This window comes from Nesoenas mayeri (assembly GCF_963082525.1).
Source record: "Nesoenas mayeri genome assembly, chromosome: 1".
Taxonomy (NCBI): Eukaryota; Metazoa; Chordata; class Aves; order Columbiformes; family Columbidae; genus Nesoenas; species Nesoenas mayeri.
In genome coordinates this window covers 86,877,187-87,012,430 of record NC_137541.1, presented here as the reverse complement: position 1 = coordinate 87,012,430, position 135,244 = coordinate 86,877,187, and the positions used below count along the sequence as shown (strand labels likewise).

General features: G+C 49.5%; 10 protein-coding genes across 13 annotated transcripts; 9 read left to right on the top strand and 1 right to left on the bottom strand.

Moving 5' to 3' along the window:
- Positions 1 to 8,606: 8,606 nt before the first annotated feature.
- On the top strand, positions 8,607 to 13,942 carry LAG3 (lymphocyte activating 3; the record flags this gene model as incomplete). Its single annotated transcript, XM_080345309.1, has 8 exons — positions 8,607 to 8,661; positions 8,837 to 9,008; positions 9,170 to 9,396; positions 9,646 to 9,903; positions 10,084 to 10,377; positions 10,711 to 11,001; positions 11,272 to 11,387; positions 13,835 to 13,942. The coding sequence occupies 8 exons, from the start codon at positions 8,607 to 8,609 to the stop codon at positions 13,940 to 13,942; spliced, it is 1,521 nt and encodes a 506-aa protein (XP_080201435.1).
- Positions 13,943 to 23,449: 9,507 nt separating this feature from the next.
- Positions 23,450 to 36,689, top strand: CD4 (CD4 molecule). The gene is made up of 10 exons (XM_080355344.1): positions 23,450 to 23,695; positions 30,315 to 30,454; positions 32,543 to 32,698; positions 32,784 to 32,927; positions 33,140 to 33,415; positions 33,838 to 34,200; positions 34,313 to 34,555; positions 34,646 to 34,764; positions 34,993 to 35,060; positions 36,350 to 36,689. Exons 2-10 carry the CDS (start codon positions 30,394 to 30,396, stop codon positions 36,363 to 36,365), a joined length of 1,446 nt encoding a protein of 481 aa, XP_080211470.1. The 5' UTR covers positions 23,450 to 23,695; positions 30,315 to 30,393; the 3' UTR covers positions 36,366 to 36,689.
- Positions 36,690 to 47,952: 11,263 nt separating this feature from the next.
- On the top strand, positions 47,953 to 51,201 carry GPR162 (G protein-coupled receptor 162; the record flags this gene model as incomplete). The annotated part of the gene is made up of 4 exons (XM_080357721.1): positions 47,953 to 48,792; positions 49,617 to 49,806; positions 50,364 to 50,515; positions 50,674 to 51,201. 4 exons carry the CDS (start codon positions 47,953 to 47,955, stop codon positions 51,199 to 51,201), a joined length of 1,710 nt encoding a protein of 569 aa, XP_080213847.1.
- A 2,001-nt stretch (positions 51,202 to 53,202) lies between these two features.
- Positions 53,203 to 63,720, top strand: P3H3 (prolyl 3-hydroxylase 3; the record flags this gene model as incomplete). Its single annotated transcript, XM_080363433.1, has 15 exons — positions 53,203 to 53,625; positions 53,902 to 54,054; positions 54,767 to 54,956; positions 55,084 to 55,215; positions 56,116 to 56,249; positions 56,538 to 56,627; positions 56,943 to 56,995; positions 57,208 to 57,266; positions 58,440 to 58,564; positions 58,686 to 58,781; positions 59,760 to 59,910; positions 60,081 to 60,198; positions 62,598 to 62,673; positions 63,071 to 63,211; positions 63,508 to 63,720. 15 exons carry the CDS (start codon positions 53,203 to 53,205, stop codon positions 63,718 to 63,720), a joined length of 2,154 nt encoding a protein of 717 aa, XP_080219559.1.
- Positions 63,721 to 71,520: 7,800 nt separating this feature from the next.
- Positions 71,521 to 76,472, top strand: GNB3 (G protein subunit beta 3; the record flags this gene model as incomplete). Its single annotated transcript, XM_080363420.1, has 9 exons — positions 71,521 to 71,577; positions 72,141 to 72,179; positions 72,351 to 72,457; positions 72,569 to 72,632; positions 72,744 to 72,906; positions 72,993 to 73,059; positions 73,974 to 74,175; positions 75,338 to 75,554; positions 76,366 to 76,472. 9 exons carry the CDS (start codon positions 71,521 to 71,523, stop codon positions 76,470 to 76,472), a joined length of 1,023 nt encoding a protein of 340 aa, XP_080219546.1.
- Positions 76,473 to 78,239: 1,767 nt separating this feature from the next.
- On the bottom strand, positions 78,240 to 80,541 carry CDCA3 (cell division cycle associated 3; the record flags this gene model as incomplete). 2 transcript variants are annotated; one of them, XM_080345107.1, is made up of 5 exons in its annotated part: positions 80,343 to 80,541; positions 80,137 to 80,266; positions 79,810 to 80,046; positions 78,742 to 78,863; positions 78,240 to 78,380 (listed from the first exon to the last, which is right to left on the bottom strand). In XM_080345107.1, the coding sequence occupies exons 1-5, from the start codon at positions 80,535 to 80,537 to the stop codon at positions 78,240 to 78,242; spliced, it is 825 nt and encodes a 274-aa protein (XP_080201233.1). In that variant the 5' UTR covers positions 80,538 to 80,541. The 2 variants fall into 2 exon arrangements, with proteins under 2 accessions (XP_080201233.1, XP_080201234.1); XM_080345108.1 differs by lacking the exon at positions 79,810 to 80,046.
- A 391-nt stretch (positions 80,542 to 80,932) lies between these two features.
- On the top strand, positions 80,933 to 95,503 carry USP5 (ubiquitin specific peptidase 5; the record flags this gene model as incomplete). 3 transcript variants are annotated; one of them, XM_080348673.1, is made up of 20 exons in its annotated part: positions 80,933 to 81,040; positions 82,495 to 82,620; positions 82,924 to 82,990; positions 85,877 to 86,010; positions 86,314 to 86,459; positions 86,771 to 86,955; positions 87,550 to 87,644; positions 88,154 to 88,347; positions 88,510 to 88,581; positions 89,887 to 89,968; positions 90,181 to 90,306; positions 90,742 to 90,895; positions 91,281 to 91,455; positions 92,795 to 92,883; positions 93,092 to 93,214; positions 93,823 to 93,966; positions 94,124 to 94,269; positions 94,351 to 94,504; positions 95,146 to 95,230; positions 95,400 to 95,503. In XM_080348673.1, 20 exons carry the CDS (start codon positions 80,933 to 80,935, stop codon positions 95,491 to 95,493), a joined length of 2,499 nt encoding a protein of 832 aa, XP_080204799.1. In that variant the 3' UTR covers positions 95,494 to 95,503. The 3 variants fall into 3 exon arrangements, with proteins under 3 accessions (XP_080204799.1, XP_080204800.1, XP_080204798.1); XM_080348674.1 differs by having other exon boundaries at positions 93,092 to 93,283; positions 94,351 to 94,485; XM_080348672.1 differs by having other exon boundaries at positions 93,092 to 93,283.
- A 756-nt stretch (positions 95,504 to 96,259) lies between these two features.
- TPI1 (triosephosphate isomerase 1) lies at positions 96,260 to 99,120 on the top strand. The gene is made up of 7 exons (XM_080353556.1): positions 96,260 to 96,436; positions 97,245 to 97,368; positions 97,449 to 97,533; positions 97,664 to 97,796; positions 98,038 to 98,123; positions 98,278 to 98,365; positions 98,618 to 99,120. The coding sequence occupies exons 1-7, from the start codon at positions 96,325 to 96,327 to the stop codon at positions 98,734 to 98,736; spliced, it is 747 nt and encodes a 248-aa protein (XP_080209682.1). The 5' UTR covers positions 96,260 to 96,324; the 3' UTR covers positions 98,737 to 99,120.
- A 4,128-nt stretch (positions 99,121 to 103,248) lies between these two features.
- On the top strand, positions 103,249 to 109,932 carry LRRC23 (leucine rich repeat containing 23; the record flags this gene model as incomplete). The annotated part of the gene is made up of 7 exons (XM_080348638.1): positions 103,249 to 103,335; positions 103,441 to 103,559; positions 104,436 to 104,689; positions 104,786 to 104,916; positions 107,784 to 107,920; positions 108,512 to 108,734; positions 109,864 to 109,932. 7 exons carry the CDS (start codon positions 103,249 to 103,251, stop codon positions 109,930 to 109,932), a joined length of 1,020 nt encoding a protein of 339 aa, XP_080204764.1.
- Positions 109,933 to 113,308: 3,376 nt separating this feature from the next.
- Positions 113,309 to 119,521, top strand: ENO2 (enolase 2; the record flags this gene model as incomplete). The annotated part of the gene is made up of 11 exons (XM_080348511.1): positions 113,309 to 113,393; positions 114,328 to 114,423; positions 114,703 to 114,761; positions 115,737 to 115,806; positions 115,978 to 116,111; positions 116,737 to 116,959; positions 117,418 to 117,615; positions 117,743 to 117,944; positions 118,141 to 118,249; positions 118,387 to 118,445; positions 119,452 to 119,521. The coding sequence occupies 11 exons, from the start codon at positions 113,309 to 113,311 to the stop codon at positions 119,519 to 119,521; spliced, it is 1,305 nt and encodes a 434-aa protein (XP_080204637.1).
- Between the last annotated feature and the right edge of the window lie 15,723 nt (positions 119,522 to 135,244).

Below are 135,244 nucleotides of genomic sequence, written 5' to 3'. Positions count from 1 at the left end.
TGAATCATGGACACATTCCAGTAACTTGTGCTGTAAACAGAGGTAACACAATCTGTTCACTCCTTGAGATCCCATTTTATACAGCATGATATCATGTATCTCCCTCCCTGGAGTCTTTTCTTTCCAGAATATTGTATTCTGTTCTGGAAGAGTGATCCACACGCTCTGTTCCTCAACCTTATGTTTTACTTTTAAGTGTGATTTTACCAGGGGTCTTAGGAGGCAGTTGTTTCCCATCAACCTCACCAAATATGAAGTGTGCACCATGCCAGGAGAGACAGTCACACCTGCAGAGCTGTGAAGCCCTCCTGACCACATTTGGCAGCATAAGACAGCCATGGACATCAGAAGGCAGTTGGATGTTGAACAAATCACGTGGCAGTGTAGCACTGGAAGCTCACAGAGCCTGAATTTCTAGGACACTTTCATCTCATCAGCAAAGAGTCTGAAGCATTTACACAGGACACAAAAGCATTAGCTGCTTTATCTTCTGCTCTCATGCGTGCTGTACAGCTACAGAGGCTCCTTTGGTTTTTTGTGGCTTTCTGATAAAAAACCTGACAGAGAGGCCTGTTGTAGTAGAGAGAATGCTGCTCAGCATGGCTTGTTCACCTCCTGGAGAGTGGGGCCTAACATCTGCAAACTGGAATGTCTTAGAACCAGGAAAAATTATAAATGGCACCAAACAAAATAAAATGAGCTTAAACTCATGTTTTCCCCACATGGCCTTAACTGTACCCCAGTGACTGACTCCTGACAGAACTTTCTAATATTTAGTTTGTTGGAAACCCAGATCTCTCCCAGCCCTCATCATGACACGGGAGGTGCCACCTTTTCTTGGGAATTGTAAAGCCCCTTTACACAGAAGTATAGTTCCATCTCTTTGGTCCCATCCTCCTTTGAGAGTAAAGAAGGGTCAGTCCTTACACCAAAAAAGCCTGTTGTATGTACCACAGTGGTAGCCAGTCACCTTCCAGTGTGGTGAGAATGGGGGTACCTCCAGAGCCAGCAGGGTGTCTCTGCAGCGCTGAAGGCTAGCTGAATGCTCAGCTTCATTAGCAAGAACATAGCGAGCAGTGATTAAAGGAGGGTAGATTCAGGCTAGACACAAGGAAGAAACTTTTTACAAGAAGGGTGGTGAAACACTGGCACAAGTTGCCCAGAGAGGTCGTAAATGCCCCATCCCTGGAGACATTCCATGCCAGGCTGAACGGGGCTCTGAGCAACCTGATCTAGTTGAAGGTGTCCCTGCTCATGGCAGGGAGGTTGGACTAGATGAGCATTGAAGGTTCCTTCCAACCCAAACTATTCTATGATTCTACAATTCATGGCACATCTGCAACACTGTGGGACATTGTCACACTGGAGCATGTGTCGCGGTTTAGACAGACAAACGACATAGACCAAGTTCTTCCAGGATGAAAGTAGTAGATGCCATTTATTTCCACAAGTGCACTTTTATACAGTTTTACCAATTCATGTGTCTCTTCACTATTGGTTACAAGTTACAGCAGTAACATCTCATTGGTTATTTTTGCTATCATCAATGTTACTCTCCTACTCCCTTCTCTCTCACGGGTACATCCTTAACATCTCCGGATACTGCTTTACTCCCATCTTTCTCACGGGTAGGCCTTAATATCTTCAAGGCTAATTTCTGTTGCCATGCCCTCCTTCAGGGAATCCAAGGACCCACCGTAGTCCCCCCACAAGCAAGCCCGGCAAAAGACCATAAGATGGCTGTGGGGTGGAGGACATGAAGCATGACAAGGGGCGTTTGTTCAGCCTGAAGAAGAGGAGGGAGCTAACTGCTAAGGGGGTTAGAGAGAAGATACAACCAGATCCTCTCACAGAAGCACAGAGAAAAGGCACAAGACAAGGAGCACAGGTTGCAACATATGAACTTCCTATGGGACAGAAAGAAAAGCCCCTCCTGTGAGGGTGTAGAACAGGTTTTCAGAGAGGCTGGAGCACGTCCATGATTGGAGTTGTTCAGGATTTGCCTGGGCCAGACCCAGAGAAACCCAGTCTAGTCTGAGAGTCATGCTGCTGGGAGCAGAGGGATGGAGTAAAGACACTAGAGGTCTCTTCTTACATGAATCTTCCTTTGATGCTGCCACTAACAAGGGGGTTTATTTGACTCTGTATTTTTATTTAGCGAGGCAGTAGAAGCTATATTATAAAATTATGCAGGCTGCCACCTGCCATGAGGTGCCAAATGGAGAAGAATTTGAAAGAAATGGCTTAGTTGCCACCACACTCTGAATTTCAGTCTGTCATACAATCATATTAACCCAGCATAAATGCATAGTGTTGCAGAAAAGGGCAATCCCATATTCCCTTTCATCTCTTGCTGCCTCTCTTTTGTCAACACTGATGAGCATCAGAGAATTGATCCAGCTGAAAACTAAACAATAAATAAATAAATAAATAAGTCCCTTTTGATTTCCAATTAGCCCTTTCACTTAAAAAAAATGTACCATCTCCCTCCCCTGCATTTTTTGTTTGAAGCAAAGTCATTAGGAATCACCAAATCAGACTTTATTCTCTTCAGGTGTATTCTGGAGCATTGCTGTCCCCCACCTTGCTGTGCCATCATCCACTTCATCCTTCCCATGGGTTTTATTCTTCTGTATATGATTTTTCATAGCATCACATGCTCCTTTAGTTACACTTAATTTTTTAATATCTAGGTTTCACACTAAGAAGGGAATAACATATTCTTTACTAATAAGTATTTGCCTGTAGCCTCCAGAGCTCTAGTATACCATAAACTACAGGCTCATGTTCCCCTGCCATGAAGCACAGTGAAGACACAGCTCATGGATCAGATCTACTTTTTCACAGTTCCTCAGGATATATGCAACTAAACTAAGAGACAGACCCCTCTGTGCCCTGTGCAATGATCATCCCCTAGCATCTGAAACATGTCCAAGGTGTTGCTTTTCTGTCAGCGAGACCCATGCTGGTGCCAAAAGTAAGACATCGAGAGAATTCAAGCCCTGCAAACAGAAGGCACATCCTTCTGTGGCAGTCTTTCTTTGAGGGGATACTTGCTGTATTGTCAGTGGAGTTCAACAACAGCAATGGGGACCTGAGCCTGACGTATCTGGATCAGACTGTCTCTCGTGGCACCCAGGAGAGCATCAATATTCCCCTAGATCAGCTGCTGGAAGGTCTCATACCTGCAGACACAACTCACATCTGTTCTGGAGAACCCGCAGGCCAAAACAGCTCTCAGGAAAGGCAGTCATACAGTCTCCCTGCAAAACTGGCAAGGGACCGACAAACCAAAGAAGACACACCTAAGTAGGGGCTTGTGTGTAATCCATTGGGGGAATCTGGGTGTCCTGGTTTCACTAAGTGTCCTGCATCGTCCTCACAGCCAGTCCTGACACCACTCTTGCCATCAGTCTTGGTAGTGATGGCTCTTTCAGAGATCATTTATGCCAGTGCTCACCCACTTTCTGGACTACCCCTGATGTCCAGCAGATTTCTGTCACCCGGCTCCATTCTTGGCATTGAATCTTCCAGCTCTCTGGGGCCCAGGGACCCTGCAGACAGTTGAACCCTCTCTCTCCAGCTGCCCATGGGAGAACAGATCATATCTGGAGAATCCCACTCTCAGACTATCAGCTCCTATTAATCACATCACTCCTCAGTTCCTTTCAGCCCATACCTGTGTCAAGGGAATCTTTTAGAACTGTGCTGCTGCTGCTCCAGTCCCTCAGCGACACATGGCACTTTGGGTCAGCGCCTGACTCCTTCATCTCAATGTCGGGTCACTGTGAGAACTTTCTCCTCACAGCCAGCATGCTTCTCCCACCCTTTGCATGCACTGGTCTCCTTCAGAAAACTCACTGCAGCCCTGCGATGTTTGGGAGGCTATCACATATTTTTCAATTGAATTAAAAGCATGACATGAATGCTGCCATAAGAAGTGAGTCAAAATGTAACCTGGCTTGCTGCATAGATTTTTGTAGTTGATCCACCTCACCTTCTCTGTTGCAAAACACAGAGGCTGTGGCATCAAAGGCATTGTGCATCATCAAAGACATTGTGCATCATCAAAGACGTCGCTTAACTAGATATTGGCCAAGGTACTGACATCCATCACCATCTCCACAGGTAGTTGCGGATATCCAAAGAGGATCCTTCAGCATCCCATCTTTTTCCCAGGAAGGATCTGGAGGTCTTGTGAAAGAGAACAGTTACATGCTTGTCTGCAGGTAATGCTGGACAGATACAAGATGCTAGATGACAAATATGCCCATGAATGCTGCAGATTCTCTTCAGTGATTAAATCACTGTTTGTTTGAGGGGTTTTTAGCAGAAATGCAGACCACAGCTCCAGTCAGAACCCCTAGAAGTTGTTCCTGACTTTCTAATTCAGGTTTCTCTGGGATATTCAGGTCACTTGTCTTTTAGCATTATAAAGAAAGGGGTTGCAGATTTGTCCAAAGACTCCATAAAGCTATGCCTTCCTAAAGGTGTTCCCATGGGATTCTGGGAAGCAAATCACCACTAGACTCTCCTCATTTCCACATCAGAGACCTATGGGGATTCAGGTGGTGTCCATTCAGAAATCTTTTAAAAAGGACCTTTTCAAAAGCAAAGAGCAACCAGCCACTCTTCCTCCTCCTAGCACTTCTGCAGAGGCACATTTTGTTTTCTCCCAGATCTACTGCAAGATGTGAATTCTCTCTATTCTAATTCTCTTCACCTCAGCCCTTTTTGGGATCTTTCACCTTGGATAAATGGGTCCCTCCTCAAAGACCACTCACTGATGTGTGGAGTAGCCTGGCCCTAGGAAGATAACATGCTGCTTCCAGGTGTTATGGAGGGCCAAAAATCCAGAGCAACTGCTTCCTCCCACGAGAAAGGGAGCATGTTTGGTACCCACCCTGGCCTTGAAGAAGCTGAAGAATTTAACATGGATCTCAGGGATGGTGCCTTGGTAGAAATCACAGAATCACAGAATCGACTGGGTTGGAAAAGACCTCAGAGATCATTGAGTCCAACCCTTGGTCCAACTCTAGTCTGTTTACTAGATCATGGCACTAAGTGCCATGTCCAACCTCACTTTAAAAACCTCCAGGGACGGCGAGTCCACCACCTCCCTGGGCAGGCCGTTCCAATGCCTGACCACTCTTTCTGTAAAGAATTTCTTTCTAATATCCAGCCTAAATTTCCCCTGGCAGAGTTTAAGCCCATGCCCCCTTGTCCTATTGCTGACTCTATTGCTGACTTATCATGACCCTTTGTGGGTGAAGACTGGTTTGCATTCCTCTACCTCACGGGTGCCTATTTCGATCCATTTCCACATTGTGCATCGCATGCAAAGCCTGTTAAGCCATGGGCACCAGCTCTTTCTGGTTCAGGGTTCTGCTGCTTCACCCCTCCACAGGCACCACATGTTGACTCAGGAACCACTGCTCCTGTCCTGAGCACCCAGGGGAGGGCAGCTCCATTACTTCCCCCCTGGAGCTGAGCTTAGATCTCTTTTAGCTCCCTGAGCTTCCTGGTCAGTGCCACATTTAATCCCAGTCTGACCTCTAGAAACCCCACTGCCTGTCCAAGTGCCTGTCAAGTACCAACCCGCCTGGCAGCCTTTGCTCACACTACATCCCCTGCCAGACCTTCCCTTCCGTCTCCCCAGGCGTGGCTTCTTTCTGTTTACAGTCTCTCACCACAAAGTTATTAGTTATCTCATCTCTTATTAGTAAGTAACTTCTTTTTGCTTGTCATGTTTGCTTTAGCTCTGGGCAAATGGCAATCAGGACATTTTAAATGAGGTTCTTTAGGTGAGTGCCCTATCTCAGGAACACCCAAACCAGCTGATCTCAAGTTACACAGCTGATAACCCAGTCTTCAAGTCACAGCATAATTTCTTGGGTCAGTTGGAGTTTGCAAATAAATTATAGAGTACCTCAAAAAGTCAACACAAAGCAGAAGATTAAGACTAGCTTCAGAATTAATGCTGCAAGGACCAAAACATGAAAGTGGAATCACTCAGAGAAAAACATGGTATCACAGAAATCTGGAAATGCAATGGAAAATTCCTTCAGCGAGACTAACTCGATACTGCAGAATAGTGTTTTCTATTCATATTTTTCTTGGTACGTGTAGTTTGCACCCGTAAGACATGCCAAGAGAGGCAAAAAAGCAGTGTGTTAAGGTTGTGCACAAGGTGATTGCTGCGGGTAAGTCTGGAACCTGGCTGAAGCTAGTTAATCCCTGACATGGACAAGGGAGTGTTTGGTGAGCTGGGCTTCCATACCCCATCCTTGGGCTTCTCCTGTCACATCCTGCCCCTCATTCCCCATGGCTCTGCCAGAGTCCCACACATCCCTGTCAGCCCCTCTGCCCAGACGACCCACATAGGGTGTTTTGAGAAGACGTCCCCTTGCTGATCTTGCTCCGGTCACTGTTATTTCTGCGGTGGGGTCCTGTTCTGGGAGATGACGAAAATGCCATTCAAGGGAGTCAGCATTTAAAATGAGTTGTAGGAGAAAAACGTCACAAGTGTCTTTGCTAAAGATAGCCTGGTGCTGAGTAAAACAGTGCCTCGAAAACCTTCATTTCACAACATGCTCATTCAGCATAATGGCCCCTTGGCCCCAGACACCCCCCTGTGCCAGACAACTTCTGTCACTCTCCTGGGCTCTCCATCAGTCCCCCTTGACCACTGCTCAGGAAGTGGGAGCAGGACAAGAATACGTCAGTTCTGACAAGGAAGAAGCATTACGTAGAGCATGGAGTCAGTGAAGGGTGGTTTTGGGGGCTAAATGGGAATGGTACCAGGGCACTGAGGCTAAGAATGAGGTCAAGATGGAGGTGGAGAGCAGCAAGTTCGGTGTGTCCTCTGGGCAAAGCCAGGAGAGGGGGAGCAGATGGCACCAGGCTGTGGAGCCGTGTCTTCCCACCATGGTTCCATCTCCCCTCTCTCTCTCTCTCATCTTCACCCACACACTCATACCATTATCACACTGCTGATTCAGGGGAAAGAGAGGTTGATGCTTTCTGCTGGGACTGGGCACCACAAACTGTTTTTCTTGAACAGGACAAAAAAACACTTCCCGCCAACGGTTGCAAGTTCTCCCCTATCTTCTCTCCTCTCTTCCTCTCTCATGCAATCCCATGGGCTGTGTAACTACAAGGCAGTCCTCCAGGGACATTGAGGCATGCAAGGCTGCAACAGATTCCTGTACACCTATCCCACTACTCAGGAGGCTGAAGAGCCACATATGATAAAAGAGACGAGAGCCATCACCACAACAGGGCACTGCTGAAGCGAAGTGTACCGCTTGCTCTCTTTTATCTTCCACCTTTACCACCTAACTGAGGGCAACTAGAGAGCGAGCAAGGATCCTTCCACAGCGAAGAAGCAGCCACTCTGAGTCACCTCCCTTCCCTCACCCCCAGGAAAAGCCCCAGCCCAGCCCTTGGGGGCAGCCCAGCCCTTCGGGGGACAAGCCACTGAGGGGCTCAGGTGTCTGACACCCATCATGAAGGGCTGATTAAGTCCGAAAGAGTCAGAGCCAGTGGGTTGCTGGAAAGTGTGAGCCACAACAGTGGGGGTTCTCTGAGGCAAAAAGGGCCCCAGGGTGAGGCACAGAGATGGAAATGTGTTAACCTATGCAAAGGTCAGCAGCTACATGGGAGGTAGGACAAGCCCCCTTAGTGCACGGGCTGAGGTGGGTTTCCCCAGCGCAGCTGGAGGAGGAAGGTCCCTTCCTCACACCACTTGCAGTGCCACAGCATGCAGTCCCTCTTCTCAGTGCTGCTTGCTCCTCTCTGTCTCCCCAAACCACCTCAGCTTTGTTCTAGATTGCCCCTTGGGCTCTGAATTGATAGGTTGCATGTGCCCTGGTTGGAGCTCACCATAAACCCTTTCCTGCCTGTGAACTGACCAATGAGAAAATGCCAAAAAATCAGCACATTTGAAGGATTAAAGAATAAAAGAAGAAGAAAAAAAAAAAAGAGACAAAAACACCACCACACAAAAAACCAAACCAACAACAACAACAAAAGAAAAGAACAGCAGAAAAAAGACCAACATGTTCTGAAAAGCCCTGAAACAATTAGAGAGAAGCTGTAAGAGGCGGAAAGATCAAACCAAAAAAGGTAAGAGATGAAAGAAAAACATGAAGGGCACTTGCTGGGAAGTGTCTTCTACACTTTTTCCACTGTCTATGTAGAAGCGAAACTTGTAAGAAAAACAGCAGCGACCCAAAGAATTTCCACTAAAAGATGCTTAGAGCAGTGTCTCTGGTCCCTCCCTTCTCTCTCTCACTGGCTTCAGCTCGGTCTTCACGTGCCTCAGACTTACACTGGTTTCTTGGTTGTGACGCAACTTCTTAGTGATACAAGGAAATTAGCTACCCATCTGCAATATAAGGGCATCTAGTGAAATACTTTGATCAGAGAGAGAGAGACAGCACGAGAAGCAAGCATATCCAGCTGACACCCCCCTTGGTTCATCCACTCACCCTAACATCTTCTTTGCCCATGCCTCATTTTTGCTGAGCTCTCAAAGCTTCTGACCTGATCAAGCACAGACTTGAGTGGGAAGACGAAGCCCTTCACCTCTCCTGGCTGCCACCATGAGGCCAGTATCACCGGTGCTGTTCCTCACCTTCACTCTGCTGGCTTTCAATGGTAAGAGGGGCTGAACATATCCAGGGAGGGCAGAGTAGTTTGATAAGCTGAGTCTGGGTGTTACTTGGAATGTGATAGGTCTGGAAGGGAGAATTTGTGCCCTTCTGAAGATGGCCAGATATTGCTCTCTGTTCTGTGAATCCCACCCTTTGCTCAGCTCTCCATGTTGTTACAGCTGGCCACATCCCACCAGGAGTAGCAGAGGGGGAAAGCAGGGAGCAGAAAGTATGGGCCAGAGCAGGGAGTTCAGCTGTGCTGCCTTGCCACCTGAGCCCCAGAAGGATGTCAAAGAGCTTGAAGCATCTGCCCGACATGACATCCGTGCTGTGGAAGCGGCATGGGGGAAGGTATGCCAGGGCCAAGACAGATCTGTGTCCTTGTGGGGACTGGGGAGGGTGGGAGACACTTCAAGCCACCTTTCTCCTTCCCTGCATTCCCTCCTTCCTGCCTCGCACCCTTGATCTTGCCTTTGCCTCTGGCATGAGCTGCTCGCTTGTCCCCCTCCCAGTGCCCACCAGGAGCCACACATGGTGCTGGAAGTGGAGCCCTCAGGTCTCCGGAAGACGGCACTGCACATGAGGTCCCGGGTGTCAGTCCAGGACTCTGCCGTACGCAATGGCAACTTCTCCCTGAGAATTGACCCCGTCCGGAGCGAGGATGCCGGGCTGTATGAGGCACGGGTGACATACAATACAGAGGTCCAGAGCTGCCAGGTGGAACTGGGGGTAATTACAGGTAGGTGAAGATTGAAACCCTGGATAACCTTGATTTTAGGTCCATGGAGGTTGTATGAGTGCGACGGGGTGGGGATGGCATGTTTGCCAGGACAGGTTAGAGTACAGGCAGCAACTTCCTGCTGTCTACTCTCAGCTCTGGAGAGCTGCCCAAGGGACAAAGCTAGGACAGGAAGGGCACAAAGAGATGGTTTGGTAGTCCCCCTGTGATCTTAGCTTCCTCCACCTCTCCCCTTTCTTTTTCTTGCAGTAACCCTCAGTCCACCCAGCCCTGTGATAGAAAATGAGCCGCTCTTGTTGAGCTGCAACTCTAGCCACCGGGCGAGCCTTGTGGAGACATGCTGGTTCCACAATGGATGCCTGGTCCCCACCTCCAGGACCTTCTGCTCCTTGCCTGGGGCTCTCTCCATCTTCCGGCCAGCCATGAGTGACGCAGGCCCCTGGCGCTGCCAGCTCAGATACTCCGATAACAAGATCATTTCTGCCACATATGACCTGCAAATTCTAGGTGAGCTCAGCCTCTGTGTTGATACTCCAGCAGCCCCAAGTTTCTCCCTTTAATGTGACTGATCAACCCTAGTGGCTCAAACTTCCCAGTTTCCACCTTGTCCTCACTTCCCAGGACAGTCACCTCTCTGTGGAGCTCTTTGCAGCCACCACCCCACATTGTCCTATTTCTCTGGCTCAGGTTTTGATGGCCCAACCAATCCTGTGGTCTATGCTGCAGCCGGCTCTGCAGCTGATCTACCATGCACCCTGACCTACCTTCCCAGTGCCTTTGGGATCAACATGGTGACAGCCCACTGGAGCCGCCTTACAGGAGGACACTTGCAAGACTGGGGCATCTCCCAGAATGTGAGCAGCAGAAGCTTCCCCCTTCACCTCCCTGTGGTGTGGCCAGGTGATGCAGGGCAGTACCACTGTGCTGTCTCTATTGGCAGCAAGAAAATCATCAGGGATGTGACCTTGGCAGTGATTACAGGTGAGGGGAGAGATGGGGAGGTGCATCACCTCTCTGGGGTCCCCCATCACTTGCAGATAAACCTTGCTACATGTCAGTGGTTGCTCCCACTCATAGATTCTCATCCCAGAGCGGGAAACAAGGTCTCTCTTCAGGGCCTTGCACTTCACTGGACTCTGCTGAAGTCAGGGGTTTTCCTGGCTAACTTGATTTTTCTTCTTGAGACTGAAGAAGACAAAGAAAATGAATTAGAGGAAGTAATAAAGAAGGGGTGTATTAGAAGAAGGAGGGATGGGAAAGAGATGTGGACTTGCCTATAGTCTTTCCTGAGGATATTTTTTTCCTTTGCTGCAGTCACCCCAAGCACCCAAGGACTGGTTTCTGAGGGGTCTCGCTTGCTGCTCAACTGCAGCCTCACACACCCCCAGGGACACGAACGTTTCCAGTGGAAGCACCTCAACTCAGCCCCCACTAACAGCAAGGTGGCTGTGGCCACCTCCCGTAACCTGGAGGGCCACAGGTCCCAGACGGGCCCTACCTTGGAAATACTCCAAGTGTTACAAAAGGATACAGGCACTTGGGAATGCAGCGTATATGGCCCAGAAGGCAGGCTGGGAGCAGTGCAGTATGGGCTGCAGATCACAGGTACTGTCCCCCATGTATGTGTGACTGATCCCTTCTTGCCCTGTTCAGTTTTCTGGTGCCCTTTCCTCTCTCAGCCTCATGCTGTCCTTCTCCTGTTTGACCGCTTGGGTTCCCTTCTTGTTGTCATCCTGTTTTAGCTCTCACCAGTTCCTCCTGTTGCTTCCAGTTCCATGCACCCTTTTCCAGTTTGCCTCTCTTTGTGCAGTCCCTGTCTTGCCTCCGCGCAAAATCAGCCTTCCTCTCCTTCCTAACTGTGGTTCCTCCTCACAGGTGCGCAGGTCTCCAGCCCTCCCACCATCTTCAGTGGGCAGGTTACTTTTGGGCTCACACTCACCCTCTTCCTCCTGCTTACAGTGTGTGTTCTGGCTCTGGCCATGCAAAAAAAGGTAAGTGTCCACCACTCCATTTCTATCAGTTTTCCAGTACCTTAGCCCTTATTTGACCTTCCTCTGGGTACCCTAGAGACAGCAGTGAAATATTGCAAGGGTACAGAAGCCAGAAGAAGAGTGAGGCTTGGCAGCCTGCTGTGAGTGCCATGGATGTGTGGTGAAAGCTGTACCCTGGGCATCAGCAGGTCTGGCTAATCATGGCATTCATCTGGTGCCTGTGGGCAGGACAGTCTCTTCAGAGGAGGGGTAAACCCCCCAATAGGCAATCACGGACCAGCCTTGAAAAGCTTCTTGTTTATTCTCCCAGAGATCAAGACACACTGTAACAGAGGAGGGTTAATTTTCAGGCTTTTGTAGGTGTCCTCTCATTCTTTATCTGGATGCTTTGATGCAACAGAGTCTCTTCTTCCATATAAATGGCTGCCAGTCCCCAGATACTGATCTCGATGCAGGTCTGTTGTTGCCGGCTCAGCCCTCATACCTCAGCTGTCTGCATCCAGCAACTTACTGCCCTTTGTTTGCTCAGCTTTTTCCAATATCTCACCTTCTCAAAACTCTGCCTTGCCTGTATAATCCCAAAGACCAGGCCAGGACTGATCCCTCCCCAGCATGCTACTGGAAAAAAAATGTGCAAACAAGTCACACTGTTTCTCTGCAGCTTTCATGCTGTTTCTCTGCAAATGTATTACATGACAAATTCCTCCCTCATAGACGAGGGACACCTTTCATGAGTAGCTGTGATGTAGTTGCCTTCAACTTAGCTTCTTGGAAAGGGGCCAGAGTGAAAATCCCCTTCTAGTACAGAAGGTTCCTGGGCCTCAGGGTGATTCCAGGTTGGGAGAACTTGCCCTGGTGAAAGAGCTGGATGCCTTGAGCCTGCCTTGAGCTGTAGACAAGGAATGTGAGAGCACTGATGCAAATTCTTAGCAAGTCTCAGTGGCTGGAGGCTGAAGACAGGCAGCATCCGGACAGAAGCAAAACAGGCATTTAGAAAAAAAAGAAAACCAAAAAACCACAAAAACACTGCGAGTAGTGCTAGAGATACTCATGACCAGTTCTTTGTCATCTGTCCTTAATCAGCACTGATGGTAAAGGATAATCTGAGGCAGAAATCTACAGTTTCCAGATGAGTCTCTAGACTGCGCAAGTCCTGTCCAAGATGATCAGAACCACCCTTCCTGACCTAAAACCTTGGATATATAACCCTTTACAGTGTAGCTCTAAACCCTCAGCTAGCAGTAAATAGGGTACCTGGGTGTCCAGCTCTGTTAGCTTACACAGCTCTAATCCTGCAAGGATATTTACTGCCTTAAAGCATTTGTACATGCCCTCACACCCTTGCTTTGCCAAGTAGCAAATCTCCTCTGTTGCAGCACAGGTCCAGCATCCACAGATGGTCCTCCTGCCCACCTTCCCTGGTGGGCTCAACCCTTGCGAGAGTGCAGTTAAGGTGCCTTGAGCAAAGATATAAGTGCTTCTCTTGTTCTCTCCCTCTCTCTGCTGGCATTTTCTGATATTACATTTGCTCTTTTTGCATTGGTTGAACACTGGCTGCTCACTGGTATCCCTTGATGGGCTATTGCCCACACATTAGAAATTCCTGTTCCAGTCTCCTGAGCCTATCAACGTGCTGTTGGTACTGTTGCATTTCACCTTATCATTCAGTTTAATGCTCTGTTCTCCTAAAATGTCTGGATCTCCAATGACATTTTCGTCCCCTTTCTTCCAAATGAGGCTCCTCAGCTTTATCAGCTACATAACTCTTTAGCACTTTCACACACTCTGTGCCATTAATGATTGGTCCCACAAATGATCTTTGAATACTTATGCTTATCATTTCTCTACAGCCTGGCAGAAACCTGTCAGCAAAATCCCAGTACCTTTCTTAGCTGAGGTCACACCTCCCATGCTATTCTTTTACTAATCTCATCTTTCCAGTTGTATTGATTACCCGTGTGTCACCATATACTTTACCATTATCAGTAGCCCTGAGATCTATCTCTTTTCCATTGTCTAGAAAGTCACTTGTTAAAGCAAGATCTGGAAGTGGTTCTGTCTTTAATTTGTTCTTATCACATTTTGCATGAACCTTTATGCCTTTAATCATTCACTCTGAAAAGGTGGTGTAAAATCCGCCATACCATTGAACCCGATAATGGCCTGACCGTTGCCCAGATCATTCTTTGCTCTCTCTTAAGCATGTCCTGTCTTTGTTATTCCTTATGCCCAGGACATCACAGGGAATAGTGTGGAGCCAGCCCTCCCCAGAAGAAACTATGTGTCTCAGAGAGTGGGACTGAAGTGGGACTCCCTGGCTCTGGGAGGGAATGGGAGCCTCATGATTGCAAGCAGTAGGACCATGTCTTCCATGTCTGGAAGAAGCCCAGACTTGTGCTATTCAGTATCCCTCCCATGCCTAATATTGCCCTTTTCTTCCCCTTCAGGCACAGTCTCCTGCCTTTCCAGCACTGGAAGGGATGTTTGCAGTCACTGTGCCATGGAAGAAGATGGAGGAGAAGCAGAAAGAGAACATGCAGCAAACTGAGTGCTGATGGGAGCAGGGACACGGGGCCCAGTCTGCATGGGAGGATGAAACTCTGCATGCCATGCTGCAGAGAGATGGGCACCATGCAGATCTCTCAGGAGGGTCTAGGGATGGCATGAACATATCAGGAGGACATGGAAGCTCTGTACCTGCAGAGGGGCCGGAAGCTGCATACCAGGGCAAGACAAGACTCACTGCTACAATAAGATGGCAGGCAGCACAGACGCTTTGGAGCTATTGGAAGTATTTGAGCCAGTAGCTATTGCCACACCACTTCTCTCTCCCACCCTTTGGCCCCCTTCACAGCCTGTCTCACAGCCTTTCACTGGTGGGACACATGAACATGGGAGATGGCTGGAACCCAGATCCCCTGCAGCCCCATGGTGTTTCCTCCTCTCTGCCCACTTTCTTCTCCCTCTCCCTGCACTGCCCTGCTCTTGCGCTCATTCAGTGGCAGAGGGGACCCCCCAGAGGACTGCACATGTTGCACATTTTGAGCGTTTTATTTTATTATAAATGCATTTTATAACCTAAAATAAAACTGTCTGACAAAAAAAAACACAAAAAATATCCACCACCAAAACCTGGCTCCTGTGTATGCTTGTGGAGGATCACACCTATTGACAATGTTGGCTGTAACTCTACCTTTGTCAAGCAGCTTCTAAGAACTTTGCTGTGTTCTCTTTCTCTTTCAGTTCTCTTTTACTGTAGTCGCCTGTTAATTTCTGACATTTTGGTGGTGGGGAAGGGAACATAATATGCCAGTAGAGAAGAAAGGATCACAGGTTCAGTCTCCCCTTTTTGCTGCGCTTCAGAGTCTGTTTTGTTTTGTTTTGCTTTGTTTTGTTTCCTCCTGACTGGCTTTTGCATTCATTAATTCATTTATTCCTCTAGTCCTCACATTTTCCTGATAGATTGATGTTAGGGCTCTCTGTCACTCTCCTCCAGCTAAGGATGTACTTATGTGAGTCCACAGGTCCCATGTCCCACAACCCTCAATGGATTTAGATTTAACTTTGAGAATTCTCTTCCCCACCTCTCTGAACAGCCATGGAAGATCGGGGTACCACTCTTGAACAGCCCTTGCATGCCACCCAGAAGAAAGCCTTGCTAATAAAGAGAGTCACACATGTAGCTTCTTCCATACAGGTCACTGGGCTGTGGCTGCTCAAGGAGGTGGTGGTACAAAAATGAAGCTCTCAGTGTTTAGGAAGGGAGATCATTTTCACTTGAGAGCTTCACTACCAGGCCAGCTTTTCATTATTTCAGCAGGCATGCAAAGAGGTGTTCTTGCTAGTGTGGCCCTCACCTTCCCCCCAAGAACTTCAGGCACACCAGTAATGAATGGCCTCTGGCAGACTTCAAGTAGTGGAGCAGCACCCAAGAAGTCCCAACTAATCCACTCTGGGGAGCACAGCTTGACTCTACAGCTCTTTAACTGCTCAACTAGCCATGCATTTTACCGGAAGTGATACCCTTTTATCCACCAAGTCATAGAAAAACTCAAGCAGAGGTGCAAGGTAGACTTGTGTGCTTCAGCTGTCTCATGCAGACACTGAAAGAGAAACCCTATAAGGAAGGACGGTCCAGCCTAGTACCTGACATCTTCCTCGCAACTGATGCTGCTGCATTTTTTTCAAGTTGGAATCATCTGTCTAGCTCAGTCTCTTCTCTCCGCCAGATGCTTTGGAGATAGAAAAAAGGTGAGGAAGACCCAGTGGGGTTAAGAGGCAGTCCAATATTGAGCAGGACCACATCACATTCCCTCAGTGCTTGACAGTGGTTTGCTCTCTCTTCTCATACACAATGGGGTGTTCTCTCCTCCTGTAGGTAACATTTCCAGAATTGTCTGTTACCAGCCAGGATGTTCTCATTGCTCAGATGTGTGCCCAATCTGTTTTTAAACCTCACAGTTTTCTTGTACTCTCTGACTTCCTCTGGCAATCAGTCCTCAGGTCTGCTTATTCACTGTGTGAAAATGGTTCCTTTTTGTCAGTTTTGAACTCAAAGCTTTCTGCTTTCATCATCTGCTTTCTTTTTTCCTGTCAGAAAGGCTAGAAGAAGAGGGACTCCTATCACCTCTTGGCTGGTCATTATTCCGCAGTCTTTTATCACACCTCTTTTTTCTTATTTCCCCATCCCCTCCTGACTCATTTCCCTCTAGGTACAAATCCCAGATTTTGGGGACTTTCTTTCTGACAGTTTGCTCAGGACCATCTCTATGTATAGTGAACTCTCCTTCGATCCTTCGTGCTGCAAGAGGAGGTGACAGCCTAGTGGGGGAGCAGTGCTGGCTTACAAGGAGTGAGGGTGCCTTTCTCCACATTACTTCCATCCTACCCTTCATGGCTCCCAACGTCTTGCCTGCTCTCTTGACTGTAGTTCCCCACTGAGCAACACTGAGCTTGTACCAAGCTGTCCACTTCGTGCCTGCCATGATGCCAGGGGCTCTCACTTGGCCTGGTACAGGTAGAAAGCCAAAGCCTAGAAGGATTTATGCAGTTTACATTTTCCCTGCAGCTACATGGCTTTGGGAACAGTGATGCTGAATTTCATTTCCCGATGAGCACAGCTTTCTTACGTGTCCCCAAAGTTCTTGTCATTCTCTCGTCTCCCGACAAATTTAAACAGCCTCATGTCATCTACATACTTGGCCTTCTTGCTGCTTACCTTCTTGAGCACTAGTAACCATTGTCTTAATTCAGATACTTTTGGGCCTCACTGCTGTCTCTGATGACAACTTGCAGTTTAATACTCCTCCTTCTGTCCCACCTCAGGGGTCAGTCTCAGGTGCCCAGCAGAGCTGTCCCACTCACCCCCAAGAAGGATCAATCCATTGTCCCGCTTAGCCCTGCAGCTCCAAGGAGGCAAGGAGAAGGTGCGAGCTGTTTGGAGATGCAAAACACAAGCTGAGGACTGGATTACTTACTGTGACACAGGTACTCTTGCTTCATGACTCTTGGCCAAGAACTGATGGTACCCACAGTCAGCTTGACCAGAGGTGCTCATGCAAATGTATATGGTTACACTGCAAGACCTGAGTATGCAGTGGGCACCTCCGCAATCATTGTAATATCTCTACCAGGTTCTGAAACTACTTCCTATGTAACATAGAGGACGATGTTGGCTGAGGTGCATAATCTGCATAGGTTAGGGTGACACGAACTACAAAGGTTACAAGGCCTCACACGTGGTATATAAATATGAATTCCACCTGCTCTGGGGCACTGAGAATGGTGCCTGAAGCTTCACAGAGGTTGCAATCTTGCTTTTGTAGCCAGCAGAACACTTCACACATGACGATGATGAGCATTACTGACAAAATGCAGGCATCAACAAAAATGACAAGCGTGGCCATGGAGCTGTTATGTTTGACAAACCTCAAGGAAAAATGCTCAAAAGCCAGCTGCCACCTATGCAGAAATAACTGTCTATGGCCACAGAAAGCTTTACAGCCCAAATGCTGTAGGATAAAGAATGTATCACTGGAACACTAGGAAGTAAGAAAATTTCTGAACACTGAGGGAATTGAGATGGCTCCAGGCAAATCAGTACAAGTGAAGTGAAAGGACCAAGAGTCTGTACAATAAAACAAACAAATCTGGATATCTGTCCCAGGTGGAGTCAATAAGAAGGAGGAGCAAATATAGCAAATGTTATACCAAGGAGAGAGACCTGATGTTTTGCCACAAAGATACAGCTACAGGTGCAAAAATCAGATAAATATTTCCAATGTACCAGTAGCAAAAAGCCTGAGAAAAATACAGGAAATCCAGTAGATTCCCTTTTGGCAGAGGGGAGCGGCAAAGGAAGGCAAAGAAAGTACTATGCATACAAATTCCTTTGCATCTGACTCCTCCAAAAGAATGGGAAGAGGATTTTAATCCCAAATTAATATCTTTTTTTTGGTAAGAAAGACCAGCACTATCAGAAGACAAATAATTTCTAGGTCCAGATGTTCTGCATCCACGACTTCTGAGGGATTTCAAGTGAGAGGCTGAAGAAGTGTTAACGAATAGTGTAATCTGACGAAAAACCAACTAGAAACAGCACAACTATTGGGGTCCTGGTATATTCTGCACAGCCTTTTAAAAACAACAAAAAATTAGAACAAGATCTCGAATGATGTAGGACCCTAAGGCACACTGAGTTTTATAGCTGCTGGCAAATCAGTGGGAAAAATAACAGTATCAATTGGGGGCGGAGGGAAGTGGATGAAAGAAAAAAGAAAAAAAACGAACATGATTCACTACTCTGCTTGGATTTCTTCAACACTTTGATGCTGCAGTGACTAAAACAAAAACAATCTGGAGTCCTTCATTTTGTCTTCCAAAGGTTCTCTCAAACCAAGCCACTTACTGGAATGCTGTTGTGAGGACTGCATCTTGTGCCACCCACTGAGACCCGAGGCATCTGGGACAGCTGCTACATCGTCCTTGACTCTGTCATACTCAAGAGTTTCTGCTCCTTGGTTTCCATCCTGCTGGCCTGCCAGTTTAATGCAACTTGCTCCAGCTCTCAGAAGCTGCCATACGGTGCACCTCTGAACTGGCTGTCGCTCCCACCTGACGGGAGGGGTTTCAGAGGGTCTCACAGGTGAGAGGACACAGGATGCGCTCTGTGCATAGGGAAAACAGCAGGAGGTGGTGCACAAGGGCAGCTTTTGGAAGGGCTTGTTAATTCTCATGTGTCTTCCCCTCCTGTCAGCAGACCAACATCATCCGTTTTTTCATGGAAAACGGCACAGGTTTTTGGACAGAGGAGGAGTCATCAGCAGAATCCCCACCAAGCTTTGGGGGCTGGCAGGGGCTCAGCTGGGACCCTCGGCTCAGGCATTCCCCAGCCCTTTGAAACCTCACGCCCGGGTGAACACAGGTGCCCAGGGTCCCCTCGAAGGGTCTCCCCGCCTGCCCCACGGTGCAGCCCCACGGCTCAACCCCACGCATCCCGAGGCCCAAAGCCCGGGCTACCCTCTGGAGGAGCCTTGTGCCTCCATCACCAACCAAGGGCGGTCCCGGAGAGCGTCGGCGCTGTGCGGGGACACTTTGGGCGGAGGGGTTTGGGGACACAGGTGGATCAGCCGCCCCCGCTCCCGCCCCTGCGCGAGGCGGCTCCGCTCCTTGGCCCGGGTTTGTGCCGCCATCTAGTGTCCACGCAGGACCGAGATTTCCCGCCCACCCTCGCCTGCATCATCAGGTACATCCGTCGTTGGTTCCTTTCATGCTGTGAACACCCGCGGCCGGCCCTCCAGTGATTGGGTAACTCGCCCAGGTCTTTCTCTCCCTTTGCTTTCAGCTAAGAAAGTTAAAGCAAAAATTTTGTAATTACTTCTGAGAAGGAAAACCTTACAGCGTGTGCTGTTGGATTGCATTCCACTTTAATGATCCGAACTTCAGGTGCTTCCAGTGTGAAATTCCAGACCCTCTCTGTACTCATGAAACCCCTCCGGTTGTGCATCATAACAAATATTGTCACCAACTTCTCTCCCTTCCTTTTGCCAAGGTCATTACTAGTAAGATAGTAAGCAGCACCTGTCCCACACAGGTCCTTAAAAACTCCTCCAGCTACCTCTCTCCTGCCTGTTGCGTTTCTGACACATCTTTAACATCTGCCTCATTTTGTTTAGGCTCACTTTAGCCCCTGTCACTTTTCATGACACAATTTTGCAGTTGGTGATTCTTGCACCATCCCTCTCTACAGAGCTCCCAAGCAGTCCCTGACTTCCCAGAACATCTGGCTAGTCTTCCTGCATCAGACTTCACACTTCCTCCTAAAAAACAGGGGATCCATTGTTCATTAAGTACATCTCTGGAGATTTTCCTAATTTCCCACTGTGATCAGCAAACGAACCTTCATGATTTCTGCTTAGAGAGTCGTATCTTCATAGTCTAAGCTTCTGCAGAGAGACTCCAAGCACTTGCAGACAGGTATTTCCACTCAGCATAACCCAAGACCCTTCCTCCTTTCCAAGGTACATATCTGCGGCCAATCACTAGGCCTCCTCACCAGACAGATGGTTATTTCTAGCTCTCCACGTCTAGCATCAGAAAGGCCCGTCAATGAGCTCAACAGGTGTCCTCAGCTATTCTGTTGCAAAGAGAAACCTCCTGGCCTTTGAAGCTGCTGACATTCAGATGCCTGAAGATACGGTTTTCATGCTGTGTTCAATATTTTTCCTTCCTTCTCTCTTGCACTACTGAACATTCATTAATTTTCCAGCACATCTGAGTATCCTTTACTCATCAGAGTTCATTGGTACAGTCCTAGCCCCCACTGACATGCAGGGAACTCTGTTTTAAGGAGACCATCTGTGGAGGTTTCTTGGCTTTCCACTGGAGTCAGTAAAAGGTCCTTCTCAAAATCTGGTTTCCAAGACCCTTTTCTCCCTTTTACTCAATTCCTTGAAGAGACTTTGTATCTCTGCAGACTGTGACTTCCACCCAGCATAGCCTGGGAATCTTCTCTCTCCACAAGAATCTGTTACTCGCCAATAGCAGTTTGAAAAATATTTCGGTGATGGGATTAGAGCAAAGACAGCCACCACAGGCTGTGTTGGGAGTGTCTCTGCAGGGGAGAAAATAGAAAGAGGGCAGCCTCAAATTTGGCTGAGGGGGAGTGATGCGTAGTGCTCTCTGCCACAGGGTCAGTGTATGATGCTGGATAAGCCAAACTTTCCCCATGGGTGCAGTACAGCAAATGTCCCAGCGAGGTGAGAGCCATAGTCACATGGAATTTAAAAATCAATTAAATATTTATGAGAAATATTACATTCAGAAGAGAGACTGACTGGCTAATATTATTCATCCGTCCTGGATTCTGATGTTTAATTAATGCTTGCAAAAAGTGCTTTGAGATGCTTGGATGAAAGTGATGCAAACACGTCACCACACATTGTGACCCTTGGTCCCAGAGGCACCTATTCAACACACAGCTGTAGCAGCTCTGTGAGATGAGGGTCCCTCCTGAATCCCTCCTCTGGGGGTGAGAATGGGTCCATGTAAAGGGCAAGCCTGCAGCTTTGTCACCTCATATGCACAGCCCTGGTTCTCCTTGTAACTCTGCAGCAAGTTTCTGTGTGTTTTGGAAGCTCTACCCCTTCGGAGAATGCTCTTTCTGGTAGATATTTGCAGTGACATTAACCAACTGTTTAAAAACAAGCCCAGACTTCTGCATTACAGCATGCTGGGGAGCAAAAATGCAAGCCTGAATCCATGTGAACTGAAGCATCAGCTTAATGTCCCAGAGCCTGAAGCCCTGAGATGCCAGGGTCTTATTATCCCAGCCTGACTTTTTGCAGCTCTGTTTTTCCCAGGACAGCCTCTCTCTGGCAGCTAGTGTCCAGAAGGGACATGTTTATTTACAGGCATGTAAGAGAGTTCTGGGGATACTAATGTGATGCTCCAGGCTCTTGTAGGAAACCTTTTCTCAGAATGGGGCTTTCTCAGGTTCAGGACACTGGCAAAGTGGGCGTGCATCCCATCTCATCATGATCCATCTTGTCCCATCCCATCCCATCCCATTGCCTGCATCCCACACTAGGAAGTTCTTGTCTAACACAGGTTGCTCGTTCCCTGTGATGAGATGGCTTCATCTTTCTCCAAAGACACAGCCAATGAGGCCTGGTCGATGCTGTTCCTTTCACACCTGGTGGCACATTACGAACCTTGGTGCTGTGTCTGTCTGTCCCTGCTCCTCCAAAGCCTGGTTGTGCCTTGCACCCCATCTTCCAGGCAAAGGGGCAAGTGACTACCAGGAGAGAAGAGTGGGTGGCACAGAGATGAAATCTCAGCCATGTCTGGGGCTCAGTGGGTTTCCGCCGTCTTGGCTGAGGCTGGGATTCAGAGAGACATCGAATGTGGGTGGGAAACCACAAAAGCCCCCTCCTCCACCCCACAGAGAAGGGAAACAGCTGAGATTCACTAGAGGTACAGGTTACCTCAAAGTAACCTTGTATTGTGTTTGCATGGCAAGATTTTGGTAGCAGAAGAGCTGCATAGCTGGCCTCTGTGAGGTGTGAGCAGGAGGTGGCCTCACGTCTGTCAGAGCTGTGCCCAGCCAGTGCCAAAATGGACCCACCATAAGCCAAAGCTGAGGCAATCAGCAATGTTCATGGTGTCTCTGTGATCACATATTTAAGAAAGGGTAAAAATGCTGCACAGTAGCTGTAAGATGGAGAGGAGTGAGAAAATGTGAGAGAAACAGCCCTGCAGACACCAAGGTCAGTGAAGAAGGAGGGGAGAAGGTGCTCTGGGCACCAGAGCAGAGATTCCCCTGCAGCCCCTGGAAAAGACCATGGTGAGACAGACTGTCTCCTTGCAGCCCGTGGAGGTCCACACTGCAGCCCGTAGAGAGTCTGCACTGGAGCAGACTCCTGGCAAGACCTGGGGCTCATGGAGAGTAACCCACACTGGAGCAGGTTTTCTGGCAGGAGCTGTGGCCCATGCAGGACCCACACTGGCGCTGTTTGTTCCTAAAGGAGAGCACCCCGTGTAGAGGATCCATACTGCATTAGTTAGAATCATCAAATCATAGAAAAGTCGGGGTCAGACAGGAAGATAATCTGGTCCAGGCTTTCATGGGAAAGGGGCCCTAGATGAGATTATCTTGCACACTGTCCAATTGCATCTTGAAAGCCTCCAGCAATGGGGACTTTACCATATCCCTGGGGAAGTTGTTGTGGTGAATGATTGTTCTTACTGTAAAAAATGTCTTTCTTATGTTGAGGTGAGCATGAAGAGCTGCAGTCTCTAGGAAGGACCTGCATAGGACTTCATGAAGGACCCCATGGTGGAGCAGGGGAACAGCATGAGCAGGAAGGAACAGCAGAGACAAAGTGCTGTGAACTGACCACAACCCTCACTACCCATCTCCTTGTGACACTCGGGGAAGGAGGGACAGAAGAATCACGTGTGAAGTTCAGCCTGAGAAGAAAAAGGGGGTGAGGGAAGGTGTTTTTAGTTTTGTTTTTATTTCTCACTATCCTGCTCTGTTTTTAATTTGCCATAAATTAATCTTTCACCAGGTCAAGTCTGTTTCGTCCATGATGGTAACTGGTGAACAATCCCCTGTCTTTATCTTGACCCATGAGGTTTTTTTTTTCATCTTACCTTCTCCCCCTGCCCTGCTGAGGAGGGAGAGTGAGACAGCAGCTAGGTGGGCAGCTGGCGGCCAGCCAAGGTCAGCCCACCACCACTACAAAGGAAATATTCTCTCATCTCACCCCAAATCTCAGCCATACTCCACAGACAGGTGCCCCTAACGTGCCATCAGAGCTGGGCTAGGTCCGGATCCGCTCAACTAATACGTTCATTTGCAAGCTTTCTTTGTCAGCAGAGCAGAACCAGTTTCCAACGATTCACTTTTAAGTTTCAACCCCGTCACGGCCTCCCATCAGCTGCCATATGGCCAATAGGCTCTCTCTGTTCTACACACTCATTCTCCCCAGGCGCTGCAATACATCACCTTCCGTTATGGTCTCCATTTCTGTTCATACCCAGAGCCGAGATCACATGCATTTGGGAAAACCACCATCAACCTAGAGAACCTAGGTGCCAGGTGCCAGCAGAACCTGGACTGGCAGCAAGACCTTACTGACGCTCTGGCAGGAGAGGAGGAGACTTCAAGGCCAACATCTGTTGAGCTGCTTTCTGAGCATCAACTTCGTTCTTCTTTTGTTTCAGCTGTAGCTGGGTGAGATCAATTACAGCAGGTGACAAACACAAGGAGACAGAAACACAGAGGCAGAGAGGAAGGAAAAGAGGTAAGGAAACTTTATTTCTTTCTCTGAGAAAAGGGGCAAATCTGTTTTCGTTTTTTTTTATGTTACAAATTTTACTATTCCGCACAAGTTGCTGTTTCGGCACGGATGGATTGGTTTTGCTCCACTTAAAGGTCTGATGTAAAACCATCTTGAACTTTTGACTTGATAGTACTTTTGGCTGTGCAATCCTCAAAGGCCTTTTACTTTTAGCTAATAAGTGATTGTCACCCTGGACTTTTCCCTGAAAGGGGCAAAACAACGGGAGCTACAAGAAGCTCAACCAGCCTCAGAGGCTGGAGATCTCATAGATCTTTTAAATCCATGTATAAGGAAAAATGTCAGATATGAGGGCCTGTCTCTGGTGACTGTATATCCCCCAGGGTTGGAAATGCACTGGGGAGCAGCCCTCCACCAGCTGCCACTTGCTATCACCTTCTCCATGTGCCCTCCAGGAAGGAGAACATTATTCTAAAAAAAGCCTGAAAAAATAACAAGATGTCGGTCTCTAGCTAACTAGGGGCATCTGCTGACATCTGTACAAGCTGAGACCAGAGGGGTTTGTTCTGCTAATCCAGGCTGACTGGCTCACTGCCTGACACTGGCTGCCGATGCAGCCTGATCCACTTGCTCAGGGCTGAGCAAGCAGTGTTTCTTGGAGAAAGAGTAATCCTTTCTATATAAGGACACCAGCAAAGTGACTTGCCTTACTCTTTCATAGGCTGCTGCACTGTTCTAAATGGGAGTTTCATTTCTGGTTGAATTTTTAAACTTTCAGGTAGCGTATCCTACTCAACCTTCATCACCCACTTCAAATATTCCTCTACATGGTGCATTGAGGTTGAGCTCAGGTTGCTACTTAATGTTCTCTACTATAAACTAAACAATTCTCTTGAGACACTGGTGCACATTAGCCTCAAATCAGTTCACAGCCTTTTGCTTTTTTCCCCAGTGTTTCATAAACATGGCTGCCAAATCCGCCTGCAATACAGCAGGGTTTGCCACATCTCAATTGGGCGTCTGTCCCATTCCCACTTGTGGTTCTCAGCTGGCCAGGGACTCTGTCTACACAATCTGCTGCCACCCCCTGTATTCATCAGAGAAAAATTGAGGAGGGGTGTCTCCTGGGCTCCCCAGATGTAATGGATGTATTTTTGCTCTGAATGGGCAGGTCTATGCCATTTTGCTGTGCTGACTTTATAAATATGTATACAGACCCTTCTCCAGTCTGGGCTGCACATCAAGTATGCTGCATGGTAGGATCTCACTGTTCCCATTTTGGCAGCTGTGTGAATGATACCTGAACATCAAACCATGCATACATATAGCTTGGGAAGGTGATGGAGGGCATGACTTCAGAGGGCATCTCAGTGCCTTTGCTAGTCACAGCCTCCAGTGGCTTTAGAAAGTCACCCCTGGGCTGCATTTGCAAACTGCAGGATGAAAGGCTGTGGAGCTAAAATGAAGAGAGTTAGGAGGAAAGAAGGGGGCTAAGTGTAGGGGCAAAAGTTCAGAAAGGAAGTGCTGCAATGCTGGTGAGGCAAAGGCAGATCTTGGCTTCCCCGTAGGCTGCTGGAGGGGTTAGCGGCTGCAGGGAGAAGCCCAGGCTGTGGAGACAGAGCTGCTTCACATGGCCTCCACATGGTTCCAGGCACACGGCAAGGCCACAGGAACTTTAGGGCTGTAGGAAGCCCAACTGACACTGACACAGTGGCCTCACCATCCTGCCTCCTCCTGATGGTGGGACCTGTCTCTGGAGGGGGTCGGCAGATTTCACCTGCCTGATCTCAGGGACTCCTCCCGCAGCAGCTCCCAAGGGTGGCAGCTGCTCTCTGCTGAACGGCCCCAGGCACTCGAGGGGACATCAAGGCAGGGTTGGCCAGTCTGGAAGTGACAGTGGGGCCCATGAAATGACCTTCACTGCTATCATCTCTTTGATCTCTGGTGGCTATTTTTTGTTGCATTCGGTCTCTTACCCTGCCTGCTGCTCGCATGTGTTTGCTTTAACGTTAAACAGTAATTTCAAAGACCGGCTTTGATTTAGATGTTTAAACTGTGAAAAAGAGAGGTGACCCTCTGCAAGCCAGGTCCCCAAAGCCAATCCAACCTGATGTGCGGGGACAAGGGGCAGCTGTGTCCCTTCTGTCAGGCCTGGCAGCCATGGCAAGGGGAAATGCCGTGCGGCAGCAGAGGAGAGGTGTGAGAGCCCTGGAGCGGATGGACGGTGGGGAGGCGCTCCCACCCCAACCCAGCGAGCTGCTGCCAGATCAAAAGCACAGCCACAAGCAAGAGCGAGAGAAAAAAAAAAAACAAACAACAAGAAAACCACACTGCATGAAAGAGGCACAGGAACACAGAGAGGGAGGGAGATGGCCTACTCAAGAGCGGTTTCTGAGTTTTTGGTGTTTGGTTGTTTTTTGAGTTTTTTTAATTTCAGTTTCCTCTTGTGTCATGCCAGCACCAGCCTGGGGAAGAGCTCTCTGCAGCCCTTGCTCACTGGTGCTGGGTGCTGGAGCGAGCGAGGGGCTGCCAGCCCCTCTCCCAAGCAGATGTTCTCCAGGCCAGACCGGTCCTGCAGGCATCATCCCCCAGACACCTCACTACCCCAGCTCATCTTTTCCTATCCCTCAGAGAGGCAGGCGTTATTAAAATAAGTCAAGAAGGAAATTAAACCCTTTTAATAAGAGGGGGAAGTTAAAATGAAATGGAAATCAATGTTCACTTGGGAGGGAGCCCTGCTCTTCTGTTGCTAGACGTGCTAATAAATCAAGTGTGCCTGGACTGTTTCTGGCAAAGAGGCCAGCCGGCATGAGATGGTCTGGGCCATTAAACTCACTTAACCTCCAAAATGAACTGGCGACATGCCAGCCGCCTAATGGGAGTGGTCCCTGGCCCTGCTAACACCTAAATGCATCTTGGGAGTTGCTTGGGAGCGCGAGAGTTGTCCTGGGCCAAAAATCTGTCGGGAAATGTTCTAGCAATTTAACAGGGCTGATGAGTGTGTTTCAGTGCCTGGGGACATCCCCTGACACCACTTAATTTATGAGTACCACCATAAGATACAGCTGGGCTGCCTGTAAGGAGGTTGCGGGTCTGCTGGAGGCATCTGCTAATGAAAATTAACATAGCAGAGCCTTACCCACTGAGATCTGTGAACTCCAGAGTAGCAATGCTTGTGATCTGACCTGGAAAGGTACAGAAGGAGATAGAAAGAGAGCAGGAAAATAGAAAGTGGCACGCATGAGAAGTAGAGATAATCAGTAGACAAAATGTATGAAAGAAATGCCAGTTGAAGGCAGCCCATTTTCCTCATTGACTTGCAACATGTAGGTGGGTAAACATCAAATTGTAGAGATTTGCCACAGAAATACAAAGATTAGTGTGAATGAAGGAGGAATGCAGAACATGTGAAACCACGAGAAGAAACAGAAAAACAAAGGTAGATCACTCTGAATCTACAAAGCTGCACAAGTTCAGTGGTTCACCAGTCCCACGGTGCTCTGATTGTGGGGTTTCACTCAATACCAGATAGCAAGAAGGCAAAGAACAAATTGAAGCCATAAGATGACAGGAAAATAGAGGTTCCCAGCTAGAACAAAATGATGGGGTGTGACTCAGCAATCTGATTAATTTTTACCTGTTCCATTACCTTCAGGTTTTATATAAAGTTTAAGGACTTAAAATATTTGAAACCCAGCACTGGCCCTGTTAATTTGTAGATATCATTTTAGAGTGGGGATTGACTTTTCCTGCTGGTCCCTCTAGGACAGGTGATGTAAGTGTTCACACCAGGGATGAGGTTTCTTCTGTCGTTTCAGGAACTGATCTTACCCGGGGCCCTACGCCAGTTCTCAGTTATGGATGTTTCTTTAGAGTGAGATGCATACGGGTGCCTTGTTATTGGCCCTTTCTTTATTCTGTAGCGTAGCCCAGCAAACTGCTTGATCACTGCTACTGCATCTTATTAGAAGTGATCTCTAATCACATGCGCTGGTTCCTTCATTTTACTTTTTTGCACAAAACAGCTCATGCAAATATTCCCAGGTGCTGGGATGGGATTTTTGCATTGTGTGAGGCACGCCAAAAATTTTCTCTGACTGTGGCTTTGCCATCTATGTATCTTCTTATGGTGTATACGGCTGCTGCTTTGCTCTTGCACCTGTATTTTTCAGATGTATATGTGTGTACATTTGTCAAGCTGTCAAATTATCGGTTGTGCTTACCTGATCTTCATGCAGATGTAGTGCTGATGTTTTCATCTACTCTTTGATAGTCACATGTGCTCTGATAATTTAAATTAATTTCAACTTTAAATCATCCTCTAATAGAATATATTATATTTAATATTGTACAATAATACATATAAATATTGTATAAAAATATTCTAGCTTTTTTTTTTAGTTCAATCCCATTATGACTTCAGCCTTCTATGTATTGCACTACCTGCAACAGAAGGTTTCTATTATCGGCTAGAGCTGAGCGACCATCCCACCAACTGTCCTACTGATTTCTCTGAAAACCAGTGTGATGTTTTTGTTAGGGATCCAGATCTCCTTGGGCTTGGATCTCTCATCCATGTCCCCACTACTTATTAGTTCTACTTCTGATATCTGATTTTCTCCATTGGTAGCATCCATAGAATTTTTCCATAGTCCATTAAAACAGGATTTGTCTTTTTCAGCTTGCTTCCCACTGCTTGTCCCTTGAGCTTCACCAGCTTCTACCTGAACCTTCACCTGAGGACATGGAGTTTTTATGTTTCGGATGCTTCAACCCACGTTATGTGCTTATCTATACTGGTTGGATTTTCCCCAGTCTTCGTATTAAAAAGTTCTTACTTTGTGTCAGCAGCTGGGTGCCGTTTTAGTTTAAATAAAGCCTCTCTTGCTTCAGATAAAGCCCACGTTTTCTGTACAGCTCAGTTCCCTTGTTCCTGATGACTCCATACTCCTTTTCTTCACACTGCTCTCTCTGTCACACTTTGCAGCCCTAGCACTCTGCCTCATCTTATGCATGTTTCTAGAAGAATTTCCAGCTTTGATCTTTCTGCCTTACAAGCTAAGTATGCCAGTAAGACCTTTTGTGACCTGTTGCTATGCTGTCAGTGTTCACACAGCACCCTCCAGCTGCCTTCACAAGCGTGGCATCCTCCAACCTTTGCCTCATCTTGACCAGTACTGAGCTTAGAGGTAGGATGCTTCTGATCTGCCCTATATCAGCTGGCTCCCTGGCCCCTCTTGGCTCAGCCACCTTGGCCACAAGAGACCCCTTGGCGGTCTCTGTCTGAGGTTTGGTGGATGCCTTCCAGGTACAAGTCCTCATAGGGCTGACACTTTATACAAGCAACAGGGAAGGTCCACCCCAAGGGCCTCTTGGCATGGGGAGTGTCTGCTTTCGGAGAGGTGTGGTTGCCTCACTGTTTTTGCTCATTTCCAAGACTAGTTAACCAGCTTGGCTTCCTTTTTGTGATGCCTTGGTTTAGGGATGGAGAGCTCAGTAGTCTGCTTGGACCAGCAGCCATAGTCCCCTTCACCTTTTCAGCCCACCCAGCTGCAGGTGGTCCCAGCACTTGCTCTCTGCTACAGTCAGATCCTTCATCTAATTTGATAACTCACCTTTAACATGACTGTTTACTCTCAGTTGCCACTTAAGGTTTTGTTGTCATCAATGCATCTTGCTCTCTCTGACCTCATCCCTCCCTTCTCCCTAGACTTCATGTTGAATAGTCCTAAGAATTCAAGCAAGTCTTTCCAACAACATCAGACTTGGTGGTTATTGATATTTTTAAGAGAAGAAATAAGAAGGCAAAAAAACAAACTAAAGAAAACCAGTAAAAGCCTAAAGATGTCCTTAATCATAGAATCACAAAACTGCATAGAAATATTTAGATGGCAAGGGTCCCCTGAAGGTCTCCAGTCCAACCTCCTGCTCACAGCTGGGCTCCTTCTATCTAGTCAACAGTTCCCTGCTGCAATCTATGGGTGCTGCCTCCTGTTGCTCTCCTGTACACCACTGAGAAGAATGTGGCTCCTTCTTCTAGGTAATATCCTTCAGATAATGGGAGACTGAAATTAGACCCCACCTTGGCTCTCCCTACCAAACCCAGTTCTCTGTCTCTACTTGTATGTCACGTGCTCCAGCCTTCCCACCATCCCAGTGGCCCTTAATTGGACTGTATCCAATTTGTTGACATCTGTCTTGTACTGGAGTCCAAAAATTGGATCCTATATTTTAGATGAGACCTCAGGTATGCCAAATAGAGAGAAATAACTACTTCCCTCAGCCTGCTGGCTGTGGTCTGGCTAATGCAGCCCTGTATGTGTTTAACCTCAATTGCTGCAAGAGTGATGATAACCTGCCATAGAGAAGTAAAAAAGTGCAGAACTCTTGACAACATAAACACCTGCAGCCTGAGGAATGCCAGAAACCTAGGGACCACTAAAATAAAATGTTTAATCCCACACTCTAGGGGGAACTCTGCAGCTGGATTCTTTGTTGAAACATGGGGCTCAGGTGTCTTTAGCTATGAGTTTCCATTTTGCTGCACTCAAGAATGGTGGGTACTCACTGGGAACGTGGGTCAGAACCACCAAGGTCTAAAAATGAAACATTTTTAACACAGCATTTGAGTCTTCCAGGATAGCATCCCTTGGAACCAGCACCACTTCCAGCCCACAGCAAGGAGGAGCATTCCCACAGAGATGGAGTCATGCCGCATGGTGGTGAGCAGCACACTTTGCGTCGTCTTGGTTCTGCATCTGGGTGAGTCCTTGGCTCAGTGAACCCTCCCAGTTCTTAACAGCCTTTCCACAGGTCTCACCACATTTGGGGTTGTTTTAAGCACCTCTTGACTTGCCATTTGTTATATATATTTTATATTTGTTATAACATACCTCATAGGGCTTAAAGCAGGTTCATTCCAGTGATGAAGCTGTGACAGCTGCCTCCTTACCTTGTCTGGCCCACTCCTGCCCTGCCCAGCAGCTCTCTGTGGGGCCATGCAGCGAAGATGAGGACAGAGGGTCTGGAAGCTTGGGGGCTCCCTCTGTCTGTGTCCTATGACTTCAGAGGCAGCAACAGCTCAGGTTTTGGGACTCAGGCTGTTCCCAGCCTGGCTCCTGCTGAGCCTGCCAGCCAAAATCAGGGTGCCTGGAGCCTCACCAGGTTTGGGGAGCTCCCCTGTAGAAGCGCAGGAGTGGGGTTCCTATGACAGCCGTCTTGCACATTGAGCACAGAGTGCAAAATACTGCTCTCCACACTGCCTCCAGCTGCTTGGGGAAAAAACTTGTGTTTCTCAATACAGATTTGCTTTTATAAAGACGATGCTACCGGCTTGCTCAGTTTGACTGCTAATGTTATAAGATTTGGAGGACTTTTTAGTGCTCATTTTCCAAGAAAGGAAGGTGCCTGAGTAAAGCCAAGCCTGCATTTCTTGGATACTCAGCTGTGATTCCTCTGGTTGCAGAGGGAAGATTTAGAGGAAAGATCTAAACTCTTCTGTGCACACTAGCACCAAAAGCAAAGCAAAAGTTACCAACTCTTATAAATAGCATTTATAATTTCACACTTTAAGCAAGTTCACAATTTTCTGTGATCCAATGTGTAATTATTGAAAACATGTATTGGCAGATTAGCTATGTTCTCAGAGGAATATGTAACTTGTGAAAAACCCTCCCCTAGACTAAGGTAAACTTTTTATTTTGCATTTTTGCGGGTCTCCAATACAAGGGTCACCTGAGTGATCTGCAGGTTAGGTAATCCTGAGAGATCCATTTCCTTCTTATAGTCTCCTGCAGATATCCTCTTTACAGTGAAAGAAAGGAGGTGGTTCTTCCAACAATCTGCTCCTAATGTTTCTTCAGCTTTATACATCCTACTTCTTTAACTGTCACATAGCCCTCATCTCAAGAACACAGACCTGGCATTGGGCCAGCCTTATTTCTTTGGTTTTCACTTTGTCCTTTCATTTTCTGGGTTTTCAGTCTTGCTCCATGCAACAACTGGAAGAAGGGGTGAGCAAATTTGCAGGTGCTGCCTCAAGTCTTGACTGGGGAGTAAAGGAGGGATGGCATATGCCGTCCTGCCTTTGCTACCAGTAGGACAACAAAATCTCATCCAGTGGGAAAAGACTGTTTCAGTAAAACTGTTGACATCTCAAAATTGTGAATCATGGGGAGTCTCCTATGAGGACAGACTGAGAGAGTTGGGGTTGTTCAGCCTGGAGAAGGCTTCAGGGAGATCTTATTGCAGCCACTCAGTACTTAAAAGGGGCTGATAAGAAAGATGGGGACAGACTTTTTAGCAAGACCTCTTGTGATAGGACAAGGAATAATGGCTTTAAACTAAAGGAGGGGAGATCCAGGCTACACATGAGGAAGAAAATTTTTATAATGTGTGTGGTGAAACAGTGGCACAGGTTGCCCAGAGAGGTGGTAGATGCCCCATCCCTGGAGACATTCCAGGCCAGGCTGGATGGGGCTTTGAGCAACCTGGTCTAGTTGAAGATGTGCCTGCTTATTGCAAGGGGAGGTGGACTAGATGACCTTCGAAGGTCCCTTCCAACTCAAATATCCTGTGATTCCATGTATCTACCACAACCACTGGCATTTTTCCTCTTTCAGAATGTATGTGAAACAGAATAACCATTAGCCAGGTAAAGAGCCAAAAGTGAAGTGGAGGGAATCTATGGAGCTGAAAAGGAAAGGAATTGGTCGATGAGACAAAGACATGAAAAAATCAGAAATTTAGGTCAATCTTCCCAGTATCTGCGAAATGGAGGAGAAATATCTGCATCTTTCTGGAGGGATGGGAGGTATTAACTTGCTGGTTTTGGTGGGTATTGACTTTCAGGTCTGATCTCCATTATGGCACAGCAAAATGAAGTACAGATTGGTGTCGCAGGACAGGCAGTCATCCTGAATTGCAGAGGCATAACTCGTAATGCAGTTGTGACCTGGAAGCACTACAAGCTTGTTATTAAAAAGTCATCTATTACCCCTTTGAAAGGCAAGCCTCCCAATTCACCACCCCTTCTCCCCAGTATATGGCTGAGAAACCTCTTCCCTCCTAACCAAGCTTATTTTTTCAAAAGGCAAAGCTACCATGAGTGATCGATCGGAAATTATCCCCAGCAGTAACCACCTGAAGGTGATGGACTTAAGGCTCTCTGATGCTGGCATCTACACCTGTGAATATGAGTCTCACACAGTCAGTATCTCACTACATGTCTTCAAATGTGAGTGATTAAAGGGCTTTTGTCCCTGAAGAGGTGAGGTGGGGGAAGATTTTGGAGCTCAGAGAGACTTCTCTGCTGGGATTCTTTATCCAGCTGCTATATCTTCAGTCCTGAGCAGGGCAGAAGGTCCCCATATTCTCTTTGCTATAATGCTCGTCCCTCTCTCACAGGAGGAGTAGTTGACTTACTGGTTGCGCTTTTTCTTTTTATAGTGATGATCTCTTTAGATGGGCACTTCCTGCCAAATGAAGACCTTGAGTTGACTTTAATGCAAAATTCATCCCATCCTCTACCCAATCTCAGCATCACATTGTTTAACAGTAACAACAACAATGTAACACCCATGGTATCAGGAGACAACGCTCCTCAAAAATACACAGTGAAGTTAAAGAAACTGGAGGCTACAGACAGCGGGACTTGGGCATGTCGTGTCCATTCAGACTCTCCATTGATTAATCAGAACATCCCCTTTGATGTAAAGGTATTAGGTATGTCACAAGAAAAATGCAACTCACATGCAGCCTCAGGATCCAGCTCATGAGCTGAGCTGTCACTTTCCAGCATCCCAAGCAATGGTGCTCCAGGGTTATTTGCCCACTGCAGCCTGGGGATTTCTCTGCTGACTGAGCTCTGTCCCACACTTGCTCCCATTTTCCTCTCCAGACTTGCCCTAAAATATTCCACTCTCCTTGGGGTCTATTTTTTTCAGCTCTGGTAAGCTTGGGAGCTTTGGGTCTTTAAACCTGTTCTCAGACACTGACTATTTATCCTTCCTGGGATATCTCTTGGCTTTTCTTCAAGTCATCTTTCAACTGAGCATAGCACACATTTCTCCAAATCAAGGGTGGACATAGGGAAGTGTGGCCATGGCTTTCCTTGCCTCTGTATTCCTTGTCTCTTCTGAATTCAGGTTTTCAGAATCCAGACTTGGAAAGAAAGTATGCAACTGTTGGTAGCACTGTCATCTTGCCATGGCATCTGAACTTCCAGAAGATAAAATGGAAAGAAGGTTTCACAGGACAACTGAATTGGAAACAACAGGAAAGTGCACCTGCTCATGAACTACTTGATTTCAACATCACAGCATGGGGACAGCAACATAAGACCAAAAAAATCAACCACTTTTGGTTTGAAATACCTGAAGGCAAATTTGGAAGCACCATAGAAGTGAAACTCTCCAAAGTCAATTTCAACCACTCTGGGCATTACCAGTGCCAGCTGGCATACAACAGCAGATATGTGCAGAGCAAGATAGAGCTAGTGGTGATGAAAGGTGAGAGAAAGTGGCTCAAGAGATGAAGTTGCAGAAAACTGGAAGCCACAAGAGTATGGATAAACCTCTCTTCCCATCCTCTCTTTCCCATGTCTTTTTCTTACCTTCACAGTCTCAGCTAACCCTGCTGGGCCGCTCGCCAGAGGGGCCAAGATGACCCTGACCTGCCAGGTCTCTAGCCCACTCCCACCTAACACACATTTGCGCTGGGAACGTGTGAATGGGACTCAGATGGATGTCAAGAAGTCAAAGCAGCATGAAGTAAAGTTGGAGGTGAATGTCAGCACTGCAGGGCTGTGGATCTGTCACCTCATAGAAGACAATGACTTGATGATCAGCCTCAGCTACCCTGTGGGTATGGAAATTAGCATCACATCCCTGCCTTCACTCAACAGCTTTAAAATTCTCTTTGTATCTGTCTCTGAATACTTATTTTCTTCCACAGAGGAAGCTCCTGTTTGGATTAGTTATGTGGTAATTGGAGCAAGTATTGGAGGCAGTGTGTTGGTGTTTGTCCTTGCATGCCTGTGCACCATCAGTGGTATAAGCTGGCAACGGAGAAGGGTGAGTGCCCCAGTCCCTGTGAAAGGTGAAGAGATGACAGTCTCCCCAAACCATAGGAGGAGTCTGATTTTCTGTCTGGATGTAGGGCAGAACAAATAGGCAATCCTTAGACTCAAAGCAAAGTGTTAGAGATGGGCAGTCTGCAGATGTCAGACAGTATTTTACCACCACTTCAGAGGTGAAGCATTAAAAAAATCCAGTTGTTATTTATCCCCTCTCTCCTGGCAGCAACGGGCAAAAAGGATGGTACAAGCACGACAATACTTGCTGGAAAACAAGACGTGTCAGTGTCAACAGTAAGTGGTAATGAGGGCATCTGGAATGGGCAAAGACTCCGGTTTCAAGACAGGGGATCCTGATGGTCAAGTGGGAGAAAATGGAGCTTGAGCCTGCTTGGTGCTACAGTACAGCTGTGTTTCAGCATTTTCAGCTTTTACTCATGTTAAGTCATCTTTAAGGGTTCAATGAAATAGATAGGTTTAATGAACTTCCTGTTATGCCCTGAACCCATGGTAGTAGCACTGTGCTGGAAAACTTTTGAGTAGAAAGGTTTCACTTGAATTACCTTGATGTTGAGAGATGTTGGCCAAACCCAAACAGGAGCTCCAAAGTCCTTTGATGGGTTAGATAGTAGATCTGGGACCTGGATATCAAGGTTGTGGAGGTGGAAGACACACAACCAAGCTCAAGGATGAAACACACATTTTAAAAAGCTGTGATGTCCATAATGTGATTCCAGCTCTGCTAGAATAGTGCTGGACTGCGATTTGTGAAAATTGCCAATAAACTTATCGGAGCAAATAAAAAGAGGAGAAAACCACAGCACACTGTGAACCATGCCCTCTCCCAAAGGCCTTAGGTGATAGGAGATACACCATCATGTCCTGTCCCTTTTCATCAAAGCAAGGATTTCCCAGCAGAGAAGCTGCCTTTTTCCAGGTATTTAAGCTTATGTGATATCAGGCATCACAAGCAGTTTTGAGGAAACACTGGCAGCTATTCTGTCAGTGGAAGTGGAGAGCTATGGACAGTATAAATGATCGCATTAACCAGTTCAATGGATGTATAGGTACAGAACTGTATTTCTGCTTAATTTTCACTGGTGACAGTGGCAAACTGTGATAATTTCACCTTATTTTTTTTTTTCCACTGTCACTGCGAATTCAGTGAGAATGTTTATTGGCATTCATATCTGGGAGGTATAAGCTGTGAAGAGTTGGTTAGTATAACATGTCAAAGAATTCACTTTGTTTTCACCTACTTTTAATCAAAGTTAAAAAATAACCTCCATAAGAAGAAGACAAAGCCCATACAACTACATCAGAGACCAGATAAATCTGTGCGATACAAGTGCTGATACTGTTGTTCTTTAACTCTCTTTGCCAAGTCAGCAGCTCAGTGTAACTGAAACCTAAACCACAGCCATGTGGATGCACAAGTAACCGTTTGCATCCCCAGCTACAGAAGTGGGCAGTCGTTCTCTACAATAAGCAATAAAAGTGGGGGGTTGGCTGGCTTTGAGATACCCAAGTGAAGCCTTTCACCTCTACAATACTGGCACTCACATCACACTTTTCTCTTGCAGTCGGCTGAATAAGTAGTATTGCAGCACTGAAGTCAGAAGGACTGATGAAGTCTCTGCTAGTACCTAAACACCTGCCATCACATAGTGCTCTGTGAATCCATCTCACTGTCTCCTGTTTTGATGTAATTCTTCATTTCTTCATCATTCCCCCAGCCTAATGTCCTGGAGGGATGTTGTCTGGCTAGGAGCTGATGGACAACACAAGAAACCCTTAAAGATTAGGTTTGATACCCAGTTCTATAATGAGAGACACTGAATAGAAGATGCATATATATGTATACATACCTATATGCTTGTATTTTGTTCTTGCACTTAATTTGACCTTCTTATGGAACTGATTCTATGCACTTCTTTTATCTGCCTGAGCTACAATAAATTACTTGAGGGTTGGGTTGTTCTGGTTTTTTTTGCAAGCTGGGCTATATTTTTTCCTGAGGCATTCTCATCTGGTTCAAATTCATATATCTTCCTTTCCTGCTAGGATGTGGAATCCTGATTCTCACTATCTCCCTCCACCCTGGCAGCCATGAGCCTTCCTTAACCCACCAGCCCTCTGCTCTCCATGAAACCTGTCCATCCTCATTTTCCTTTCCTGGGCAGTCTGAGCCCTACAGTGGCCCCCAGCCCCATTCCTCAGTCTGTACTTTCATGTGTCCCACAACAAACCAATGCACAAGTGAAAAAAACATGAGCAGTGGGATAAATCAGGATTAATTTTGCCAGGAATGTAGTTCAGGATACCAATGGCTTCTGGAAATCAGAGTCTGAAGAAGTTGTGAATGTCGATCTAGGAGGTAAGTTTGGGAAGGGGGTGACCAAGTCATTTCCTAGGGAAACAAACCAGCCTTGGACTGTGCAAGCCCACAGAGTGCAGAGAAGAGATCCTTCTGAGAAAGCCACCAAAAATGGCTCCTTGATGGCTCAAGGAGATGGGAAGAGGGAGTAAAAAGTCCAGGAAATTTAGGATGGAAGTAAAAGTGTGTTGCAGAGATGCCAAAATGTCCTGAAAGAAAAATACTGTTAAAAAACATACACAGAAGCCTTGTGTTTGTATAAGCTATTCTACTGTCTGCTAGCAATGGGTCAGAAAGGCTTTGAGGTCCTACAGCTGCTGCTGGCTGCAGTCCAGTTTTGCTTGTTTGTGCTGGGCTTGCTGGGGAGAGGCAGAGAGGGGCACTGGGCTGTGGGAAGTGCTCCCCATGAGGTAGACCCCTCCTCCAGGATGCTCAGTGCTGGAGGAGGGGGTTTCCCTGTGGCAGCCACATGAGCATCATAATGTTACTGACAGTAAAAAGGCAGATGGCAACAACGGCAGAAACGACACCTGTGAGCTGGGTGAAATCTTCCCCCCACCCCAGCCCCATTTCACTCCAGGAGTGGGGACACAGCCCCAGGCAGCTGTGGCAGCAGATGTAGGCCACCACGAAAGTCATGCCTGCTCCTCCACCACCTGACAAAGGCTCGTGACAATGTCATTTGCCTTCCCCATAGCTTGTGCTTATGCACACAAAACTACATTACTTTTGGAAAAGCCTTGGTCCACATCCTGGTGCACATAGTTGCTCCTCCTGCTCCTGTCCTGTCCCTCAACTATAGACTCATAGAATAATTTGGGTTGGAAGGGACCTTCAAAGCTCATCTAGTCCAGCCCCCTGCAATAAGCAGGGACATCTTCAACTAGATCAGGTTGCTAAGAGCACCATCCAGCCTGGCACTGAATGTCTCCAGGGATGGGGCATTTACCACCTCTCTGGGCAACCTGGGCCAGTGTTTCACCACCTTCATCATAAAAAAATTCTTCCTTGTGTCTAGCCCGAATCTTCCCTCCTGTAGTTTAAAACCATTACCCCCTGTCCTATCACAAGAGGCCCTGCTAAGAAGTCTGTCCCCATCTTTCTTATCAGCCCCTTTTAAGTACTGAGTGGCTGCAATAAGATCTTCCTGGAGCTTTCTCTTCTCCAGGCTGAACAACCCCAATTCTCTCAGCCTGTCCTCACAGCAGAGGTGTTTCATGCCTCTGATTATTTTGTGACCTCCTCTGAACCCTCTCCAGCAGGTCCATGTCTTTCCTGTGGGAAAGACATTTTCAGCTAGTGCATTTTCAGCTAGCTCTGAACTGCCAGTGTAAATTGAGAGCCAGTTGAGGCTGATCAGTCTGCTAAACAAGGCACCATCAAGGTTTAAGGAGAGGTCAGTTTTGGAAGCTGTATGAGGGAATTTGAGTCCAGGGTCAGTGGTGGTCAATATAATGATCATGACCAAGTGCTTGGCATAGTTCTTTCTACCAAAACCAAACCCTGCTCCTGCAGTCCAGACCCTGGCAGCTGAACCAACTACCTCTGTACCTAAAAATACAAACCTTGACTTTTTCAGTGAGAGGATCAGTCTGACAAAGAGAGACTAAGCTGATAGGGCCTCTGATACTGGGTCCATCAAGCCTAGCTTGTCAAGGATGAAATGCTTGGGCAGCAGAAAATGTGCCCACTTGTGGCTCGGAGAACAGTGAGGTGCGTGTGCTGTCTGACAGTGCTGCCTGCAGCTGTAGGAGTCCAGGAGGCAGAACACCTGCCTCACCACAGCCCTGATCTCATGCTGGCAGGTGGTGGTGCAGTCTCCAAGCCAGGCTGGTCCTCTCATGAGGCGAGGAGTGACACCATGTAGACACATGACCCTCAGCTCAGCAATCCCAGTTCTGCTCTCTTCCAAGGGCTGAAAGAGGCACACTGTGTCCCCACAAGCAACCAAAGGCTGTGTCCCCACTTACAGCTGGGACCAACCTGCAAAGCACAGTCAGGCTCACACTGCCACCATCGATACAGAAGGTCCTTCCACTCATTTCCAGGTGGCCTGGCTGATGTTACAGCAGATGTGATGCGGACACCGGAATACCTGTAAGTACACAGCCGTGTCTACAGATGCACAGCTTCCACTTCTCACATTTGGATGGGCATAACAAGAACTATAAGCCTTCCTCAACACTGCACATTTCCTCAGTAGGTGTCCCCACTTCAGCAGTCATGACCCTGCCCTGCTCTACGTGAAACTCACCTGCAAGCACAAACCACTGTAGGCTCTGATCTCATTAATCTCTTATTTTTTGACAGTTTGTATCTTTTCACATGATGAACTTCTTTGTTCCCTAGATGCACAGACTGCCGTAACTGAGAGAAAAGTCTTTCACAGAGCAAGTCCTAGATGGGCTTTGCTTTCTGAATGCAATACTAAAAGCTTCAGTGTGGGCTTTAGGGCAGCACAGTGGTGGAGGTTCACACCAGGTAAGAACAAGCTTGCACGAAACATGTGTCAATGTAGACATACCTGGTGAGTCCCCAGCTGGAGTGGACTGAGGTCATATCTTGCCCAGGCCTGGGCTGAGGAAATACAACAGTGTGCTCCCTTTCTGACACAACACGCTGTCTTCACAGCCTGTGCGGGACGTGACACTGTGGCAACACTGCTCCTCCACACATTGAAGACAGAAACAAGAAGCCAGGTGTCCCTATCAGATCGCTTTGTGTGGTTCCTTCCTTGTGGCACCCCAGGGCTTTAAATGCTGTGTTGAATGTATCCTGGTCCTCCTTCTCAGAAGGATTTCTCCCTTTGCTAGGTGTAATGAGGGTGTATCTACACTATGCAATAGCATAATGCCTCTGCACAACACAAACCACAGTGATGTACGACTCTACAGAGCAACAAACACAATGACAGACATATTTTTTCATGTGGTGACAGATCATCAGAGTAGCCCTGAGAAGACAGCAGGACTCAGAACAGCATACAGGCCCATGCTTACAAAACAACAGCAACCAGAGTGCAGTGATGTGGAAACATCATGGAAAGCAAGAATTTAGAATAAACTGAGACATGTTTGTTTTCCCTAACATGTTGGTCTTTCTGGTACTACTGTTTCCCACATTTCTGGGCTGCAGAAGGAAAAAAAGCACATGCTTCAGTGCTTTGGACCCACCTCCAATGCATGGGCCCCCACCAGGACCCACAGACCTGCTTGCTTCCGTGGAGAAAAGGGCTTGGATGCAGATGAGGCTGTACTACCCTGTCCAGTTCTGCTGAACCAGAAGCACAGAGGCTGAAATAACCCCAGCCCATAGCCCTACCTCCTCAAGCCCCTCCTGCTTCCCAGTTTATTTCTGCCCTTTGAGTGCAAGGCGAGGCGGTGATCTGGTGGATGCTGTCAGCCCGGATCTGCCGAGGCAGCCCATGTGACTCATGCTCCCCGCGGGCTCTGCAGCGAAGCGCTCACATCCCTCAGCCTTCAGAGCCAAATGACCCTGTGTGTATCTTTACATGTTCCCAAGGTCTAAAAGGGAGGAAGCTGTGCACTTCAGCATCTTCTAGTTTCTTTTTATCTCGGGGCGGATGGGGAGGGGCAGAAAGAACAGCTTTCAGCGTCCATTTGAGTGGCTCATGAGGCTAATGCAGCTGCAGAGAGAGTAGCTTCCATCTACTCTTCTCAGAGGTGAGGGTAGAGTAGGAATAACGGACCCTTGCAGATGCTCAGCTCTGGAGTGATTGCTTTCTGAGTGTACTCCCAGTGCAGTTTAGTGCACAAACATCTGAGCAACACTTCCAAGCCATGGCAGGCTGCCTTTGCCTCATGTGTGTCAGCGTCCTTCCCCAGCATCACCCTGAAGAAGTCTTTGGCTCTCTTCTTGTTCATTTTCTAACCAGCTTAGCTGAGCCTTAAAGGCTCTCCAGATTTGTAGAATTAGAGAACAGCAGAATAAGAGGTGATGGCAGAGACTGACTCGTTGGCAAGGAATCAAAAGGGAAGGAAGAGAGGAGAAACTCATTCTCCTCAATGTTTTGGTACCAGCTGGCTGGTGTCAAAGTGCCTGTTTTAGGCTCTGGTGCTGGGAAGTCCCTCCTCGGAGCTTGTCTGTGTGCTGTGTGGAAAGAAGGTCCTGGAGATGAATAGCAGTAACTGATGCTGGCCCTGTGAGGGCTGTGGCTCCCAGAGAGGCCACCACACCAGCTGGAATGACAAGGAGAGCCAGAGGGCTTCCTGACATAGGCCAGCTGCATTCAGCATGTCAGCAGTGCTCCTGAAATCTCAGCACATTTTTGAATTGAGAAAATACTGCTCTGGTCTTAAGAAACCTCAGACATACCTAGTCAAGTTAGGGAAACAGATAGTAAAAAGAAAGTTGTAATTTTGTGCTACAAATCCAAATAAAAAATGACATCAGCTCCTTTCAGATATCATAGGTTCCCAGATTAATTATTCAAGAGCTCCTAATTATCATTTCTGTGTAGGAGAACAAACAAGTAAGTGTCCTGTAATTTTGGAAAGTGGCACAATTAAATTCTGAAATGATGTTTTTACATCCTTGACAGGCTGGAACGCACTGCACTGGGATATCAGTGAGGCCACAAAGGCAGAAGGGATGTAGAAGGAAAATATCATATACAAATATTTATGTATGTGACAGAGGGGAAAAAAAAAATTAGAAGATGCCTAGTTGTGTAAGGAAATACATTCAACTGTAAACAAGCATCCACAAGTTCAAATTCCAGTTTTTACACTGCAAGTCCTTAATATTTCTGTGTAGCTCATGACTAGCATTAGTCGTCTGTCCCCTGATGTGAGCTATTATTACTTGTCCATTTTGCAGATGAATTATCCAAGTAGTCTCACTAAATCTTTCCATATGGTGCTAGAAATAGAATCTAAGATTTAGATATGACAAACCTACATTGCAGTCACTGTCTTTTCTGAAGCAATATGCTAACACATCTATTTGGCTGGATTCTTGTTAGCCATTAACCACACCCTGCTCAAAGAACCAGGAAGGATGCCAGGAAACCTGCTTGCAAGCAACCCCAGCATGGCCTCACAAAAGGCTGTGCAAGCCATGTTGGGGCTCTGAGGATGGATTTAGTTACATTCATGATCTGTGAGAAACATGTGTGAAACTGCCCATGGTCACTATCAAAGTCCCAAGTAAAAGCATCAAAGCCCTGTGAAGTGAATTTGGCTGTTCTGCTAGTGCTTTTGGTTTTACAATGCTGGTGTTCCTTGCTCGGTTAATGAGCTCTGTTCCTTTAAGAATCCAGGGTGCCTCTGGGAAGCACATTTCCCTGGACCTGCAGAGCTGCTGTCCAGAAATAACTGATCTTGAGGCAACGAACTTTTACAGAAGGCATTTCATATCCTTACATTGTAACACTGGTGTTTCTTTGGGCCTGAATGCCTCAGGATATTCTAGTGAGCTGCTGAACCTTTAGACAGAGATCACCAGTCAGAGACCTGCCTGGCTCTGTAGGAATTAAAAATCACTCCCAGCTCTGTGAATCCTTCTAGGAGATGAGTCCAGGGGTATCTCACTTCTAGGCTGGACTTCCTAGATACACAGGGAGATCTGCACCATGGGGCTTCAGGTTGTCCAGATATGAGCGTTTGTGTTCCTTTGCATCTGCATTGTCGATATGCAGTACATATGCAGTTGTGACCCACCGCTTATCAAAACCAGTGAAACCATGTGTCTGGGAACACTAGGCAAATAAACAGAGTCTTTGAAATCCCTTTAGATGAGATGGATGGACTAGCATCTGCTTGGGAGTATGGCAGCCCCAGAGTGAATGCTCTTCTCCTTCCCCCAGAGTTCATTCTGCTTACAGTAAATCTTCAGTTTTATACTTTTATTCAAACTAAGAACCCAGCCACATTGCAAACACAAGAAGGCTCCTCAAGACAGGACTCGTCCATATCCAGCTCTGCTCACTGATCTCTGTCAGGTGTATCCCAAGCCCTGAAGAGATACTGGGTTGCAGGATGTCCCTACCTGAGTGAAGCTGACGCAGCCAGCACAGAAAGTGCCAGAAACTTGGTTTGCTGTTTCCCTGAGATAATAAGAGGATTTATTCACCCACGCAGGCAGGCTAACAACTCACACTAAGGAGACTCAGCTTCTGAATCAGAAGAGGATGTTAATGTGGAAGTTATCACATTAAGTAATTCATACAAATGACACAACTAGAGCTGCACAAATGTTTACATCTGTGGGTACAGACCTTCTCACTTCAAGACGTAAACCTCACACAAATTATATGAGTTGAAAAGATATGACTGAGAGGGGCCATGATTGTCCCTTCTCACCTCTCTGGCTCCTGCTGTTGCTGGGCTAACCGCTGAGATGGACCATCTTGGGACTGTTCCATCATGGCAGCTCCTGCCTGACAAAGAATAGCCAGAGCACAGCAGCATTGTCACCACTTTATCAAAAATATCTCTTCATGTCTACCTGACACGAAGCCAGATCTATTATAGCGGTTACTGATTCTACTCACTGTCTCTAAAACAGGCCCCAGTGACAACAACCAGTGCAATGCAGACAGCAACAACCAGTGCAATGCAGACAGGTCTTGTCTCAGATATACATACATATATATACATATACATATACATATATATATATATATGTATATGTATAGATATAGATATACCTCTGGAACTGCCTTCACTGCTGTCCCTGGGCCTCAGAACCAGCAGTACCTCCAGTACCTTACTCAGGACTCTTTCTGCTGACCATGCAAACCTCAGATGAAATTCCTTGGTATTCAAGGCACTTGGGATCACCTCAGCCAATATTTAGAATGATATATGAAACTTGCCCTGTCAGAGAGGGTGCTAAAGCCGAGCAGATGCTGGATCTGTAGGGTCAGGTCTACTTTAGCAAACAGGGTGATACAGTAGGAGCAGATCTGTAGAGGAAAACGGCTGATGCTGAGGACTTAGTGGCCATGCTGTGAATGTCTGGGCGCTTACTTCAGACTGTTTCTAGTTCAAAGTAAAGCTGAATTCTCATAGTCCTCAGACCATATCTGTTGCACATCTTGCAGGTTCCTTAAACCTAAATTGTTCATGATCCAAACTGAGGTATTAACTGTTCAGAAACTTGGTGTCCCATTCCACTCCAGTTCTAATGGAGGAAAGAGATGTAGAGATTTTGAGAGACATCAGCTCCTAAAATGATCAAGGACAAGGAAGGTGTTGGTGCCTTCACTTCAGTCACGAGACATCAGCTGAGTAAACTGAGATATCCATTGTCTTGTGTAGGGGGAGGTTTATTCTTCCGACATGACCAACCCGTTCCTCTGAGCACTACTTCTGCTCTGTTTCCTTCTTTCCCTTTCCCTATTTGTGGGACAACGCTGCTGGCTGGTGAAGTCAGCTCTGCTACCATGGCTGACCCTGGAGAGCAGGTACCCTGGGCACCCCGTGCTCCAAGCATCCTTTTGCAGGCCCCTCTGCTAGCTCCTTGCCTTTCCCCTCACACCGGATATCTCTTAGGTTGCCTCCTCACAACCCTCTCTCTTTGGAAACGGGAGCCCGGCGCTTGCTTCTCTCGCAAGTCGTATTCCAGGGGGCGGCCCCCGCGGGGCAAGAGGGATTCATACGAGGTGGAGCCCGCTGGAGCCCGGCAGCAGCAGCAGCCCTTGTGGCTGAGCCCCGGCCAGGACCAGCTCGGGAAGTCGCGCGTTCCCCGGCACAGCCGGGCGCAGCCGACCCATCACCCCGCGCCCCCCGGGACCGCCGCTGCGGGCGCCCGGGCGCCGGGAGGGGCCGGGACCGGGGCCGGGGCGGTGGCTCCCGCGCCCGTCCGGCCGGCCCGCCCCCTGGCTGCTCGGCCCGGCGGTGCTCCCGCCGCCGTCTCCCGCCGCCGCTCCCCGCCCCTCGCCCCTCGCCGTCGCCCCGCCTGGCGGATGGCCGGAGTGCGGGGCCGGGGCGGCTGCCTGCAGCGTCCGCTGCGGCGGCCGGGGCCGGGGGCCGGCACAGCCGGGCAGAGGCGCGCACAGCCGCGCGGGGCGCCCGTCGCCATGGCAGCGCTTGCTCCGGCGAGAGGTAAGATGGGTCCCTCCGGCCCCCGCCGCCATCGGCCCCCGCCGCCGCCTTCGGCCCCCGCTCCGCTCCGCCGCGCACAGGGCGGCGCCGCCGCCGCCGGGCACGGTCGCGCCCCGGGGCGCCCCGTGGGCTCCGCGGCTCCGGCCCCCGCCCAGCCCAGCCCAGCCCAGCCCCGGCCGGCCGCGCCGCCTCGCCGCTGCCCGGTGAGGCCCGGGGCGACCCGGCCCGGGGACCCCCACTGCCCCTCCAGCCGCCGCGGGGGCCGCGGCCGTGCCCGCGCTGCCGGGCGGGGGGCAAAGGGAGGGAGTGGTGGGGGGCAGCACTGCACCCCGGCCCCGAGCCCGCCGGCCGCCCGCATCCCCTGGCACCCCGTTTTTCTCTGCTCTTCCTTGCAATTATTCTGGGTCATCTTCCTCTCAGACCCCCCACCCTTGCCTTCCCCTGAGTCACCAGCCCCAAGAGTCTCTCTCTCCATGCTGGTGAGATAGGCGGTGGGATGATGTGGGGGCTCAGGCCAAGGAGCAGGGTCAGGCGTGGACGGGTTTTCCCAATATGGCCATCAAAGATCTTTCCCGAACTGGCCATCCAGCATCAGCACCAGGGGTCTCCCATCTCCGAGAGTGACATGACCCCGTCTCGGAGCAGAATCGGGCCCCAACGCCAGCAGAGGCAGGAGGGTTCCTGCCTCACCAAGGGAACAGCACGGGCCATCAGAACAAGCTGGGTGGGAAAGGCGGCAGAATGAGATGCTGCAAGGAAATTAATTCCCCTGGGATTATCAGGGCTGGCTAGCTTCGTAACTGTCTCCGGAGGCCACAGGCCTAACTGCAAGAGTGGTGGCACTGGGGAAGAAGACCTGAACCAGGGCAGCGCGGGTGCGTCGCCAATCCAGTAATGACAAATTGCTCCAAGCAGGGGGGAAAGGAGGCAAAGCCTCAAGTGGTTACAGAGAAGGTGAGAAAATGCATGAAGCAGAAGGAAGGGGAGGGGTGGGAGCAGAGCCACTAGCTCAGACTGGAGGGACACTGATCCATCCATGGAATTATTTAGTTTACATCTCAAGGTGCAGAGCTGGCCTATACCTTCCTGGAATATACTGCTTGGGTGTACCCTATAGATGAATACAGGAGAGGGGGTCTGAGCTGGTAGGACCAGAGGGCAAAGGTGAGTAGCCTCAGCATGAGGTTGCCAGTCTAGTTTGCTTGGTTTGTAACTGCAGGGTGTCTGGAGACCAGAGCTGCTCTAGCAGAAATGTGCTAGGTAGGGAAAGCATGTGGCCAAAAGACTCGTGCTTCCAGTCTGTGGGATGGCGTGGTATTGCTAGAGTGGTGGCAAACACCCGTCAGCAGGACGGGACAGGAGCGGCAGGTTAACATCCAGAACACTGATGGAGAAAAGCTGAGGTCCAAAGACTGGTGGAGCTGTGGGAGCTGTACAGCAGGAGCAAGGGGTGTCAGAATGGGTGCGTGGGGAGAGCGGGACCAGAATAGCAGGGGAGCAATATGAAACAGGCCTTCCATTACAGAAATGGCATTAGTAATGCCTTGGGTGGGGAGCCTCAGACTGGAAGGCCAGGGAGCACAGGGTGTCTTGGCAGCACTGGAAGGAGTTGCTGGGGGCCAGAGTCCAGTGTGAGGTATGCAGAAACTGGTGCAAATCTGGCTCTTCTGTTCCCTCAAAGACACAGGGAGTGTTCTACATAGCCTAAATCATGACAAGGTGTTTGTGTGGGCAAGGAGAGAGAGAGAGAGAGAGAGAGATCTGGGGAGATAGAATGATCTTAAATTACTTTTTCTCTTTTCTGTCTTCTACAGTGAACCTCGTGCCCTGAATCTCCAAGGGAACCTTTGAAAAGGATTTTCCCCTTCTCGCCATCTCCTTATTGTTTGCCAGCTCTGCCCTGCACTGTGCAGGGAAGCTTGAAAGAGCAGGCTGAGCCCTGCAGGACAGCAAAAAGGACAATGTAGTGAGGGTGCTGTGAGGTCTTGGATAGGGAACCTTCTGAATCTTGTTCCTCACCCTTCACTCTCTGCTAATAGGTCTCTGACAGCCTTGGCAGGAACCTCTACCTGGCCACAAGCGTGGCATTTGGTGAGAGGGGGATTACACGTGGTGTACACGTCACCCTCACCATTTCCGTGGGACCTTTGTCCTGCCTCCTGTCACCTCTGAAACTCTTGCTTAGGTCCTCATTCACTAGGACACTGGGCAGCAGGCACCTGCTACTGCCAAACTGTTTGGAGTCTCCCAGCAGTGTGGCCTTCACCAGTTCCAGCAGAAGGTGGTTCCTGAGACAGAAGGTGCCTGGTGGGCCCATGAAGTAAGGAGAGCTTTTTCTTTGGGGGAAGAGTGGAGGGGGGAGATGAAGTAGATGGGGAGGAAAAAAAAAAGTGAGCCCAAGCGAGTGAGGGAAGAAGCACTGGCAAGTGTTCATAAGAAAGAGAGAGCAAGAAGGTGGAAGAAAGAAAAAGAAAGAAAACAAGGGAAAAAACAGATGGAAAGTTTAGAACAAGGGAAAGAAATATAAGAAGGGAAAGGGAGAACCAAAAGTGAGACAGAGCTGACAGCTGTTCCACCTAGCACCTGGTGGCAATGCCTTGAGGAACCTCTTCAGCGTGCAGACACCTTGCATCGCAGCAGCAGATGAGGAGGGACGGGGCTTCCCCAGTGCGGAGTTCCACTCACCCTCTTACAAAATCCCAGCAGCAGGGACAGGGTGCAGCCTAGCAGGGGTGGCAGTATGGGGGACTCTGAATCAGAGTCCACCTTGCACAACAACTCACTGTGGTGGCTGGCATGTGGGATGTTAGCCCTGTTGGCCAACTCATGGATTATCCTCAGCATCACAGCCAAACAACAGAAACACAAGCCTCTGGAGCTGCTGCTGTGCTTCCTCGCTGGGACACACATCCTTATGGCAGCAGTACCCCTCACCACCTATGCCGTGGTGCAGCTGCGGCGTGAGTCATCTGACTACGACTGGAACGAAAGCATCTGCAAGGTCTTTGTCTCCACATACTACACCCTGGCGCTGGCCACCTGCTTCACAGTGGCCTCCCTTTCCTACCACCGCATGTGGATGGTGAGGTGGCCAGTCAACTACCGGCTGAGCAATGCCAAAAAGCAGGCTCTGCACGCAGTCATGGGTATCTGGATGGTATCGTTCATCCTCTCCACCCTGCCCTCCATCGGCTGGCACAACAATGGCGAGCGCTACTATGCTCGTGGCTGCCAGTTCATTGTCAGCAAGATAGGGCTGGGCTTCGGTGTCTGCTTTAGCCTCCTGCTGCTTGGAGGAATCGTCATGGGCTTGGTGTGCGTGGGTATCACTTTCTACCAGACACTGTGGGCACACAGAAGACGCCGGCGGTGTCGCCATCAGAGGGCAGAGGAAGCATCATCCTGCTCTTCATCAGCACACACCACTTTCAATGTGCCGGCCATTGTCGTGGAGGATGTGCGAGGCAAAAGGAGGTCTTCACTGGATGGCTCTGAGTCAGCCAAGACCTCCTTGCAGATGACCAACCTCATCAGTGCTATTGTCTTCCTGTACGACACACTCACTGGGGTGCCCATCTTGGTAAGCAGCTAGTTCTCCCTTTCCCTTCAGGGTCTGACATTAAACTAGATTTCTGTTTCTCTTGTGTTTTAGGGAAGAAATCCTGTCTTCTGTCCAGCAGCCACAGAGTTGCTGCATCTGAATCTGTATTATTCTGAGGGCCGGTTTTAAAAAGATTGCAGCAATTGTCTCATCCTTCTGCAGCAGCATTTTCTTAAGACAAGTCTAAGCGTGGGGAATACACTCCACACCACTAAAACGAGTTGAAAGTTTCAAGTGGCTGAGAGGAAAATATTCAGCAAACTTACAGGGGGATCTACCTCTAAAAACGATGAGATTTCTATTTCTCCAGTTTGCTTCTGGAGAACTGATACACCAGATTTAAAAGCTGTCACAGTTTTCTTTTTCCTTCTGTTTGTATGGTCATAATCAGAATCCAGGCTTTGGCTGGCTGGTTGATTCTCTGCAAAACTGGAGAGCTGGGGAAGTTCTCAAAGGGAACCATTAAGAAAACAGAGGCTCAGGGCTTAGTCACAGCTTTTTTTTTTTTTTTTCCCCAGTGGCTGTGTTCTGTTACCACTTATTTAGCTCCAGCTCATAATGAGCACAGGGAAGAAGGGATCATAACACCATGTCTCATGTTAGAGATATGACAGGTCAGAATATGGTCCAGCAAACCTGGACAACACCCCAGAACAGTTTTTCAAAGGGGCATGGGCCAATTACTTGATGAATCTTTTACAGACAGATTATGTTCTATGACATAATTGACTCCCGATATCTTTCTTCCTTGATTCCCACTTCTGTCTTTTTTCTCAGCATTATTTCTCTCTCTTACCTCGAAGGTTGTGAGCTTTTTTAGCCTGCGCTATGATACGGCCCCCACCTGGATGGTCCTGGCAGTGCTCTGGTGCTCCATGGTGCAGACCTTGCTGCTCCCCTCCTTCATCTGGTCCTGCGAGCGCTACCGAGCGGATCTTCGCACCGTATGGGAGCAATGTGTGGCCATTATGTCTGAGGAAGACGGAGATGATGGTAAGCCCCTTGCGACCCCACGGTCATCTTCATTAATCCATTTCCCAAGAGACTACAGAGGAAAGAGGGGTCTTCCTTGGGAAAAGGACCTGATGGCACTGGGAGTGGTGCTGTGGGTGGCTAGGTGGGATTCATGTTATATCTTAAATCAGCAACTATGAGAAAATTTATTCTGGAGAAGGCTCTGCCACTCACTTGCTGCCTTAGGACTCGGTAGCGTAAAGGAAAAATTAGTGCAGCGTCCTTCACAGTAGAAGCAACAGTAGAGACAGTTTGTACAGCTGCCAAAGCACAACCAAAGTGACATGCTGGGCCTCAGCCCAACTTGCTGGTCTAAGTTCTGGCAGTGGGTGATTCAAAGGCGAGACAGAAGAAACAGGGCAGTCTCTTGGTCTTTTAGCGCTGCTGGAAGCAGAAAGACGAAGTCCTTCTTCAGAGGTGAGCCCTGGGGGCTGCAAGTAGGGTGGCAGAAGTTAGACAAGCATTAGGATGGGGTCCAGGTGCCCTGATAATGCTGGCTGAAAAGTGTTGACTGCTGTGCCCCTCTTTGCCAACAGATGGTGTGTGTGATGATTACGGTGATGGCAGGATCTGCAAAGTGAGATTTGATGCAAACGGTGCTGCAGCTGTGAAGAGGGACTCCCGGGACATCAAGCTGCTGCCCATGCACCACATGTTGTTACCACAGGACAAGGTGCACTACCTGCAGGTGAGCTGAGAGCTAGCAGAGGCAGCCGCAGAACCCCGTTCCTTCTCTGTCAGTCTCCCACACTTTCGTGTCTTCTTGATTCTCTGGCGCCTCAGCTACTCCCTTCCTATTCTGTCTCTTCAAGTCTTCCATCACCACCCTCCTTCTCTGTTTGCCAGGTCCCTATCTCCAGAAGAATGTCACATGATGAGACTAACATCTTCTCTGCCCACCGCTCCGCTCCGTCCTTCCTACACAAATGGTCTTCATCTGACGACATCCGCATTCCCACCCCCCGCAAGGCTGGAGGCCCCGGCTTCTTGCCTCCTCAGCTGCATGACTACCAGCACCGCCGGCGGCCACCTGAAGACGAGCTGACGACCTTACGGCAGTTTTTGGAGGCAGGGCTGATGCCCCGGGTCTCCAGCTCCAGCGCCTGCTTCTTCCGAGATGAGATCACCACGTTCATTGACGAGACACCACAACCCACCCCAGCCTGCAGCCCACGGCACTCTCGTCTCCTGCTCGCATCACGCCGTGATCGCCGCCTCTCCCTTGGCAGCAGAGAGGAGGATAACATCGACCGGCCACGGCGCTGCTCCCTGGCTGGGAATGAAGCCTGGCATCAGCAGGATGGAGAGCAGGCGCCACACGAAAGGACCCTTGAGGCCTGTGAGGCACAGACCTTCCAGGATCCCAAACTATGAGAGACAGCATCAAAAACATTCAGTGCCATCATGATTTTTAAATAAAATTTCAAGTGTTTCCTTTGTCCTGGGACCTGATCACTAATTTGCATTCTCATCTTTCTCGCCAGCAGGCAGGAAACATGGCACCCCACACTGGTGGGGGAAAAAGGAGTGGGACAGATCCGCAGAAGGGAGCATGACAGACGGACATGGACAGCCTGTGCCTGCCCTCAGGTTACAAATACACCTACTGCTGCCACCGCCACTTGGCACCCTCGTCAGTCCCATCCCTTTGTGAACTCCACCCTCGCATCCACTCTGCCCTAAAAGACAGGGCAGGCACAGAATGGTATTAAAATTCTATATTTGGAGTGTCAATCGTGTGTCTGTTTTTAAAATAATATATTAGTAATAATTTTGTTTCCATAGAAACAAAATGACTGGCCTAATGTTTAATGAAGCTTCACAGGCTTCTGGAAGGGAAATGCAAAAAGTGTGAAGCTCCTTTCCTCCCTCTCCATCCCTTTCTCGTCAGTGCATCTGGAAGGCAGCAGATGCTTAGCAGCCCAGGGAAGGGAATGAAGCCTGTGTCGAGGAGTCGTCATGGGAGACTGAGTGAAAAGCTTTCCTGTCCATTTCAGGGGAGACTTAGGCTGCCTACAGCTAAGCAGGAGCAGCCTCTGTGGTTTCTAATATTGCTTTGAGGCAACCCCAGGCTTGAAAACAATTACATTATTTCCAAAAAAGATCCTGACACATAACATCTCATTTCACTGGTGCAAACTTTTGATTCCAGTGCAAACTTTGCATAAAACACGATGGCCCAAACTTCTCACCCAGACAGGAAAACTGACAGAGCCTTCCCCAAGCAAGGTCCCTGTCTGCCTACGCTGTCAAAGCTGGGAGCTGTGAGGTCCAGAGCAGGCTCCTGCTCTGCTCAAATCTCTCAGAATAGAGGTGCAGGGATAGTTATGTGGGAGATGGGCCGCATTCTGTCTGCTGCTGGCTCTACTTCCAGCCATGGGCAAGGTGGGGGGCTGCATCAGAGGGGCTGTTTTGATACTTCAGACTGGAGCCCGTTTTGGTGAGGGGTCTGGAGCACAAGTCTGATGAGGAGCAGCTGAGGGAACTGGAGTTGTTTAGCCTGGAGAAAAGGAGGCAGAGGGGAGACCTTATCGCTGTCTACAACTACCTGAAAGGAGGTTGTAGCGTGGAGGGTGTTGGTTTCCTCTCCCAAGTAGCAAGTGATAGGAAGAGATGTCCTCAAGTTGTGCCAGGGGAGGTTTAGTTCGGATATTAGGAAAAATTTCTTCATTGAGAGTGTTGTCAGGCATTGGAACAGGCTGCCCAGGGAAGTGGTTGAGTCACCATCCCCAGAGGTGTTTAAAAGATGCATAGATGAGGTTCTTAGGGACATGGTTTAGTGCCAGTGTTAGGTTAGCAGTTGGACTTGGTCTTAAAGGTCTTTTCCAACTGAAATGATTCCATGATTCTATATATAGCCCATCACCTCTGAAGCACTTCTTCATGTGAGAAGTGGTACACGAACTGCCAAAGTGTGCCTTGTCCCCGGCATGGATTCTGACAGATTAACTGTACCATCTTACAAGGTGTCTCGCTGGAGGAGTCTGGGTGAGCTGTACCACAGGGAGGGTTAGCAGATGTTTGGCGGACACCTGGACGAAGTATCACATCAAACAACGAGCTGCCGGGGTTCTGCTGTCCCACGCAGGGCCAGCACTGGCTGGTCCAGGCGCCCACGAAGAGGCGGCCGTTCCCGCCTGGCGCGGTGAGAGCTTCTCCCGCGGAGAGACGTGGGCACGGGAGCGGAGCTGGCCGTTGTCCCCGCCGTGCCCAGCCCCGCCCGGGCGGGCCGGCAGCCGCTCTGCCCCCCGCTCCCCCACCGCGGCCCTGGCCCGCACCGCCCCCCGGCCCGGCCCTCTGGGTGGGCCCCGCCCGGGGCCAGCCAAGCCGCCTACCGGCCCTAGACCCCTTCTCCTCCTCCCCGGCGGCTCGGCCATGGCGTCCCTGCTGTGCCTCTGCCTCTGCCTCCTCCTCGCCGCCGCCGCCACGTCGCCGGGCCGCCTGGTCCCCTACGACCTGCTGTACGCGGACGGAGTGCGGGCGTACTTCGCCCGGGACTGGGGACGAGCAGCCGAGCTGCTGCAGCGCGCCCTGCACAGCTACGCGGGGCTGCGGGCGGCCCGCCGCGACTGCCGCGCTGCCTGCCGCCGGGAGGCGGCCTTCCTCGGCGGGCCGCCGCGGGCCGGGCCCTGGGAGGCCGCGCTCTTCGGGCCGGTGCTGCAGCGCGCTGACTGCCTACAGCACTGCCTGGGGAGCCGGCTGGGCGCCGCGCCTTCCGCCCACCACGCCAGCCTCGCCATCCGCCGCGACTTCGAGCGGAGGGAGCCCTACAACTACCTCCAAGTGGCCTTCTTCCAGGTGGGGACCGGCCCTGGGGGCGGCCAGGGGCCCCCCAGGGTGGGCTCTCCCCAGGGGGCTGGGGTTCGCCAGCCCTGGGCAGGTGCAGCAGAGGCAGCGTGCTGGTTCTGCACGGCTCTTCTTGGTGGGCAAGAGCTCACTAGCCGGGGACAGGGGATGTCTGGACAGCACAGGGCAGAGATGCCTTGTGAGTGAATGCAGGGGGCAGCTGGGGCCAAGGATGGGTGTGAAGAGGCCTGCCGGAATGTGACAGGCACTGCTGCTTTTTCTCCACAGCTGAAGAAGCTGGATCAGGCTGTGTCTGCTGCTCATACCTTTTTCGTCGCTAATCCCCAGCACCTCCAAATGCGGGAGGACATAGAGAAGTACCGGCGTATGTCAGGGGTGAAGTCGGACAACTTCCGGGACCTGGAGGCCACACCACACTGGGTGAGGGTTCGATGCAGTGCTGGGCATCACCAGCTCTTATCCCATCCTAGGGACTGGTCTGAAACCGTGATCTGTTCCCACACAAGCGCCATGGCTTGAGACAGGGCCCCCATACACAGAATCACAGAATGGTTTGGACTGGAAAGGACCTTTAAGGATCACCTAGTCCAAGCCCTTGCCACGGGCATGTGACATCTTTCAATACATCAGGTTGCTCAGAGCCCAGTCCAACCTGACCTTGAACACCTGTCATGATGGGGCATCCCCAGCTTCTTCTCTGGGCAACCTGTTCCAGTATCTCACCACCCTCATCCTAACAAGTGTCTTCCTTATCTCTAGTCTAAATTTACTGTCTCTTAGTTTAAAACCACTGCCCCTCTTCTGTCACTACAGGCCTTGGTCACTCACTCTTTCTTATAAGCCCCCTTTGTATTTGAAAGGCTGCAAGAAAGTCTCCCTGAAGCCTTCTCTTCAGGGTGAAGACAAACTACTGCAAGTGTGACACAGAGACTTTCTGCTGACAGTTATGGCAGGCTGCAGGGCCTTGCAGAAGTATATTGGGCTTAAGTCCAGAAGATTTGCTGTCACTGCATAGTGGGCTGTGCATGAACAGGCAGGCCCCTAGATGTCAGCACTACCCTGTGAGCGACACAAAGTCTCAGGGCATCCTTTGGTGTCACCCTGATGAGGGGTCTGGATCTGTCCTTTGCAGGAAGCATATGAGGCTGGGGTGCAGCACTACAATGCGGATGAGTACCTGCAGGCCGTGGCCAGGCTGGAGGAGTCACTCACAGAGGCTCTGTCAGCACTGGAAGAGTGTCGTGCCCTGTGTGAAGGGCCTCGGGAGGATGAAGATGAGGAGGAGGAGGAGATGCAACCTGGCCTGTACGAAGCCATTGCAGGTAGCATTAGAGGCACAGCAGATTGGGTAGGAAGGCCATGCTCCCCACGCTGGACAGGCCTCATTTTTCAGCTCTCCTGTCTGGTGGAAGTGGGAGCTGCTGCCTTTCTTACTCGTCTCTCTTGCAGCCCATTATATTCAGGTTTTGAAGTGCAGACAGCAGTGCGTCCTTGAAATCGCCACAAAGCCGGGGCGGATTTCTGCCACAGAAGATTTCATACCCTCTCATCTTGATTTACTGCAGTTTGCCTACAATCAAGGTGAGCAGTCACAAGCCAGTGGGTTATGCTGTGGCACCTGTAAACTTGCCCTTTTCCTCTGGACCTGGAGTCATGGGGAGAAGTGGCACACTGACCTGAGCTCTGCCTCTTGTTTCCCACTTCTGCCCTCTGACTCTTCCCAGAACCTCTCTTCTCTTGCTCAAGATTGTGGCCATTGAGGGAGAGGTCTCTTGTGGTCCACTTCAGTCTCCTTGTGCAGCTTCTGTGATGTTGGTTTTTCCCACTTCTTTTCTCCAGCACACTACATTTCAAGTCCTTGCTCCAACTATCTACTGTGTATTTTTTACTCTCCCTTTTAGTACGTGACTCCAGAGTAGGCCCGCATTTCCCATCTAGAGCATGCACTTGCGTCTCATCTTGACAGTGCTGTTCTTTCTGAGTCAGCCTCGCCTGCCCTCGCGGAACTGATCGCCTGTCACGACATTGGTCACTTTGCCACCCTGTCACTTTCACACATCCCTCAGCTCTCCTCTTAGATACCTCTACTCCTTCCCACACTGACCCACCTGTCTCTCATCTCCTGTCTCAAGTCATTGGTAAAACTTGTATCTCAAAGAATCCTCCAGATCCCTTATCATGTGGGGGAGGTGGGATCATCTTTCTTCCAAATATACTTCTTTTTTTTTTTTCTCTCTGTTTCCTCTGAATGAGCTCCCAATAAATTTTGAAAATTGGCCCATTCTTAACCGGGCTCATTCCATGTATTGTCTGCCCACCATTGGGTAGAAGCCCAACTAGGTAGGGATTGATGTGTACTTGGTGTAAGGCCTCCTGCTGCTGGACCCTGACCAGGACCTTGGGTGCTGCTGGCCTGTGCACATTTGCTGCTAACATCAGGTCTTCCAGAGACATATCTGTTCTGTTCTGTCCCTGCCCAAGTTGGGAACCAGGTGCTGGCTGCTGAATGTGCTGCTTCCTACTTGCTCTTCTATCCCATGGATGAGCCAATGTTGGAGAAAATGAAACAGTATCACACAGAACTGGGAGAGGACACAGCTGTCACAGCCAGAGAGGTAGTTACAACCCCAGGTCTGTACGTTTTTGGCCCTCCCCTGTCCCATACAACAGAATCGTGGTCCAATAGACAAAAGGGGGGATGTTTCACGGCAGATGTGTGCCAAGCCCAGGACCGAAGAAACTGGAGCCTGAGTTTACTTATAGTCTATACCAGGCAGGGTCCCTGCAGAACAGAACAGGGCTTTCATAGTGCACAGCAGTTTGTTGGGGCAGGTTTCTGCCCTGGAGAGGGATGGGGTTGTCTTTTGTGGGATGGTTGTTTGACAGCCTCTTTGCTTTCTTAGATTATTCAACATTATGTGCAGAGATCTTTGATGGAGAAGAAGTTGATATATTATGCAGTGGAGCATCTAGGAGAAAGTTTTGATGACCCTGTAAGTAATGGTATCATATTAATCTTCCTGCCCCGATTTCACAAAGGCAGTTGTCAGAATTCACTTCAGAAAGGATCAGACACTGATGAGAAGGACCCCCAAGTCCTTATGAGTTTCTGCTGCTCCAGGACTAAAGTTAGTTGGAAATTGCTGCAGTGACCAGATGCATTACCCAAATCTGGATGTCATCAGAGGCAGGCCAGAATCATTGGTCTGATATTCACTGGAGAAGGAGGAAAAGGAGCTGGGTGTTTGACATCATCGGATGTGGGAGAAGTTGGTTGTGTACTAAACCATCTGCATTTGTTCCTATAGGATCTTTGGACTCCAGATGAGCTGATTCCTGAAAACCTAAAGGGGAAACACAGGTAAGGTTGGCCAAGTCAACTAGAACCAAAATGTAACTGTTGGAAGTAGTGGATGGGGTTGGACTGGCAGAGGTGGTACAAGGAACAGTGATACCTACTGAGGAATGGGCAAAACAGTAACAGGAGGGGTGCAAAATCCCACCACAGAGGAGGGTTAGGCATAGCTCTGTGTACTGACAGCCACGATGTCTGTTTTTTCCCTTGCTCCTGAGAGAGGATCAGGAGAAGCAAAAGCAGGAAACTCTGAATGTGGAAGAGATGAAGAAGAGGGGTGAGTAAAAGAGCTTGAAGAATGACTTGGATGCAGTCAGCCAGGCTTAGCAAAGCTAAGTGCTGTCTTTTCTTCAATCCTCAGACATTTGAATGCTAGCATAGATGCAGACTGACTTGAATGGCTCAACAAGTCTTCTCACTGTTCCTTTTCTCCCTCTATGATGCATGTGTCATCTTGAAAATCTCACTGTGTACATCTCTGGGATGGGAACTCAGAGCACTGTGGCTGGAGAAGCTGAGTGTAGAGGTATCTGAATATGTGACATGCCTGTGGACCGGCAGATCCCTGTTCAGTATGGCAGGAGCGTGTACACCAAAGCTGGTTCAACTCCACCAGCCCAAATTCAAGCAACTTTTTTCTGAAGGCGACGAGTAGAGAGGTGGGAAATGGAAACTGATAACAGACTGTTTGGCTTGGGCAAGTCTTTCCCTGACAAACACAAGTCCAGATGGTTGTGACTGAATGCTATAGACTGCAGTGCAGAGTCCTGTGCTCTTGCTGGTCCTTTATTCTTATGTATGGACACACAGCATCTTGTGGGGCTCTGTCCTGGTGTCTTTGCTTAAGTGACACCAAGTGGTTCTATACTGTGACACATGGGAGAGCAGATCATTGTGAGGATCTAAGTACCCTGGCATTCCTGACCATCTAGAGGTCAGAGGTCGGGGTAGAAAAATGGCCAAAGATCAAAAGATCAAATCACCAACTAATACCTATTGCTTCTCTTTAGGGCTGAAGAAAGTAGAAAAATTCACTGGAGATAATTCTGGCATAAGATGTGTTATTGAAAAGAGGGTTGATTGAGGTGTTTACCTGCTTCTTTTCTCCAGAGCCTCACCCCAGCAGGCTGGACCTGTTCTGCTGCTGCGATCCACAGTGCACTCAACTTTCCCCAGCTCCCTGCTGCTCTCCCAGCAAGCCCCACATTTCTGCTGGCTCCTGAAGCACGCGCTGTAGGCCAGCTTCCCCAGCTGATGCTCTGGTTCCCCTGAAGCATGTGAGGGGTGCAAGTGGCCCAAGGTCTGTGAGGAATGGGCACTTCTGGGGAACTGTCCTGTCTTCTCAGAGAATGTGCAGCATCTCTCCACTTCTTTTCCAGGCTGGGGGTTGGTGTGTGAGGGCTTCTTGTCCAAAGCTCGCTCATGTCTGTCTGTACTTGCTTCTTGATAGGTCCATTGCCTTTTGAAGGTATTGTTGTTACGATGGATTCCCACCAGATGAATGGAACCCAGAGGGTTGTGTTTGACAGAGTGCTGACCGAGTCTGAGTGTAAGGACCTCCTCCGGCTGACAAAGGTGAGGCCTGAGTCTTGCAGGAGCTCCTGTGTGGGTACTTTCCTCCTCAGCAGACAGAGTTGTAGTGTTCCTAAGGGGGAGAGATGGCAGCATAGTGTGTGTCATCTGTATCCTGTTCCAGGCAGCAGGAGAAGCAGGAGATGGCTACCGGGCAAGACGATCACCTCACACCCCACATGAGAGATTTGAAGGGTTAACAGTTCTGAAAGCCATGCAGGTAAGTGGCTCTGTGAGTCTGCCACCTCCTTGATTGTCCAGAAAAAGTGTTTGCCACACCAGCATTTTCCTCTGTGAAGTGCACTCTGGATGGGGTCATGGTTGTGTTATCTTCCCCACAAGCACACGTGCAGTCTCCCCTGACCCCCTTCATCTACAGTCATGTTTAGGCATGTTGTACATGGAGGGCTTGACAAGTGCTTTCTCTCCTATGAGACAGTGTTTTGGGATTGCTACTTGTCCCTGTGAAGGGACATGCTTAGCTTAGAATTAGAGAATAAAATAAAGATGGTAGGAGCTTCTGGAGATCTGTAATCCAACCCCCTGCTTTCAGCATGGCTAACTCCAAAGCTAGATGAGATTCCTCAGGGCTTTGCACAGGCGAGTCCTGAACATCTCCAAGGGTGGAGATTCCCCACACTCTCTGAGCACCTGTTTCAGTGCTGTACCATTCTCAGGAGGATGAAATCTTTCTTAATATCTAGACAAAATTTCCCTTGCTGCAGCTTTTGCCCATTGCTTCTTGTCTTTTCAGTGTCTTTGTCTAAGAAGAGATTGTCTCCATCTTTTCTATAACCCCCTTTCAGGTGACAGGAAACTGTAGTTAGATCCTCCTTTGGCCTTCTCTAGGCTGAAGAAACCCAGCTCTTTCAGCCTCTTTTTTGAAATTACGTGCTCCAACACCCCTGCCATCTTAAGACCTTTCACTGAAGATTCATTCCGGTTTGCTAGTGTCCCTTGTTTATGTTGGACTCAAAAGGGTACTGCATTCCAGATGTGGCTTCATGTGCTGAGTAGAAGGAAAGAATTTCTGTGCTGTACACATGTATTCCTGACTTATATTTACAAGAGAAAACATGTTCTTTTCTTACATGTGTGACCACAGAATTTTACATGGGTCTCTTCTTCTGTACTGTGTATAATTTCTTGGAATATCTTTGTATGTAAGTATTCTAACAGGCTTGCTTTTCACTTGTAGCTGGCCCAGAATGGGGACGTGGACTGGAGAGATGCCAAATTGTTTCTGCAGGCCAGTGAGAAATCACGGAAAATCGTAGAGTCCTACTTTACTCCTGGAAAGAAACTCCATTTCTCATTCACACACCTTGTGTGCCGCACAGCTGTAGATGGTAAAGAATCTTTCACCCTGTTAGTCCCTGTCTCCTGGGGAGTCTCCTCAGTCCCAGCCATGTGCTCTCAGGAGAGTCTCTTTCCTTTACTCTCACTGTGCCCCTTTCTCTTTGCCTTATTTATTGAAATTGAAAATACCCATATTCTTTTTCAAAACTTCCATTTTCAGAGGAACAGGGAGGTCGTATGGATCTTAGTCATCCTGTACATGCTGATAATTGTCTCTTGGATCCTGAGGGGCAAGAATGCTGGAGAGAACCGCCTGCCTATGTGTACAGGGACTACAGGTAAGAGAAGGGGACCTGCATTAGGTCATGTGGGCATCAGAATGCCTCCACAGCCCCATCAGAGTATAAGCTCAGCTTATCAAAACCAGGTGATGCATTGTTGGCTCAAAGACAACCAGGTCTGTAGCATCAGGCAAAAGGCTGCATCAGTGGCTTCAGAATGAGGTGTGAAACACCTTTCCTAGCCTGGCAAAAATATCTAGTCTTTCTCCGTTCTCCCTTCCCAAACATTAACAGGGAGCAGAATGAGGCGCTGAGGCTGTTTGAACTAGAACCATGATATCAAATGGTCTTCTTAGGGCTCTACCACAGTACTACAGCCCACTGCCAGCTGTTCCTTTTAAACATGTTCCATCTTTCACAGTCTTACTGCTGCATTGTCCATGAGTTACAGGAAAGGGAGAACTAGGCTTCTTGGATTTCCTTTGTTTGAGCAGCCAGTGTACTTTGGTGAATATTTTCCCATTCATCTCTCTCAAGATCCACTGCCAGTACTCTGTGTTGAGTTTTCCGTTCTATGTGAAAGGTTTTGTTTTTTTCCAGCCTTTGTCAGAATTTTGTATTCTTCTGTGAAATAACCTGAAATATTTTAAAGATGGTGACAATTTTTCCACACTACAGACAAATTAGGTCAGTTTTTTATAGCTGATTCCACCTATCTACCGTCCCATATATTGGCATCCAGAAATCTTATTTGCCTTTTCTTTGAGTGGTAGCTGTACTCAGAGCAGAAATCTTTTCTGAGCAGCCTGTGTTAAGGATATGGGGCTTAGAGGGAGCTGAGGTATCATTGAGTCCATTTCCCTTCTCACATAGATGTTGATGTGGTATAGTCAGATTGTAAAGTTACCAATCTCTGCAGTGTAACTGGTTAGATCTCTATATTTCCTGTGGGAAAGCAGTCCTGTCACCTCACTCCTGCCTGGCAGTGAGCTTCTCTGACTTCTGCTTGAATGTATATTAAAATATCTTACTGGGATCTGTGCCACCGAGCTATTTCCAGGAGTATTCCTGTCCTCTTGCAGAGAGAATTGTGATTGACCAACCAGCTCACAAGGGCTGAGCACTTCCAATGTTGTTTTAGATGAGGACAAACTCCATGAATTTTGTGCTCCAGACTTCCTGGATCTCTTCTGTGTATTTGTGCAGTGGTCATTAATTAAACTATTGAACAGTATTGAGCCCAGGGGTCCCAGTGGTCCAGTGATCCTTCTCAAGGCAAAGAGTACTCCTTTGGGTGCCAGGGCTGCACTAGTCAGTGTGAGCTGTTCATACGTTCCTCTTCTTCTCTCTGTTCATTACTAATTTCTCCAGAGGCACTGTTCTGAGGACTTTTATCGGAGTCCAAACTGCTGAGATCAAGCACATTTTCTATGCCTATGAAATCAACATTTTTGTCAAAGATTGTGTGACTAACACCATCTGCTTTTAGTACCCCCGTGTTACATTTTAAGACCATTTTCTATTTACCTTTTGTCCTTCAATTACCCTTCTCAGAAATGGAGTCTGAAGCCCTGCAGACTATTGAGGTCAGGCTAATGGACCTGTTATTTCCTACCCTCCTACCCTTTCGTGCGTCTGAGATCTGTCCTTGCTTTTCTTCAATTGTGTTACCACCCTGACTTCAAAGTCTTATTGAAACCCAAGGGCAGAAGAGCTATAATTTCCTGGCTTTCAGGGCTGGTAATCTTCTCACTGTCCTTATGTCTGTAATGTTTTGCTTCAGCAGCCACAGTGTTGATTTCTGTTTCTTTCTCACAGTCCCATTAATAAGCCTCTCTTGTTCTCTGATATTTTCTATCAGATAATTGAATACCAAGAGGAATGCAAATATAATAGTTTGTGGCCCATTCTTTGACCCAGTTGACAGTGGTCTCACCTGCACTGCACAATGGCCTCGCTACTTTTTGTCTAGCATTAGTAAAAGAAATTACTGTTTTACTTTTATGCATGCAGTCTTTTTGACCATTCTTATGTCACCCTGAAATCTATTGACTCTTAAGACATGGCTTTCTTTGCTCATCAATCTCCTCTTCCAATTTTTGGATTATTCCCAATCTTAAAAAGCATCATGCGGGTTTACCTAGCCCATGGCATTGTCACAGCAGTGCCACAGATATGTGCTACAAAAGGATTAAAACCAAAACAGGACAACTGCGTAGAGCTAACTCCCTGACATGTTCTCCTAGCCTCCCGTGGCTTGCAGTTCAGGGACTCCTCTGAGTCAGGCACTGCTATATTTAACAACCCCCCCAAACGGATTCCCCTGTAAAGTGATCTGGTCACTTTGAACCTGTGGTATCATTCAGGTCCCACAGCCTCCTGCAACAAGGAGTGTGGGGAGTACCTGGGAAGAATGAGCTTCACCCTCCATATGTCCTCTTTCTTTTTATCCACAGTGGCATTCTCTACCTCAATGATGACTTCCAAGGTGGGGGCCTTTTCTTCACTGAGATGGACACTGTGACTGTCACAGTAAGTCTGGGACTGGACAAAAGAAGAGGAGAGGACTGAGCGGTAGACTTAATTTGGGCAGGAGGAAACTAGTTGGTTATTGGGTCCCACCACTCCAAAAACAACCCAGTGCCGGTGCTGTGGCAGATTCAAATAGGGGCACCTAAAGGCAAATCAATGCAAATCTCAGACAGAGGAGAGGTTAACTCTTTCCTAGCTGAGATGTTCCAGGCTCTTCCAGTCTGTGCGTGTCTGTAACCTGAGTTGTGTCTTAGATTTTCTCTATTCCTCTGCAAGACCTGCCTTGCTGATACACTGGCAGTGAGTGCCTAGTGGCTCTCTACTCTTCCACATACAATGACTGTGTACCCCAGAGCACGGTGATGCTGGCTTCATTGTCTCTTCTCTTTCCTGGCAGGCTGAGGTGCGTCCTAAGTGTGGGAGGCTGGTAGCCTTCAGCTCTGGCAAGGAGAACCCCCACGGCGTGTGGGCAGTGAGCCGTGGCAGGCGCTGCGCCATGGCTCTCTGGTACACACACTCCCAAGAGCACGCTGAACAGGTAAAGTACCATATTGGAGAACTGAATACAAGTACCTCCAAGCCAGACCAAATCCCCCTGAGGAATAGATTCTGGGCTTTCCCATGGGGCAGAGCCTAGTGCAGCAGCTGGGGCTTGTCCTCTGACAAGGTACCTGGTGGAGGATCCAGCCTATGATGGGTCCCACAAGAGACAGTGGACTCTGGCAGGGATTGGATGGATGTGGCAAAGATGAGATGTGTCTTGTCAGCCCCTGTGAGCAGGATGAAGACCCTAGCAGAGAGGGATTCACATCATCTCTGTCTCCATGGCTGCAGGAGCGGGTGAAGGCAGAGGAGGTGATGCAGCAAAGAGCTGTGGAGCAGGACCGGCCTAATGGAGGAGAACGTCAGGGAGCTGACCACAGCGGCAGATCCTCCTCAGAGCTTCCTGTTTCCAGCAGTGGAGCCAGGCCCATGAGCTGGAGACACAAACCTGGCTCAGACAGAACACAGCGCCCCAAGGAGCTACGTGCCAGAGATGAGTTTTGAGAATGTCAGGCCTGGGGTCAGGACTGACACACACCATGGCCTGGGCGGTCTTGATAGAACCAGGACCACAGAGGCCTGGAGCAATGTATTAGCATGCTAGAGCCATAGTGATGAGGTGGGATGAAGCTTTCTTCTCTGTGACATCCCAGCAGCCAAAAATGGTAGCAGGGACAGAGTATTAAAGTCAACAACAGGAACTTTCTTCACTGCTTCACCCATGTGTTTATGTCACTCAGAAGTAAGAAGGTAGGGTCTCCTCATCCCATTCCTCTCAGTGCCAGGTCCCTGGTCATCCAGGGCCAGATCCAAGATGGGGAGGAAGAGTCTGAGGTCTTTCAGTAAGGGCTGTCACATTCAGGAACTTAAAACAGCAGCCTCTGAATTTCCCAGGCACCTGCAAACTCCATAACCTCCCAACTGGTCTGCAAGGGTGAGGGACTGTGAATATATGGAATAAAAGCAAAATGCTGGACACAGATGGTGGTGGGAGCTTGAGTCTGTGCACCAGGGGGGAGACATTGTCACTTGTTGCTCATGGAAATTTAATTAACAAGTTGTGGAAGGAGACTGAGCCCTAAGTGAAAGAAAACAAAGTAATTGCCTAGATGCCAGCTGCTTCCAGTAAGGGAGAGCACAAGAGAAAGTCAGGTCTGCCATGACTAACCCCTGGAAAACGTGGGAAGTCACTTTAAGAAAAAGCACCGTATGCTCATGGTTTCCTGCAGCAAAGCATCTCTTTTTTTTTTTTTTTTTTTTTTTTTTTGCTGTCCATGCACCAAATTGCCCCTGAAAGCAGAAGAGATATTTTGTTTATGATTTTCCACCCTGATGCAAAGACAATCTGCTGTCACTGTGCAGGGGATTAGTGTCCTGAGATGAGATTACATGGTAGCCAAACAGGAATTGAATGGAGTGGATATGGAGTATGGAAAAGCGCAGTGACCCTTTTCCTGGGAAGCATTAGAGCCAGAGATCAACCTGTGATCATGACATACACAGGCCTTGGTGGGAGTTGTGCACTGGAGACCCAAACTACGGTTCAGATGGAAGAAATTGATAGGGCCAGGGCCAATGTTGTGAGAGGTGTGTGGGTGATCCCCATGTCACTGTTGGCACAGGGCTCCTGCACCATCAAAAGGTAAATCTCCTCAATTTGAACCCAAGCACTTCCTTAACACACACGCTTGGTAAACCTGCATGGGCAACCTGTATTGCTTTCTGTCCTTCCCAGGGTCACAGGAAAAAGAGTTCCATGTGTGCATTTCAACTTCCCTCTCCCTGGTGGGAGGTCCATCACATCCTTTAGCACTCACACATCTGTCCCAATGATTCATGTGGGGTTGTTGGATGGTTCCTGCTTGATGGGAATGTATTGGGAGGTGATGGGTCAGTGTCCACATCTCTGGCTTGTTTTGCCCAAAGGTGGCTTGGGTGATTAGACTGATGGCCTCCTGACGTCAGATGAGATCCGTTAAAAGGTATTTATCTCAGGCTTGGGCCAAAGCCACGGGAGAGATTAAAAGAGATTGAGGCCAAGATAATCCCCTCGCAGCATCCCACTAAAGTGGCTGCCAAAAGGCATGCCACCAAATCTTTTGCCACCCTTGGCCCCTGTGCCCACTTCTGTTTTTCCCATGCAGAGCCCAGTTTGCTGCCCAGAGAGGATGTGAACCTGGCTCTGCCATGAGTTTTCTTTTGACAGGACCATCTTAGATGGCTCCATTGCTTTTCCTGCCCTGCCCAGGACATGAGTGGCATGTCGTCCCTGGGAAAACGGGGATTCCTGTGGACTGTGAGGTGCAGCAAGCCCTGCCCCAGTGGCTGATAATCCTAGCCTGTTCCGTCTAATCTTCACTTTATTAGTTTGTGTCTGATATAAACAGAGGGAGTCAAATCTGCCGGTGATGGTTTCCTTCCCTTCAGGAGCAGTATGCTACTCTCTCTTTTTACCCCTCCCCATCCACCTGCTTTGCATTATGTCCCAATCCGATTTCCCCAAGTCTCTGGTGTCTGATTTAATTTGCCTGACGCTGCTCCTGGAATCAGCCCTCCCCTAGCCCCTCCCGTCCAGAGCCTTCCAGCTCCCCATGGGGAGATCAGTCCTGGGAGAGACTGAGGAGCAGAGAGGCAGCAAGGGACTCGCTGTGTGGACAGGCAGAACTGACTGGAGACTGGACAGGGACAAGGGGCTTCTGGCTGGCAGGAAGCCGTTTTCAGCGAGTGAAGCAGGCCGTGAGGGTCCCGTACAAGAGGGACGGCAACCCACCTCGCCCTACAGATCCCGGTAAGGATGCTGCCTCGTTGCGAAGCCTGAGGTCACCTTGGTGAGCTTGGGGCACAGGGTTTCTTGATGTGATGCTATGGGGAGTATTTGTATGAGGTCTGATTTCCTATGCAGGCACCTGAGAATGTGGGAGGGAAGAAGTTAGGGTTAGCACTGAGAAGTCTTTACAATGATAAGGGGCTTTGCGCTGGGATGTGGTTGCTTGTGCTCCCCTTGGCAGGTAAATCTCGCCAGTTTCCAGACTGGAGCAGGAGGGTAACACCTCCCCAGGCAGACCTGGCACTCACTAGCTGTATGCAGTCCTGCATTCCCAATGCACCCCTGCGCACACCTTTTTGCAGTTGGCTGCTTCTCTGGTTGGAGAAGGACCCCTCAGAAAGCAAGGAGCAGAGCAGGGTAATATTACCCTGGCCTTTGATCTCCATCACAGGAGAAGGGGATCATCTCTGTATCCGGCTCTGGAAGGAGCCCAGGGTCACCAGGGCAAGTGTGTGAGGCCAGCCTGGGATTACACAGAGACCCAGGGACACTGCCTATTAATACTCAGGCCTTCCTCCTGCACCTTTCCCTTTTCTATTTACAGTTCTCCCAGCATCCCACAGAAGGACCACTCCCTTCCCAGGGTGGGGGAAGCTCCACAGAGGATAGGGAATAAGGGGGTTCACCTCCCCTTTCTTCCCACCCATCATTTGCACCCTGTCCCCACTAGGGACTGATATAGGTGGCTTGGCAGCACAGTTTCACAGGGTGCAGGACAGGGCCCCTGCCCTAGTACAGTGAAAGAGACACAGCCACTGCCCTGAAAAGCCATGGTGTGGCAGCAAAAGGCAGAAGGGGGATGATTCCAGACTCTCCTCATCCTCATGCCATGGTAGAGGCATTGGCTCTGCAATGAGCAGACACCCGAGAGGTCATGATGGGTCTGGTTACTCACAGACAGGAGTGCTACAGTGGGTGCCTCCAGCAAGTCTGTTGGAAAAGGCAGGATGGGGGAGAACTGTCACGTTGGAGAGCAGAAGTGAAATGTGGTTTCAAAAGACAAGAACTGTGAACTGGATGAGCACAGCCAAGGCAGAGCTCAGAAGAGGGCTGGCATGAACTGACTAAGCCCAGGCTCTGTTTAGCTGTGCCACACACCTCAGTGATGCTTGTAGTAAGCACAACTTTGTAGACCAGTGCTGGTGCCAAGTTCCTCCTGACGGCAGCTCTTTGCAATGCTGGGGAGCTGGCAGTGAATTGCTTTTTTAAAGGTGCCTAAGACTTGGTTTCCTCTACTGTTTAGCATCCATTTGAAAGAGCCCATACTTCCAGAAAGCACTGGGCATGCACACTTTAGAAGCCTTTCCTCTTAAAACAAGGCTGGGCAACTACCATGAGCAACTGTGAGCTGATCTGTGGATCCACAAGAAATGTGCATCCCTAAGGTCCTACTGGTCACAGCAGAACATGCCTTGGACAGACTCCAAGTTCCATTCCCCTTTCCTCTGTTTTCCTCCATGTGAATCCCCCATTTCCTGTCCTAAATTTACATGACGAGCTGCTCTTTTGCACACCTGTCATGGTCCTCCTGGGAGGCAGCTGTGCTCCAATGGGGACCAGGTAACTCGCTCTCCACAAATTGCACTGGGACGTGACAGGCAAAACTGGAGCTATTATTATCACTCATCTGTGGCTCCTTGTCCTTCTGAGGCTGAGAACAATTCCCACCTTCATTTAGAGTGTTCCCTCAAAGGGATTTAAGGGTTTGGACAAAGTCCTGAACCTGAGTGACACCTTCTCTATATTTAGCCCCTTTTATCCGTCCTCGACATTGTGCCCCTGCACTTTGATCTGCCTACCAGCTCTGAAAGCCCCTCATCTGGTTGTGCAATTTCACAGAGCAGGTACCGTGAACTGGCACTCCCACGTTAGTGCCAGCATTGAGAAAGAAGCACTCAGGGAAGGGAAGAGGATGGTATAAACTAGGAGAGATGCAAGGAAGACTGGGTATCTGGTGGGTGATGGAGAGGACATGTGTAGCCAGCTTTACCTGGGGCAGAAATTGCAAGTGAATGGAAGGAGGAGAGAAAAAGGCTCCTGCTTCCATGCAGGTCTGGGCAGAAAAAAAAGAAGAATGCTATGATGACAGTTTAAGGCAGGTGACTGGACAATTATCTCAGCCAATGCTCTATGAAATGGCAGCCTGGAGAGCAGAGAGCCGGTCCTGTTCCAGCTGAGAGGAAGCTTCAGGAAGGGTTTGCTGTGTAGAGACCAGGCTTTGGGGACCATGCAGAGGAGACTGGAAGGAGAGAATCAGAGGGAAGAGGTGGCCCACCAAGAAAAGGCAATCCAATGCTCTAGGGCTGATGGAGAGCAGGTGGGATCAGTCCTAGGGAAAATGGAAAAAGGGGAAGGTGTGGACAATAATAAAGTTATTCCCTGCCCTTGGGTCACAACAACCCCAGGCAGCGCCACAGGCTTGGGGAAGAGCGGCTGGAAAGCTGCCTGGCAGAGAGGGATCTGGGGGTGTTGATTGACAGCCAGCTGAATATGAGCCAGCAGTGTGCCTAGGTGGACAAAAAGGCCAACAGCATCCTGGCTTGTATCAGGAATAGTGTGGCCAGCAGGACTAGCAAAGTGATCATCCCACTGTACTCAGCACTGGTGAGGCTGCAGCTCAAATACTGCACTCAATTTTGAGCCCCTCACTACAAGCAAGACATTGAGGTGCTGAAGCGAGTTCAGAGAAGGGCAACGAAGCTGGTGAGGGGCCTGGAGCACAAGTCTGATGAGGAGCAGCTGAGGGAACTGGGGCTGTTTAGCCTGGAGAAAAGGAGGCTGAGGGGAGACCTTATCAATCTCTACAACTACCTGAAAGGAGGTTGTAGCATAGAAGGTGTTGGTCTCTTCTTCCAAGTAGCAAGTGATAGGAAGAGAAGAAATGGCCTCAAGTTGTGCCAGAGGAAGTTTAGGTTGGATATTAGGAAAAATTTCTTCATTGAGAGTGTTGTCGGGCATTGGAACAGGCTGCCCAGGGAAGTGGTTGAGTCACCATCCCCAGAGGTGTTTAAAAGATGCATAGATGAGGTTCTTAGGGACATGGTTTAGTGCCAGTGTTAGGTTAATGGTTGGCCTCGATGATCTTAAAGGTCTTTTACAAACAGAATGATTCCATGATTCTGTAATGGCAGGCCTGGTCTCCACAGAGTGGCTAGAAGTTTAGAGCTGCCACTTGGTGTGCTAAGAGGCAGTGACTAGAGCTGGACACAGCCTCTGCATCTTTTCTGTGTGCTGAAGCTGAGAGGCAAACACCACAAGATAAGGAGGATGTACAGCCTCCTACTGACAGCAGCAAGGCCTTCTCCAGCATCTCCCCAGTCTGTCAGTTAGCTGAGAGATGGTGTGGGGTATCTGACTCTTCCCAAAGGAGTAGAAGTACATGCAGGTGGGTTTTCATGGCCAACATCACTTATCTAGGTGCGGATATGTATCCTTGCTGGAAGGAACCTCCTCATCACTGTTCTGTCAAAATGAGAGAAGAAAAAAAAAAAAACAAACCCAGTGGAAAGGGCCCAGCTCAGTTGCTGGTCTGTCCCCATCCTTCAGCATAGCTGAGGTTGGTAGCCCCAGGCCACTGCTGTGGCCTGGGCCTCCAGGCCCTGATGGTGCAGCCCAGGGCTCGTCTCTTGATCCTTTACCATGTGCTGGGGCCAGTAGTCACATTCAGTGCCTGGTCAGGGAGCAGGGAAGAGGCAGCAGTACTGTGCATTCAGGTTTGCAGGCAGCAGGTACAAGTCTCCCTCTGCAAAGCATAGCTTATCACTCTGGGATAAGCTCATGCCTCATGGGAGCTGGGGGAAATGTTTATCTCCTTGTCTTTCCTACACTTAAGCCATGCCTCAGGAGTCACTGGCCAAACAGAAACTCACACTGCCTAGGGGATCAAAGGAAAGCCACAAAGATGTTGAGGGTAAAGGATTCCGGAAGGAAACTCAATGACCTCTACAAAGCAGTGAGCAGTGGGACTTGGGAGATACCTGCATGTGCTTGTCCACAGCAAGAGAGCAGCCTGACACGGGAGGATATAAAGCCCTGTTGGCTGGAAAAAACAAGGCCTTCAGTCAACAGTCCAGAGAGGGGCGGGGGCGATGTGACTCACAGGGACTAGGGGAATTTCTGCAGATGCTGATAGAGCATTTTTTGGCCTTGAGGCAAAGTGCTGTTCCTAATGATGAAGAATGCCTGGAACACATCTGGACACTCATATCTACCCAGGAGAAAGACTGAAGCAACAAAGACAAGATTTGTCCACAAGACTGGGAAATGCTAAAGTCACTGGTGAAATTTAAGTGCATGTAACAAGAGAGAACAAAACAGAGATGCTGTATAATCGTATGGTGCACCTGTGTCTTGAATATGGATTACAGTTCTGGTTCATTTTTGTCTCTGCAAAAACGCATCACCTATACTTTGTAAACAACTGAAAAGGCCTTAGAGAACATCGTAACAGCTTACATGGGAGGAATTACTAAGTGTTCTCTTCAGTATGGAAGAGAGGTGAATGCAGACAGATATGACAAAGATCTATTAAAAAAACAGGTGATGCTGTTGAGTAGAGACCAGTTATTTGCTGATGCTTCCAACTCAAAAGCTAGGTACCACCAAGTGGAATTAGTGCCATCCAGGAGTAGCCAAACTTCTTCACAGAGCATGCCACTAAGCTGCCACTAAGCATGCCACTAAGTCTTCACCATGGAGGATGCTGAATTTCAGCATGGGTCCAAAAAGCTGTATGGGCAAAAGCATAGAAGAAAAGTTCATCAAAAATTTGCATACAGTAATGCTCCCTTTATCTTTGAAAGCTGATGAAAAGCTGGGGCTAGGAAAGTAGGAGAAATACAATACTATTGTCTGCTTATGTTATTCTTAGATCATTCCCTTGGTACCCACTTCTTCTTCTTGTGAAACTAGAAGGCAACCCTGACAGAGCACCTCAACAGCCCCTAGATTTTGTTGGTGGTAAAAGAGGTGGTAAGAACTGACTGGTGATGCTTTTCCTAGGACAAATGATAGGAAATAGCCACTGGTCTCCCCTCATCAAGCTTTCTACTCCTGGAGCTGAATGAACAGCTTGGCTGTAGACAGGGAGAAACTGACAAAGAGGACCCAGGACTTGGTAGGGCCTGGAATTGGAAGGTTATAAATAAGATGAGTGGACAGGTGCAGCCAGAACCTCAGCAAGAGATTCTGGAGATCTTCAGCTTCCCAGTGTAAGTATAAGCAGCATACAAGACCAAATGGACCTCTGATCAAGCCCAGTACAAACTTTTCAAATGTTAAGGGCTTTGACCAGATACATCATGACATTACCAATCTCAGCCATGAAATGGTTGCTAAGTCCTTATCAGAGATGCATGCATTTGCATACTTGATCAGTCGTATATTAGTGCCCTTTCTATCTCATACCTTTCTCCTTTGATTTGTCTCCCCAGAATCAAGGCTGCCCCACGTGGAGGAGCCACCCCTAGGTCAGAAATATGGGGGAAATGGAACAGATGAAGCAGGAGGCTGAGCAGCTGAAGAAGCAGATTGCGGTAATGCTGGCAACAGTCATTAAACTGCTGAGGCAGTGCCCTTGTGTCCAAGTTCTCCTCCTCAGCCACAACTTGGAGTTGAGTTTTCATCCTTGGAGCCCTCTGCAGTTCTGCACCTCCCTTTAAGTGCTAATGCAGATCTGCATAGCATGGTAGTGGGAGGCGGGGGAGAGGAAGGGAGAGACGAGGCGACTCTACAACAGTGAGAAGGAAGTGGCCATGGATGTTTTGTCTGCAGAGAGTGTAGCGTGTCCCTGGGACCTCCTCAGTCTGCAAGGCAGCCTGTGTTCTGCCAAGCAGGAGTATCCATGCAAAGGGTGCAGTATGGGGAACTGGATGCTGAAGAACTTTTGGCTCACCTTCCTGATGTTTGACGGGTGCTGAGTTGCCCTGATCACAGATCAGAATCCCCTTGTGCTGGCTATAATCCAAATACAGCAAAGCCACAGTTCCTACCTCTAGCAGCCACCAGGCTCTTGGTTATGCCCCTGAATTTCATGTGCCATTGCCTTCATCATATGGCTTTTATTTTTCTGTCTCATTTGCTCTTGTCTCTTCTCTAGGATGCCCGGAAAGCCTGTGCAGACACAACACTTGCTCAGGTAAGGAACAGGGCTGGCTGGGCAGGTGAGTGTGTGGGGAGGACAGCTAGCTCCAGACCAAGGGAGACCATCTACAGCTGGGAAGCAGAGTTAGAAGGCAGAGATGTGGGGAGGAGTAAAGCTCCTGTCAGACCAAGATTAATTCTTCCTCTCCTCCTCATCTTTCCTCAGATTGTGTCTGGAGTAGAGGTCGTTGGCCGCATTCAGATGCGGACCCGAAGGACCCTGCGTGGGCACCTGGCCAAGATCTATGCCATGCACTGGTCCACAGACTCCAAGTGAGAGAGATGCTGCTGATTTGCTGGGTGCAGGGCAGCGCATGGGTATGAAGGGCAGAAAGGCTCTGACGGGAAGAGAGCTACTAACATAATCTTGTTCCTCTCTCACAGACTTCTGGTCAGTGCCTCACAAGATGGGAAACTGATTGTGTGGGACACATACACAACGAACAAGGTAGGAGTCAGACAGCTGCAGCAAATCGGGATGCTAGACCTTTGGAGGTAGTGCCCTCGCCCTGCTCTCTCTCTGCTGCCACAGTCCTGACACGGTTTCTTGTCCTCCCAGGTACATGCCATCCCTTTGCGTTCTTCCTGGGTCATGACCTGTGCCTATGCACCCTCAGGCAATTTTGTGGCCTGTGGGGGCCTTGACAACATGTGCTCCATCTACAACCTCAAGACTCGTGAAGGCAATGTCAAAGTGAGCAGGGAGCTCTCAGCCCATACAGGTGTGTGCACTGCCTGCCTGCAACCTGGGTGCCCTCCGCTTCCAAACCTGCCCCGTTTCTCACATTTCTGTTTTCCCCCTTCCCAGGTTACCTCTCCTGCTGCCGATTTCTTGATGACAACAGTATTGTGACTAGCTCTGGAGATACCACATGGTGAGTGTTATCTTTTGCTTCCTAGCGACATGACCTCTGGCTCTTGGAGGCATAGCTGACATCAGCAAGTGCAGTCCTTTTGTTCTGCAGCTCTCCACTCTCTAAGGACCAGTTGCTTCTGCACAGGGAAGCCATGCAGAGCAGCTTAGGAAGCCAGATCCATTCTTCCTCCCTTGGCAGAACAGGTTCTCCTTGTCCTGGTTGACAACACATCAAGATGCAGATCTATTGTTGAAGTAGTATGGACCATGTCATCAGCTCTTACAATGCAATGTGTCATTTATGCTAGGACACAAAACATCACAAATTTATGTGAAGCCCAGACACACACTCCACTTCTTAAGTCTTACCCACTGTGCAAGGGACACCTGCAAAGCCAGTGATCCTTTGACTCCTGGCTCTCAGGTCTCGCTGTGCTGTGACTCTGAACAGTGCTGAGTCTTTATTCACCTCCACCCTGTTCCAATAATTGCTTTGGAAGAACCTCTTGACTGAGGATGAGTCAGGATGTGGCATTTCCATCAGAGGTCAAGGTTACATGGGGCTTGTTTGCCTGATTGTAGTGTGGGATCCCAGTGAACATGGCTTGTACATCCTACGAGCATGGATATGACAGACATTTCTCAGCTGTGAGTCCCTCTTACCTCCTCTCAGTATTCCCTTCAGCTGTTGCAGTTATGGGAATACAGTCAACCTCCCACACTCCCAGCCTTAGTCTCTCTCTACTTTAGTAAAGGTAGGAAGATATCTCCAGCTGCATATAGCTGACTCCAGTGATACTCTCACCCATTTTCCAATGCTGTAGTCAGGCTCATGGCTTCCATTCTTGTGTTTGCAAGTCAGACAGCTCTTCAGCCCAGCTATAGATCTGGTTTGCCTGGGTTGGCTCTGAGAAGCTCTTATCTCTCCCACAGCGCACTCTGGGACATTGAGACAGGGCAGCAGAAGACAGTGTTCCTGGGTCACACTGGAGACTGTATGAGCTTGGCCGTCTCCCCAGACTTCAAACTCTTCATTTCTGGGGCTTGTGACGCTACTGCCAAACTGTGGGATGTGCGGGAGGGCACCTGCCGTCAGACCTTCTTGGGGCATGAGTCTGATATCAACGCCATCTGCGTATGTATGCTGTCTGCACAGTGGTGGGGAGGCAAGGAAAATGGATGGTGGATCAGCTCTGAAACAGTCTCGGGACAAGCTTGAAATAAACTGTCATGGCTGTGTTGGGAACAAGGGTCTCAGGAGAGCTCAGCCTCATGATCCAGCCTGAAGCAGGGAGGGCCTGAGTTTACTGAAGTTTGGAGGCTGGGTCTTCCTGAGCATCAGGGGACAAAAGCATCTAGGACTGACTCAAAGCACTGCTTGAACCCAGCCAGCAGACTGTGATCTGTGGAGCTCAGCACCCTAATATGGATGCTGCTGCAGCTTTGCTCATAGCAGCTGTTGAGAACCATGACTCAGGCATGCTCCAGGAACCCTGGGGCAAGACAAATGTGAGGCAGCAGGAATATCTAACTCAGCTGAGGATCTTCCCTCCAGACAGCAGAAATGGGAACCTGGGATCATAGGGAGATCTTCTGAAGGTGAAATCTTCACAGGAGGCAGCACAGATATGTAGGGGCAAGTATTGCCCTCGGAGGCAAGGATTCAAACCAGAACCCTAGAGGTGGCAGGACATGAAACGTGTCAGTTTAATCCTGCTCAGCTAACCAAATGAGTCTGCCATTTTCCTGCAATGTCTACTGCTTGAACTGCCCTCCACTGACTGCAATTAGTACAGCTTTTCTCACCTGTCCCATGGCTACCCTGCCAGCCGTATCATTTTCTGCCATACCTGCTCCTGAGGAGCTCTTTTTTGCTTCTCAGAGCAAGGACGCAGAAAAAGAGCGTGTATGAGAAGGCTGATGTAGGAGGATCAAAAAGAGGAAAGCTGTCATAGCTCTGATTTGTGCCAGACCCCATCTGGGGATAATGGGTGGACACTTGTCAAGCCCTAAACTAACAGTTGGAATTACAAAGAAAATAATCCTCCCTCAAGCACTAGGACATTTTGCAATAGCTCCAGCCCTTAGGTCATTTGCTTTCTTGAGGTGGAAGGGTTTACTAGGTCTTAGGAGAAGCATCAGTCTCCCCCTTCAGCAGACTCAGCTTTTATGATCTGGTGCCTTGTCCCACTAAGTTTTCCTACCCCTGTGGTGTCCTGGTGGTTAGCGAGGAGGTGAAGAATTGAGAAAAACTGGAAGGCACAGCCTGATTAAAATCTGATGTGTGCCCTCCTCAGTTCTTCCCTAATGGTGAAGCCATCTGTACCGGCTCAGATGATGCCACCTGCCGTCTCTTTGACCTCCGGGCAGATCAGGAGCTCATAGTGTACTCTCACGAGAGCATCATCTGTGGAATCACATCAGTAGCCTTCTCCCGCAGTGGGCGCCTCGTGTTTGCTGGGTATGATGACTTCAACTGCAACATCTGGGACTCCCTGAAAGCAGAGCGTGTGGGTGAGTGCCTCCTGGATGCCCCTCTTTTGTTCCCTATAAGGTCTTCTGACCCTACCAAGGCAAGGAAAAGGCCTTTATTTTTTATAAAAAAGACACATCTTATACTGACTGAAACCAAATAAAGCTCCCTCACTCTTAAGGAGCACATCATAAGTAGTACAACTATATTTTTGGTAGAAGAACTATTGGCTTTGATGTTAAGGAAGTCTAGCCTTTAAACAACATTGCTTCAAGGGAGAAAAGAGCATTAAGGTTCCTATTAGCTAAAACTGCTCACAAGCACCAGTAGTATTTCCTACTTTCTCCTAGACTCTGCTGTTTGCCAGTGCCAGCTATTCACAGTACCACTTGGTGGCCAGGTACCAAGCTGAGCATCTGTGGAAACTCTGTGATGCTCATACACAGAATATACCCAAGTGCCTTTTTTCTTTCAGATGAAAATCTGAAAATGTATAATGCAGCCCATCACCAGCATTGCTATTTCTCAGCCTTATCAAGAATGACATTGTTTCTTAGTCCTACCATTTCTCCAGGGTGAAAGTGGTTGTATGAACATTCAGCTAGCCAGACCTTCCCAAGAACATCATTGTTCTTTGGCCAGTCCCATGGGTGGTGGTTGTATGCCACAAATGTTCTTCTGCATGTTTGTTCTTACTAGCCATGTACTGATTGTAGCAAGTTGTGCAGGAACAGACAGCACAATGCACACGGGTGTAGGTATGCAGCTTACAGTGTGTCCTCAGCACACTTAACCCCTTCATCTCTCCCAGGCCCCACTACTTTTCCTGATCTCTATTCTTTCCCTCCATAGGAATCCTTTCTGGCCATGACAACAGAGTGAGCTGCCTGGGCGTGACAGCAGATGGCATGGCTGTTGCCACTGGCTCCTGGGACAGCTTCCTCAAGATTTGGAACTGAGGATGGCAGCAGAGAGGGAAAGAGCAGGGGAAGCATGGCACACAGCCTGAGCCCATGCAAACAGAAATGCCTACCTACCACTCCCGCTTGTCTCTAGACGCAGGTCGCTAGTAGGGGTCTCCCAGAGCAAAAGGGAAAGGAGAGGCTGGGGAAGTGGAGCAGGGAGAGCTGGGGAGCAGCACACACACTGGCCCTCCTCCGGCAGTTTCCAGCTTCATGCAGGCCTGAAGACCTGCAAAATACTGTTCTTTATGTCTCAGAATGTTACAGTGCAGTTCAGACACCTTGCATCTTCAAACACCTCTACCCACATTGACACTCATTGTTCAGAGGACCTCTCATGCAGCACCTTTGTCCCAGGCTAAGCTCCATCCCTGATTAAACTCTACCTAACTTCTCTGTGCAGCTGTCCTTTGTCACTGTAGACAGCCTCAGAGATGTACTGAGTTTGAGATTCCTATTATGCAACATCAGACAAAAAAAGGTAGTGTAAATTTGGCTCATTTTCCATTGGGAAAGACTTAGCTCAAGTCTTATCTATGCATAAATGGGAGAAAGTAGCCCTCAGACCTGCCAGAACACCAAGGAATATTATATTTATTCTCATCGTTTGCTTCCTGCTGTTTCTTCTCTTTTTGCCTCACTCCTGCATTGTGTGGTGACCCTGTCTAACCAGTAGCCATCGAGTCCTGTTCTGAAGTCTGTTATAGATCATCATAGCCCAAACTAATAAAACAAGCTCACACAAACGCTGCAGGCTGTGTTCTTTCCAGCATTACAATGAGCTACTTCCAGCACAACATTTCTATGAACACTGCCTACTGACCCCTTTCAGAGAACATTTCATCCACAGGCCTTGCTGTACCTCAAAGTCCCCAAGGGAGGGTATTCCTCACCTGTGTTTTAATTGAGAAGAGGCTGTTAGCCCCAAGGCTTGCTGTCCTGGAGTTGGGAAGAGGGCTGAAAATGCATCCTTGCAAACCATGGAGATTAGAGCTCAATTACAAGACACAACCATTATATCCAGCCCCTACTCGCCAATTCAGCCCCTAAATGACTTGGGAACATCCTGGGATCCCAAGGCTGTGGTAGGGAATGTTTAAGACCAACAAGGTACAGTGACTTTGCTATAGAAGATCAAGATAGTAATGCACAATACTATCTCATCCTATTTTGGACCTCACCCTCATGCCAGACCCTTGCAATAGGCTACAGTCCCTCGTACACATTAGTTTTCGGCTGGCAGAGGCGCAGCAGGACTTTAGAAGTGACACTAGATAGAGCAGTCTCCTGCAGAGTTGCAGCTTCCCCACCCACTCTATAGTACATAGACCCTTCTCAGCACAGGCCTATGGTGGCACATTACAGGCAGGGGGACAGAGACAAGTTTTAGGGCTTATGGAAGGCTGAACTCTTTGTTCCCGAATCCTTGTCCCCAAAGAAAACATTGCACTTGGCAAGCAGGGGACTCCTACTGTCCCATCAGGACACAGATACAGTCAGCAAAGGCTTAACACAGATTTATTTGCTACATATAAGAGCTATACATTAAGTCCATACAGTTGATATGTAATAAAATAACTGACGTCTGTACTGTACATAAGATATGCAAAGTTAGGAGAGAGAGAGTATGTTCTTTCCCCTTTCCACAACAGGATAGGTGAGAATGACTACAAGTCTGGAGTTTCAGTCTATAGCAGGATTTCTCACCCCTAGAAGACTCTCAAAACAAAGAAAATTACAGCAAGAACCTGCAAAAGAAAATCTCTAGTTCTCCACGAAAGGACACTGTTGGTTCTCTTTGTTCAAGTCACTCCAAGCACAGTTCCCGGATTTGAGGCTCCTGTTCAGATCCACTGTCACTTCCTTCTTCTCTCCAAGGTTCTCTCCCAACACATGCCTCTTACCCTAAAGAAACAGAAAACCAAACATATGGTATAAAACATAAGTTACTTAAGGGTTAGTTAGTTCTCAGTGGAACACATAGTTCATTTTCAGGCAATTCAGCTTTGCCTCTCTTGTGATGTCTAAAAGAAAGGATGCACTAAAAAGGGCAATATAACAGTAAGGCCAAAGATACAGACATTGAACAAGACTTGGAAGCATCTAGGGACAAGACTGAACCACAAAAAAAACCCCAAACTATTTCACAGTTCCAAACTGGGGCACTACAAAATATAAAAATTTAAGTACTTGGGTTTTGGTTGGTTGGTTGGGTTTTTTTTCCCAGACCATTCTCCCTCCCACAATATGACTCACTAAGACTTACCTGGCGAGGGGCAAGAGCACTGGGGGAATTATCATCTTGCAGGATGCTGAGGGGAGAGCGGCCAGTTCCACTGGAGGTTGCCATGATTTTGTTGTTGGTCTTGCGTCTTATGGGCTTGCTCCCTAGTGACAGAAGGAAGCACATCAGTGTACCACAACAAGGCTAGAGGCTCCTGGATTTTAAATAACTCCTGGCCTTTGTAATCTAGCTTGCTTTCTTGCACAGCAAAGACTGTTACCCAAGGACTTGGAACGGACCTCTGGATGTCACCTAGTCTAATGCCCTTGCTCCAGCAAGGCCACCTAGAACGGTTTCCTAAAACCACACACACATGGCTCCAAGAACAGAGACTCTAACCTCTCCGGGCAACCTACTCCAGTACTCAGTCATTCTCACAGTGAATAAAGGGTTTCCTGATGTCCAGATACAAGTTTGTGCCCATTGCCTCTTGTCCTGTCATGGGGTACCACTGAAGAGAGCCTGGCTCTTCCTTCCTTATAACCTCCCTTCAGGTATACATACTTATAATATGACGCTCCCTGAGCTTTCTATTCTCCATGCTGAGCAGTCCCAGCAATTTCAGCCTCTCCTTATATGCTTATATGCTTATATGCTCAGCACAGAGTTTTCTGAAACATGGTTTATATTAAAGACCCTCAGCATTAGCCTCACCATCACTCCCCAGCTCTTCTCAAAGAATAACTGCAAGACCCCACTGATCAGGCCTCCACAATTACAATCTTGTCTCAGATTAGGGAAGAGCTCATATTTATTTCTTACAGAGGTACATTTATACCTCTTGATTTTGACTACATATTGGAAACAGTTTTCTAGCTCCTGACAGAAATCAGTTTGATAAAAGACCAGTTCCCACAGGGGCTTCCCAGCTGCAGAGCTCCAAAGCCAAGCTATCTGAGGTGACAGGAGACAGCTGAACCGGGGGGAACAGACAGGGTCTCTGGAGGAAATCAAGCCTGGAGAAGGCACATGCAGAGGGTGTTGACCTGCTCACACCACAGACCGTGCAGCTCTCCAGGCACACGGGGCCTCATCACACCGAGCACTCACCTGAGGAGTAGCCGGGCCCGGCAGCGCGGGCTGCCCAAGCCGGGACGGCGCTGGGGGAGGGCGGCCTCTCCGCCCCTTCTTCCGAGGCGGCGGCCGCCTCCGGGGAGCTCGGCCGGGCCGGCTCCTCCACTGCCGGTTCCTCGGCAGGGCAGGCCGCTCCCGGCGGCGCCGGCCCTGGGGCCGCGGCCTCAGTCCCGAAGGCCTCGCTGAGCTGCTTCACCAGGCGGTCCACGCTGTCTGCCGAGGAGGGAGAGGCAGAGGACGGGATGAGTCGCCGGGACGCGCATCCCGCCCACCCGCCCGCTGCCCTGGGGAGGCTACACTCACCACTCGACACGGATCTCATGGGCGTGCGGTAGATACCGGGCGTGGGCGAGCGCGGGTCCCGCTCCTGGGCGATGCCCGCCGCCGGCTCGGCGGGGCCGGGCTGAGGGCTGCCCGCCGGGGAGCTCACCACCTGCGGAAAGGGCAGGCGTGGGGGTGGCGAGCCGGGGCCGCCGAGACGGGCGGGGAACCCGCAGGAGGACGCCTACCTCGATGGGGGTGCGCAGGATGCCGGCGCTGGGGGAGCGGGGGTCGCTGACGTGCGCCAGGTGCTTGTTGCGGGGCGCGGCGGGGGTGGCCGGGGCGCTGCCAGAGGCCCCCATGGCAGCAGGCGCTGAGCCGCGCTCGCACCCCACCCACCGCCGCGATTCAAATCTCCCGCGTGACGGGCGGCACCGCCCCATTGGCCCCGGCACGAAGGGAGGCCCGGCCCGGCCCGCCCCGCCCCCGGGACCGCCCCCTGCTGCCCATCTCCCGCGGGGCCGCCCGGCGGCTCCGCAGCCTCCGCCCCGCACGTCCCGCCTCGCCAGCCCCCCGCCTGCTGTCAATCTTCGGGGTGACCGGCAACGCCTCCGCCGAGCTCTATGTCGCCATTGACCGAGGAGTCTGGCACGGCCTCCCGTGACGGCTGAAGCGTGGCTGCGATTGGGCGAACCGGCCGGGCAGTTCCGCGGGCCCGTCCCTCAGCCTCGCTACCGGCGCGCCCGTGCGACGTGGGATTGGCCGGAGCTCGCATGCCCACACTGGGCTCTGATTGGTTAGGGTGGGGCTGTGGGCGGTGCTGCAGTGAGCCGCTGTCATGGCGGAGCTGAGTGAGGCGCTGCTCTCGGTGTTGCCGTCCATCCGGGTGCCCAAGGCCGGCGACCGGGTCCACAAGGACGAGTGCGCCTTTTCCTTTGACACACCGGTAAGCGCGCCCCGCGGCCGGCTCGCCCGCCTCGCCGGGCTGCTCCCCGTTCCGGCCCGCTCCCAGCCCACCCGCCTGTCGGGGCGCCGCCCGCGCGGAGCGCCATGGGACTTGTGGTTCCCCGGCGGCTGGAGCGGCCCGCGGCCGGGCGGAGCGCGGGGCTCTGGGGAACTACAGCGCCCGGCGTGCCCCGCGCCGCGCCCCTCCCTGCCGCGGCGCGCTGGGGGCTGTAGTTTTGGAGCCGGAGCGGGCGTGGGCAGGTCACTCGCCCCATTCGGCGGTGGCCCAGTCCAGCCCCGAGCGCCTGGAGAACGGATGCCCCCTAACCTCCCTCTGCTGTGGGGGCTTTGCTGGCACTTATAGCCCTCGGCGGGGCGGGGCGCGCTCCAGACCCGGCCCTTGGCGGGGGGGGCGGTCGGGCTGGGGGGTCCCGCCCTGCGGGTCTGAGCAGCCCCCGGGCCTCACCGCGTGGCGTGCCCCGGTAGGCGGGGGGCGAGTCAGTGCTGTGTCATTAAGATGGCAGTGGTCCCTTCCCCAGGCGTCTCCACCCCGCCGGCATTCCTGCTCCTCCCTCCCTACCCCTGCCTGGCCTAGGCGGACCTAGGGAGGCCCAGGCGGCCGGAGGGCGAGGTGCCTCCTCTGCAGGCACCTATCTGGCAGTGGGCTGCGGCTGGAAGGTACGGGTCCTTCGAGGAAGCAGCACACAGCAGCCTGGCCCTCTTTCCCTCCCCAGGCCCCACAGTGATGGCTGTCTGTTCACTCTCTGCCCTGACTCTGTCCCAGCTGCTTGGTGTTGGGAAATAGGCTGAGGGCTTCTTGGTGGCATCCCTGTTTTCCAACCTCTGTATTTGGGTCCCTCACTTCAATTTAAAAAGGGTATCTCTGCTGAATGAGTGGTGTTTTCCAGGTCCTTGTTGGATGGTTAGGGTGCTTGCTCCAGGGTTCATTCTTTTTCTGTTTCTGAGCTACTCACAAACTTTAGAATGCAACAGCAAAAACAAACAGTGGTCTGTTAGCCTTCTTCACACTGTAGTTTGGCAAAGTTCCCTATGGCACTGGGAATGGTGCTTTCAGAGGGGATGGTCATATTGGTAATGATTGTACTGTGCTCTGAGCATGTGAACTGTACATGCTAAGGACATTTCACAAGGTAAGCTTCTGAGGAATCTCACTCAGGCTTTCCTGATTCAGTAGCGTCCTGCTGTAGATGAACAGGAAAACAGGTTTTCAAATACATCAGATTGACAGAAGTACCTGTTATTCTGGGACAGCCAGGCTGGAGGTCAGCATCTTGTTTCTAACTAGCTACTAAGTGGCTGGTATGTAGGAATGAGCTGTAGCTGTGACTTAATGAATAATGAGTGGTGTTCCTACAGTAAGTCTGGGCCTATCTTAGCAGTTGGAATGGCATTCTTTACCATTTTCCTCCAGTTTTTACCTCTCCTTCTGTTCAGGAGTCAGATGGCGGCTTATATATCTGCATGAACACGTTCCTGGGCTTTGGGAAGCAATATGTGGAAAAGCACTATCAGAAAACAGGCCAGCGGGTCTACCTTCACCTCAAAAGAACACGTAAACTGGTAAAAAACAAACAAACAAACAAACATACAATTAAACTTCTTCTGAAATTGAGAGCTGGGATATGTCTCTGTGTTCAATCAGATACAGAATTTTGTCTCCGGAATATAACAAATGTGTTTCTTGGTGGATTGAGGTGCACCAGTTCTTTAGTTCTGCTTATGCTGAATTGTTGTATGGGTGGTTTATGCTGTTTCTGCCTAGCATCTTTCTGTATTCACAGTAGCTTAATTTTAATCCTTAAGGTTTGCCACAGCTTGCCTGTCTCCCTAACTCTATTGCTCTATTTCTTCTTAACAAAATAGAAGGAAGAAGATACAAACTCCACTGCTGGGGACCCCCCAAGGAAGAAACCAACTCGCTTGGCTATTGGTAAGAAAGCACTTGTGTATTATATCATCCTTGTCGTTTTGGACCAGTCTTTTGGAGCTGCCTGGCTTCGTGGCACAATCTCTTTTGCCTTTCCACTTCTGGACTAGTTGAAGCTAGTATCCCCAACTGAATTCAAACTTCATCTTTTCTAGCGTGTCTTAGATGGGCAGTTACCACAAAACAGTTGTTGATGTGGTAGTTTTGTTCTGTATTCAAAGCCGCATCATGTTTTCTGCAGGTAAATATGTTTCGCATCCTCTCTTAACTCTGTATATCTGACTCAGCTTGGTGTGGGCTGTTGCTTAATGCAGACGTGTCCAGTGTGGGCCCGATGTAAGTTTGAGCAAACATGTAGGTCTGAGAAAAGTAAGTTTGAAGTTGCTGATAGAAGAACTATTTTTTTAAACTTATGAGAAATTGAACTAGTGTTATTTATACAGATGAGGAAGAAATTACTGGTAAATGCTGTATTGACATTTTTGATTGGTAGTTCTTTGAAATGCAAAGCTGATACTGGAAGAAATACATGTGAACATTACAATATTAAAAACAAGCCCCTTTTTGGAAGAACAGCACTACTGTTCCATTACTCTCTTGCACCAACTGCAAAGGCTGTTATGACTGGAATGAAGATGCTGCTTATTTGGAGCAGTCTCGGCTAGTAATTTCTGAACCATTATGGAGGTCTGTAAAGGAACATTTTCTAGTAGTAATAGGTTCTTGGCTTGCTGGAAGCTGACCACTAGAGGGAAATCCAGAACCTGAACTGTGCACATCTTGCTTTTTGCTCACTTTTTTCCTAGCTGTGCTGTTGTGTAGCAGACGCCTGGTGACTCCACTCTGCCACAGCGCAAACCAAAATTAAGATTTTCAGCTGCTCCGTCTTTTTATGATGAAGTGGAGTCCCCAAGGTCACTTCCAGCAAAATTGAACCTAGAATCTACATTTGTTCAGAAAGACAATGCTTTTATGTGTATGATTATGCTGCTTTTGGTGAGATGAGACCCAGTCCGCATTATGAGTTATTTCTGCATCCTCAGTTCTACAAAGGTCTTGAGACAACTGTTGTCATTTGGTCAGCAAATAGGTGTCTGTGATAAAAGCTTAGTGGTGTAAATGGGGCAGAAGGGAATAGAAGATAGTGGTTGAGGCAGTGATTTTAAATCCAGGAGAGATTTTTTTTTTCTCCCTCTTTTTTAGATAAACTGTGGTGATTCAGCTAATCCTGATGTGGGAGATTTTTTTTTTAAGTACTAGAAAAATTTAGGAGCAAGATGTCATTGGCTGCAAAATGTAGCCCTTGATCTCTCTGTGCCTTAGCTTTGCCCTCCATGGGGAAAAAAAAAAAAAAAATCTATAGTGTTTGCCTCCCATGCCTGCATGTTTGTGGGACAACTTTTGGAGTTAGTGGTACTTAGATACAGCCATGGAGAGGGAGGCAGTGTACCTCATGGCAAGCTGTTTGCTATATAAGGGGGAAGAAGGGCTAGGAGACAGTCTGCTGGCTGAAGACCCTCTTCCTCCTCAGAAGGTTCACGTAACCACCCAAGGGGACCTCACCAGCCTGTTTTAGTTTGTTTAGAGTTTGGGATTTGTGCAATACCCTGAGGGATTCTGTATTGCTTTAGTCTATGAAGTGGTAACAGGAGATATCTCTGGGATGTGCTGAAGAGGCACAGAAGAGGATTGTCTGGGTACATTGTTGCATGACACTGGTGTCTGTTTTCAGGTATTTCTAAAATCTCTCAGGCTTGCAGCATCTGCATTCATTCATGACAGTTGGTGCATAGTCTAAAAATCATAGGTATTTGAGGAGAGAGTTGCAGGAGATACTGTAGGAACAAGGAATTTTTGTCAATATTTTAACCAAATTCAGAAATGGTTATCAGAACTGTGTCACACGTGGGATTCTTGAGGCAAAGGCAGTAAACAGCAAGAACTCATATTGCCTTCAGAGATCTGTTGCAGCCACGTATCTTCAGAGATCTGTTGCAGTCATAGCATGCCATTTTTAAAGAAGTAAAGGAAAATCAGTTTCAAAAGAAAAACACGGGGTCAGGGCTGCTAGTAAGCCACGTGTCTTCTGCATGTTTCCTTCTGCGGTGTCAGGTGTGAATGCTTGGAGAACAGGAAAGGCCAAGTTTTTTTTCCTGAGTACCTACACTGAGTTCTCTCCACTGCAAACTCTACTTTTTGATGACAGTTCATCTTGTCAAGACTATGACTCTTGACGACTGGCAAATAACCTGTTCTGTATGGAAGTCCTATTTCTGTTTTAACCTCTGTAAAGCATGGCTAGACAGGTATGAGAAACTACTAGTGCTATACCTTTCCTAAGACTTTTCCTGTACTTCTGGATATTGTGGTGTCACAGGAACTCCTGGTTCTCCCCAGTTATGTTCAGGACTCTGAACTGTCCTTCCTGGAAGGGGCAAGAAGCAGAGCCAGGCTCCTTAAAGATGCTGGTAGACTAAATCTTTGCACAGGTTTAGACTATAATCTCTTCATGGCCATTGCGATTCATTGTCTTGGATACACTGTGAAGGATGAGCAGTAGTACTTTATAATGGGCCATGTTCTGGGTACTGCCTCTCTATTGAGGGTCTTCTGTTTTTCTGGTTGTAGTCAGAGTCTGTAGGTCCCTTCTAAGCATCTATACAAAGAGCTGTGAAAAGCAAACCTATTGTCACTAGGCTTGTATTTACTTCTGTGAAGTCCACATCTCCATCAGAACCTTTGGGATCCAGGAATAGAAGAAAGATTGTGGGTCACTAATCTAGAACTTTGCCTTAGTTGTGGTGCCTTATTTCATGTAAGCTATGAGCTAACAGGCATCAGAAGCTATTTAGTTTCACCTGTTACTGCAATGTTTTTTTCTTCCTGTAGGTGTAGAAGGTGGATTTGATATCACGGAGGAAAAGTTTGAGTATGATGAAGATGTAAAAATAGTAATTTTCCCAGAGCATTTGGATATTCCTCGCGATGGGCTGGAGGGACTACCAGACATGGTCAGAGACAGGGTATGTTTGGGTTGGAGGGCTGTGTTTTCTGTTGGTAAGGAGGAAACACCATTACAGAGAAGGAACTTCTGTCCTGTAAAAGGGATCCTGCAGAGCTGCTGTGATGTCTCAGCTTGGAGTAAGCAGGGTTGTTCTCCATTTCTATAGTGCTTTATATTACAGAGCCCTGGCTTGTGGCTGAGGCTCCTGAGTGCTGCCATAGCACAACTGATTTGCTGATCTGAACCTAAATGTGGAGGCTTGGGCCACTGGAAGCGTCTCTCCTTGTGCCCTCTTTTTTTTTTCCTGCTGTTCTAATTCCAGATTGCCAGTGCAGTCGAGGCCATCCTGACAGCAGATTCAGCTTCACGGAAGCAGGAGGTGCAGGCATGGGATGGGGAGGTTCGACGTGTATCCAAACATGCTTTTTCCCTGCAACAACTTCAGAATGATGTCCGTATCCCGCCGTGGTGAGCATAGTACTGAAACTAGCTGTATCGCTCTGTATGCTGGGCCCACCCCCATCACCTTCTTCTCCTGTCCTGTCCTGGACTGCAGCAGCAGATGAGACTTCCTTTGTGAGTCTCTTGAGTGTGCCTTGTCATAGTAAATTCAAGGGAAGTGACAAACTAAGATACTTCAAGCTGCTTAGTGTTTTGAAGTAAGAGGAATTAGATTGTTTATACTGTGGTCAGTGGGTAGTAATGGAGAGAGCTTAAGAGGTATTATACAACCCAAAGGTTTTCACCTTAATCTCTTTTTCTTTATTCCTTGTCAATAGTGGCTGGAAGTGCAGCAAGTGTGACATGAGGGAGAACTTGTGGCTGAACATGACTGATGGAGCCATCCTCTGTGGTCGGCGTTATTTTGATGGCAGTGGTGGCAACAATCATGCAGTCGAGCACTACCGGGGAACTGGCTACCCACTGGCTGTAAAACTGGGAACAATTACTCCTGATGGGGCTGGTGAGAAGGGGGATCCTCTGAGGGTTAAGGGTGCCAGGCACCACTCAAGCTGACTGGAACCTCTGACAAGGAAAGTCAGAGAGGATTTCCAGGTATCAGGCTGGTGTTGCCCATCTTTTGACCTGGAACATGCAGTGTCATCCTATCATGAACTTTCCCACTCTGACCTACTTGTTGTGGCAGGGAAAGAACCAGCTGATAAAACCTTGCCTTCCTCTTCCGCTCCCTTGTAATTTGAGAATTTTAGAATACTTATCCAGGTCGCCATCTTATTTTCTGTGGGGGAATGTTTATCAAAGAATTCTGTGTCCAAAGCCTGAGCAGAGAGTATATGGCACAGTACCCCACTTACCTCACTCCAGGCATACACATATCTCTGTACCTTGATCAGTGACAAAGTTGTTTGTCTTGTCACATGTTTTAGAGGAACTTCAATATTCTGTCTGTTGTGCTACTCCCCTGAGAAATGAGAGAAACCTCAACTACTCTGTTTGTCAAAACTCCCAGTTCTGAGCACTGTGTTCTATTCATCCAGCAGTGAATTTTAGATCACAGGCCATTATAAGTCTCTCCTTTTCCTCTGTTCCTGCATAGATGTCTACTCCTACGATGAGGATGACATGGTGTTGGATCCCAACCTGGCAGAACACCTTGCTCACTTTGGGATTGACATGCTCAAGATGCAGAAGGTGAGGGGGGTGGCATCCAGAGGGGAAGAGAAGCAAGTCTGAGGTTTCTTAGCTGGATCCCAGCTTTTTGTGATTATGCAGAACCATTCCCGGTCAACAAACCCTGTTTTTTGTCCAGCAGAGAGTTGTCTCATCTGCCTCTCTTCTTTAGTTGCCCTTTTTACCTTTCTTTCCTGTCCCTTGGGTTTATTTCCTTGGAGTTCTGTGTCAATACCATCCACAGGGAGGTTCCCAGGCTCTGAGCTTTGCTCCTTAGATTCATTGTTTGTGTGTGAATTCCATCGCCCTTTACAAGGGATGGTTCAGATGTCTCCCATGTTTCTTATCATTCCTCTTTCTAACCCAGGTATTCAGATATTTGAAAACAATTTTTGTATCCTCCACATCTTCTAATTTAATAAACCAGAATGGATTTGAGTCTATGTTTCTCTACAGGATTGCCCTTTTGATAACTCTGATGTTCGCTTGAGTCTTCTTTGAGAATTTTTTCCTGTTCTTTTCCTCTTTAGACAGACAAGACAATGACAGAACTGGAAATAGACATGAACCAGCGCATTGGGGAGTGGGAGCTCATCCAGGAGTCTGGCGTGCAGCTCAAGCCCCTCTATGGGCCTGGGTACACTGGGATCCGTAACCTGGGCAACAGTTGCTACCTCAATTCTGTGATGCAGGTGCTGTTCAGTATCCCAGACTTCCAGAGAAAGTAAGTGAGCTTAGTCGCTCCTTTTCATTGGCTTGGGATCCCCTGGGATCAGTATAAAGATCATCTAGAGCTGGGAGCGTCTGTTGCAGTGATCAGGCTTAGAACTGTGTCTTTGCTAGATGAACTCACATGTCCTTTAGATGGCTCCGTTTTGCTTTGCAGGTATGTGGACAAGCTGGAGAAGATATTCCAAAGTGCACCTTCGGACCCCACACAGGACTTCAGCACACAAGTGTACGTAGAGTTTTGGTGAGAGAAGGAAGGCTGAGGCTGCCTGGGTGCGTCCCCTCTGCGCTGCTGCAGTGTGCTTTGCTGCAGGTTTCTCCCTCAAGCCTCACTTCTCTGTTTCCATGCCCATCGCCAGAGACACTGATCCTCAGTGATCAATAAGGATCTAAGCCAAGAAAGTTCAGCTGAATGCCCCAGATGGAGAGAACAGAGCACATCTCAGGCTTCATGAGAGGCTCTTGAATGTATTATGTGGGGAATGCAGTACCATCTGTTACCACGAGGGGATTTTTGGTAGCATATTCTGTCTATGCAACAGCAAAAAGGTGCTTGCTCTCTGCAATGGAGGGAGATGACTAAGAGCAAAGAAGTACACAGACTTGGGCAACTCTATTCTCAGTGGATAATTTATATATCCTTAAAGAGGCTTCCTAAAAGAGGTATTTGCGAGCAATAGCAGGAGAATATACAGAAGAAGGAACACAAGATTCAGGAGGGTCTTGCGTTTTAAATACATGAGTTCTCTGCTGCATCTGTTTTAAAACAGCAAAGCAGGATATGGAGGTTTGCAGTGCAGGAATGGAAGGTGGCATTTGTGGAAAGGAGTTCAGTGATAAGGGAGTGTTCTAAATATGCACAACCTGGGGTGAGATGTTCACTGAGGAGAGGATTGAGACAGCTGGAAAGACTTCTGCCTCGGCAAAGGGAGGAACTGGTAGGGTTTGGTTCCAGACAAATGGCAACAGTGATGGAGAGGGACTGGAATGAAGTGGAGTAGTAGGAGAGTCTGAGCATAGCAGGAAATTGCTGAAAGTGACTTGTCCATTAAGTGCTTCACATTCTTGATCTTTCCCCTGGGAAAATGTGATCAGTCTGCTCACAGCAATGCTATTTCTGGTTCAGACAGATTCGCTCTACCCTGTTGTCTCCTGCACAGTCAGTCAGATGTACCACTATTTTGCCCATATCAGGCTGTCGCTCAGTTTGGGTGTTAGGCAGCTGCAGTGTGGTTCAGCACCAGCTACCCTTCTGTGGAGAAAAGGAAGCTTTTCCTTCGTTTGCTCCCCAGTGTGCAAGCAATGGTTGAGATTGGTGCCCAGAAGTTCTAGTAACCCTCAAGTTGATGTGTCTCATGGGCCCAGAGAGCAAATCAAGATAGGGTGATCTTGGCTGGTACAGCAGAGAAGACTGATCTCTGTGGGATTGACAGTCCATGGTAGCATTAAAGCTGGATGAGTTGATGTACTTCCTGGAGTATGTGGGATTGCAGAGACCATTTTGATGCTAACAGTGACTTCTTCATCATTCCAGAGCCAAACTGGGCCATGGACTGCTTTCTGGGGAGTATTCAAAGCCAGCTTCTGCAGATGGGGAACAACAGCCCGATCAGAAGGTGAGTCTTGGATACAGCGTCCTCATGACGTATGTGTTTCGTGAGGCATTGTGTATGGGGGATGGAGGGAGAACCCTTTCTGAAGACGTCCTGGGACTCGTTCCGGGGCCCTGTCGCCTGAAGGAAAGCATGGCTAAGAGTGCAGTGCCACATGCCAGGACACACGCTTGGCAAATTATGACCACCTTCCTCTTCTACCTTGTTATTTGCAGGGTATGCAGAATGGCATTGCTCCACGCATGTTTAAGTCCCTCATTGGAAAGGGGCACCCAGAATTTTCCACTAACCGACAGCAGGACGCCCAGGAGTTCTTTCTGCATTTCATCAACATGGTGGAGGTAATCATTGAGTCTATCTGTCAAATTGTGGAAAAGTCCAGCTTTGTTTTGTCCCCACAGCAGGGAGTGAGTGGTGGAGATGAGAAGCTGGCCATTGAAACAGAGGGAGAGAGAGAACACAGGGAAATGGGCCAGCTAGCACCTGTGGGAGCAGAGAAGGAGAGGTGCTTGGCCATGTTTTCAGGGCCGATTCCTTAGAGGAATTTCCTTTGTGAATGGCACAAGTGGACACGTAAATTATCTTTAGGAGCAGGAATGTCCTGGGTTCCTGGGGTACAGAAGTTAGCTCTAGTTCCTCTTTGCTGTCTTTTCCAGGGGACTGCGTACAGAAGTGAATACTCTTTAGCCATGTCCTGTGTGAAACCACCACTACTGCAGATATTTATTTCTGACATTCTGATGTTACATCTGTCCTTCTAATCTTTTCTTCTTCAGAGGAACTGCCGCAGCTCAGAGAACCCTAATGAGGTCTTCCGTTTTTTGGTGGAGGAGAAGCTGAAGTGCCTGGCCACAGAAAAGGTGAAATATACCCAGCGTGTGGACTATATTATGCAGCTGCCTGTGCCCATGGATGCTGCACTGAACAAAGGTCAGTAGTGTGCCAAGGCCAGAGCAGTAGCAGACATTATGTTTAGATGCTGTACTTTTGTTACAGAACTCCTTTAGTGAGAAATGGACTTCCTAAAGGACTGACTTTGTCACTTCTGAAGCCAGTTCGATCCTTCACCCTCTTTTGGGGGATCAGGCTGATTTCTTCAGAGGTGGTGTGACATGGTGATGTCCCTCTGACACCACAAGCTGGGCTGTGATTCAAACAGCAAGACAGGACTGCAGTGCTCTGGAAGACATTGTCTGCTTTGTGCTCTATTCTTGGTGATGTGTTGATAGGCCTGTTCTGCCTCTGGGTGTAGCTGGCACCAGCTGCTTTGTAGGTACCTAGATGTGGTCTGTGACTCCTCTGCTTTATTTTCTAGATGAACTACTGGAGTATGAGGAGAAGAAGCGGCAGGCAGAGGAGGAGAAGCAGCCACTGCCAGAGCTGGTGCGAGCCAAGGTGCCTTTCAGCTCCTGCCTAGAGGCCTATGGAGCTCCAGAGCAGGTGGATGATTTCTGGAGCACAGCCTTGCAGGCCAAGTCTGTGGCTCTCAAGTGAGTGTGTGTGACTTACCAGCTAGGCTATGACAAACTGGCAGTAGCTTTGGTGACTTCTTGTAGTTGCTTGGGGAAGAAGTATTCCCAAAGCTTTTTAGTTCTCCACATCCTGGAGCCATATAACATTGAAGCAGAGCAGGGACCAGTCTGTCAGTGCAGGAGTGATTGCCCCCAATGGGCAGAACAGCAGTACTAGTGAAGTCCTTACCATCAGATTTCCTTTGTTGGGGGGCTATGAAAATATAGTGATATTCCAGAAAACTAGCTGCTTCTATTCTAAATTCAAAATGTAGCTTTAAAAACAGTACTGAGAGTATAGCAACACTGGTCTTGCATGGCCTCTAGAATTTCTTAAATCAAGTTCTTAGCTACTAAAGTTTGAGCAAAACACTGAGTCCAACAGTCTTATGAGTTATTTTAAAGAATGCTAAAAATGCTAGTAGCAAGGTTTAAAAAACAGCTTTAATTTGTCTTGCTGCCTGCAGCACATGTGGCCGTGCAAAGGTGTAGTGAGAAGATTACAAACTTAAGTGGCTTTCTGCTGCGATGCTACTGACTGTTCTTCTGCAATGAAAGGGTAGTCCTCAGAGAACTGGAAATGTTTTTCTAACAAATATTATATTATTAATCCATAGCTACTATAAACAGTAACATGATCACAATGAAAAGTAACATTTCATTTTGCTTTTAGGTAGTGAGTTGTGTTCAAGCAGTTTGGGAGAATGAGCATTAAATATATACTGTTACTTAAATTAGTTTTAAGGCATGTTGCAATTAGCCCCCAATAATAAGTATCTGTCTGTCTTATTACTGCTTCTCCCTTCACAAACATTCCCCTCTGTTTCATAGATTCCAGACACCCTCTCTCTCAAATTGTATAACTAAGTAATGTTTGACCAAATTCAGTTAGCTTAAAATTCCCTGCTTCTGCTTTGTATCCAAAGAAGTGCTCTTGTGCTTGAAAGCTTGTCAGTTCTTGCAGCTGCATCTCTCAGTCTAATAGAATGTTATTTCTTCTACACTCCTTAAGAGTTAGACTTTGAATTAAATACTAAAATCTGAGGAGGCTTGTAAAATACAGGATTAGAAGGTAGAGAGCATGCACTATTTTTCCTCATCCCCCAAGATTTTGTAAATACTGCATCCCATCTCATTTGGTCAGAGCATCTGCTTTAAAAGTGGTTCTGTGGAGAGTTTTAAGCTCAGCATAGGAGAGCTGCACAGATACGTATATTCCCCCATAGGAGATGCCTCCACCCTACTCACTGATTTCTTGAATCAATTTGGTGCCTTCAGTCATTGCTGACAAAGTATTTAAAAGTATTTTCTCTTTCAGAACAACACGGTTCGCCTCTTTCCCAGATTATCTAGTGATCCAGATCAAGAAATTCACTTTCGGTCTGGACTGGGTGCCCAAAAAGCTTGGTAAGAAGGTTGAGAAGTAGAGACCGTATAAGTATTGGGTGTCACATGTGGGTATAGCAGTCATTACTACAACGAGGAAAGTAACTACCCCAAAAGGTGCTGCAGAGTGTAGCTTATTGCATCCCCAGGGACTTACTCTTCTAGATCTCCCAACCAAGTCTTTTGTTTCTGCCCCTGTGGGGAGGCTGAGCAAAACTGTTTCTTGCAGATGTCTCCATTGAAATGCCAGAGGAGCTGGATATCTCTGCACTGCAGGGAACAGGGCTGCAAGATGGAGAAGAAGAAATGCCAGACATCGCACCCCCACTGGTGACACCAGACGAGCCCAAAGGTAGCCTGGGATTCTATGGCAACGAGGACGACGACTCCTTCTGCTCCCCTCACTTCTCCTCTCCAACATGTTAGTGATTCTCCTGCTCTCTTCCTGATGCCTGACTCATTTCCTTGCTCTCCTTGTCTTGTCTCCCATGCTAGCGGTTTCCCACTTGCTCAGACTTTCCCAGTCCCTCTGTCCACAAGTGTCGCTGCCTCTCTTGCATGCCTGTTATGCAAGGGAGTTATGCAAGGGAGTTTGTTGATTCCTGTTCCGTGGAAGATGGGGAGATGGCATGTCTCCTGCGTTTAAGAGGGTGCAGAGCTGGGGTTTATACAAGATTTAACTGGTAGAAGTATTTTATATTCACAGTTGCAGATGGGAGGTAGGGTTTGGAGGCTTGGAAAGAGCCAGTGCTTCTGAGTTAATGAGTTGAATCCTTTTTTTCTTTGGGGTGTCTGTGTGTGAGACTGTGCTTTTGAGGAAGAATGAGAAGAGCAGAGAGACAGAATTTGTGTGAAATTAAGCCAGGAAATGATGGCTTGGGGGGGCCGTGTGACACTGCACAAAATGGAGCAGGCAGGGCTGGGTGGGAGTGGGTGGCTCTAATCTCTTTCTTCCCACAGCACCCATGTTGGATGAGTCGGTGATTATCCAGCTAGTGGAGATGGGCTTTCCCATGGATGCTTGCCGCAAAGCCGTGTATTACACAGGGAACAGTGGGGTTGAGGCTGCCATGAACTGGGTCATGTCACATATGGATGATCCAGGTATGAGGCCACATGGCCGCGGTGAAGCTTGTTGCTTCTGGGACATTGTACTTCCTGTCCCACTACCACAGTGGAAAACTGAAGTAGTTTGGCCTGGGACTGTGTCCCTCTTGGAGAGATCTAACTGCTCTGAGCTGTGTTCTGTTTCCTGCTGCAGACTTTGCTAACCCATTAGTTCTCCCTGGATCCAGTGGGCCAGGGTCTACTATTGCCTGCCCAGACCCTCCTTCAGAAGACAGCGTGGCCACCATTGTCTCCATGGGCTTCTCCCGGGACCAAGCTATGAAAGCGCTTAGAGCCACGGTGAGAGGCATAGGTGACATCAGAGTGAAAGGATATTCTCAGGAACAGGCATTCCCAAGTTCACAGTCTTCTTCCTTCCAGAACAACAGTCTGGAGCGTGCTGTGGATTGGATCTTTAGTCACATTGATGACCTTGATGCAGAAGCTGCTATGGATATTTCAGAGGGGCGGTCGGCAGCTGAGTCCATCTCTGAATCTGTTCCTGTGGGTCCTAAAGTGCGTGATGGGCCTGGAAGTGAGTTCCAAGCAGCAGGCATATGGATTTTGGGGTGCAAACTCAACATGACTTTATCCTCCCTAATCCATCCAGTACCAGAGGTTTTAGAAGCAGCAACTGCTGATCTGGTTGTTAAGCTGGAAGCAGGGAGGAAAAGGAGAGGGATGGCAATGTGGGGCCTGAGACCCTTCAGGCTGGGAACTACCTGGAAACTAGTAAGAGAGAGGCAGAGGAAGTGCTGTCAAGTGAAGGACAGGAAGGTGCTGTGCCTCTTTCTCTCAGTTGTTCTAGGAGGGTTTTCTGTTCTTCAGACTCCCATTGAAAAAACAGGTTCCAGTCTGTGTGTAGAATCAGTGCAAATGTTCCTGGGTGCAATAGCGAGGGGGAATCCCTACCCTTAACCACCCGGCACCCATGGGCCAAGTGAGCAGTTGGAAGAGAGAAGGCTAAATGGCAGTTACCATCTCCTCTTTCCCTGCACATTTGGTCTTGAGACCAAATCCTCACAGTCATGCTTGACAGGAACCCAATTCTAAATTATTACCCAGCAGAGCTTCCTTCGAGGATCCTTTTCTAGAGAGGGCCTTGCACAGGGTATTTGTTTCAGGATAAGATGCCTTTCCTCTCTGACCACTCCTCTCTTCTCTCCTATTCTCAAGAATATCAGCTGTTTGCCTTCATCAGCCACATGGGCACTTCGACTATGTGTGGACACTATGTTTGTCACATCAAGAAAGATGGCAGGTAAGAGGGATTTTCACAGAATAAGGGGACTCTGAGCTTTAAATCACTGTCCTCCCGTGTTTCTTGAGAAGTCCTAAGCAGGGAGTCAGGGATGAGAACAGGGGAGGGGAATCAAGTTGTGAGTTAGCCGCAGGTTCGTGTCCCTGAGCTCCCCTTCTGCCTGTTGCAGGTGGGTGATCTACAATGACCAGAAAGTCTGTGCTTCTGAGAAGCCCCCCAAGGACCTGGGCTACATCTACTTCTACCAGCGGATTCCCAGCTAGAACATCTTGCTGTGTGTGGTGGGGGGGAGTGGTCTGAAGGCGTGTGGGGGCAGTGAGGATGGGAGCAGGGTCCTTCTCTCCCCTACTCGTCTCTTCATGTCCTGTCTATGGAGACACACGAGGAGACAAGAGTTCCCTGAGTAATAAAATGGGGGCTGGAGCCCCCATGGACATGAGTGAAGGGGGTCTGGGAGGGGGTGGGGGTGGGAATATCTTTCCATAGGAAATGTCCTCACTGTCCCCATCCTTGTGACACACAGCCCTAGTGCTTTGCTGCTTGGTGGGATGATGCCACCTCCTTGCTGTCTGGGAGGAGGTGGCGTGTGTGTATGTGTGGCTTGTATATGGGGGGGGGTTCCTCCTGCCTACCCTGCTGGGGAGGTTGCTGGGCAGGCAGCGAGGTGGGCCACGAGCAGTGCCCCCCTCCCCCTTGTGTGCCCTTTACATGCCAAAATACACGAGGGACAAAATAAAAGTCGAAATATCCCCCTGTTTTCTGCCTGCTCTCTGTATTACCGGGGCCCCTCCGGCGCTGAAACACGAGTGGGTGCGGAGTGTCGGCACTGATGGTGCGGCAGAGGCCCCTGCCCCACCCCGGGCTCCCTGCACTCTCGGCGGCGCACACCCAGGAGCCCCCGGGAGCCAGTGCGGGTGCCGGCCCGGTGGCGCGGAGCTGAGCGGCGGGCGCGGGGCGGGGCCAGCGGAGGGGGCGTGGTGATGGGAAAGGGCGGGGTCTGGGCGCCAGCGGATGATAAAACCAGGCGCCGGCGTCCGCGTTGCTGCTGCTGACCTTCGCGTCTCCTCCGGTACCGGCTGCTGCCCGCTCTCGCCATGGCGCCCAGGAAGTTCTTCGTGGGGGGCAACTGGAAGATGAACGGTGACAAGAAGAGTCTAGGCGAGCTCATCCACACGCTGAACGGCGCCAAGCTCTCCGCCGACACCGGTGAGGGCGCGGCCGCACGTAGCGCACGTCCCGCGCGGCGGCTCGGGGCCCGGCGGCGGCCTGGTGGGGCCGGGCGCCCGGGCCCGGGCGGGGGAGCGGCAAATGTCAGAGGGCGGCGGGGTCTAAATATAACCCAGCGGTGGGGCTAAATATACCTGCGAAACCGGATCCGGGCTGCGGGCCCGGCAGACACGTGCGGCTCCCCCTGGGGCGCCTCCGGCTGCACCCCCGGGCGGCGGGGCCCCGGGAGGAGGAGGTGGGGGCGGCCATGGGCCTCTCCCTGGCCTCGCCACCACCCCGCGTGCTCCTGGTCCCGTCCCGTCTCACGGCCGCGGCCTCCGTGTTTCAGCCGAGGTCGCTTGGGGCTGCACTGTCGGGGCGGACCTCGAGACCATGCCCCCTGCCCCGCTGCCGTACCCAGTTACAACCCCGGGCGTAACCCGATGCTGCCCTCTTCCCCCGGTTCAGCCAGGCGCGGGCACTAGGGTGGGATTCTTGCCCTGTTTCTCAGCTGGGCCCTTTCCAAGGGACCTGTGTGAACTGACTTAGGGGCCTGGCTGTTGACCTGATATCACCTGCCTGCCCACTCGAAAGGTCTTCATCCCTGCTGTCGAGTTATCGGATAGCAGGGCTGTTCCTGCTGCAGAGGGTCCCTGAAATGTCAGCGATGATGAGCAGGTTGAGCCTTCTTAGGAGTCGGGGCTGGGAGAGAGGGATGATCTCTTGGAGCTGGGATCTGGGGTCAGTGGCTGGGTACAGTTTCTGCCCTTTACCTGTCTCATGGGTAACCACTTTCTCTGTCTTCCAGAGGTTGTTTGTGGAGCCCCCTCTATCTACCTTGACTTTGCCCGTCAGAAGCTTGATGCGAAGATCGGAGTTGCAGCACAGAACTGTTACAAGGTACCGAAGGGTGCTTTCACAGGAGAGATCAGGTGAGCTCACAGAGTAAAGCCTGGGTGCCTATGGGACATGAATTTCCTCCAGAGGTCTGAGTCATCTCCTTTCTCCACAGCCCAGCAATGATCAAAGATATTGGAGCCACGTGGGTGATCCTGGGCCACTCTGAGCGAAGGCATGTTTTTGGAGAGTCTGATGAGGTGAGTGACCCCAGGATAGACAGATGGTCCAGCTCAGCTGTGCCTGCGAAGGCTGTAGGGGGCAGAAGTTAAAATATGATTACAGGAGTAGATCTGACTATTGGTTGCCTTGTTTCTTTTCAATTTCCAGTTGATTGGGCAGAAGGTGGCTCATGCTCTAGCTGAGGGCCTTGGAGTCATTGCCTGCATTGGAGAGAAGCTGGATGAGAGAGAAGCTGGCATAACTGAGAAGGTGGTTTTTGAACAGACCAAGGCCATTGCTGGTAAGGGAAGAAAACAGGCAAACAGGCATTTTTCTCTGGCTTTGGACATTCAGGAAGAAATCACCATTAATAATCATCCTGGCCTTCCTGGAAGGCTTGCAGATATGTTGCAGCAAATTCTCGCTCATAATATTAAAATGATAATGTTAATAAAAGGCCTGCATATTCTAGAAAGCTTTGCATCTCTACCCTTCCCAGCATGGGATACTGTGCTTATCTATTCCTTCTCCCTCCTCCCCAGATAATGTGAAGGACTGGAGTAAAGTGGTTCTTGCCTATGAGCCAGTTTGGGCTATTGGAACTGGTAAAACTGCAACTCCCCAACAGGTATGAGTGGGGGAGTGGTGGCTGATTAAATGACCTACTGACCCTTCCCACTTGAGACCTTATTGTAAATTCTCTCTAAAGACTAAAGATCTGAAAGGAAATGGTATACATGTGTTGCTCAGCCCTCAGTGGGACTCCTTCTGTTCTGTTGCAGGCTCAGGAAGTCCATGAGAAGCTGAGGGGGTGGCTGAAGAGCCATGTGTCTGATGCTGTTGCTCAGTCAACTAGGATCATCTATGGAGGTAAATAATTCTGACTCCACCTTCCAGTGCAGGGAGTGCTTGGTTTCTCTTGCTACAGCTGTACAACATGCTCTGCTGATGAGGAAACTTGCAGTTGTCAGAGCATGAAGAACTACCTACTAGCTTGTTTCAGTAAATGGGAGACAGTTTTACTGTCTGCAGAGTAAAATGTAGCTAGTCTTGCCTTTGTGCCCAAGCCCCGTTTTTCTAGACCTGGCCACATCTGACCTTAAAATACTGTTCCCTCTCTAGGTTCAGTCACTGGCAGCAACTGTAAGGAGCTGGCCTCTCAGCATGATGTGGATGGCTTCCTTGTTGGTGGAGCTTCTCTCAAGCCAGAGTTTGTGGATATTATCAATGCCAAACACTGAAGCAGCCTGTGAGAAGCAGTCCCTTGTGGTTCAGAGCAAGAAATGGAAGCAAGAAGGGACCTTTCATTGCACATGTCTCAGTACAGAGTCCTCCTGAGGCTTTCCTCCTCCACAGTCATTATTCTAGCTGTGCTGCTAACCCCCACCACCATGTTGGAGTCCTGTTAAGTGGGAGCCTGTCTCAGCAGAGCCTTGACAGCCTCCTCTCTGAATTAGCAAAATCCTCAGTTGCCTGTTGACCTGTAAGAGCCCACAGTCAACCTGGCCAGTGCCCTCCCCTTTCTCTGCAGTGTTGTGGGGAGAGAGGGCCACTGGTGCTGGGGGAAGGAAAAAGGAACTACAGTCTCTTGCATCCTTCAGCTCCATCAGCAAGGAGCCTGTCAGCTTAGACCCTTGTGAGATGTCTTACCTCACCTGTGTCCTGTACTGAACAATAAATGAAAACAAAAAGCAAAGGTGCGTCCTGGATCTTATTCAGAAGCAGCTGGAGACAAGCAGTGTTATAGAATTTACTACTTCTGGAGGCAGCTGGTTGCAGAGAGGGTAGTGTGGCTTTTATGTTGTGGTGGTGTGTTTGTTTGTTTGTTTGTTTGTTTTGAGGGCCCACCGTTGCCCCAGTAGGCACTGCACAGGCTCAACCTGTATCTTGCTATCATAGGTGTCACCTGCACCATGCCCTGAGGGTCTTCTCTCCTGCTCCAAATCCTCTTTGGGCCCATAGTAATTGGTGTGCATCTCTGTTCCAGTAGCTACTGGAGCATCTGGCTGTCCCACTAGTGAACTGACCTTTCCAGGCAGGCTCAGTAACGTGCTCATCCCCCCTCCCTTTGCCTGCAAGGACTGGTAGTTGCTGCTCATTAAGTGTGGAGCGGAGAAGGTTTTTAGGCTGTGTGCTGAGGCTGTGCTCACTGCCAGCTGTATGCTGATGGGTGAGAAATCAAGGCTAGATGTTACTTGGCAGCTGCTGCACCAGCTAGGAGATTTGTAGGTGGTACTAAGGGTGATAAAAAAGGAAGTGCCTCTGAAGGAGGAGCTTAGCTGTGAGGCACTATGTGTGTGGGTAGTGCTCTGGTATAGGGCAGACACAAGAAGTGTCTCACAGACACTGCTCACGGGAATCAGCCACATGCTGCAGCTCCACTGTTCCGGCTCCTGCCCAGCCCTGCCCACAGAGCTAGGCAATCGCCCAGGAGAGTGACCTACATAGGAAAAAACAGATGGGAGCTGGGCATTGATCTTGCTGCTTTGAGGAGAATGCAGAAGCATAAAAGGGTTCTTTTTAATGAGAAATAAACTCATGGAAAATAATTTCTGCATCAGCAGGAATGCCAGACCTTGTTTTTTCTTCCTTTTGTCTGCTTTCTGGCAGGACCACAGCTCGCTGGAGTGGAAATACTGCCAGATACTGTAAATTGTAGTGGTTGGAATCTTAAACAGATTGCTGTTGGGAAAAATGCATTGTGCTGGATGTGACAGCCCAAGAGAGGCTGCTGCAGCTCCATGTACTCAGCCCCAACCAGCAGCCAGGCTGGCACACACACACACATACATAGGTAACGTGGCCTGACACACAGACCATTTCCCTGAACACAGTACCAGTAGCCTCATCCCACACCATCCCTCTGGCTGAGCAAGATGGAGATGTGCTAGTGAGCACACATATATGTGTGTGTATATATATATGTGTATATTTATATATATATTTATATGTACTCAAATGTACAATGTGGCTCACTCTAGCAACTGGGTCCAGTCAGTTTGCCCAGAATCTGCCCCTCAATCCCAGTCTCTCCAGTCCCACTGGCTTCCTAGTAGCCAACTTCCTTGTGGTGCTCTGCCCACCCAGGGAGCCACAGGACCCCCAGCCTCTTCAGCAGCTGCCAGGACTCCCCCAGCAGCCATCTCTTACCTTACAGCTCCCTCCCAGGCCCTATTACCAGCTGGTCCAGCTTCCCCCTTGCTGCTGCTCACACACTTGCCTGTGCCCATGCCAGGTGCTGCCCTGTGGGCATGAGTCTCAGGTGATGGCACCCAGACACCCCACATCCCTGCATGTACTAATGAGAGTCCCTCACCTAGGGGAAAGTGTTTCATGAGGAGAAGGGATAGGCTGCTCTGATCAGGCACAGAGCATGGCCAGAGAAACAATCACAGACCATTTACATGTGACTGGCCCCTTTTATTCCCATATCCTTCTTTGTTTTTACATGCTGGTTCCTCCACAAATCACCATGATTGCTCCCTTTCCTGCCTTTGGTTCCTCCTTGAACAACCCCTAGTGAGTCTTCTGCAATCCCCAAACTTCCTCTGCATCCCCTGTTTCACAGCCCTGAGTGCAATGACCAGCCCTAAAGGTGCTCCAGGACTGAGGGCCTCCTGGGAGGTGCCCAGACAGAGTGTCCCTTCCTTTGAGTCTTTAATTTGGGTTCCTGCCTGCCTTGGTGCGCCTGTGCTCCTCTGGGCATGTGGAGATGGGCCTTTGGGGGGCTGATGGCTGCTGGGATGGTCCTGGGAGCAGCCGGGCAGGGTGCTGATGGGGTTCCCCCTCCTGCTGTTTTCCCCTGTTTTCCTTTGTGGGTGTGCAGACAAGCCTTTGTCACACAACCCCTTTAATGACCAGTGTAGTTACGTTTGGAGTCTTGTTTTTATATGTGTAACTTAAAGGAAATTTCTCTCTTTTAAAGACTTGTGTTTCTTTGTATAATTTCTCTTGTTTCTTGTAAGTTCTTTGGTCATCTAGAAACAAGCTAATTGAGACATATGTTTCTGTTGTAAGACCACGTAAACCATATGCATAGAGGCACATATGACTTGTACCAGTCTGTTCTTCAAATAAAGGGACGAGTGATGGGAAGAAAAGCAGGCTGTCACTTTTCATCCAGCACTGATTTACTGAAGGGCTCCTTAGAGCCTTGGAAAGCAACGGCAAGAGGAGCTGGACTGCTTTCTGGGTAGAGGTGTTTTGGTTTGGGGTTTTTGGTTTTGTTTGTTTGTTTCAGTGAATGTAGTTGAAAAGCACATCATATCCAGGTTAGTTACCAGGGAGTGAAGTTAGATGGGGCAAGTGCAGCACATGAGAAGAGACCAGCACTGGGGGAGTAAAGGCAGTCAACATGGCAGCATCTTGCCATGCAGCCCTGAGCACAGAAGAGTGCTCTGCAGAAGTGGGTGACAGCTGGCATGCATGCTATGAGAACAAGAGACTCACGTCTGACAGTTGTGTGTCCAACTCAGCTTGGACCAGTTTATCTAATACTGACATTGCGTGGGGGCTGCAAAGGACCAAAGTGCACGGGAGGGGAGGGGAGCAGGGCCTTGGACTTTGGCACTAACCACAAAACACTGGCGGCCATCAGCTCCAAGCAGCACTCCCGGCTGGTAAACACTTGTCTCTGCTTGGCAGCACATGGGGGCACAGCCACCCACCCGCCCACAGGTGCGAAAGCTGAGCAGGCACGGGTGGCAGCTGCTGGGCACTGTCAGCCTCAGCCACCCCTGCTTCCCAGGCTGGAGGAGAGGGCTGAAGCAGCGTCATCTGCAGTGGGTCAGGACAGAACACTGTACCCCAAAAGCTACTTCCTGGCATCCGGGAGATCATATCATGGGAGGTTTCACACCAAGACCCAGCCTAATTCTGCTCGACATAATAATTAAACATTTACCAGTGGAATGTCTTTCCTCAGAACTACTCACCACCTGGGTGACCACCACCCTGCGCAGCCCAGCACAACTTCAAAGCTGGGTCTGTTTTGAGCCTGAGGGGTGGACAGGATGACCTCCAGTGGTCCCTTCCCACCAAAATTATTCTTTAGTTCTCTGGATATGGTCCTAATAATTGCAGATGTTACTCAGCTAAGAATGACTGGGAGCACTTGGGAAGGTCGAGTAAATCACACAGTCCTTCTGACGAAGGAGAGATATGCTTCGAGATTTCCGTGTGGAATTTATGACAAATGACACGCCATGGCAGTGAGAGCCGCAAGATAGCACCAGCAGTCAGATGGGAGGGGTATTGCCAGCAGGATGATGAAAAAAGAAACCGCAGGGAGCTTGGATGGGTGGTGAACAGCAAATCAGCAGCGCCCACATTGCTGCAGGAAATCCAGCGCTAGCTGCGGGATGCTCTAAGCGGAATAGTGCATGTGGAATACAAGAAGTCTCATTTTGGGGGCGGTTTACCCAGAGCTGACGAGACTTGGGGTTTCTCATTTGCCCCACTTGAGGCAGCAGAAAGGTCCATAGGCCGGGAGGGCAAGGATAACCCCGGCGAGAAATTGGGTGTTTTTAGGAAAGCGCAGAAGACGAAGCCTGAGGCAGAAGGTGCCTGCAGCGCCGAGCAGGGCCGGGAAGCCGCAAGTCCCCACCCCGCCCCACCGCTGTCGCTCAGCACGGTTGCTATGGCAGCAGCGCCGGGATCCGCCTGCCCTTGGTTTCCATGGCAGCGGGGCGCCGCGGGCCCGGGCAGCGGCCGCCGGCGGGCCTGAGGGATCTCCCGCAGCGGGGCCTGTGAGGATGGAGGACGAGGAGCTAGAGGAGGAGGAGTACACCCTTCAGGAAGAGGGGAAGGAGTACACCCCTCAGGAAGAGGAGGAGGAGGAGGTGCTGCCGAAGCAAGAGGAGGAAGAACAGGTGAGGAAGGGGCCTCAGCACCCTCTGGCTGTGGTCAGGCCAGCGCTGGCATTCTGCTCTGTCCTTCGCTCCCAGGTGCCAACCCCGGACCCGTGTCCCCTGACAGAAGAGGTCCTGAAGGAGGGCCTGTCCCTCCTCTCCAAGACTGACAATGGCCTGGCCCACGCCTATGTGAAATTTGAAGCCAAAAGCAAGTGAGTGTTACAACAGCTGCCCCAGGAGAAGGCATCCTCCTCTCTGGGCATCTATGTGGCCATGGGGCAACTGTGCTGTAAGGCCACCAGTGACCAGCCATGTGGGATAGGAGCATTTCCAGGCCATGTTCTCTGGCTGTCTGGCTTCCAGTCTGTGCCTCACCATAGCTTGTCCATGCTCAGCCCTGAGCCAGGGACTGCCTTCACCATAGCCAGACACACTGGTGACAACATCAGTTGTCCCCCTAGACTGTCCGTCCCCCTGGACTGTGGCCTCCTAGGGGGACCTGAACAGGGTGACCTCCCCACAATCACTTTCAGAAATAGCCATTAAGCATCTCTCCTGTTAACTGCTAACCTTTAAGGTATGCACTTGTAAATACAGTGCCACAATGGCCTAGGGGCAGTTTGGAGCCTCAACCACATCAGTCCACCCACATAAACCCTAGATTAAGAGTCCTCAGTAAGACCGTGTCTTTCAGTAGCCTCATAGGTATCTTAACCAGCTTTTTCCCACTAGGAAAGTCCTTTCACGCAGTCCTTGGTGTTGGCACTACTGTCTAGCAGACCTGTGCTCAAAACTTACCCTCTTTTCCGCTCTGGTTTTACCCTCCCCTGACAGCTATAATTCAATGGGAAGAAGTACTTCCTGTGCGAGGAAAGCAGGTCCAATCTTAACATTTGTCCTTGTTTACACACACTTTGGCCTGTCCCTATTGCCTGTCTTTTCCCTCCTTTTCTCCAGCAAGGCTTCCTAGGACAGTAGCAAAGTGGGAGAGGAGAGTGCGCTCCCTCCAGCAGTAGTGAGGAGCAAACTGAAAGCCAGTAGCAGGGGGAAATAAGAGAGATGTTTTATTCACATCCTCCCTCCCACAGGGACTTGACAGACATCAGCCTCCTCAAATGCTTCATTCATCTGCGGTATGTGGATTTGTCAGACAACAAGCTGCAAGATTTGTCTCCATTGAACAGCCTAACCCACCTGCTTTGGCTGAAGGTGGATGGGAATCTGCTTACCGGTGCCTGCATGCAGGAGCTGCCCTACCTCCAGGTCATCAGCTTTGCTCACAACCACATCAAGGCTATAGAGGGCATTACTCACCCCCGCTTAGTCAACCTCAGCCTGAAAGGTGATACAGACCACCTCTCTTCGTTCTTGTGCACGAATGACACTCTCTTTGGGTGGGATTAACTGTCGTGTTGTTTCTTCCTACTCTGGCACTCAGGAAATAAAATCCAGACAGCGCTGGGCCTGGGTCACGGCCAGTTGTTCAGCCTGCAAATCCTGGAGCTGCGAGGAAACAAGCTAGAGAGCACAGCAGGGCTCAATCTTCCCAAACTCAAGAGCCTCTACCTGGTAAGGGATCAGCCAGTTTGGGAAGTGGGACAGAGCTGCTGCAGAGCCTGGCACCTTCAGTCATTGGTGGAAAGGAGATGCTGTCTCCATCAAAGCAGCATAATCTTCATGCTAGCCCATTCAGTTCAACCTTCTTAGTCCTAGAGAGGGGCAGATTTCAGAGAGATAAGGGGACAAAATAACTTATTTGGGGTAGCTCCTTCTATACTGTCTGCCCAGATAGTGCACATGCAGTAGCCACTGACCAGCAACTGCTCTGCAGAGAGCGGGCGAGTTGGCAGCGTTCAGTGCACCAGGTTCTTCCTCTCCTGTGGGACGCTCTTCTGGTGGTGTCAGGCAAGCCTGTATTCTGTGTGTCCTGGGAACTCCAAAGATCAGTGGGGAAACCAACAGGTTTGCTCTGGCTGAGAGAGGAAGGTGATGCCTCTTTCTCCTCTCTGATGGGCCTAAACAAATACTGGTTTAAAAATGGCACAATTATATGATTCACACCTTCAGCTACCAAAAAAAGAAACCTATTGAACATCACAGTGAAACTAAGATAGGAGAAGCAATTTCCTAATAACATAAACAATTGCTTCAGGAAACATTTACTCCTAGAGATGCAAGTAAAGAAAGTATGTGTGGCTTAGTCCCATGCATCACACTGCACTGCAGCTTGCGAAGTCTGGATAGGTGTGCTGATTCACCAACTCTTAAAAAGTAATTAAAGATGATAAAGGCTTCAAAAAGCTATATGGTTTCTTTTCATCAAGACTCCCTTGCAGAAAACACTGAGGAGATTTCTTGCTGAAATTGCCTGCAATTTTCTGGTAGAAAACTGAGATTTTAGGGCTAGAGGTACTGGAAGAAAGGATGAAGTCACTAAATATAGTACAGAATTTCAAAGTAAAACTAGTTACTTTACTGAATGATTGGAGAGAAGCAAACACTTCACCTGTATCTAAAAAAGATTCCTGGCACGATTTTGGAATTTCTGAGCTCCTCATATGAAGTGGGCAGGTTGCAAGACATGTTTATTAAGACTAGAACAATTGACTCGTATCTCAAAAATGGGGCTTGAGTTTGTCTCTCATGTCCACCTGCTCAGTAAATAATTGTGGAGGGTGACCTTTTTTCAGTACTGCTTTGCTTTCTGTATAAGGATTTTGGAATTGCTTGAGCTATGGGTATATGAAGCTCATGCTTCAAGGACAGGGTTGAGGACAAAGACTTCAGTTTAAAGGAACTGAATCAAATTTGGTTAATATATGACATAGCTGCAGATGAAATTTAGCATTAAAAAAGCTAAATCCACTAGCAGGAAAACTGCTAGCTGGCTGCATACCATGAGGTACATATATTGGTTTGAGAATCACTGCTGTCAGTAGGGCTGTGTTAGTTCCTGGTCGATGTGCAGCAGTGGTGACAAAGGCTTATTAGAGCAAGGCCAGGTATGCAGAAAAGGGAGAGGGCATAATGGGCAACATATTATAGTAGCTTTCCATAAGAAATGGTGGCATCACATCTATGTGAAGTACTGGTATCTAAGATAAAATGACGATGTGAGCGTTTAATTAAAGGAGATACATCATACAGAATGTTCTTTCATTTAGGAGAAAAACAAACAAACAACCTGAAAAAAAAAAAAAGAATTTTGCATTGTTCTCTTAGTGCTTGCAGGGCCAGAGCTGTTAAAACTATTCACACTGAAGTCATGAAGAAAATGAGAGTGATGGGAGATTCCTCTTCACTTTACAGACTGTAAAGACTGTAAAGTGAAGGTCTCTGAGATCCCCACCCTATTTCCCACACCAGCTCCTGATTTCCTTTGAAGTACAATTTAATAATCTTTCCTGGTTGTTAAATCTGTTCACACGACCTTCACTAAATCTCCAGCTTTCCTCTTTTTGTCCTTGTGTTGCCCTCTTTACTCGAGCTATCTGGTCCAGACTTTTCCTTGTCCAGTTTCCATTAGAGTTCTCCTTTTCTACAAAGTATCCTTCTCCTGAGTGTCCCTGTCCTAAACTCTTCTGCTATCCCACCAGTTCAGCCTGTGACCCTTTTATGGGTCTGAGGCACTGGCCACACCACTGCCTAGGTATCGACAAGAAGAGGGAGCAGAACAGCACTTTTCTCCCCATTTCCCATGCAGATTGCTGCATCCTTAAAGACTGCGGCCCTGAGCCACAATCACAAGCTCTGTGCAGCTCCCGGCTGCAAAATGTGGCAGGGAGGTTGTAGTTACCAGGGGTGTTCCAAACTTGGCTGCACAAGGCAGTGAGCAGCCTGATCTAGAGGTGGTGCTGGCACTGCAGTGAGCCCAACATTGGGCAGAATACCTCTAGTGGTCTTTTCCAGCCAAAATCCTCCTGTGAAACTGTTGCTGAAATTCAGAACTTCATATTTCCCCATTTTGTAATTCATATCACAGTGAAGTGAAGTGAAGTGAAGTGAAGCGAAGTGAAGTGAAGTGAAGTGAAGTGAAGTGAATGAAATTCAGTGATGGGGAAATTTCAAACTTCCTACTCTAAGACTGACAGATTTGTTGCAAGAATGTGCACCCTATGGATGGATAACAACAATTATACCTGGAGAAGCTTAAAATTAAACTAATCAACAACCCCTGCCCCTGCAACCTCTCTCAGGAACATGCAGGCTGCTTCTAGAGGAGTAGAAGAGGAGACTTCTTGGTAGTAAATTTCCCCTGCAAGATTACCAGCTGACACTGGAAGATTCCTGGACCACATGGACTATGTGACTGAGAGGACCATGTTATGAGTGGTAGGGAATCTGAAGGGTAGAAAGAGCTTTAGAGGCCACAAATAACTGCTGTTCTCTTTTCTGTGTGTCCCTTTTTTCCATCTCCCTGCCTCCCTGGTGCTCAGGCCCAGAACACCATTCAAAAACTTGAGGGCCTTGAGGGGCTGGAACAGCTGACAACTCTGCACCTGCGTGACAACAAGCTTGAGACCCTGGATGGATTCTGTAGTAGCATGAAGTGTCTGCAGTACCTCAATCTAAGGTGGGTCCTCCTTGCTCTGTGTTTGGACCAGAGACCCATTCACCAGGCTGTGCTCCTGTTTAGATCTTTAGGATTTTCTGGTTTCTTTGGAAGTTGAAGATCTGATGGGGATAGGTTGACCTTTACCGTCCTTAACTGGTGTTCAGCACTCAGCTGTCCAGGAGTATAACAGCCAGGGCCTTTTCTGGGCTTCTCAGAGAAGATCTGTCTCTCCAGTCACTCTCAAATCCCATCTCATACTTTTTATTCCTTGACTTAGCTCCTTTGGATCACTTAAGTGTGTTCTCTGTGTCCTGGACACAACCAAAAGGGCTCTTCTCAGCATTTGTCATACAAGGTGATGGAGATACCACATGATTCAACGGACTATTTGAGCACAGAGAAATCCAGAGGAAATGTCCTTTTTGACCCTCAGTCTGGGGAGCTGCAGATGGATCTGGACCTTAGAAGTACAGACTTGTGATAAAGACTTGTCTATAGTCTATCTTGCTGCTAAGTTTTGCTTTGTCTGTCTTGTCAGCTTACTGTTCCAAAGGGATCTCATTACTTGCATGCATTTCTTTGCCCTGCTTTCTGTTTCCTCTTCTTCAGAAACAATGGGATCAGTAACCTTCAGGAGGTGGAAAAACTTCAGGTCCTCCCCATGCTGCAGGCACTGGTGCTGTTGGATAATCCATGTTCTGATGAGTCTAGTTACCGGCTGGAGGTCCTGGTCCTGCTGCCACACCTGCAACGCCTTGACAAGGAATTAGTTGAGGAAGATGAGTGGGCAGATGCGAACGAAATCCGTCAGAAAAGGCGGGAAGAAGAAAAGGTGAGAACAGCATGGCGCAGGGAAGAAAAGGAAGTGAAGGGAAAGAGAGAGGATCAAATATGCTGATCAAGCCTCTCTTCCACTATATTACATGAAGAGAAGGCTTAGGGAGGTCAGTCCCAAGGGCGGAAGACCCTAAAACAGAGGCTGGGCTTCGCAACCTGATGGTAATGGCCAGCATCGCAGCCCCATGGCCATTCCCAACCCCACTAGCAGAAGTGAACAGTGAAAGTGAAAAAGAAGTTGAGCATGGAGTCATTAAACTTCTTCTTTCCTTCTTCAGGAAACTGAATGATCTCTTCAGAGTAATGTGGCAGGGTGACCCCTGTCTTTAACACCTGTTCCCAGAGCCATTCAAGATTTGAAGATGCCCTCCCCGACACGTGCAGCTGGGAAAGTGAGATCTGTATGTACCAGAGCTACCTTCACCTCCTTTTGCCCATGAAAAAATGAGGAGGGATACCCACCCTGATCATGTAAGCTGCTTTGGGGTACTGCAGTGTTTCTGCAGTCACTGCGCTCATATGCTCTATTATCAGTAGGCCCAAGAGGGAAAAGGGGAAAGGGGAGAGTTACAGGTTCTGTGGTTCAATTTATGGCTCCCCAAAATGCAACAAGATTTTCTGATTAGAATAAAAATAATTAATGAGCCTAGAGTGACTGGAATTGTTTATCCTGCACACCCACTCCTATTCCCTGGCTCTCTCACCCTCGTCTGTCTATGTCTATGTCTGTCCCCTGCTTGGCTCTGTCTCTGTCTCCCTCTCTCTCTCTCTCTCTCTCTCTCCCTCTCTCTCTCTCTCCCTCTCCCTCCCTCTCTCTCTCTCTCTCTCTATTTCTCTCTCCATCCTCTACGTGCTGTTTGCAAAGCTTTGCTAAATCCTGACTCATCGCAGCTCTGGGTCACATGCTGCTGTCCCGGCCCTATCAGGGGAGTCTCCATCCTCCTGCTGCCGCCGCTGTCGGCTTAGAGGACACATCATCTCCCCTTGAGGTCCTGCATCCCTCCTCAGCTTCGTCCTCCTTTCTACCAGCACTTTCTCAATCTCGCGTTCACCCCTGCCCTAGGAAGGTAAGTGTCTCCCCACGGCCAGCACCCCCTCACTGCATGCGTGTTTCTGCTCCCCAGCCTGTGCCCTCCAAACCTCACACGCACTTTGGGGTCCCTGCGGAGAAGGTCCACGATGAGCGGCATTAACGACTAAACTCCCCTCACTTCCTCCTTCTGCTCCTCCCACCTCCTTCACTTCACCCCCACCCTTCTCACTTTTCTTTCATATTTTAATTTCAGGTACTCCTTCCTTCCCTACCCCCCCTGGCAAGCATAATTTCAGATGTGAACCTAGGGAACTACAGGAGGTGGGCAACCTACAAAGATAGGTGGTGCTGCTCCCAAGGGCATTGCCGGGAGGTGCTGCGGGATGGAGCTTTACCTGCGGGAGGAGGGTGGCAGTGGGGAGGAGGCAAGGCTCAATTTGGGCACTGCTGGGCAAAGGACCCAGCCTCAGAGCAGACCAGCCCCCCTCCCCCGAGCCTCCCAAATTGTTGACATCAACACAAGCGCTCAGCCGTGTCCCAGGGAGCGGAGCGGGGAGGGTGATGTTTGCTTATCTGCATAGCCCCACACCACACGGCGGGGGGGGGCAGCAGGGAGAGGAGGTGACAGTCAAGCGAGCAATAGCTGCATCAGCCACGACACTGCAGCAGTGCGGGCTTCCTGGGAGCAGTGCCCAGCCCGGGGGAATCGCAGCAGCACACGGGGCTGGTGGTGGTGGCTTGGGGGAAAGGTCTTCACCATGCTGGCCTGTGGAGCAGGGAGTGGGAATTTCTGCAGCACCAACTCCAGCAAGATGGTGCCCTGGCGACATGCAGTGCCACAGAGCAGTGCCCACAGGAAGGCACTGCAGCACTGCCCATCTCCTGGGGTGCCCTGCCCAGCCTCCAGCTTGGCTTCTCTCTTCTCTTCACTCTGATCTATGGGCTCCTGGCTATGGCGCTGTCCCAATCTCTTATCCCAGCTTATCTGTCTTTGACCTCCTTTCAGGACAGTGCAGATGATGCCAGGGATTTCAGGGTGGTTCTTTGTACTGTTCAAAGGATATCAAATGCCAGGGGACAAGAGGGAGCAACAGAAGTGCAGAAAGGCGTAGGGAGAAGAGATTAAGTGAGCAATGGCACAGGGCAGGCAAGGCTGGGTTTGGGCTTCTAATTTGGCTTCCTCAGAGCTGGCCCCAACAGGGAGGGCAGAAGAACGTGACCACGGGCAACACGACCACATAAGCAGAGAGGCACTGCATCTGGCACAGGTCTTGCTGTCAAAGATCACTTTAAGGGAGTCCTGTTCCTCTCTCCTCTGTGGAGGCTAGTGGGGCATCACCAAGGCACTGCTGCAAAGGAAGCTCGCAGCTGTGCCAGCACGGCTCTGGAGGAAGTTCCCGTGGCGTGTGCCAGATGGTGTGAGGAGTGCTGCCAAAGCAGCTGATGGGGGATCCCAACCCAGATGGACAGGATGGAGGGACCTGCGCAGGCTCCAGAGAGCCCTCATGTCACTAACTGAAATTCCCCAGTATGGGAAGCTCTTGCTGGAAATTCAGAGCAGCATGATTTCCTCACACCCGTGTGATTTCCACCCAACCCAGGCAATGCCGTTGAGACTTAATTCTGCTCTTCCCCCAGCCTACTTCTAAGCTCCTCTCAGTGCTGTAATGTTTGCAGCACCCCCCAATGCACACCTGTCCACCCCGTGCTGAGCTCCTGTGCTGGCTGTAAGCCTGCCAGGTGCACACACACACCATGGTTCACATGTTCGCACACAAAGTTGGTGAAGGGTTTGGAGCTGAAGCCGTATGAGTAGCAGCTAAAGTCACTTGGTTTGTTAAGCTTGGAGGAGACTGAGGGGAGACCTCATGGGGCTACAGCTTCCTAACAAGGGGAGGAGAAGGCGCAGGCGCTGGTCTCTTCTCTCTGGTGACCAGTGACAGAACCCAAGGGAATGACAGGAAGATGTGCCAGGAGAGGTTAGGTTGGACATTAGGAGAAGGTTCTTCCCCTGGAGGTTGGTGGAGCACTGGAACAGGCTCCCCAGGGAGGTGTCACGGCCCCAAGCCTGACAGAGTTCAAGAAGAGACTGGACAACGCCCTCAGACACATGGTGTGAACTGTGGGGTTGTCCTGTGCAGGGACAGGAGCTGGACTTGGTGATCCTTGTGAGTCCCTTCCAACTCAGGACATTCTATGATACTATGGCATCATTCTGCCTGGGCCTTTGTGGTCACCCTGGGCCTGGCCTCTGCACCAAGTTTTATGGGGGTCCAGCACTGCTCAGGGTTTAGTGAATCATCTGTGGGAGCTGCAGAAGGAAAACCTGGCAGGAGTAGGGGTGTGGGGTGACATGGCCCTTGCTGCTGCTACTCCCTCTTTGTGGGGGTTGTGACTCCCTGGCACCGCAGCTGAGGGAATAAAAAGGTGGAGATAAAGTGGCTGAGTTACTTTGGACACCCTGAGAGAGCAAACTTCAGCAAAACAAGCTCTTTCAAAGGGCTGTCCTCACCCCCCAAGCCTGTTTTTAACTAGGCATAACCAAAACGCTATGTTTCTTCACTCTCCTCATTCAAGAGATGTCTCCTGCTCTCATCCACTTCCCCATGTCAGGAGCAGAGCAAAAGGGTCGGGAGGTGGGCCCAGGCCTGGTGTTCAGGCAGGGCTGAGTCCCCCCGCCCTCCAGAGCCCTTTCTTCCACCTTTGAGGCACCACAGCCTTCAGCAAGATGGCTTCTCGGGCTGCTGGCCTCCTCCGGCTGCTGGCCTCCTCCGTGCTCCCACCGTCTCAGCACAGTCTGACCTAGTGGCTCACAGGGGTGACAGGAAGGCTGGGGGGATGCAGCTGGGGTTCTGTGGGAGCCAGGCTGGGGCAGCTCCCCATGCTGCAGACTGAGAGGGGCTGAGGGTCCCCATGGGCCAGTTGCCCCCCCCCACACCCTGCCCAGCTCTGTCCCAGGCAGACACCGCTCGCTCAGCTGGCACCCTGTCTGCCACGCATGGACACAGTGGCCACTGGCTGCCTGGCCCCAGCAGGGACCGACAAGCCTCTCCCTCAGCAAGGGGAAGGGAAACGCTAGGAGCTGGCAGCTGGTCCTTGGCGCTGAGGCCAGGGGCACCTCCTGGCTGTGCCAGCTGATCCTTCCCTCTCCACTGCTGGTGGGTGCTGGGGCAAGCTCCATGTCTCTGCCACCTGGACTCATATCAGGAGCCATGAGAAGGGGCAGCACTCAGCCATGGCACAGTGGAAGAGGGAGCTCCGAGTTTGTTATCTGCAGCAAAGGCATGGAATAAATTCAAATAGATAACCAGTTCCTGCACAAAATGTGGGTATATTCCCACAATCTGTGTCTTAACAGCTAAATTTATTTGAGACAGTAGTTTTAGCTCCAGTTCCTAAGGCTGCTCTTCCTTGAGCTCCCTTCTCTCTGTCAGTGTCTTGTCTAGACATTAGATAGGTGAGCACCACATCTTGAGGTCTCTCAGAACTGAGCATGTGCTGGTCCTGCCTTCTCCTTTCCTCTCCTCAGACTCACCATGGCAGTCGAGAGGATCCATGCCCGTGAGATCCTGGACTCTCGTGGGAACCCCACCGTTGAGGTGGACCTGTATACACACAAAGGTATGTAGGTGAGGACAAGAGATGGGGGGAGGTTCTGCCCACCCTGGCTAAGCTGGCACTGCATGGCAGCCTGGCACGCATTGCCGAGAGTACAGAGAGTCTTCTCCACTGAAACCCTGGCAGATAGCAAGCCAGGGGAAGGGGCAGAGACCAAAATTCTCCTTGGGGCTCTGCTTTTGCGTATGCCCAGCAACCCAGCACACGTGCCAGGCAAATAGCAGTAAGGTAGCTGGCTGCTATGTATCTGACTTGAGCAGTGTGCCTGCTAGTGGCAAGGATGGAAAATGTAGCTAACACAAATATATTTATCTTCTTGTCCTGTCCCTGTGATGCCCTCCTGCAGCCATGATTTTACTCCTGGAACACAATACAACTTTGGAAACACATCCATGGCCATGCTCATGAGGCAGGGGAAGGCTCGTCCCCAAGATCTCTGTGCAGGCATGTACACGCACATGTGTCTCAAATGGAAAAGGTGCATCTGTGCTGGGCCCAAAGCTAGGTGGGCTGAGGGGTGAGGAGCAGTGAGGGGCCAGAACAGGCATCTGATCAGTCTCTTCTTTCTTCACTGAGGCAGAAATGCTGTCCCAGTCTGAGGAGGGGAAAGCCACTGGTTGTGTGCTCGTCAGGCTGCCTCTGGAACCAGGAAGAGGGGTGAGAAGCCACCCATAATCCATAGTTCTGGGAACAATGTGGACCTCTGGGTGCCTAAGATCCAGGTGTCCCAATGTGGAAGCCCTGGCTGTGTTTATTTCTGCCATCTGCTCCATCTCTGAGGATACCAGCCAAGAGCAGCCATCCAGCAGGACCATCCATTTGCACAAATGGTTGCTACATCCTTTGCCTCAAAAGTGGGACAGAAGCAGATGTACAAAGGCTTTCCCTCCTTTTCGCACTCTGCTTTGTCTCACACTGGTGTTTTGCTGTTTCCCAGGCATGTTTCGAGCAGCAGTCCCCAGCGGCGCATCCACTGGTATCTATGAAGCGCTGGAGCTGCGAGACAACGACAAGTCACGTTTCCTTGGAAAAGGTGGGGAGATGCCTGCTCCGCACCCTGTCCCTGGGGTTGCCTGAGTGTGGGGCTCCGCCAGAGGGTACTGCTCATCCACTGGCATGACATGAATGTGTCTTACTGCCCTCAGGGAGATCACAGAGGCACAGACCTAGCATATAGTGAAAGATCAGGCCTCGATCTTCCCTCACTGTCTCCCTCTCTCAGTCTATCAGTCCTCTCCCTCCCTCTTTCCACTCTCCTCTTTGCCTCACCCTCTCTCTCTCTCTCTCTTTCTCTGTCTCTTCCCTTCTTTAGGGGTCCTGCAGGCCGTGGATCATATCAACAGCACTGTCGCCCCTGCTCTCGTGGGCTCTGTAAGGATTTCTCTTTGTTCTCCCTTGTCCAATGCTTACTCTGGTCCATTTCTGTCCCCCAATCTCTGTTTCTGCCTCTCTTCATCTCACTGGGTTAACAGACATAGTGATGCTCTCTGTGAACCTGGGCACACCTCTCCTGCCCTCTATGCCTGTATGTGTCCGCAGTGATCTTTTTTCTGGGCGGAAAGGATTTAACACTACCTGGTCCAGTGCAGCATCTGTACCACCTAACTAGTCCCCTCAATGCTGCCTGTAGAGTGCTCTCCCTCTTTCAGATGTGCTCCTCCACTACCACTGAACATCATCCAAATGTCTGTGGCCTCAGACCCGCTTGTCCCACCCAGCATTTACAGTGTGATGAGCAATGACCGTACCCCTGCAAGGTTCAGCAGGCGCCCCCAGGACAGCCTTTTGCAGACCAGTGGTGTCACAGCTGCAATCTGTTTACACCTGAAGACCTGGATCTTGCTCTGAGGAGAGCTGAGCAGCCTGGGAAGGCTGAGTACCCACCTCTCTCCACTGCTGGAAAACACCTGGCCTGGTGGAGGGCTGCCTGTGTTTGGCTTAATCCTACTCTCCACCTCACTCCCAGAGATGGCTCAATCCAGTCAACATTTGCTTGCTTGGGGTTGAGCATGTATTGTTCTGCCTAGCTTCTGTGTGGCTACTGCACCACAAAACTCCCTGGAAGCTGCCAAAGGGCTGAGTAAATCCCCAAGGGAGTCCTATGTCCCCAGCAATGTGTGGTTTTGCCTGGGCTGCTGTTGATCCCCTCTCCAGCCTGGTACACCTACAATGCACTGCAGCCACATCGCTATGGTTACTTAACTTGACTACATACTGAAGCACTAATTTCCAGAGCTTTGTGTGTATATGTTCCCCCAGCTGCTCCATCAACGCCTCCTTTCTTGAACACCAAAGCCAATAGCTCTTCTCAGCTTCCCCTTCTCAGGAGCTATTTCTTTCTCACAGGGCCTCTCTGTTGTGGACCAAGAGAAGATAGACAACCTGATGCTTGAGATGGATGGCACAGAGAACAAATGTAATTCCTTCCTCTTTTTTTGGCCTGGGAAGTAAAGAGTATGGGAGGCTGCAGGGCTGGAGTGGGGGACACTGTCAGCTGTGGTGAGCCCAAGGCTGGGCTGGCGAGGGCACCCAGTGGGCAGAAGGTTGCTGCTCACAAAGGCTAACTCCTCCTTGGTCTTGCCCACAGCCAAGTTTGGTGCCAATGCTATCCTGGGAGTTTCACTGGCCGTGTGCAAGGCAGGAGCTGCAGAGAAGGATGTCCCCCTGTATCGGCACATTGCTGACCTAGCTGGGAACTCTGATCTTATCCTTCCTGTGCCAGTAAGACTCCCCCGTCCTTGACATCCACCTTCAGAAACTCCACAATAAACTTCAAAGGGTGTGTTAGGAGGTAGAGAAGGAAGGGATGGAGGACTGAGCGTGCTGCACTGGTCAAGGAAGCAAACCAAGGCCTGAGATTTGTGAGGTTTCAATATGAAAGAGAGGAGCCTGAGGAGGATACAGAAGAGGTTGTGGTGGGGGGTTGACCAGAGGGCATCATGTGAACCTTCTGGGGCTCAATTCAAAACAGGGGAATGGGTGGGTCTTCACACCGGGGTAGCTGCCCTGTGAAACTCCTTCACAAAGTGTGTTGTGAATGCTCAGATTTTCTCGGGGTAAAGGAGAAAGGTCCTGGGATATTGACATAGCATTGCTGATAAACACAGCACAGATAAACACATACAGCTCAGGAGACCTTTCAGAGGGAAAGAGGTGGGAAAGTCCACTCCAGCCATTTGCTTAGAGTCACAGTTGGAAGGGAGACACCAGGCTGTAGGTGCCTTTGATCTGACTCATTACCCTGTGGGATGTGGTATGAATGGGCATGGTGACTCCTCTGGGAGCCTTCTCTAGGTGGTGCCAAGACTGGTTCCTTCAGCTCAGATTCTCTTATGGACTCTTCCAGGCTTTCAACGTGATTAATGGAGGTTCCCATGCAGGCAACAAACTGGCCATGCAGGAGTTCATGATCCTGCCTGTTGGAGCTGAAAGCTTCCGTGATGCCATGCGCATTGGGGCTGAAGTCTATCACAACCTCAAGAGTGTCATCAAGGAGAAGTATGGCAAAGACGCTACCAATGTGGGTGATGAGGGAGGCTTTGCCCCCAACATCCTGGAAAATAGTGAAGGTGAGAGCCCTGCAGAGATGGGGTAACCCGCCTGCACTGCTGTGACTGGGGCCCTTCTACACTCAGCTCATTCCCCAAGCGTCGGTTCAAAATACCATGCCTCAGTGTCATTGACCTCCTGTGTTAGGGGATGGTTTCCAAGTCCTTTCTCCTTGGGGTGACCTTGATCTGTTCACAGCCTCTCCATAAAAACCTCTCATGTGTGTGCAGACTTTTCCAAGGCCTTCCCCCAACCTGTCACTGATGTGTGAATTGTATTTTAATTCCTCCTTGTCCTTTGGATACAGCCTTCACAGCTCCTTGGGATGTTTCTGTGGTGCTCCGGGTTCCCTTCTACCTCTCCCATCACACCATCAGACTCCCAGTGGCTCTCAGGACCTTCCTGGGGGAGGTTCCCACTGAAAGTCGGAATTCTGTGCCAAAGCTGACTCTTCTGTCTGCAACTTTCTTCCTCACAGCTCTGGAGCTCCTCAAGGAAGCTATCGACAAGGCAGGCTACACAGATAAGATTGTTATTGGTATGGATGTGGCAGCCTCCGAGTTCTACCGTGATGGCAAATATGACCTGGACTTCAAGTCTCCAGATGACCCAAGCCGCTACATTTCTGCAGATGAGTTGGGTGACCTCTACCAAAGCTTTGTACGTGATTATCCAGGTGAGCTTTTCTGCTTGCAGTAGGGAATCAGTACTGGTGTTACACACTTAACAAGCACATCCCTTCTGTGCTTTTGGGGTGGAAAGGGAGGCAGATTTGACTCATGTCTTTTCTATGGTCCTTTCAGTGGTGTCCATTGAGGATCCCTTTGACCAAGATGACTGGGAGGCCTGGTCCAAGTTCACGGCCAATGTGGGGATTCAGATAGTGGGAGATGACCTGACAGTGACAAATCCCAAACGCATCGAGCGAGCTGTCGAAGAGAAGGCCTGCAACTGCCTCCTGCTCAAAGTCAACCAGATTGGATCCGTCACGGAGGCCATCCAAGCGTGAGTTGAGTTGTTCTGCAGAAAGGTTGGTGATGAACTGCAGCAGGGTGCTACACTATCCATTGGATGAATAGACTTTTGTCCCTATTGGAGTGTAGGATGCTGAGGGTGGGAGGAGAGGGTGTCTGGATCTCCCCCTGTTGAGGTGGTGGTTATAGGAGGGGGAGCTACTGATGGCATTTCTTGCTCCTTGCAGCTGCAAGTTGGCCCAAGAGAATGGCTGGGGTGTGATGGTGAGCCACCGATCTGGGGAGACTGAAGACACGTTCATTGCTGATCTGGTTGTAGGACTGTGCACTGGGCAGGTAGGTGAGACCCAGCCCATGCACAGGCCTGGAGGAAAGCAAAGGGATGTGAAGACAGAATCCCCTGCCCCACCATGGGAAACTGGTGCAAGTCATAACATTGTCTTATACTGTTTGTTTTGGGGGATGCTTTACAGATAAAGACGGGTGCTCCCTGCAGGTCTGAACGCCTGGCTAAATACAACCAGCTCATGAGGTAAGGGTCTCAAGGGATGGGAATGCTGAAGAGAGAACAGGGGAGTGACTAATCAGGATCGGAAAGCTGAAAGCCCAAAGGTGGATGGGCCTTGTGGGGGAAACATTATAAATGCAAAGTACAGAGATGAGAGTAGGATCCTCGGGAGATCTCTGGAGCAGACTCCTTCCCTCTTCCTTGGTGTGAAGGTGCAGCCTCACAGGCAGGGCAGCTGGCAGGAGCAGATCTCCTCTAGCCTGTGTCAGGTTCCTGGCCAATGCACTGCCTCTTTGGTGCCCTGCTGCCTCTGCTGCTTTCTCATGGCAAGGTGTCAAGGGTTTAGATTGCGGGGTGACAATAAAACCCTGGCAGATGTATTGTTAACCTCCTCTCCTCCCCCACCTCCCCCTTTCGCTCCTCCCTCTCCCCCCTTCCCACTCAGGACAGGTGATCGGGAGGGAAAGAAGGACAGAGAGAAGAGAGTTGGAAAAAATTAAAGATGTTTTACTAATGCTACTAATAAGAATAGAGAAAATAATACAAAATATACAAAACCAATCTTGAAAGTCTCAGCAACTGCAGAGCCGGCAACCAAAGTCCTAGATTAGACTCTGCAGCCAACCGGAGCTGGATTCAGTCTCTCACTAGGTCTCAGTTCGCAGGGACGACTAGCAAGGTCCTCTCCTAATGTCGGCCATAAGCAGAAGGGAAAAGGCAAAAAGGGACGAGATCCTCACAATCTCCCACTTTTATATGACGTATTCACGTGAATGGAATGTTATACACAGTTGGTCAGTTTCTTGGTCACTTGTTTCTCATCGCCCCTCTCGCGAGATGTCCATCCATGCTTATCAGTAAGTTTGCATTCCATTGCTAGGTTTACCAAAACATGTGTCTGGTTCTCCAGGAAAATGCAGTTAATATGAAGGCTTTAGCTGACAGGCAAATTCACTGAAAGAGAAACTTGTTTTTACCAAAACCAGGACACAAGGGCCTGACATCTGCTGTCTTTCTCTCTCTCCTGCAGGATTGAGGAAGAGCTTGGTGATGAAGCACGCTTTGCTGGACACAACTTCCGCAACCCAAGTGTTCTTTGAACACTGTCCCCAGGGCACGGCCACCCTGCTGCTCTTTCCCACCTCACAGACTCTGAAGCCCTCTTCCCTCCACTGCTTCCTTTTTTGCTCTTTCTCCCCCCTCTGCCACCTAGTTCCCTTTCACCTCAAACCTCCTTGAGTTCAGGTGTCTCTGACAAGGTGTACCCAGGTGAAGGATGAGAGAGAGGCCTACATCCTGTCCCTTGCTTTGAGTTCATAAGCATTTCTGGATCTAGGCATTGTGTGTCTTTTGGTTTTTGTGCAGGGCCACGTTTGAGCCACTCTGTTCATGTGTTAGACCAAGGGAGTACGCTGCCTGGTGTGTTTCCCTTGTATGCCAAAGCATGTGCGGTGAACATATGTGTGTCAGCAGGTGTGTTTGGACAAGTGTCGCACATGTAGCTGTGTTTGGATGTTACCAGTGGCTCGCTCTCCTTGTGCATGTGTGTAGGTGTATGTGTACTGGCCTACAGCGTCCTTGTGGCCCAGGCACGTGTTTACACTGAGCGCTGGTGGGACCCGAGCGTCCCTTCTCTCCACCCCGAGTGCTGCGCTGTGCTGTGTTGGGCTGTGCTTGCCAGCAGCTTTGCGTTGAAGTGCACTGCTGTTCCTCACTGGGTGTGTGTGTGTGTATGCTGTCAAGTCTTTGGGTCAGCACATAGTACTGTGGGGCGATATATTAAATCACATCCGTAAACAAATACACATTCTCATTTGCTTCTTGTGACCTTTCTCTCTTTGTTTCCTTCCCTCTTGCACTCCTACACCCTCTCCTCCACCCATAATGTCTCCTTCACCTTCTGGACATCCCATGCTCAGCTGAGCAACAAACTACAGATCCTTAAACTCAATTAAAATGTATTTCACACCTGAGTTGCCTGGCTTGGCCTGATGTTTCTCTCTAAATGCCAGTGTTCGGGAAGTGTGGACATTTTGCCATCAAAGTAAGAGATGCTCACGTATAAAGGTAATCAAAACAAGCAGAGGAGACCAGCAAGAGATGGAAAGGCCCAAGTAACCCCTACCTCCTTCCACAGCCTTGTCCCACAGCCAGACTGCTTTGTTGGCCACCCAGCTGGGGAATGCTAAGGGGAAGGCAGGTGGAAGGGTGGGAATTGCTCCTGCCATCTCCACCAAACCATGTCACATGAATATCTGCTGTACAGGGATTTCAATCATGCCCTCCGCTGATGTAAAGACCTCAGAACTGGCCACAGACCAGCTCCCCATTTGACATCATAGAATAATTTTGGTTGGAAGAGACTCTCAGGATCATCAAGTCCAGGGATGCTGACTCCATCACATCCCTGGGTAGCCTGTTTCAATGCCTGACAATCCTTCCCGTGAATCATTTCTTCCTAATATCCAATCTAAACCTCTCCTGGTGCAACTTGAGGCCATTTCCTCTTGCATCCTATCACTTGCTACTTGGAAGAAGAGACCAAGACCCTCCATGGTACAACCTCCTTTCAGGTAGTCATAGAGATTGGTAAGGTCTCCCCTCAGCCTCCTTTTCTCCAGGCTAAACAGCCCCAGTTCCCTCAGCTGCTCTTCATCAGACTTGTGCTCCAGGCCCCTCAGCAGCTTCATTGCCCTTCTCTGACCTCTCTCCAGCACCTCAATGTCTTTCTTATGATGAGGGTCCCAAAACTGAACACAGTGTTCAAGGTGGGGCCTCACCAGTGTCGAATACAGTGGCACAATCACTTCTCTAGTCCTGTTGGCCACACTATTCCTGATATAAGCCAGGATGCTGTTGGCCTTTTTGGCCACCTGGGCACACGACTGGCTTGTGTTCAGCTGGCTGTTGATCAACACCCCCAGATTGTTTCCTGCCAGACAGCTTTCCAGCCACTCTTCCCCAAGCCTGTAGCGCTGCCTGGGATTGTTGTGACCCAAGTGCAGGACCTGGCACTTGGCCTAGTTAAACTTCATACAACTGGATTCAGCCCATTGATCCAGCTGGACCAGATCCCTTTGTATGGCCTTCCTACCCACCAGCAGATCAACACTCCCACCCAGCTTGGTGTCATCTGCAAATTTACTAAGGGTGCACTCAATCCCTACATCCAGATAATTGATAAACAGATTAAACAGAACTGGACCAAATACTGAGCCCTGGGGAACACCACTTGTCACTGGCTGCCAGCTGGATTTGGCTCTGTTCACCACAACTCTTTGGGCCAGGCTATCTAGCCTGTTCTTTATCCATCAAAGAGTACACCCATACAGGCCATGAACTGTCACCTTCTCCAGGAGGATGCTGTGGGATACGGTGTCAAAGGCTTTACTGAAGTCTAAGTACACAGCATCCACAGCCTTTCTCTCATCTACTAGGTTGGTCACCTTGTCATAGAAGGACATCAGGTTGGTCAAACAGGACCTGCCTTTCATAAAGCCATGTTGACTGGGCATGATCACTTGGTTTTCTTGTATGTGTCATGTGACATCACTCAGGATGATCTGCTCCATGACCTTCCCTGGCACCAAGGTCAGACTGACAGGTCTGTAGTTCCCTGGATCCTTCTTCCGGCCCTTCTTGTAGAAGGCCATCACATTAGCCAACTTCCAGTCAACTGGGACCTCCCCAGTTAGCCAACATTGCTGATAGATAATGGAAAGTGGGTTAGTGATCACCTCCTCCAGCTCCCTCAGTACCATTGGGTGTATCCCATCTGGCCCCATAGACTTGTGGGTGTCCAAGTGGTGTAGCAGGTTGCTAACCATTTCTTCTTGGATTATTTGGGCTTCATTCTGTTCCCCTCCCTGTCTTCTGGCTCAGCAGGCTGGGTACCTGTAGCACAACTGTTCTGACTATTAAGGACTGTGGCAAGGAAGGCATTTAGTACCTCAGCTTTTCCCTCATCTTCTGTCACTATGATTCTCCCCCACATCCATCAGGGGATCAAGATTCTCCTTAGCCCTCATCAAGTGATGGTACACTGGAAATGCAAATCTTTGGGAGACAAAAAGCTGATCTTCATCCCCAAAAAAGGGACTTGCAGAGCAGTGAATGAAGGGGTAGGTGGGATGTCAGACTCTCTCAGCACCATCTTGTTTTCCAGGAGCAACACAGCAGTACTTGGGGAACGTATTCCAGCTCCATCTGGTGCCCTAGCAAGCTGAGCACCAGCAAACCCCAGCACCTGCTCAATAGCATTATTCAAGGTGGGAGGCTGGGGGGGAGCTACTCTAAGAAATGCAACCCAACCTGTGACAGAGAATAAACCATAAAAACACCCTGCCCATCGTTATCAGCTAATGTCAGTAGCCCTTCTATGCACCTGGGCACACTCAAGTCCTGCAAACCTCCTGTATTCATTACCGAAAGTTTCCAGACCCTCGCTTAAGCCACACCACCTTGTCTTTTGTGATGAGCAAGGACAAGGGTAAAGACTTAAGTTGCACATCAAGTCCCAAGCACCCTGGATTGTGTCCTGAGGCAGACTTTAAAGTTGAAAGACACCCCTTTAAAACATTGACAATTCACTGCTGATCCTTTACTAAATAGCATAGAAAAGAGATTAAGTTCAAGAATGGAACACAAAAGCTATGGCACATATGCCCAGAATAGTAAAGAGGGTGGGAAGAAGAATGTAAAGGTAGAGACGGGATTGGTTTCTAGGGGATCACTAGTGAGCACAGAACAAACCCCAGTGTGGTGGTAATGAATAGCTTGTGTCCTAACAGCAGGCCATCTCTTTCCCATGGTCTCAGTGAAGTCTGCCCCTCAGCCTCTCTGAGCAGCAGCGTAGCTGCGGAGTAAAACTCGCCCCAAACTCAAAGCCTGCACCTAAAAACCAGTGTACCAGCTCCACACCCCATGTCCACGGGTGAACAAACACACGTAAACCGCAGAGATGCCGGGAGGCAGCTGGAGGCCGCTGTTGGCCATGCCGAGGACCAGCAACAAAGGCGGACGCTCCCGCAGCCGGCCGGCGAGGCTGGCAGCCGGACGCCCACGCCGCGGGAGGCACCGGGGGAGCGGCGCCGGCACCACAACCGGGCAGGCCGGGGACGGGGGGCTGAGTGAGGGCCGGCGGAGCCCGAGGGAGGCTGCCAGCCCCGCACGGCAGCAGGGCCGCAGGTGCCTTCTGGGAGCTGTAGTCCGGGCGCCGCTCGGAGAACGCTCCATTTTCCCGTGCCGGAGCCCGCCGCCACGCAGGACGCGGCCCCCGGTAGGGAACGGGCGGCAGGGCACAGCACGACCGCGTTCCCGTCGGCGGCAGCCGCCGCACCGCGCCCGGCCGCGGTGGATGCGGGAGGGTGCGTGTCTTCTGCGGCATCCTCCGCTGCCACGTCTCCTGCAAAAGTGTTTGTGCACGATAGCGCTGTTTTAGTGAAGGAAGGTGCATTTTGTGTGCCTGTGTCAGGTATGCGGAGCCGACGATTTGTTCCGGTTGTGCACCTGACGGCTGTTTGCCTTTGTTTCAGATGCTGTGATTTTGCAAATGGTGTCCTATTACTCAGCAAGCAGGGCATTTTTTAAAAAATAAGGTTTCTTAGCTTTCATATTCCCAAGAACATCTCACCCACCGCCTTTGTCTTTTTTTGTGCAAGGAAGGAAATCAGGTACCCAAGGCAGGCTGTGTTACCTGTTCAAATGCAGCAAGGCTTTAACAGCAGGGAACCCATATATACATCTCTGCCTTGTGGGAAGAATTTGTTAGTGAAGAGTAATTGCCAGTGAGGCATTGCCACCTCCCTGTGTCAGACAAGATGCGTGAGAGCACTGAGGTGATGTGAATGCATTGTGCTGTAGCAGTGCCTCACCTTGGTGCCTCTTCTAAATCAAGAGAGTTGTCATTGATGGCACAATGTATGTAATGAATATATGACCCTGGTACGTTTACTTGGGTCACTGCAAATATTTATCCTTAGCCAACACATCATAAGATATATGCTGCTTTCCGTTTGGCTCAGTGGCAGAGATTTGGTTCTAGTTTCTTCGTGATATAAATGTCCAAACACTTCGCTATTTCCACACCCGAGGTCTCCTGTTATATAAGCTGATGTCTCCATCAGATTGCTGTGCATTCTATCAGAGCATGAGGAACAACACAGAGATGGGGTGGAGATGGGATAGCATCTGTGAAGAGAAACGTTTGTTGGATTGGTTTTCTTTAACTCTCAAATCATATTCTGTGTAAATGATGTTTTCAGAGCAATGTCAAGCCATTAATTTAACACCACCACAACCCCCTGCTTCCCAAGCCTGCAGTATTGCTCTTTCTTTTCTGAACAGGTACATGTGCCCATGAAGGAGCTGAAAGGGGAAATGTCACTAAATTAGGCTCATTGTAGGGTGCCTGGGAAAGCCTTAATGATGAAGAGCTACTGAATTTCTCTGGTGTCTTTTTGCCTCTCTCAAAAACAATGGGGTGGTATGCAACCTTGCGAGACCAACATCCTTAACACAAGAGACTGTCGAAGACAGTCTTTTGCTGAATGTCTGACAAGAGGTAAAAAAAAATGGGGTGTTGGGTAATTCCTATAAGGGTCTTTCTGTTGCTGGAAGTCTGAATGCAGGCAGGTTGGACACATTGTCAGGAGGACATTAGGAAGCTCGGTCTCTGAGCAAAGATCAGCTTACTAGATCATTGCATGTCTCAGTGTGGAAGCAGCTATAACTGTGTGCTATATCATGTATGGCGGAGATGAAACACCTCTGTAGATAACACAAGTGTCACAGTTTTGGATAACTGTGTGTATCTTAGAGGTCTCTGCTGGCACACTGAACATCCTGCTGTGCCTTAGAAATCAGCTGCACAGGTATGACATGAGGGTGATGAGGCACTGGAACAGGCTGCCCAGAGAAGCTGTGGATGCCCCATCCCTGGAAGTGCTGAAAGCCAGGTTGGATGAAGCTTTGAGCAACCTGGTCTAGTGGAAGATATCCCTGCCCATGGCTGGGGGCTTGGACCTACATGGTCTTTAAGGTCCCTTCCAAGCCAAAGAATTCTATGATTCTGTCATTCTATGATATACTGGCACATCTAGTGGACAACTGAACTGGGGCAATAGGTAATGTTACTACCCTCACTCCTCACTTCTAGAGGATGCCAGTGGCACATGAATGAGCTATCTCAGTTAACACCTCCCTGAGCTGCAGACCAGGCCCAATTAGCTTGATTAAATGGTAAACTGAGGCAGCTCATTGCTTCATTACCAGTCACTGAGCTACCTTGGCCATGGGGACAGCCATTGCTCGGAGGCTGGTGAGACTGGGCAAGGAGGTTTATAACCTTCTCAGTGTTTCATTTACCAGTTATCACCAGTTCATAAGTATTATTTGTGTGAGTTTGAGAAAGCCAGGAGAAGTCATCCTGGGTGGCCCTGGCTGGGAGACTTTCCCCAAGCCTAGTGCAGACTGGAGGGCTTGCTTGCTTATTCTTGTCACCAAGGAGAGTACTATGTGCTGTGTGTCAAAAAAGGAAGTGGGGCTTTGTGTAATTTTACAATCAGAGTTTCAAAGGAAGGTTGAGATAGGAAGGGATGTCTGGGGGTCTCCACTCCAAACTGCTGCTCACAGCAGGGCTAGCCCCAGAGCTAGATCAGGTTGCTAAGGGCCTTGGCTAGGCAGCTCCTGAACATCTCCAAAGGGCAGATTCCCCATGCCCTCTGGGCACCTGTGCCAGTGCAGGACCACCCTCAGTGAGGAGGTTTTCCCTTTATCTAGTCAGAATTTCCCTTTTTGAAAATGTTGTTACTGTTTCACTGTGCTTCTGCCAGAAGAGCTTGGTTCTAACTTCTCCATAACATCTTCCCCCTCGCCCTCAAAAAAAAGTAGCTAAAGGGAGTAATTAGTTCCCCCCTAAAGTTTTTCTACTCCAGGATGCAAGAATCGGTTCCTTCAGCTTTCCCCTTGGATGCCACAGGCTCCAGCACCTTAACTATCTCATTTTACCCCACTCTCCCCCCACAGGACTCTGTTTTATCAACATTTCTCTTGTGCTTTCTTGTTTGTGTAGGAAGGCTACATCACAGCGAAGGCCTGCAGTTTGGCAGGTGTGTCCCCTGGTAGCACTGGAAAGCAGTGGGACGATACGGCTGAAGAGACCTCACAAGGCGGTGTGTCCCATCTCCTTGCTCTAAGAGAGGTCCAGCTGCACCCCAGCAAACTTGGTATCTGCTTGCTGAGCCTCCTAGCTGGCTCACAGACTCCCTAAGTCATAGCTAATAATGCTCTTGATTTGGCCAAGGTCTTCAATCTATTTATTTCAAAGGTGAGATGATTTTATTTCCCATATTCTGCAGCCAGACCACCTTGGTCTCTCCACATGAGCACACATGACTGCTTGTGTTTCTCTTGCCTATTTTCCACTTATGTTAACTGCCACAGATCAGAGTAAAGTGCGGTTTTACCTAGCAGCAATTTCCCTATGAGGATTTCTGAGCAGGGAAAGGGAAATGGTTTGTCACCTTTGGGAAGGCTGTCAGCACGCCCTGGAAGCCTGCTCCTGGTCACATCCTCCATAGCCTGTCCTCAGCCAGCTATAAACCCAGAAAGGATCCTGAACATCCCTGCTTGTCTTCAACCATTTGTCATTTTTCATAACTCCGGCCAAAAACCTTAGCCATTAGTGCAGATGCTGCTTGTTGTCCCGAAGCAAGACCTCAGAAGTCAGGATTATACAAAAAGAAATTGTTACCCTGCCCCTCTGGTCCTGCTTCTCTTGTGAATCACTTCTGATGTCCTTTCATAAACTAAGACTGCAGGCTTTACAGGAGACAGGCCACCTTTGTCTGTTTTCTTGAAGTAATGCTAAACCTAGTAAGATTTTCCTAACGCACTGTGGTGTCTGCCAGTTCTCTTATGTCAATAATAAATGACACAACAATCTTGATAATAAATTTAAAATGTGTTTAAATCAAATTTTTGAACTCAAGAAGCTGACCTGGTTATGGGAGATGACCTGAACACCATTTGGGGATTGACTTTGTGGTTAAATAAACTTGTTGCATGTTATTAATAAAGATGACTCTGGGACTGAAGCAATAATATCTGTAACTTTCATAGAGGGTTTTCCCCAAATCACAGATGGTTACCTTAGGGATCTGGATATTTTGTTCAGCATCCAGAAAACAGAGATTTTGTCGAGATCATCCTCTTTCCTTGAATCATCACCTTGGCCTCTAAGGGTCACATTCATTATGAGCTTGGGGTGCAAGGCTGTCAACTGCTAAGGTAACCATTTGAAGCAGCCACGACAACTGCAAACACTACTACCTCAACAGCAATAATAATATTCTTGTTTGTTGGGGCTCAGCTTGGTGAGACACTTTGTGAAGCAGATAATACTTATGTCTCTGCGTCGGATCAACAGGGTATTCTCGTGAGCATACCACCTCTGCAAAATAATATTCTGAAATGTTTCAGACTGGCCACCCACAATCAGTGGGCAATCTGGCAAATGTTAGGCAGAGCTTTTTCAATCCCCCACTCCATGTGTGGAAACTAGAAAGTCCTAGAGAACAATAGCACCCCAGGATTACAGCTGCTCTTGGCAAGGGGCAAGACAAAGAGGTAGGTTGGGGATGAAAGAATGAATGAATGGTGGAGCCATGAGGCATGCTGATGTTGTGCAAGGGGGTGCTGCATGCCAACAGGGTTGGCTCTGGAATGAGGCACCAAGAGCAATGCTGCATCCAGGAGAAATAGGGAGGCCTTAAAATGGTAGAGTACCCCTGGGAAGAGGGTGTGGAACAAACACATTGGGAGTCATCAGCTTACAAGGGTGTTGCAGAAACGTTAATGTTTTTAAAGTGTTTGGGTGATTACCACTACAGAAAAACCCACAAGGAGAGGAATACATCTGTATTCAGTGCCAAGTTTGGATGTTCTACAGTAAATAGTGCTTGGAGCCATGTAGCGGACAATAAGAATGACTGAATAAAAACCCGTTGAGAGGGCACCATGCAGCCTGCTTACTGAAAGGTCCTGCCGAGGAAACAGTGATTATACTTGAAGGCTACCAGAGTGCAATGCAAGGACTTGTCCATACACAAAGTTGCTCTTATTTAAACGTGCAAGCACATGCCTGCATCTGTAGGGTGCAGCCTAGGTTTTGCCTATACAACTAGCCCCAGCTTCTGCATCTAAAATGGTTGAGTAAGGGCAGATTTTGAGCACTTCTCCCCAGCCCACCCTCCCCAGCTCCAGCTGGCCGTGCCCCCCAGGAAGTCAGTGGCAGCGGCTGTATTTGGATTAGGCCCTGCACTGACTTCTCAGGTAACAAAACCAACAGGGTTCTCCCTTCCCACTTCCCGAAAGTCCTCCTGCCACGGCAACTTTTCCAGAATGGCCACATATGCGCGCAGTGGGACTGAACTTTGCTAGCAAGGGGAGGCGGCTGCCGCCAGCGCAGTTTTCCAAACACATTGTGGGGAAAAATATTTCACATCTTCAACGTGATGCTTCACATTTCTAAAATCGAGGTGAACCGCGACTCCCCGCAGCGGCCGCTGCTCCCCCGCATCGCACGGCCGCGTTTCTGGCGAAGGCGGGGGGCGATGTGGCGCCGCTCGAAGCCCGCCCGGGCGAGGCCCGCGCCCGCCGTCTCCCCGCAGCCCCGCCGCTGCCGTGGCCGCGCTGCGCGGAGGAAACCGGGGCTGCCGCGGCTCCTGGAGCGGTCCCGGCGCCGCTGCGGGCGAAGAAACCCCCCCGCCGGGCCCCGCACGAGGCTCTCCCTTTGTGCCGTTGCCTGGTAACTGGGCGGGGGATGGGACGTTGCCGGCCGGGCGGGGAGCGCGCGCGCCCGCCCCGCGCTGCCTGCTGATGAACGGCAGCCGGGCGCCGCCACCCCGCCCCCCGGGAGGCCCCGCCGCAGGCACCGGCCCCGCGCCCCGCCCCGCCCGCAGCCGCGGGGAGCCCGGTGCCGGCCGGTGGTCCACCCCGCCTTTCCCTCCCGGCGGCTCGGTCTCCCTGGGCCCCGTTCTGCCGAAAAAGGCTCCTCTGGGCTTTCCCCATCTCGGGCCTTTGTGCCGGGGCGGGGAGGCGAGAGCCGTGGGAGCGGGGCCCGGGGACGCGGGGCGCGGCCGGGGCGGGGTCCGGGCTGGCTCCTCGCCCTTCGCCCGGGTCTCCTCCCCCGTCCCACGCCCCCCGCGGGTGGGCTGCGGGGGTGTTTTGCGGGGCCCCTGCGGCCGGCGCGGGGACGGGAGGCGGGGATGGGCGGTGGCGAGAGCGGCTGGGGGGTGACAGAGCGGAGGGGCGGGGGAGGGGGGCTTGTTCTGGGCTCTTCGGAAATGGGAGGTGGCTAAGGCGGGCAGCGGTCTGAGCGATGGGAGGGCGGCGGGGCAGAGGCGGCGGCGCCTGAACGTGGGGTGCGCGGCGGGAGAGGGGGCGACAGAGCCACCGCAGGGGGGGGCCCTCTCCCCGCCGCACCCCTCCAGGGCCACTGCCCCTGCCACCGACCACCGGTTATTCCGGAGACGCGAGAGGAAACGAGGGAGGGCGGAAAAGGAGGAGGGAGGAAAGAGGAAAAAAAAAAGGGGGGGGGGGGAGCGTTTAAATCCCTTCCCCCCGCTTCTCACCGCCTCCATTCCTCCCTTCATTCGACCTCCCCTCCGGAGCCGCTGGTGAGTCCCTCGCCCGCTCACAGCCATTCCCGCTCCGCTTGTCATTTTTCGCCCACTCGCTGTATTCTTCTGAGGGTGTTCTTTTCCCTCCGGTCTGTCTGCCGGGAGGGGGGGGGGGGCGCAGCAGAAAAGTTGGGGGAGGCGAGGGCGGTATGGCGGTTAACCCCTGAGGCCCTGGGGAAGGGCCCCCGGCGGTGCCTGCCCCGGCGTGGATGCGGCGAGGGGCCGGGAGGGTGTCGGGGCGCCGCGGGTCACGGAGGCTCGGTTCAGCGGGGCGGGGGCCCTATCCCGGTCCCTGAGGCGGCGGGTCCCGGCCGCGGCTGGGAGCACTTGTAAATCAGCGAAATGCGCTGCCCGTTCCAGCCTGCCCGGGCCGAGGCTTGTTTGCTTTGGCCGGCGGTGGCGGAGCGCCTTTCCTCCGGAGAGGGGCGGGGGACGGGCAGGGGGGCTCCGCGCCCGCCGCGGGGGTCCCGGGGCGGGGACACCCCCTGCCGCGCACCCGGCGTGACGTCACCGCCCGCGGAGCCCCCGTTCCCTGCAGCAGAAAGTTCGGCGGGGGCAGGGGGGTGAGTGCCCGGCGGCGGGTGGCCGGGGGGGCTGGGGCGAGGCGGGAGTCCCGAGTTGGCGGCCCGGCGCGGTGTGGGGAGGAACGCACAACAATGCTGGACGGGGATCTGCCACATGCTGCCTGCCGGGCTAGCTCCCGCGCTGCTGGCCCCCAAAGCCACCTCTGAACGCCCCCCTTTCCGCTCAGCCTCGTATTGTCCCTGCTTTCCCAGGTGCGTCTGGGGAGCGGGCTGGAATATTTGGAAATAGTGTTTCCATCGGTATCTGACCGCTGGGAAGTGCGTTTGCTCCGCCACCGTTCATGTGGCAGGCTCGGGTGTGATTCAGCCCCTCCCAATGCCACCCTCAGCCTGGGCACTTGCCTCCCTCTCTGAAACACCAGGTTGGTACTTGGGGACCAGGGAGTGGACAAGACCTGTATGGATGGGCTGCATCAGGATGGCATTTGCACTCCCTTTGAACCGATTGACATCCCTTGGTGTGTCCGGCTGCTCGTCTGTTTGCTGTTCAAGTCTTTTTTGAGAAGTGGCATCTGTCTTGTCTACACTGTCCTTCTGGCTGTGCCATCAAGCCGGTGACAGTTTGCCCCGCTGGCTTCTGCAGGCTGCTGGCCTGTGGCTGCCCCTGCTGTTGTTGCCCAGCAAATTGCTGGTTGTATTTTGCTGAGTGACCGCTGTGCTGTGGAAGTGGCAGCCATTTGGTCACCATGGCGTTACTTTACATGCTGCCATTGCTTGCCATTGAGTCCTGCCTTGATAGCTATCGTATGTTCCTGAAGTTGCTTTTGAGATGGGCAGTGTCTTTCTTTCCATTTGTCTCAGAGCTGTGGCTGCCTTGACTTCTGTGGCCAGTTACTTAGTTGCCAGAATGGCTACTGCAAGAATTACTATGGCTTTTTGTCTGCAGGGTCTGTTTTACAGTGCTGTGGTTCTTGAGGAGCAGCATGTTCTTAGGGAGGTAGCCACTCAAATCTGTTTTCCATATCTCTGATCGTATTGGGCGGATTGCATGGGAACGGCCATGCTTTCTGGCATTGAAAAAGTGAAGAGAAGCTAGTGTGTTGTTATCCTATGGTGTGTTGCAGGAGAGCTGAGGACAAGAAATTACATACGACATTGATTTTTTTGTCCACCTGAACAGTAGAGCATGGTTATACACCCTTCAGGTTTGCATATGCCTAAAGCTTCACAGTCCAGCCCTGACTTCCCACCAGATTCAGTGTGTCGGTGTCAGTGCATCAAGTCAAATCCCTGCCTGTTTACCTCAGTTTTGTAACCCAAATCCCAGTGTTGTTTGAGTTGAAAGCTGGACCCTCATTTCTTCTAAGCCTGAGACTATTGTGTATCACTGCTGTGCTGTACCCCTGAGGGGCTGGAGCTCTAAGATCGCTTACCCATGCATGGGACACTTATAAAAGCAAATGGTCAAATGGTTAGTTGGAATGTTTTTCATCCTTTTTTCCCTGTATTCATTTTTTTTCCCCCATTTCTTGGCCGAGTTGTTATTTTTACATTTGTTATTAATGAGTGCACAACCAATTGTTCGTGTATTTCCCCAGCTTCTTGAGAATGATCTGATCTTTCAAACTAGACTTTTCAATTGTGATTCATGATGGAGCTTTTCAAGTATGGCCAAGGAATGGACATACGGTACTATGTTTCTTGCTGCAAACGATAAAAACCCTCCAAACATTGGAAAATTAAATGTGCAGTGACTCCTAATGAAGAAGATAAACAGGTTTAACCTGCTGCAGTGGCCTGCCTTTACCTCTCTTCATATGCATTTACCTTCTCCCCTAGATTTTGTACCCTTGGATACCTCTGGAAGTTTCTTTCATTCTCACCTTTAGGCTTGCCTGCACAATGATTTACAATAAGGCTCTTATGGGCATACTTGTATTTCAAAATAATAATGGGCATGCAAAGAACTATATATGTAGTGACATCTCTATACTAAAAGCAGCCTGATCTGTATTTTTCTTCAAGAGGGGAAGCATCTACTTCAGTTGGACTAGATGATCATTGTAGGTCACTTCCAACTGAAATGCTCCATTTTACTCTCATTTGAAACTTCTTTCCAAGGTTCAGCTTCTGTCACTCTTTATATACCTTCCTGATCCTTCCTGGAGCTCCCTCATATTTGTCAACAGTTTTCTGGGGTGGAGGTGGAGGTGGAGTTGAGGGGAGCAGTCACTGTGAAATCCAGAGCTATGTAGGGAAGGATTATTTATTTACCTTTGCAGATGCAGGTTCTTGAATTGGTCCAAGCATCCTCCTCCTTTGCTCCTCCTTAAATATCTACCTGAATGTTTACTCAGTCTTATATATTTCCTCTTCGGGTGTCTGCCTTTACTTGTGAGAACCTGATTTCCTCCTGTGTGAGGATTTCTGTTTCCCAGTTCTGTTTTTTCTTTCTGCTGTTTTCTTTTGGATAAATAAGCTACTTTCTTGCCTCCAGTGGATTTTCTGGTCTCTCTCTTCCCCCATTAGGAGACGCTATGGAAGCATGAAGGATATTTCCTGCATTTATCACTTCATCCATTCCATCTATACTTCTTGAGGACTGTTGGTAGTGAAGTGCAGGATAGTAATGCTTTACACATTTCTTAAAGGCAGCACAAGTTCTGAATGTGTTTAAAAGTGGAGGCATCTCTGAAAAAGTTGTGCCTTAACCAGGCGAGCTTCACCTGGGGTGTGTATTCTCTGTAGAATTAATTCACGTGATCACTGCCTGAGTCTGGACACAGTGGATGGTTTAACATGAACATGAGGTGCTCCATCTCGGTGCCTTGCCTGAGTTACTGAAGCTGCAGCAGTGCCCAAGACATGTATCTGTTGCTAGGTTGCCCAGGTATGTGTCCCATCACTCTATGTCACGCTGAGCCGAATGCTGGAGAATCTTTCTGTTCTTCCAGTTGTGTGGTGTGCAGTCATGGTCCCACAACCCAGTGAGACGTGCAGAGAATGATGAGACAGAAGGGGATGTTTCCAGCTGAAGTGATTTGAGCTTCACCTCTGCCTTAGCCTGGTTGGCTGATTTGGGCTTTGAGTGCTAAAGGGTGAAGATTTGGCATATGTGAGATGTTTAACACAAGTCAACTTAGTAAGGAAATGATCCCTTCAGGATCATTGCCATGCTTCCAGTTCTGGTAATGCTCCTGAAGAAGTCTCTGGCTGTTTGCTGTGATTATTGTGGCAGCAAACACTGATTTGTTACTGTCTCTTGTAAAAATATCAATGATTGATTGATTGTTGTGGCAGTATTTTTACCTACAAACCAAACATTAACTGCAATATTTTCTCTGAGCATTTTTTTTCTGAAGAAGGGTAGCTGGTTGCTTTCAATCTTGCTTCATGTCTCCTGCCCTGGTGACATTGTTCATTGTAGATCAATTTAGCTGGAAAATTTTAGTCTTGTACCTCCCTGCCTTACAAGGCACTTGGTGATACCTCGTTTCTATCACAAGGTCTCTCTGTGTCATAGATCATTTAAGTGAAGAATGCATTTGAGCAACCATCTCTTTGGACAGTGGATTTGCTATACTCTGTGTGTGTGTGTATATATATATATATTTTTTTTTTAATGTGTGCATGTATATCACAATAAAAATATAATAGTCTGTATACCATAATATAATATATCTTATACATAATGTTATATCTTGTATTAAGTTTTGTTTTGATATATCTAGCATAGTGCATTGAATATAAAGTGTATTTGTAGCATAGTATTTTGGATAAACTACCACTTTTCTTTCAGGCAGTGCAATAGATGAAGTGATTTTCATCAGAATTATTCAGAGTTTGCCAGATACATGAAGAGGGTCCACCCTCTGTGAAGAGTGGTTTATTCAGTCATGATTATCCATCAGACTTTCCTTATACCTTGCTAGACCGTTGCCTTCAAAGTACATTTTCACCCAGAGCTAGACCCCATCACCTCTTGGCCAAAACGTCTATGACTGCTGATACCTTTAGCGTTGAAAAACCTGTTCTGATCAACTGGCTGGTTCTCATCCCTGCACAGCACATGGCAGGGAATATTATCTGGCAGCCTTTGCAGAAAATATGAAGAGTAGTTATTTTAGATTTAATTTTAACAAGAAAACCCAGAAGATTTCCAGTGATACACCAGATATCTATGCAAGTTTTTCAGTTTATTGATTTATCCCATTTTTCAGATTTTGCACTATTTCTGTGTGGAATTTGTCTAGCTTCAGTTCCTATCCATTTTATCTGGGGTCTTTGTCTAACAGGTTAGAGAGCCCTCTGCTGTCAGAAATCGTCTCCTTTCGTAGTACTGGTAGGCCATCTTCAAGTCGCCTTTTAACCTTCTCTCTGATAAATTAAATATATCTAGCTTCTTAAGGTTCTTTCTGTAAGGGGCAGGAGTTACCAGACTTCTTTTTTTTTGAAATTTTCAGCTTGTCAGCATCCTTTTTGGACTACACAGGTTAAAACTGCATGTGCTACTCCCATAATGGTCCAACCAATCCAGTATATATTCAGGTAAAAATCATCTCTCTATTCCTGCTCCTGAAGAATATTCCTCTCTTTATATATTGATGGTTTTCAGTCA

What these genes read in the sequence shown, in the direction of transcription:
- CD4 (XM_080355344.1), top strand. Translation starts at nt 30,394, where the DNA reads ATGGAGTCATGCCGCATGGTGGTGAGCAGCACACTTTGCGTCGTCTTG. An exon ending in ATCTATTACCCCTTTGAAAG is followed by an intron (nt 32,699 to 32,783) that starts GCAAGCCTCCCA and finishes TTTTTTCAAAAG; the next exon opens with GCAAAGCTACCATGAGTGAT. An exon ending in TAAGCTGGCAACGGAGAAGG is followed by an intron (nt 34,765 to 34,992) that starts GTGAGTGCCCCA and finishes CTCTCCTGGCAG; the next exon opens with CAACGGGCAAAAAGGATGGT.
- TPI1 (XM_080353556.1), top strand. Translation starts at nt 96,325, where the DNA reads ATGGCGCCCAGGAAGTTCTTCGTGGGGGGCAACTGGAAGATGAACGGT. An exon ending in ACAGACCAAGGCCATTGCTG is followed by an intron (nt 97,797 to 98,037) that starts GTAAGGGAAGAA and finishes CCTCCTCCCCAG; the next exon opens with ATAATGTGAAGGACTGGAGT. An exon ending in AAACTGCAACTCCCCAACAG is followed by an intron (nt 98,124 to 98,277) that starts GTATGAGTGGGG and finishes GTTCTGTTGCAG; the next exon opens with GCTCAGGAAGTCCATGAGAA.